The 144,179-nt window shown below is 40.2% G+C and overlaps 5 protein-coding genes across 13 annotated transcripts in view; all 5 read right to left on the bottom strand.

The window, feature by feature from the left end:
- Positions 1-11,460, bottom strand: part of Ms4a8 (membrane spanning 4-domains A8) — an 18,949-nt gene extending 7,489 nt beyond the window's left edge. For all 3 annotated transcript variants that reach the window (XR_005877827.1, XM_040747401.1, XM_005063272.3), the window contains exons 1-5: positions 11,319-11,460; positions 9,288-9,489; positions 5,763-5,885; positions 1,327-1,386; positions 419-550 (exon numbers count right to left, since the gene is read on the bottom strand). Coding sequence is in view for 2 of the 3 variants with exons in the window: in XM_040747401.1 (XP_040603335.1) it covers positions 419-550; positions 1,327-1,386; positions 5,763-5,885; positions 9,288-9,488 (516 nt within the window). In the remaining variant the exon portion in view is untranslated. The remainder of the gene's footprint in view (positions 1-418; positions 551-1,326; positions 1,387-5,762; positions 5,886-9,287; positions 9,490-11,318) is intronic.
- Positions 11,461-38,751: 27,291 nt separating this feature from the next.
- LOC121140872 (membrane-spanning 4-domains subfamily A member 12-like) lies at positions 38,752-71,978 on the bottom strand. Of its 2 annotated transcripts, none has more exons than XM_040747386.1 (8): positions 71,864-71,978; positions 71,669-71,742; positions 70,203-70,278; positions 68,561-68,710; positions 67,439-67,495; positions 58,728-58,844; positions 48,509-48,623; positions 38,752-38,827 (listed from the first exon to the last, which is right to left on the bottom strand). In XM_040747386.1, exons 3-8 carry the CDS (start codon positions 70,254-70,256, stop codon positions 38,802-38,804), a joined length of 519 nt encoding a protein of 172 aa, XP_040603320.1. In that variant the 5' UTR covers positions 70,257-70,278; positions 71,669-71,742; positions 71,864-71,978; the 3' UTR covers positions 38,752-38,801. The 2 variants fall into 2 exon arrangements, with proteins under 2 accessions (XP_040603320.1, XP_040603328.1); XM_040747394.1 differs by lacking the exon at positions 38,752-38,827 and adding an exon at positions 46,764-47,202.
- Positions 71,979-76,075: 4,097 nt separating this feature from the next.
- On the bottom strand, positions 76,076-99,168 carry Ms4a13 (membrane spanning 4-domains A13). 3 transcript variants are annotated; one of them, XM_040747366.1, is made up of 8 exons: positions 98,988-99,168; positions 96,050-96,163; positions 94,654-94,794; positions 89,093-89,149; positions 87,548-87,667; positions 79,122-79,217; positions 76,560-76,662; positions 76,076-76,427 (listed from the first exon to the last, which is right to left on the bottom strand). In XM_040747366.1, exons 2-7 carry the CDS (start codon positions 96,098-96,100, stop codon positions 76,603-76,605), a joined length of 525 nt encoding a protein of 174 aa, XP_040603300.1. In that variant the 5' UTR covers positions 96,101-96,163; positions 98,988-99,168; the 3' UTR covers positions 76,076-76,427; positions 76,560-76,602. The 3 variants fall into 3 exon arrangements, with proteins under 3 accessions (XP_040603300.1, XP_005063327.1, XP_021085424.2); XM_005063270.3 differs by having other exon boundaries at positions 76,076-76,662; XM_021229765.2 differs by lacking the exon at positions 87,548-87,667 and having other exon boundaries at positions 76,076-76,662.
- An 11,325-nt stretch (positions 99,169-110,493) lies between these two features.
- On the bottom strand, positions 110,494-125,265 carry LOC101825959 (membrane-spanning 4-domains subfamily A member 12). 4 transcript variants are annotated; one of them, XM_040747341.1, is made up of 8 exons: positions 125,147-125,264; positions 121,384-121,662; positions 115,435-115,572; positions 114,389-114,445; positions 112,297-112,413; positions 111,543-111,659; positions 111,251-111,377; positions 110,494-110,641 (listed from the first exon to the last, which is right to left on the bottom strand). In XM_040747341.1, the coding sequence occupies exons 2-7, from the start codon at positions 121,654-121,656 to the stop codon at positions 111,270-111,272; spliced, it is 810 nt and encodes a 269-aa protein (XP_040603275.1). In that variant the 5' UTR covers positions 121,657-121,662; positions 125,147-125,264; the 3' UTR covers positions 110,494-110,641; positions 111,251-111,269. The 4 variants fall into 4 exon arrangements, with proteins under 4 accessions (XP_040603275.1, XP_040603264.1, XP_040603253.1 ...); XM_040747330.1 differs by having other exon boundaries at positions 110,494-111,377; positions 125,143-125,265; XM_040747319.1 differs by having other exon boundaries at positions 110,494-111,377.
- An 18,227-nt stretch (positions 125,266-143,492) lies between these two features.
- Positions 143,493-144,179, bottom strand: part of Ms4a1 (membrane spanning 4-domains A1) — an 8,018-nt gene continuing 7,331 nt past the window's right edge. The window contains 1 exon segment of the mRNA XM_005063821.4: positions 143,493-144,179. This exon segment is cut by the window's right edge and continues 89 nt beyond it. Coding sequence (XP_005063878.2) covers positions 144,050-144,179 — 130 coding nt within the window. The 3' untranslated portion in view covers positions 143,493-144,049.

Below are 144,179 nucleotides of genomic sequence, written 5' to 3'. Positions count from 1 at the left end.
AGGGAAAAATCGAGAACACAGAGGATGACAGGTGTGTGTAATGATGAAACCTAGCACTTTGGAAACTAGTCTAAAAAACTAAACTTAAAAGTTTTCAAAGGAGGGAAAATGTTTGTTGAACCCTGGTCTCCTTAGCAGGTGGGAAGGCTGAGACTGTGGAGGGCTGCTAATGTGTTGACATCTGGTGTTTTATGCATCATCATGTTGAATTTTTCCAATGCTACAAGGCAGGTACTGTTTTACAGAGACAATAAAAGCTGGTGAAGGGCTACAGCTGAGGACTTTAAACCCTGTCCTGACACTAAAAGAACTTCCTTTTCTTCCAGTGCTCAACGGGAAGGCTCGGTTGCCAGGGCCTTTCTGACATAGTCTGAACATAGCTAAGTGAAGGCAGAGATCTTTGGTTGTGGATACTTACCCAGTTGTCATAGTAAGGGTAGTCACTGTGGTGAACATTTGCTCCTGAGACACTCATATCTGTGATGAAGAGTATGACGCCCACTGCAGAACAGATGGCGCTGAAGATGTTCAAGCCTACACTGCCATTCATCTGGAGAAGGCGCACAGGGTCAAGAAGGGAGAGGAAGCTGAGTATAGCGGAGACAAGCAGATTCAGCAAACACCCCTCCCCCATTTGTACTGTGTTAAGTTAGACCACATATGATCTTTTCCATCATAATAATTTATAAAAGACATAGTTCAATGGTATGAAGCACTTTATACATCTGGACCATGTATGGGAAGTGTGTCTAGATATGTTTTACTTCTGTTTCTGGGTATTTTCCAATAGAGCTCATCTGATTGTAGGATCTTGATCACTAGGAGACAGTTACTCTGGGCAACCTGCTCATCAAGGAAGCAGAGCTATTATACTGGCCCATTGTTAGGGAAGCACAAAAAACCCTTTCCACGTGTTTCTTCAGAGTTTAGTTTCTGGATTTCTTTGTGAAGCAGGTGCTGGGACCTTTACTGGCCCCTGCAGGAATGGCTGGAAGCCTGCTCTATATGCTATGGACATACTCTGTGTAGTGTGTTCTCAGGAGCTTCGTGTCTTCTCCTGTGAAGGTCTCCGATGTAAGGTAGTCCTGTCTCCCTCTGTCCTTCTTCCAATCCTGACTCCTTAACAGTGGTAGCAGCATTTTCCTTCCCTCTCTGAGCTGTGCATGTCCGTGTCTCTGGCTGTATGCTAGAGTTAGCGTGCATGTGAGTGCCCTAGGTCTGGTCTTGGTGGTTCGAGAGTAAGGAAAGGATTGCTTGTCAGTCTTATTCCTCACTGTGACCCTGTAGGTTCCCAGGTGGGACAGACGTCCTCAGGATGTGACTTACCAGACAAGGTGAATTAGGCTGATTTTCTGCCGCCACTGAGAGAGATCCTGAAATGATAAACTTGTACACAAGATTGGGAGTTTACCAAGGGTTAGGCGTCAGCACACCCTTCCTTAGGAATCTGATTTGGAGAGCAGACAGTCTCTCACAGAGTTACTTATGGGTATCCCAGCTCTACAATGGTAGAAAATGTGTGTGCTGACTTGCTAAGTGGCAATGATGGAATAATCAGGGCTTTAGGATTCACCAGAATAGGTTTCAAAGTCTAGTTTGAAATTTAAGTGATCTTTGGTGAATTAATAATCCCTCTAAGTCTTCATTTCCTCATCTGAGAAAATGTGGGCATTCATATCAGGTATCATTGTTATAACTTATGCCTCATATTTACTGTGTCTTGTTCATAGTACTCAACTGATATTACCCCGTTTCCTACTGTTTGTTTACACATGTTCATCATCTAATACTTGTCAGGCTTTATATTAGGACTCATGAGGTGAGGGCCTCTAGAGGGAAGTGGGAGAGGGTGCTGACTCCTCCGCATGTTCTGATACGAGTTCAGAATTAGCTCTCTCGGTTGCATGCCTGAATGGGTTCAGTTGCTTAGATAGTGAATGCGAGTCTCATCATACAAAGGGTGAATTTCTTGCCAATACCCGTGCTCTCCAGGCGATGTGGCTGAGGGGTCACCTGCTATTGTTAGCCCAGTGTGATAACAGTGGTGGTCTAAGAGGACAGCAACTAAGATTTCATAAAATCTGCTATCTACTGACTTCTGCTTGAGGTGCTTTAAGAAAAGGTGCTGCTGAGAGGAAATTCACATGCCTTACCATTCATTAACTGAAAGCGCGCAGTCCCAGTATTTTTTATTGTATTTATAGTTGTATAATCTAAGTCTAGAACATTTTCATCATCCCCTACTCAGTAGTAATCTTGTCCACATCTTCCTTTGTCCACCCATGTGCAGTGTTTCTCTTAAACCTGAGTACTAGTCCACCTAACACTATTGTTATTTCCCTTTTAAAGATGGTCAAAATCTGGGTGTAGATGTATCATTTTCTTCAGTAGTGTAGCCCCTAGTAAGTTGCCATGCTCCGGTAAATGCCCCCTCACCCATGCTCATACAAGCAACCCTAGTTTAAACTCGGTGGGTCAGAAGAAAAAAACACCATGAAAGTAGGAGGTGGACTAGTTGGGGAAAAGTGGGGGTCAGTAGGAGTGGGAAGAGGGATAAAAGAGGGTAATGGGGGTGAATGTGATATGAACATATTTATAAATTTTTAAAAATGAATAAAGTAACTTTGAAAATATGGGCAGAATGAGGCTTATGGATTTTAAACAATTTACTCAAGATCATCAAGCAAATAGCAAAGCTTGAGATCAAACCCAGTAGCTTGACTTCAGACTTAATCTCTTACCCTTCTTCCTGTATCCCCATTTGGGGCGGATGCATAGTTACCTACAATGAAAATGTATTTGATCTGCTTCTCTTCCAAGGAAAATGTCCTATTTTTTTTCTGTCATTGGAGAAACAAGTCTCAATTTCACAGCTTTTCCCTTATAGAAATGTGTTAGGAAGTAAGAGAAGAAGGTTGGGCTTTCATGTTCTTGTTAGTCCTCTGGAGGCGCCAAAGGAGACGTTCCTTTGCTCTGGAGGAGGGCATAAGTAATAGATGGGAAGCAGAAAGACAGACCTGGAGTTAAGAAAGTGACAAGGGACAGCAACAAACAATGGCAACAACAAAACGCCCAAAGACAGAGGGAAGAAAGCTCTGACCTGAAGGGCCACCAGGGCATTTGGGATGTCAGGACACCTCCTGGTGTTCACAAACACTCAGGGGAATCTCACATGACACAGAAAGCCAGTGAGTAGCAGTGACAATATTAGATGTTTCAACACAGGTCTATCCACAAGCACAGACATCATTGGAAGATTGGGGGAGCAGAGAGGGCTCAGCTCCAAGTCTGGATCAGTTCAGAGTTCAAGGAACACGCAGCCTAGGAAGATGAGTCATGAACAAGAGGAGTCATGAGTGTGTGTCAGAACAGGAAGGGACAGGATGTATCTCCAAAGGGTACATCCTTATGACTCTGTGAGCTTGTGAAGCTGTGGCGGATGGCAGAGTGCCAACCTGTTTTATTATTTTATGGGAAAGGTTGGCGTTGGTTGACTTCTAAGATCACTCTGGAGTTTGGATATTTATGGGAAAACGAGTATTGAGCCACAGGTAGGTGAGGGAAAAACAAAAGGCTGCTGGAGAGGGTCAGAGCAGGGTGTGTGTGTGCACTGGGGAGGTACCAGGAAAAAATGAGAGAGTCCAAAGGCAATAAACTAGCATGGAGGAAGAACTGTAGCACTTTTGTGGAGTCACAGATCGCATGGGCCTTTTCAGAAAGAGAATGCAAGGCTATCTTGCTAGAAATTCCACTGAAATGGCCTCTGAGCCCATCTGTGGACAGCGAGTTAGACATCTCCACTGCTGGGTCACAAACTCTAATGACTATTGAGCAAAAGCAAAGCAAAGCAAAACAAAACAAAACAAAAACAGAAAAAAACAAAAAACAAGCCAAAAGTGCTTCTTGAGCTTAGTCTTCTGGGTGTTTCTTGAACAATGCCTGAAAGCCTAGCCCCAGCATCATTTTCTTTGTGAGTTAAATGCTGTCTTTTTGGGTTGATGATCTTGGTCTTTGATGGGTACAACTTTGTAGGGCTATTGCTGATTTGTGACCCTCAGTTTCATATTTTCAAAGACCTAGCTCCAGAGCCTCAGAATGTGACTATAGGTAAGGTTTTACTATGTCTCCCTGACTGATCAGGAGCTCACTATGTAGACCAGACTAGCCTTGAACTCAAAGAGATCTTCCAGCTTCTACCTCCAGAGTACTGGGATTAAAGGTGTGTTTTATTTGCCCTGCCATTAACATTCTTATAAGAGCAGGTGAGCAATAAACATGGGTGGACTAGAAACTGTCATGTTAAGTGAAATAAGCCAGAATATAAAAGATGAATACCACATGATTCCTCTTATAGGCAGATTGTAGTGTGCGTGTGCATGTGTGTGTGTGTGTGTGTGTTTTGTTATGAAAGGGTACAAAAAGATCATAAGGTTGATGGTAAATAAGAGTGGCAGAATACATTGACTATGAAAGCAGAAGGGGAGTGTGATGAATTGTCAACCTGATCATCTGGGAAGACAGTCTGTCTCACTGAGGGATTGTCTACATTTGTTTGGCCTGTGATCATGCTTGGCGAGGATTATCTTAATTAAGTTAATTGATAAGGGGGAGACCAAAGTCACTGTGGGCAGCCCCGTTCCTTAGGCAGGGATTCCTGACTGTGTAGGAGCTGAGAACTTGAGTTGAACCCAAGCAAGCATGTAGAGTGAGCATTTGTGCGTTTACTTCTCTTTGTTCTTGACTATAGCTATGATGTGACTAGCTGTTTCAAGTTCCCAACACCCCGACTTCTTTACTGTAGCCTGGAATCATATGCTAAAGCAAATCCTTATCCCCCCATGTTGTTTTGTCAGGGTAGTTTATCTAAGCAATAGAAATGAACTAAAACAGGGAGGTATTAGGGGAAAGAAGGGGTCAAGTGGGAGAGGAGCAGGGGAGCAAGGGAGGGGTGGCAGGGAGAAGAGAAGTAGGAACAAAATAGGAGTGAAAGTGCCATAATAAAACCATTACTTTGTATACTAATTTAAAACACTACCACCATTACCACCACCACCATCAACACTGTCATCCCCACCCCTCACCACCACCCCCACCCCCACCCTTCACCCCCACCACCAACACTATCATCCCTACCCCTCACCACCACCACCACCCCCACCCCTCACCACCACCATCAACACTGTCATCCCCACCCCTCACCACCACCACCCCCACCCCTCACCACCACCACCCCCACTCCTCACCACCACCACCAACACTGTCATCCCCACCCCTCACCACCACCACCCCCACCCCTCACCACCACCACCATCCCCACTCCTCACCACCACCACCAACACTGTCACCCCCACCGCTCCCACTACTCCCACCACCAAGGATAACACCACCACCGCCACCACCAGCAACAACAACAACAATAACAGCAACAAAACTACCACCAGCAGCAGCGGCAGCAACAACAACAACAACAACAATGAGGTTGGGACACAAGACAGGCACAAAGGGAAGACATCAGCGGAAGATGGCTAGCTGTAAGGTTAGGCGAGACTGCAGTGTCGATTACCAGCTGACATTCTGGTCTTGGATTTCTGGCCTTCAGAACAGGGAGGTAACATACTTCTATGGTTTGGAGCTACCCAACCTATGGTACTTTGCTACAGTCCATCCCAATCCCTATGTAAACTAAGATATTTGAGCAAGAACCCCCATATTCTCAAACAGCTTGACTAGGCTTCTCTGAGTATCAGACTAGAGCTACTCACCCAGATGGCTCCCCAGAAGGGGAAGCCTCCATACAGGGAGACAGGTACATAGTACCCGAAGAGGTTGGTTAACATGATGGAGCCCATGCCAATGTGCACCAAGCCAATCAGGATCTGGATGGCCTGTCAGGAGAGCCACAGCTGAAGTCTTTGTCTCTAAGCCCTGATCCTGCCTTTCCTTCTACTTTCTTTATATTTAACTACTCACTTGGTTTCCCTGGTCTAAAAGATAATGTGAGAAGCATATTAATAAAATCAACACTATTTATAATTAAATCCTCCTGGAGAAAGCAAGAATTTACATTTCATTATAACCTCTTATTGTTCTTTTTCAAACTTGTTATCTTGGTAACATAGAAACAGTGTCTCTGCACTTTATTAATTTATTTCTTCATTGTGAGCACAACCTCCCATTGTTAAATTTTCTTTGTGTGTATGTGTGTTTGTACATGTTTATATGTGTATGTGCATTCTTGTGTGTGCATATGTGCATGGATGTGTGAGTGTGTGTGAATGGAAGCTAGAGATTGACATCAGGTGTTTTTATCAGTCATTCTTAATCTTATTTTTCTGAGACAGAGTCTCTCACCAAATCTGGAGCTTACCAACTGGCTAACATGGCTGGCCAGCAATCTCTAGGGAGCCTCTTGTCTCTACCTCCCCAAGTATTGGTATTATAGGCTCATGCTTTTGTACCTAGCTTTTACATGGTTACTTTGGATCACTTCAGGTTCCTACACTAGCATGGCAAGCACTTTGCTATCTGAACCACTTTCATACTCATTAGATATTAAAAAAATATTCTCTGAGGACTTCCTAGAGTCTCTGGGGGCAGTTGTAACAACTTGGACAGGTAAGATGACCTTTAGTTTTCTTTTGTATTATACACAGCCTCATGTTCAGCATCCTTGTATGTGACTTTTTGGCCTTCATTTTTTTTCCTTGTCTCATAGATTCAATTTTGTCCTTTTGTACCAAATTCATGTACTGAGGTTCTAGTTTCCTTGACTGTGTATAACCTTATGTAAATATAGGAATGTTGCTGATGTCATGCTGGAATAGGGTGAGTTCCAATTCAATATTTCAAGTGTTATTACTTAAAAAAATGTGAAAATCTAGGATTACTTCAAAAACCAAAATAAAACAAAACAGCCATGTAAGAATTGGAGTGATGCTGCAACAAGCCAAGGAGATACTAGAACCTAGGAGGAAGTTCTGGAAGAGATAATTTCTTCATGCCTCCAGAGGGAGTATGACCCTGACAGACTTTGAGTTTAGATATATATATTCTCCAGAAACGTTAGATAATGCATTTATGTTGTTTTTGGTCATTAGTTCATGGTGCTTTATTATAGCAGTCATAAGAAGCTAATACAGATACGGTCTTGTGTGTGTGTGTGTGTGTGTGTATTCCCTTAAGCTCATATTAATGTTACATTAATAACACATCTCAGAGTAATACCCAATCATTACACAAAGAGCTTCCTCATTCTCTTCATAGTTCCGTAACATTCTGTTTGTTGTAAGTACAACACAGTGGCTTAACCAATGTTAAATTGATGGACAGTATACCGACTGCTTAGTTTCAACTGTCAACTTGACACAACATAGAGTCACCTGGGAAGACAGTATTAATGAGGAATTGTCTAGATTAGGTTAGACTGTGAGAATTTCTGTGGGGCATTGTCTCCATTGCTCATTCATGTAGGAAGATCCAGTCCATCGTGGGCAGCACTATTCCCTAGACAGGGGCCCTGAACTATATAGGATCGGAGAAAGCTATATGAGTGTAAGAAGGCAGCATAGACGTGTCAGTTTGCCTGTGTTCTTGCTGTGGATGTAAGCTGCTTCAAACTCCTGTTTGACTTCCCTGGCAACCTGGAACTGTAAGTCAAACAAACATCTTCTTCCCATCTCTTGCTTTTCATCAGAGTACTTTGCAACAGTAACAGAAACAAAACTTGAACAGATAGTTCAGTTGCTTCCATCCTGTCTCTACAAGCCATACTGCAACAAATAAACTTATAGTTACTACAGCTTTTGCGAATATTGGCATATTTGGAGGCTAAAGTCTCAGAAACAGATCACTGGATGCTTTTTTAAAATGCAAGTTGCCTTTTTCTTTTTTTAAAATTTAAGTTAGAAACAAGCTTGCTTCACATGTCAATCCCAGCTCCTTCTTCCTCCCCTCCTCTCTGCCCTCCACACCAGGTCCCCCAGAGACTCCCATACAATCTCCACTCCGATCCCCAGGGAGGGTGAGGCCCCCCATGGTGGATCTCCAGAGTATGTCATTTCATCCAGGGCAGGGCCTAGGCCCTCCCACAAGAGTCTAGGTTGAGAGAACATCCCTCATTGTGGGATGGGCACTCAAAGTCTATTTGTATGCCAGGGATAAATACTACCCAAGGCCCCATAGATTACCTAGGCCTCCTCACTGACACCCACATTCAGGGGGTCTGAGTCAGTCCCATGCTTTCCACACAGCCATCAATCTGGGGTTCAAGAGCTCCCCCTTGTTCAGGTCAACTGTTTCTGTGGGTTAGACTTCTCCAAGAAAGATTAGAGAGCTGGGATTGAAATGGGCTCTGGATCAGACACAATGCTTGTCACCATGGATTATGCAGTAAAATGGGCTCCCTTGTGCCATTTCAGGCATTGCTGCTGGTCTAGCCTGCTTGCCTTCTTTCTACTTTGGGCAAAGACTTGATTTAATAACTGTGGATTTCATTCCACTTTTGGGAAACTTTGCCATTGTTGGATTTTCTTACTTCCTAAGCAATAGGAAGCACATGCATAGAGGCAAAAGGACCCACATTCAAGATCACTGCTTTTTGGCTATTTTTTAAAATTCTTTGCTACTAAATGCCCAAATCAGAAACTACAAGGCCGTATGCTGAGGCTCCTTGTGATAAAGAGATTTCCAACAGACCTGGGTTTGGTTAAGCCAGCCTCACCTACTTTATTTGAAGTTTCTTTTCTTTCTTTTTGTTTGTATTTAAGTACCTATGTATGTATGTATGTATGCATGCATATATGTATATATGTGTGCACACGTGTGTTTATATGTGTGTGTGTTCATGCAGGAGGGTGAGCATGTGGTCCTTGGACACTGTGCATCTTTTGTGTTGATGTGTGTGCATGTGTGATGATATGTATGATGAGACTGACATCTACCTTGGGTATCATTCCCCAGGATCCATTTATATTTTTTTCTTTGAGACAGGGTCTCTCACTAGCCTGGAACTCACCATGTAAGCTGGGCTGGCTGGCCAGAGAGCTTCAGGGACCTACCTGTCTTTGCCTTCCTGGTTCTGGAATGACAGTGTGCTTTCCCATAGCCATTTTATGTAAGGTGAGTTCTGGGGATGGTACTCAGCTTGGCAGCACTTTACTGAGCACTTTCCTAACTGAGTTTTCCTGTTCTGCTGTTCCTTGTTTAGAAGTTCTATTCATCTATCTCAAACCTCCGCTTTCCTCTGTCTGTAGCATGGCCTAGGGCTCACAAAGTGAACTTTTACTTACCCCTAGGACTTTGCCATTTTTCAAGACTTTCTGGGTTGGCACGGAAACAGGTAGGTTCCCAGGAATTACGTGGATTTGAGTCTGGTTGTTTGGATATAGAGGCACTTGAGGCATGCTTTCTGGGACTACAGGATAACCATTGGGGGGTGCCACCACATATACAGAATTGGCCCTGAGGCCTGGTGAAGGCACTGAAGTCATTCTGATAAAAAAATAAGTACAATAGAATCACTCATCATTTATATACTTGTATTTACAATAAATAGACTTCAAGAGGCTGGGGAGATAGCTTGATCAGTAGCTACTTACTGCACAAACATGGGGATATGGGCTTGAATGTCCAGCACCTTTGTAAAAAGTCAAGCACAGGACCTTGAGATGACTTAGCAGGTGAAGGCACTTGCTGCCTGATGACCTGAGTTTGATCCCTGGGACTCAAATGGTGGAAAGAGAACTGATACCCTAGAGTTTTCCTCTGACCTCCAAGCACATTTAGTGGCACATGTGTGGCCATACACAGTAAGCAATAAAATTTATTAACAATAATTCATAAAAGCAACTTTATTGCCAAGTACACCTGCAGGTCAGGAGCGACAGGGGATCTGTAGGCCTAGCTGATGGCTAGTTTAAAAGATAGGATGGAGAGCAAGTGAGGAAGATACCCTACATAGACCTGTGGCCTCCATACATAAAGGGACACACACGTGCTTGGGCACATAGGACAGTTAACACTTTAAAATAACTAAGAATGAAGTTGGGTGTGGTGGTGCATACCTTTAATCCCTCGGGAGGCACAGGCAGGCAGATTTATGTGAGTTTGAGGCCCGCCTGGTCTACAGAGTGAGTTGCCAGGGCAGCCGGACTACATAGAGAAACCGGTCTCAAAAAAACCAAAGCAAAATACAAAACAAAAAACAAAACAAAACAAAAAAACAAAAACCAACCAACCAAGCAACCAAACAACAACAACAACACCCAACTGAGAATGACTTTTTCTTGAGCAATTCAACCTGTATACTTGCTAATCCCACTTTAGAGATATTGTTAAAACTTAGAGGGCTAGTTGAGCCTGCTAGGCAGCCAATATTTTACAAAGGCACTTCTTTCAATCTAAACTTCAGTACCACAGACTAATAAAGCAAGACCCAGAGAGTTTAGGTGAACCCGGAAGACAGGCTGTGTGCCTTTTCTCTGTTTGCATGTTTCTTAGTGTTTTGATCCTGGTTTGCATACTTTGGAATTACCTGATCCTAATTGCCACAGTGGAAAGACTCTTGGGGAACAATGAGTTCAATTCTCTTATATTTTGGAAAAGAAACTTGGAGTGGGACTTCTCCAGTGTATTGTACATATTAGAAAAATGGAGGGCTTTGTGTTCTAGAAAAGTCCATTATCAGTGTAAAGTGTGTGTGTGTGTGTGTGTGTGTGTAAAATGACCTGTTCAATTTTCTAGGGCCATTAAAGAAGTAACATTTATTTGTTTATCTGCTTTTATTTATGTGTGTGTGTGTGTGTGTAAAGTGACCTGCTCAATTTTCTAGGGCCATTAAAGAAGTAACATTTATTTGTTTATCTGCTTTTATTTGTGTGTGTGTGTCTGTGTGTGTGTGTGTGTGTGTGTGTGTGTGTGTAAAATGACCTATTCAATTTTCTAGGGCCATTAAAGAAGTAACATTCATTTGTTTATCTGCTTTTATTTGTGTGTGTGTGTGTGTGTGTGTTACATGTCACACACTTGGAGGTCAGGGAATAACTGGTGGGAGTTGATTCTTTCCTGTCACCCTGTGGGTCCTAGATCTCAAGCTTGGGTCATTAGTCTTGGCTGAAATAAACTTTACCCACTGAGTTTGTATGCCTTTAAACTTTGCTTTCCTTTTTTCATCCTAGTTCTGGAGCAGACACAATGAACTGAGTACAGTACAGCCTCCTAGTGTTTTCCATCCACTCACATTCCCCACGTCTCGTTTGACACAAACCCCTTACCTCCGTCCCTGAGCCATACCAATACTTGATCATGTGCTCCCACCTTACCGTGCCTGCTGCCAAGGAAGCTCTCCTGCTCCTGCTTCCAACTCTCTGTGCCAAGGAAGCTCTCCTGCTCCTGCTTCTAACTCTCTGCTGTGCAAAATGTACGTTTTAGAGAATGACTGCGGCCTGTCCAGTTGGGTAAATGATCCAAAGTCCTCTCTACTTCCTTCCTGGTTGATGCTGTTCAGAGCTTCCACACCCACATTTGCTTCCTGCTTGAGTCACTGAATCAGTCAAATACAGTTCTATTTGTCAAGGGTTTCATGGGTGTCTGAATGGAGAGATGAGGTTGTGCTGGGTGCTCTGGGAGACAAAAGAATGCCTTGAACACTCAGGGCTTGATGTACTGAGCTGAAATAGAGGTAGGATGACATCAATTTTACAGCAAAGAGATAAGTGATCCCAGGAGAACACACAGAGGAATGGTTGATTGGCATTGGAGTGCTTAGATATTTGAAATCATTGAACTGCAATGAGAAAAGTTGGAACCAGAAGGTAAAATGAGATCTATACTTAACTCCCATATTTACTATAAATTTTTTTTATTTATTTTATAAGTATGAGTGTTTTGCCTTTATGTATGTTTGTCTACTATGTGTGTGCAATGACTACAGAGTCCAGAAGAATGATGCTGGATCTGCTGGCTGTTACAGTGGTTGTGAACCACCATATAGATGCTGAGAATTCCTACTGGCAGTAAAATCTCACTGACTGAGCACATGGAGATGAGGGGATGGCTGGGACTTTGTAAGTTGGCCAGATGAAACAACATTATAGGTAGAGGCTATGGAAAGGGACAAAGCCAAGGAGAGAGGAGAGCACAGGACAAGTTTTGGGCAGGCACATTGAAAATAAAAAGGATTTTAGAGGAATCACCTTTAGTTTCGCTCCATTTAATTTGATGCTGGCTGTTGGTTTGCTGTATATAGCTTTTATTATGTTTAGGTATGTTCCTGTTATCCCAGATCTCTTCAAGACCTTTACCATGAAGGGGTGTTAGATTTTGTCAAAGGCTTTTTCAGCATCTAGTGAGATGATCATGTGGTTTTTCCTTTTCTCTAGTTTATCTTCAATGCATGAGATTCTGTCTTCCATCTCTTGTATTCTGTTAGTTATGCTTGCATCTGTAGTTCCTGATTGTTTATTCAGCCTTTCGATTTCCAGCATTACCTCAGTTTGTGTTTTTCTTATTGTCTCCATTTTGGTTTTCAGGTCTTGAACTGTTTGAATTATTTTCTTCATCTGTTTGATTGTTTTTTCTTGGCTTTCCTTGCTTTCTTTAAGAGATTTGTTGATTTCTTGCATTTTTGGTTTGTGTTTTGTTCCATTTCTTTAAGGGATTTTCTCATATCCTCTTTGAGGGCCTCTGTCACTTTTCTGTTTCATCTGTGTTGGTATGTTCAGGTCTTGCTGGTGTAGAGTTTCTAGACTCTGGTGGTGTCATTCTGGCTCCTCTGTTATTGGTTGTGTTTTTATATTGCCTTCTTCCTATCCTTTCTTTCAGTGGGAGCTCGTGGGGCCTCTTCCTCTCCTTAAGCACCGGGCAAGGACTGGAAGGCACTGAACTGAGGTGTGGGCAGACTCAGGGTGATCCTTCATGGTGGGGCAGGCCCTTTTGAGGTACAGAAAATGCATAGGGAGATGGAGCAGGGTGTGGAGGGAGTTGTGGCCAGCGAGCCAGATACAGAGGAAGAAGTAAAAGTAGGACATACAGAATGAAAGAAGCTCTGAGGCAAAACATAGATGAAGAGAAACAGATTAAATTAAATTATAAGAGCTAGTGGGGCAAGCATAAACCAAGGCCAAGCATTCATAACTAATAATAATAAGTCTCTGTGTCTTTATTTGGGAGCTGGTTGGCAGCCCAGGGAAAGCCTGTTATATCTATGCACACACATAGGTTGGAATATGGTCTTTCTGTAGACAATACACTTTAATCTAGGCAGGATTCTGGAGGGTTCTAGGGGTAAGCAATTGTTAGTGGCACTGGTGGCATTTCTGGCTACTTGCAGCATATTGGTACTGCTCCACCACTGCAGCATTTTGATGAAATGCGTCGTCATGCTTTGTTCCACATGCTGCTGTGGTCCTCAGGAAACGCAAGGCTTCTGGGTTCATCTCCCACCAGTGTTCCATAGTGGGGCCTGAAGGCAGGAGGGAGGTTTTCCTTTCTTTTTTTATTTAATACATATTTAATTAGAAACAACCTTGCTTCACATGCCAATCCCAGTTCCCTCTCCCTCCCCTCCTCCTGCATCCCCCAGCAGCCCCCTCCCCAGCCTCCCACCCTATCCCCACTCCCTTCCCCATAGGGGATCTCCAGAGTCTGTTATTTCATTCAGGGCAGGGCCTAGGCCCTCCCCCCAAGAGTCCAGGCTTAGACAGCATCCCTCTTTGTGGTATGGACACTCAAAATTCATTTATATGCCAGGGATAAATACTGATCTACTGCCCAGGGCCCCATAGATTGTCCAGGCCTCTTCACTAACACCCACATTCAGGGGGTCTGGATCAGTCCCATTCTGGCCTCCCAGATGTTGGTCTGAGGTCCATGAGCTCTCCCTTGTTCAGGTCAGCTGTTTTTGTTGGTTTTAACAGCGCATTCTTTACCCCTTTGCTCATCACTCCTCCCTCTCTGTCACTGGTTTCCAGGGGTTCAGTTCAGTGTTTAGCTGTGGGTGTTTGCCTCTTCCTCCATCAGTCACTGGATGAAGGTTCTAGGATGGCATATAAGGTAGTCGTCAAACTCATTATCAGGGAAGGGCATTTAAGGTAGCCTCTCCCCTATTTCTTAGTTTGCCAGTTGATGTCATTCTTGTAGATCCCTAGAGATCTCATTGGTGCCAGATCTCTCTTCAAACCTATAATGACTCCCTCTATTATGGTATTTCTCATCCTGTTTTCCCCTATTTTTCCTCAACTTAGCCATCTTGCTCCCTCCTGACCTCCTCTCTCCTTCTCTTCTCTCCCTTTCTTTTTCCCAGATCCCAGTCCCCTCCCCTCCTGCTCCCAATCTGCTCAGGAGAACTTACCTCATTTCCCTCTCTTAGGTTCTTTCCTGTTTCCCAGACTCACTGGCCCTGGGGTTGTAGGCTGGCACTCCCTTATTCATGTCTAAAATCCATAAATGAGTGAGTACATACCATGTTTGTCTTTTTGTGACTTTGTTACCTCACTCAGGATGGTTTCTTCTAGTGCCATGGGATGCCCAGGTGAGAAGGTCATCTCCCTTTGTAAACACCTGCTCCTCCGGAGCAAACATGATGCAGCTTGGAGTGAAAAGGTGCCTAGTTTTGCTTCCAAGAGCTCTCTGGTGAAGTGCCACAGACTGAGTGACTAAGAACAATGGAAATTCTCACTGTTCTAGATCAAGATGTTATCTGTATCAGGTTCCCTCTGGGCACTGTTACAGGGGAGTTCTGAAGGCCACATGCATCCCAGGATAGCTATGAACTTGACCCAATGTATTTGTAGCTGACAATGCCATGTTGCAATTTTCAAAAGTTAAATACTCTGCTAGGATGTCCCTTTCTACTCTTCTTCCTGGCTTCTGATGGTTTTCTACTGATCTTGACATTTGTCAACTAGTAGAAGCATCATTCACTCTTCCCTTTCCACAGTCCTCTCGAAGGTGTTTCCCCATCATCTCCCTTCTCTGCTTGCTTGACTCTGTCCAAATCCCCACTTTTAAAAGAGAACTTGCTGCAATGACTTAGGCCTTACTATTATGAAATTTTTACTTCATTTCCTTCTTTTTTTGTGGTTTTTCAAGACATGTTTTCTCTGTGAAACAGCCTTGGCTATCATGGAATTCCCCTTTCAGACTAGGTCAGCCTTGAACTTACAGAGATTTGCCTGCCTCTGCTTCCTGAGTGCTGGGATTAAAGGCATGGGCCACCACTACCCAGCTAAGACTTTATTTTTATTAAAGTTATTTATTTGTTGGGCATGGTGATACATGCCTTCAATCCCAGTCCTGGTAAGGCAGAAGCAGGTGGATCTCTGTGAATATAAGGCCAGCCTGCTCTACATGCTGAGTTCTAGGCCAGCTAGGACTACATAGTGAGACTTTGTCTGAAAAACAAAACAAAATTTTTCTGTGTTTATACATTCATGTGCGTGCTACTGTACACATGCGGAAGTCAGAGGACAACTTGTTCTTTCATTCTGCCATGTGGGTTCCAAAGATCAAGCTCAGATAGTCAGACTTGGCATCAGGCACCTTGATCTGCAGAGCCATCTTGATGGGCCCAGACTTTATTTCTAAATAAGGCCATATTCTGAGGTATCTGGTGCTAAAACTTCAACATCTATTTTCTTTTTATTGGGGGACACAAAGCCATCATAATCTCTCACAGAAAGCTATCAGGAACTTTTTTGTGGGCTTAAAAAATACTAAATATGATCACACCTCTAGCTTTCAGAGATGGACTCTGGACACCAGTATTAGGAAATAGGAACCATTTCTTCTGGTTTCCCGAATCACCATGGTTGTTACAATAATGAGAGCTAATGAATAATGTCTAAGTTATTTTAATGACATTATGTAGCTCTCCCTTCTACTGTATGGGCTAGGGACCACTCTACTTTATAGGTGAGGCAGCAGTAGTGTAGAGAAACTAGAGCCTTACTTTCTGCTACACCAGCATTATGCCCCTTCCAAAGGTAGAGTTTTCTTCTCTGCGATGAAAGGGTCTCTTCCTTCATAATGTTTTCCACCAACTGAGATAAAATCAGTAGTCACCTCTACTTCCCTTCATGCTCCAAATTTTAGGTGTAGAGGAGGTTGGTAACCTCCAGTGGGTGTGCGATTTGAGTAAGAATGGCCTCCATAGGGTCATATATTGAATGCTTAGGGAGTGACACTATTTGAACAGACCAGGAAGTGCAGTCTTGTTGGAGGAAGAGTATCACTGGGGGTGGGCTTTGAGGTTTCAAAAGCCAAAGTCTGGCCCAGTGTGTAAGGATTCAGGCATTATACTGGCTTGACCCTGTCACCTGGCAGAATACACTCAGACAGTACCCTGGTCAGCCCAGGGTTCCATGACTACTAGTCTGGTCACAGGTGCAAAGGATCCCTTTAAAAGAAAGACCCCACCCACTTACACTCTCTTTCCCTCTCTCTTTTCTGCTGTTTCCCTGGGCCAGACAGAACTTTTCCTGTCTCCCTCTTCTCTTCTGTCCTCTCTCTATCTCGGTGTCTATCTCTCTTCTCTTTCCTTTCCCCTTCTCTCCCTTTTCTAATAAAACTTCTCACTTAAGCTCTGTCTGCCTGGCGTGTTTGTCCTCTGCCTGCCCCGGTCACCCTTGTCTGTCATGGAATCGGCCAAGGTTCCCCTTGGGCTTTAACATAACACAGTGAATCTTCTACCTACTGCCCTGATGTAGAATCCTCAGCCTCTATTCCAGCACCATGTCTGCCTGCATCCTGCCATGTTTCCCACCATGCTGATAATGGTCTAAACCTCTGAAATTGTAAGCCAGCCCCAGGTAAATGCTTTCCTTTTAAGAATTGACATGGGTCATAGTCTTTTCACAGCAACAGAGTATTGACTAAGACAGTGGGGGAAGAGCCAGCTTGTGATCAAATTGCATCCTTTATTAAGGAACTAGAAAAAAGTGAGACCTGGCAAGGACATCATTAGAGTGCATGATGCACCTTGTAAAACCAATAGGGTTCTTCACTCAGTCACATCATCTTTCTTTTGCTTTCACTGGGAGCCTTCAGGGGATCTTTCTAATTCAAATGGAGGTGGGGATTCCGATGAGAATTCTGAACTGGAAGAACCTAGGGAAAGTTGAGTGACAGCAAATCAGTAATTAGTATCATCCTGAAGATAAAAGGCTTGTCCTGAGTCATCAAGTCAAAACTAGACTAAATAACAACTGTTTGAACATGAAAGCCTGAAGCATGGAGAGCTGAAACTCTGGAAACACAGAAATTGCTGTGTCCTGAGGGAGGTGTCAAAGGCTGCCTGACCTGTGGGTTTATGGCATGTGAGGTACTGTTTAATTACTTACTTGGCTCGTTTGCTTTTGGATAGACTATCATTATGTAGCTCAAGCTGTTCTAGAATGTATGATCCTTCCACCTTAGTTTCCTGAATGCTGGTGTATACATCCATGCATCATATTCACCTCACAGGTTTCCATGAATTGCAGCAACTCCATTATCCCAAAGCATTAGTTTGTTGAAAAGGCCTTCAACCTTCTATGTTCTGGGCTCTATCAGCTTCAGAGGTCTTGGGTACTATGCAGAGGCATCTTATGCTGTCTAGTCTTAACTGTTAACATGACACAACCTGGTATCCTCTGAGAAGAGACTTTCAGTTGAGGAGTTATCTAGATTGGATTGGTCTGTGGGCATGTCTGTGGGAATTGTATTGGTTATTAATTGTGGTGGGAATATCCATCATGAATATAGGTGGCACCGTTTCATGGGCCAGGCCTTGGGCCAGCAAAGTCCAAGGCTCCATGCTTTTATTCTCTCTCTGCTTTTGACTGTACTTGTGGTACTTTAAGTTCCTTCTTTGACTACCCCACAGTCGTGGACTGCATCCTGAAATGATAAGCCAAGAAAACTCTTCTCCCTTAAGTTTTCTTTGGGGCAAAGAATTTTACCAAAGCAACAGAAATTGAGACTTGACATAATCTAAGGGAGATGGTATTATTATTGTTTTCCTGAGAAAAATTTTGTTCTCTTTTTGTGTATCCTTTAAATGCATTAAAGAATATTATGCTGAGGAAGGCACACAAAAATCCTCCTAAAATGTGAATATTTAAGGAACCATCTCATAATCTATTGGAATTAAGTTTAAGTATTCAAAGCTATCAAAACTATGTTCAATAACTCTTGAGTGGAATGGGAACTATAAATAAAGGCCGAGTAATATAGCTATAGTTCTGGTTGCCTGAGAAGAAAATTGTTTATAAAACTAGTATATATATATATATATATATACATATATATATATTCTGACTGTTTGTAAAACTTACCTTCCTTTCTGTATTCTGCATGGTTTAAGTTTAGACATGCATCACTTGGCTGGTCTGTTGGAACCCTCCATTAATAATCCTCGTCTAATGCCTTGTTTTGTCTAATTTTCTCTTTCTTGTTTCCTTCTAGAATGACTTGGAAACTAGTGGATTCCCTCACAATAACCCTACCACCATGATTTATTTAACGCCTTTATGTCAGTTCCATCCTCTTTGTTATTATTTAGTTTAGACATAGGCCAGAGGCAGTTCATACCAGAGAGTGAGACTGAGAGAGAGAGAGAAAGAGAGAGAGAGAGAGAGATTTATTTTATGTTCTCTCAGAGGAAAAAGCCAGTCTCTGAAGGATGTGATCAGGAGTTACGTCTCCTGGGATCATGCAGTGAAACAGTCATAGGATAAGGACGCAGATAGCAGAACAGAAGAAAGTCCTGTACCGACCACGCCTAAGGTCTTCCTAACTTTGGAATTGCTGATCTAAGAGATGAAGTTTTTCCTGATTGGTTGAGCAATTTAAATTAGGGGTGGGCACCTGTAATTTGCTACAGAAAATATTCCAGTGAATCCTAGGAAAAAAGTTTGACTGAGATCCACTGTGGTTAAAGTCCTTCAAGGGCCCTGGTACCCATTGTCTAAAGTAAACGTTCTTAATAACCTGGTTAAGTCCTCTCAGCATCTACCTCCATTTACTGCTCAGCCCCATTTTAATTTGTTTTCACACAGGAATTCTGGGAACTGTCATCCTTCTGCCCCCAGGCAGGATTTTAAGTTGATAGAAGAATATAGGTATTTTCGAGATTAATTATCTATTTTGAAAAAAGTCAACTAAGCTGAAAAGGTACTAAGACTATCACCATTACAATCAAGGTACACAGACTATCATTTTTAAGTGACTATGTTTCTGTTCTCTAACAATGTAGTATGGCCTATTGATTACTTTTTTTATCAGATAATTAACTTTGAGTTCTTAGAATAAATTCTACTTAGTCAGGGTATATAAACTTTTCAAAATGTTACTGAATTCGATTTGGTAATTGAAGATCTCCAAGAGATGACAGCCTGTTGGAATAGCTAAGATCAATAACACACACGACAGTTCATACTGGTGAGGATGTGGAGTAAAGGGGACACTCCTCCACTGCTGGTGAGAGTGCACACTTGTAAAGCCGCTATGGGAATCAATACGGTGGTTCCTCAGAAATTTGGGAATCAATCTACCTCAAGACCCAGTTATTTTTGTTCTTTTGATTAACTTTTAAAATAGTCGAATGAAAAACTTCATGTTTGAGTCCAGGGTTTAGGCTCCCCTAGGGAAAAGTTAGTTGACATATTTTCTCCATTTGTGAAGAGCGTGCTTTGCCACTTATTTACATATCTCAGGAAGTTTTGGTTGGAAGTCACATATTTAAGATAAAGTGGCAAAGTGGGCTAATGATTGGGTATAGATTTTCTTAATTGCCTTGAGCAAATAAAATTCCCAGCCTTTGTTGCTTTTCTCTCTTCTCTTCAGCCTCCTGAGGGGGCCAGAGGTTGCTGTTGGCATGTTGTTCTCCATCTTATTTTTACAAAAGTCTCTCACTGAACTTGACACTTGATGTTTCAGCTAAGACTGGCTGACCAGCTATCTCTGTCCCCCAGGGAGGGTCACAGACATCTGCTACCGCACCCACCTTTTTTCACATTCAAGTTGGGACCAGAATTCAGGTTACCATGTTTGTGTATTGGGAGCCTTACCCTCTGAGTCATCTCCCTGGTACCCAGTACTCACTTTCATCTCCAGATTTGTGTTGACGAAGCGCTTTTCTGAACCAGTGGACCTCTATGCTTGCAATGACCAGCTCTGAGATGGAACTTATGATAGAGATCTGCAGAAGCATCATGCCAGCCATCTAAGGCAGAAAAGAAACTTCCCCCATGTGAATAAACCCTAAAGAACTTCAAGAAAAGCACTGCATCATTTACTCTTTCAGCTCCAAACAGCTGTGTCCAATTAAAATTAGTTGCTTCATTATATATGCAGTGGATATCTCGATAAATGCTTTAATTCTGTTAACAGTTCCCCAAATTTTAATTCTGCTTTCCACATAATGAGGCTGGAGAGTAGAGAGCAGAGCAGTACATGGTTTGCTGAGTAACCTCCTTTTTCTCAGTCCCTTTTGGTGGGACTGGTCATAGGATCTGTGTTTTATACTATCCTATTCAGTATATTCTGTTTTCTTTACTATGCCTTGCTCTAAGTGTTACTGCATGAATTTGATGAAGTTATTCTCTCTCAGCTCATGGGAAGAGTGAGAACTTAGCTAGTGAAATGGGTCAATCAGATTCTTTTGGGTCCCTCCCCCTAGAATGATCTTTAGAACATCCTATTCTTTTTTCAATACCTGATCCTTGTTTGGCTTCCAATAGGGAAGCATTTGTTCTATTATGTGTTTCAAATAGACAGATGGATTTAGTCCATGAAGATAGGTGTGCTGGCTAGTTTATGTCAACTTACCACAAGCTAGAGTCATTGGAGAGGAGGAAGCCTCAATTGAGAAAATACTTCTGTAAGGCTGGGATGTAGGCAAGTCTGTATGATATTTTCTTAATTAGTGATTGATGTGGGTGTGTCCAGCCCATTGTGGGTGGGGCCATCCCTGGTGTATTTGAGTTCCTGTCCTGACTTCCTTTGATGATAAACAGTGAAGTGGAAATGTAAGCCAAATAAACCCTGTCCTTTCCAAGTTGCTTTTGGTCATGGTGTTTCATTACAGCCATAGTAACCCTGACTAAGAGAGTCAGTGTTAGCAAACCCACTGACAAGGATTTCAAAGGTAATTAGTCATGAAGCTGACAGCTCTGTGTGTATTCTTATGTCTTAGCACAGCTGTTTTAATGTTGTTTCTTGTCTTAGTTATAAACACTGGAGAAGTAGACAGAAGTCTACTGACCTCCTGTGCTAGCTCCTTGGGTGTGTTGTGATAAAGCACCATAACATGAATGGCTTCTACAACAGAAATTGATTGTATCATAGTTTTGGAGGCTAAAAGCTCCAAATCAATGTATTGGTGGGACCATGCTCCTTTTAGATGCTCTGAAGGAGGGCACTTTCTTCTTCAGGTTCTTGATGCCTCTTGAATTACAGTAGCATCATTCCATATGTCCTTATATTTACATGGCCATCTTTCTTACACACCATTTTGCTGTTTTAAAAGAGCACCAGTGCAATGGCCTGCCCTTCTCTAGGGTGGCCTCTGTTTAACATAACTAATTATAACTATAATGATGTCATTCATCAAAAAAGTCACAGTTGCACATACTTAAAAAAAACAATTCAACCTATAGTCATTTGCCTCTAGTTCCTCCATGTTCATGTCCTTTCCATGTGTGAAAATATTCATCTCATCTGAACATCTCTCCAGATTTTAACTTATTACAGCATAAATTCTGAGTCCCAAATTTCTCTAAACATTATCAAGTAAAGAAGTCCTAAATCATTCTTGAAATCAATTGTAGGAGAGACTCATACTGTAGTTTAATAGGGGGTAAAATTTCTCTGCACCTGTGGACTTATGAAGACAGAAAGGAAGTTATTTGACGCTAAGACACAAGGATGGAGCAGACAGAAGACACGCTCTCTCAGTGGGAAATTAAAAGGGAGAAAAGTTTACAGGGCCTATTCACGTCTACAACCCAGTAGAGCTACATTTTGGTAGATTTAAAGGCCTGAGAATAATTCTCTCTAGCTTTGTCTTCTGGCCTTCTGGGGACTGTCTTTTGCCACTGAGTCAGTGACCTCACTCACCTAGCCCTGTGAGGCAGTGACACCACTCTCCGAGCCCCCTGGAGCAGTGATCTCACTTGTAGCCCCCTGGAGCAGTGACCTCACTCTTAGTCCTCTGGAGCAGTGACCTCACTCTTAGTCCTCTGGAGCAGTGACCTCACTCTTAGTCCTCTGGAGCAGTGACCTCACTCTTAGTCCTCTGGAGCAGTGACCTCACTCTCTTAACCCCCTGGAGCAGTGACCTCACTCTTAGTCCTCTGGAGCAGTGACCTCACTCTCTTAGTCCTCTGGAGCAGTGACCTCACTCTTAGTCCTCTGGAGCAGTGACCTCACTCTCTTAGCCCCCTGGAGCAGTGACCTCACTCTCTTAACCCCCTGGAGCAGTGACCTCACTCTTAGTCCTCTGGAGCAGTGACCTCACTCTTAGTCCTCTGGAGCAGTGACCTCACTCTTAGTCCTCTGGAGCAGTGACCTCACTCTTAGTCCTCTGGAGCAGTGACCTCACTCTTAGTCCTCTGGAGCAGTGACCTCACTCTCTTAACCCCCTGGAGCAGTGACCTCACTCTTAGTCCTCTGGAGCAGTGACCTCACTCTCTTAGTCCTCTGGAGCAGTGATCTCACTTGTAGCCCCCTGGAGCAGTGACCTCACTCTCTTAGCCCCCTGGAGCAGTGACCTCACTCTCTTAACCCCCTGGAGCAGTGACCTCACTCTTAGTCCTCTGGAGCAGTGACCTCACTCTTAGTCCTCTGGAGCAGTGACCTCACTCTTAGTCCTCTGGAGCAGTGACCTCACTCTTAGTCCTCTGGAGCAGTGACCTCACTCTTAGTCCTCTGGAGCAGTGACCTCACTCTTAGTCCTCTGGAGCAGTGACCTCACTCTCTTAACCCCCTGGAGCAGTGACCTCACTCTTAGTCCTCTGGAGCAGTGACCTCACTCTCTTAGTCCTCTGGAGCAGTGACCTCACTCTTAGTCCTCTGGAGCAGTGACCTCACTCTCTTAGTCCTCTGGAGCAGTGACCTCACTCTTAGTCCTCTGGAGCAGTGACCTCACTCTTAGTCCTCTGGAGCAGTGACCTCAGTCTCCTAGCCCTGTGGGGGCAGTGACCTCACTCTCCTAGCCCTGTGGGGCAGTGACACCACTCTCCTAGCCCCCTGGAGCAGTGACCTCACTCTCTTAACCCCCTGGAGCAGTGACCTCAGTCTCTTAGTCCTCTGGAGCAGTGACCTCACTCTCTTATCCCCCTGGAGCAGTGACCTCACTCTCTTATCCCCCTGGAGCAGTGACCTCACTCTCTTAACCCCCTGGATCAGTGACCTCACTCTCTTAGTCCTCTGGAGCAGGGACCTCACTCTCTGAGCCCCCTGGATCAGTGACCTCACTCTCTTAGTCCTCTGGAGCAGGGACCTCACTCTTAGCCCTCTAGGGCAATGATGTCACTCTTCTAGCCCTCTAGGGCAGTAATGTCACTTATTTAGCTATTGTTATCTTAGGCTATAGTACATCAAGAATGGAAATATTTACAACTCAAAATGTATAAGTTTCCTCCCCTCATTTCCTAGTTTTCTTTCTTGTTCATGATGTTAATACATAACTTTTATGGTGATTTTCATAGTTTTATGCTTATGAATTTATATTGAACTTATTTTTCTACACAACCAGACTATGTGGCTACTTAAAATTCTTTGAAATAGACATCCCATTGATTAGGTACTATTTAAGTTTCATTTTCCCATGTTGACTGATATGACTTCATCCCATAAATAAATACGTTATAAGAGAAAAAGGACCAGAACTCTGCTGTGGGACAATGTCTTCTGGACATGACAGGAAAACTGCACCCATAACATCTCAACAATATGGTTGCCAGAAAAGACCTTCAAAACAACACCAGCTGACGTGCAAGGAAATTTCACAAGTCCAACTCCCAACAAGTAGCCAATGACTGCTGAGGGAGGGAACTCAGTTTTCTCCAGGAATACCCTTGGATAAGCCTTGAGAGGTTATCTAATGCCCAATGGTCAGTTCTAAACATGTGTATATATGAGTGACATAAAATGCACTCAATAGTTTATAAACAATAATGACTGCAGGAAAAGAGGTCATGAAGCCAAGAGGAAGGAGAGAATAGAGGGACTGGAATAAGAGGAGAGGGTAGAAATGATTTAAGTACAGTGTACTCATGGATGAAATTCTCAGAAATGGTTTTTTGAGATAGGGATCCTGATGTGTAGCTCAGGTTACCTTCAGTCTCAACTCTTCCTGCTATTTGGTGAGTTTCTCCTTTGTGTAAAGACTATATAATTTTATTGCAATATCACAATAACAACTTTAATATCTGCTTCCACAAGTTCTCTGACCTTTTCCAATGATCATGTGACTTTCAGATTTTCTTGACAATTTCTAAACTATTGTTCTTCTATCCATATGTATCTTAGAGCAATTTCATTGTACCATTCATAATAATGTTTCAGTTGTATCTAACACTATTACTAGTTAGCATTAAAATGGTACTTACATTTGACCAAATGTACTCATATCCAATTGCTTCAAAAGCTGGAAACTCAACACCAAATATAATTATACCAATAATAGCCACGAAGGTACTTATGGTGTTCATAACAATTGCTAACAAAATCTGTAATAGATGTAAAAAAGAAAAAAACAGTCATGGATAGAAGAAGCAGATTTAAAATATGGTTTAGTGTGGTGTGTGTGTGTGTGTGTGTGTGTGTGTGTGTGTGTGTGTGTGTGTGTGTGTGTAGACCTGAAGCTGATGCTGGGTACCATTCTCAATCACGCTTCCATCTTACTCATTAAGGCAGGATCTACCAGTAAAACCTGGAATTTACTGATCAGGTTGGTCTTATCATCCAGCTTGCTTTGGGGATGCTCTGCCTTCTGGGGCTGTAATAGCAGGTGAACCACCATGCCCACCTGGCATTCATATGGGTTCTGGATATCTGAACTCTGCTCCCACTAACCATGGAGTCATCTCCTTAGTGCTTTTTTCATTAGTTTAACTTTTGCTGAAAGAAACTTGGTAAACTACTACTGTGGAATCCAGAAGGAGATCCCTCTCTGTTCAGTCTCTTGGTATCCTGGCTATGGCTCTCCCAGTGAAATACTTCTCCTAAGGATCAAGAATCTAAATCCTACCAGGCATCTAAATCCTACCAAGAATCTTTAATCCCAGTACTCAGGAGGCAGAGGCAGTCAGATCTTTGAGTTTGAGGTCAGACTACTCTACAAAGAGAGTTTCAAAATAGCCAAGGCTACACAGAGAAACCTTGTCTTGAAAAAATCAAACCAAACCACCCTTACATTCTGAGAAGAAGCGTATGTTATATTTCCTTCTTCCTGCCACTAAGAAGTTTATTTATAAAGAGTAGTAAATTTATCTGAATATAAAATTGAGGTGCCGAGGAGTGATGCCAGCTGCTTCTAGAGATGGGACCAGGCTGGCTTTGCATAGGGAAGAAACTTAGGCTTTTCATTTTGAGGAGTATGAAGGGGAAGGAGGTATCCAGAGGTGTTTGGGTTTGCAAAAGGCTGGCGATTGTGGCTTGGAAATTACAGTCAGGCTCTCCATGCCTCCATGCTTCAGGAGAAAAGCCAGCGTGCTTGGTGAGTTTTCTGAAAATCAGACAATGGACCATATTTACTTCTACCTGTTGCCATGGCTGCTGCACAGCACATTTAGAGTTCATACAGAGGCAGAAACTGAGTTTGAGCTGTCGTTGGATCAGGAACTTACAAAATCTCAACAGGGCTTTGAGATCAACTGTGCTATTGCTCTGGAGGAGCAACCCAGCTGTTTAGTGCCATGCACACTTGCTGGCAGATACTTTGGGGTCACCAGCTTAGAAAAAGGACTAGGAAGGAAAACGATGTTAACAGTGGCTGCCTAGGTTATGGTAAAAGTTAAAAGGGTAAGAAACCTGAACCTTGATTCCTCACCATCATAGCTGCCAGACTCCTTCTCAGCCAAGTGGCCTCTCATGCCACTGACCTTTGGGGAAAAGAAGATAGACAGATCTATCTTTAGCTGAAGTAGCAAACAAAGTTTTTAGCTTGCTAGTGTTATCCATGTTTGTTCAGATCAGTGGGATTCACAGTGAAACATTTTGCTCAGGGTCACACAGGTAACACTGGGGTCTTCAGAACCAGAATCCATGTATGTGGGTTTCTAGAGCTGCAACTAACGGCAAGGGGCTAGCAGAAGTTCTAAATGAGCTAGGGACTGTTCCTCATTGGAAGTGTCCTTATTATTTCCTTTTTTTGAATCCTGGTGATATTCCATAGATTTGGGTTTACAGAAGACAGTTCTCTTTCCATGTGTCATTTTTTCTCACCTTTTTAAAACAGCCCCCCCCAACTTTTCATTAACTTGAGACAAGCTAGAGTTATCTGGGGAGAAGAACCTCAGGTAAAAAGTGTTTCCATCAGATTTTTCTCTAGGCAGGTATGTATGGTATTATCTCGATTACTGATTGATGGGAGAGACCAGCACATGACAGGGTGGCCAGTGGCACCCCTGGGCAGGTGGTCCTGGGTTCTATTAAGGAAGTAGGCTAAGAAAACCATAAGAAACAAGCCAGTTAGTGGCATTCTTCTGATTCAGTTCCTGCCTCAAATTTCTGCCCTGAATTCTCTCAATGATGGAGTGTGACCTCAGTGTTATAAAATGAAATAAGCCCTTACCTCCCCTAGTAGTTTTTGGTCATGGTGTTTTATCACAGCAATAGAAACTTAACTAAGACATTGACTAATACCTTCAAACTTCATTCTCTCCTTTGGAGAGTTTTGTTTTGTGATTGATACTCCCTTTCCATGAAAACTCTCACAGCTCTCTCCTTATTTGCTCATTAGGCACCCCCTTTTCAATTCTTTCACAAAAGATACACTGAGGTGCAGTTTTAAAAAGTTAAGTGATATTTTTCATCTGAGCATTTGGAAGAGGTTCCCCCCCCACAAATACTTCAGAATCATTGATATCTCTTCCTCTTTGTGCTATGTAACACTTTGTCTTTGGGGATGTGTCCAGCTTTCCCACATACCTGACATAATGAAGCAGTATGGATTACAGAGCTGGATCCTGAGTTGAGGAACTGTGGGTAGAAATAAGTATTGAAACACACATGCATAGGATGATATGTCCCCTCAACAGACTCTCATTCTGATGCTTAGAGTATCCCTGGATTTTATGAAGAAAGTGGCATTGAAATAAAAAAACCTGTTTTGGTTCTTAGGGATTCTCTAAAAAATTATACTTTTTCTCTGTTATAGAGGTGACAAGACATTTTATCTGGGGCTAGGAAAATAGCTTTGTGGTTAAGAGCACTGGCTTCTCTCTCAGAGGACCCGGGTTCAATTCCCAGCACTCACATGGCAGCTCACAACTGTCTGGAATTCCAGTTCCAGGGGATCTGGCATCCTCACACAGACATACGTGCAGGCAAAACACCAATCCATATAAAAATAAATAAATCTTAAAAAAACAACAATCAGCCAAGGCTTAAAAAGTTGTTTATTAGCTATGAGATCAGCATGGGCACTCAGGAATTTCTTAATATTTTTGCAAGAGGCAAATAGTGGATCTTTGGCTTGTTTTGATGGTCAGTTGGCAAGTCAATGACCTGAAGTATTAGAAAATAAGATGGCTATTGTGGCAACTCTCATTCACAGGAATCTCCTTCCCCTCCTAATATTCTAGGGGGAAACCCATCACCACAAATGTTTCAGAAAACATTTGATCAAATGGTTTTATTTTGTTTATTTATTTATAACTGTTTTTCTCATGCACTGTGCTGTCTGTTACCTACTGGAACTAGCTGAAAGTGTGGAGATCTGTGGACTATTCAGAATGAACTTTTCTTCCTGTGCTATTTCTTCCATTTGTCTGCAGCACTTACAAAAGATGACTTAAATATCCCAAGAAAGTTATCAAGACTCTCCCAGCCCAGGAGGATGCAATCTGATATGAAAGCAGAGGCATCTTAACTTGGTGCACTCTGTCAGAGTTCCTTAAACTCTGCAGAACCTGGCTTCCTCATTTATAAATCAGGATATACAGAGCTACTGTGTTTGGTCCTTGTGGCAATAGGGAAAATGAGCTTGAGATGCCATTGCAAAATGCATTTTGCAGTGATAGATACATCACTGGATATTATTTGTATTAATTTCTTCCATAGGATTCCCGTTTATGTCTTGGGCCTATTAGGGTCCAATCTAGACACTTTACAGTTGGAGACTCATTGGACCATTCCTGTTTAAGTCACTGTTCATTTTTATACACACCTCTTCCCAGCAAGTTGTCAGTTTTGCGGTGCCTTCAGAGGTGAGCCCCCTGAGGAAATGTCTACCAATCAAAGAAGTGAATGTCAGACCCCTGTTGAGAGGAATGACTGCTTGCATGTCTCTTAACCCTTTCCACAAAGCTCAGGGACTGGACTCCACTCAGACCTCTACCCCTTTAAAACTCCACTTTTGTAGAGGAGAACAAGAAGTTGGGGACGGATTTACTGAAATCTGTTCTCTGTGAAGAAGTTCACCCTTGGGTTGAGCTTTCTGCTTCTGGAGACTTGCTATCACAGGGAAGTCAGTTGTGTCACATGACTTCTGCATAAATGATCTCTGATTAACAAATTTCTTCTGGATTGAGTGCATCTGTGAACTAAGATAGCTGGGAGAATCATGGCTTTGGGCTTCCCTCAGTATAATTACTTTTACTTGGGTGTGCTCCTGGTGGGCACTTTGATAAATATACCTAAGAAATTATTAGAATATCTACTTTAGGAACCTCTATTTAATTTCCCTCAACTCATCTTGGGCCCCCAAGGCTCTCTTTTCTTTTTCCTTATGTAATTTCCCCAAAACTTGCATCTAATTCCCTAGACATTAAACTCATGCTTTTGGATTTTCACCTCAAAAAGAAAGGCCTTATGATTGTTCTTTAAACAGCCATGCCTGTTGTGAGTCTTCTGAATGCTAGTCCTTTGATACCTTTTCTACCCGTACACCCCAGCCTCTTGAGACATTTATCAAAACAGGTTACAAACATACAAAATAACTCTCCTAGGCGCAAATGAGCACTGTAAATCAGTGATTGAGTCTAGTACACTGTTGACCATAGCATACTTTGATTGATGGATTGGAACCAAATAAATAGAAATCAGTAATGCCATAGTTTACTCACAAATGATCCAGATGCATACAGGTAAACAATGGCAACTATCATAAGGACAGAACCGACAGAGTGTTGCTCATCTTCTAGCTGGTACAAAAAGAGCCAGAGAGTCCCCAGTGCACTTTGAATTAGGCCGAGCATTATCTGTGCAGCCTGTGAGAAGAGAAAGCCAGTGTTATTATCCAAGCTGATTCTACTAAGAATGGTTTCAGTTTGTGTGGCTGAGAAGTCTTGAACATGTTCAGTTTGCTATGTATATTAGTGTATTAGTCAAGGCTCTCCAGAGAAGAGCAATCAATAAGATGCTGGTTCTAGTGTCTGCAGGATATTGACATAGTCATGGAGACCCTAGATGCCATTCTATTGTGCTGTCAAACCTTTTGCTTCAGGATGGTGAGTGCTCACTATCCCTGAGTATTGAAAAAATTATATGTCAGGGAGGTGGAGACTGTTGTGGCAGCCACTGTTGGATAGTTTGGATCTTCTTTGCATGAATGAGAAGGATTTTGTTTACCAGTAGCCTTCGAGGATAATTATTTTGATTTTGTGAGTGGTTCTAGTTAAGTGAAAAGCAGAGGCCTGTTGACCTGCCTTTCTCAGGAGGATATAAAAGGAGAACTGCTGACTCTGGGTATCTACACGTCTCTTTCTGAGTACTCCTAGGCTGGATCTTTAGGCAGACTCTAGTCACAAGATCTATCTCTTGTTCTTCACCTGTAACAAATCACATTCCTATCAGCCTTTTGGGCTGTTTTTGAAAGGCATAATAAACACTGCCAAAGATGTAGTTTATTGTTTCAGAATCTGCTTCTACCAAATCTTTGGCACTCCTTTAAAAAACTATCTTTTATTTTTGCGATTGAGATTATATCATTTCTCTCCTCCTTTTCTCCCTGAAAACCCTTTCATATAATCCTCCTTGCTCTCTTTCAAATTCATGGCCTCTTTTTTAAAATCAATTGTTGTTACATTCATATATGTGTATATGTAATATATATGCATGTAACAACAAATGGCTTATATATATTTACATATATATACATTTTAATATAACCTGCTCAATCCATATGATAATACTTGCATGTATATTTTCATGGCTGACCATTTGGTATTGAATAACCAGTTGGTATGCTTTTCCTTGAGGAAGCTTATTTCTTTAGTTGCCTGTAGCTCTTTGCATAGGATTGAAGCCTCATGCCTTTCCTTTGAGTCTTTGACCGCCTTTAACCATAGATATCTTGTGAGGTTGGGAATTCAGTTTGCTCAGTAAGTCTTCTATTTGAAGGATGAGATCTTGAATGAACAAACGAATGAATGAGTGAGTGAATGAATGAATGGTCTTAGTCCTGGAGCTATAGAAGTTAAGATCTCTTTCAGGGCATGCATATAAGCCTTCATACTATTACTCTAGTATTTGTGCTACAAGTTAAAAATTCCAAGCTCATTTTTTTTTTCCATTACTCAATGGTGTTATAACGAATTAGTTATATGATGTATAATAAGGAACTGACTATGAAGGCTGGAAGAACTAAAATACGTAGTATAGGCTGGCATGTTGGACAGGAGAACCAGTCTGAAGGTCAGCATGCTGGGGAGTTCAAAGTGTGGATACTCAAGTTCACAGTTGGGCTACTGGGGAATTATGTTGGCCTTTGAGAGTTGGAGAAGTCAGCCTTTTCTTCCATCAGCACTTTCAATGTATTGGACAAGGCTCACACAATGGAGAGTAATCTGCTTTACTTAAAGTCCACTGATTTAGGTGTTAATCATATCTATTGGCACACTCACAGGATAGCCAGAATACTACCTCACCTCTTGTGCATGGCTAGTCAAGTTGGCATGCAAAAGTAAACATACCAGAAAGATAAGAAGATATAGGGCTCTTCTTCTCTTAGTAATAGAAACAACCTAGAGATAATATAAAGTCACTCATTTACTGGTGAGTTCTGCTTTGATTGGATAGATAGAAATGGAGATGTGGGGTAGGTTTTGATGACTTACCCATTCCCAGAGCTTTCAGTTTTAGCTCCTTTTTGGGGCATGAGTCCCTACCTGCTCTATGTTCAGTGAAGGACCCACAATTAGTAGGAGGAACTAATTAAAGATTAGTTAACCTCTTTCTCCTCTCTAAGGCTATAGGTCTCATTGATAAGTCAGTCTGCATCTTCCCAGAAACATCAAAGTATACATTCTCAAGGAGAAAAGGAACAAATAGCCATGCCCTATAATACCATGGGATTGGAATAGGGTAAGGGAACACCAGTTCTCTCACATTACTATATATGTACCTTGTATTTTTTGTAATATACCAGCCAAATATTTGGATTTTCTGGGTGTAGGATTTTTATTATTTCTTTTATTTTTGAGATTATAATACAGTTACATCACTTTCCCCTTCCCTTTCTTCCCTCTAAGCTCTCCCATCATAAAATCCTCCTTGCTCTCTTTCAAATTCATGGCCTCTTTTTCATTTATTGCTGCTATATGTAAATATGTACATGTATATATGTATGTATACATTCCTAAATACAACCTGCAGTCTGTCTAGTGTTACTTGTGTGTGTTTTCAAGGTTGACCATTTGGTATTGAATAACCAATTGGTGTGCTTTTCTCTGGAGAAGATAATCTCTCCAATTCTCAGCATTCCTCAGTTGCCTCTAGATCTTTGTCTAGGGAGGATGCTTTGTGGGCTTTCTCTCATCCACTTTGACATGACTATTGGAGTCCTTGTTCAGCTCCTGTTTAGACAGTCATGTTGGTGAGACTATGAATGTCTCTTCTGTCGTTAATAGGAGACACAGACTCAGAGCAAACTATCAGATCCTCTGGCTTTTACAGTTTTTCAGCCCCTCTTCTATAATATTCCCTGAACCTTAGGTGTGGGAGTTGTTGTGTAAGATGTATCCATTGTGACTGGGCTCCTTAACTCAACTTTGCATTTTATTGGTTATAGTTTTCTGTACTGGTTCCCATCTGTTGTGAAAAGAAGATTCCTTGATGAGGGGTGAAAACTAAACTTACCTGTGGGTACAAGGACACATGTTTAGAGTGTAGTTAGGGATTAGGCTAGTTTAATAAAGTTGCAATGTACAAGTTCCCCCTCTAAGACCCATGACTTTACTAGTCCTGGGTAGTTGGCTAGATTTCCAGTACCACGCTTAATTTCTTACTTGTTTAGTGGGTTTCAAATGCAATTAGAGAGCTGTTGGTTGCCACCATGGTATTTGCATGCTATGCGGGCCATTCTTGTGACTCATAGGTGTATAGCTAGGCAGGACTGATGGTTGTTCCCTTCTTTTGGTACTTGCATAGAACCTTTTGTTGTTATGAAAGTAGTCTTCATGGAGGAGGCATTAGGTCAATTTTAGCTCATGGCCACTGGGCCTGTGTCCGAAGTGCATGGTGTCTTCATCAATAAGGACTTACCTTAATCCTCTAGGAGGTAACTAAGGGCCATACTGTTAATAGCCTATATGTTTTCAGTGTTCTTGGGACCTGACCAAGAACTCAAAAAAAGTTTCTCATGCCTGGTGTTGGGATTTGTTAGGTAGTCTTTGGCTCTTGGAGGGGGCATTGTCAGTTCAGATGAGAAAATTTAACTTTAACTATATTATATCTACATACAGACTTATATGTATCATAGCTTTTGTTTTTGGGTAAATAGTTATGACTCCTTGTGACACTTTCAGATATCCTTAGTTATTTTATCTTCATTCCTCCTTCTTCTGTATTTAACTCTCTGACCTTTCCTAATTAGAGTTCCCTATCTTGCCCCATTTCTCCAATCAGATCACATGTACCTTGCAATTCCTCTCTCAAATGCCCCTCCCATTTCCTACCTTTTTTACTTTCCTGCTTTCTGTGGTTACTTCAGGATTTGTACCTATATCTGAAGATTTGGAGCTAGGAGCCTCCAATGAACATGTGACATTTGTCTTTATAACTCTGTATTACTTCACTTGATATGATCCTTATTAGTTCCTTTCATGTAACTGAAAAGTTCATGATTTTATTTCTTTACAGCTGAGTAGTATTCCAGTATGTATCACATTTCACTGTCCATTTGTTAGTAGAAGGGAATTTGGATTTCCCTACCTGTTGTGAATAGAGCAGCATTGACCATGGCTGAGCAAGTGTCCATGGAGAAGAATGTCAAGTCCTTTGGGTATATGCCAAGGAGTGGTATAGCTGGATAATATGGTAGATTTATTTTTAGTTTTTGCAAATTTTCCAGACTGATTTCCATAGTGGCTGCACCAGTTTGCAATCCACCAACAGTGAATGAAGATATGAGGGTCCCCTCCAAACCCTCACCCTTGCCTCCAGCATTTCTTTTGTTGACTGTTTTGTTCTTCTTTGCCATTCTGACCTGGGTAAGATGAAATCTCAAAGTTGTTTTAATTTGCATTTCCCTAACTGCTATGGACAATGAACACATTTTTAAGCTCCCTTTCTTTTTTTCTTTCGAGAACTCTCTGTTCAGATCCCAGGCTTAGTTTTTGAATGGGTCATTTGATTTTATGATTCTTTGTTATTGAGTTCTTTATATATTGTGGATATCAATACTTTGTCAGATGTGTAGCTGGCAAACATTCTCTCTCATTCTGTGAGCTTCCTGTTTACCTGGTTGAATCTAGCTTCACAGAAAAATTTTAATTTTTATCAAATCCCACGTGGTCAGTTGTTGTCCTTACATTTTGGGCAAATGGAGTCCTATAAAGGAAGTCCTTTCCTACACCTGAGCCATGTAGAATACTTCCTATTTTTCTTCTGGAAGTTTCAGGTTTCATGTTTAGGTCTTTGATACTTTTGCAGTCAGGTTTTGTGCAAGGTGATAGATATGGATCTAATTTCATTTTTCTGAATGTGGACATAGAGCTTTCTCAGCATTATTTTCTGATGATGCTTTCTTCTTTCCAGCTTATGTTTTTGGTATCATTATCAAATGTTAAGTGTCAGGAGTTATGTGTACTTATGTTTGAGTCTTCAGTTTTGTTTCCTTCATCTACAGGTCTATTTTGGTGTTGGTACCAAATTGTTATTTTTTAATAATATGACTCTGTAATATATCTTAAGTTTTGGAATAGTAATCCATCTCCATCACTGTTCTTTTTGCCCACTATTGTTCTGTTTGTCCAGAATCTTTTGTGGTTACATACGACTTTTAGGATAGTTTTTTTTTCTATTCCTGTGAAGAATGAAATGGGAGTGGGATTTCATGGACTCTTTTGGTAAAATGGTCATTTTTCATAATGTTAGTTACCGATCTGCAGGCATAGGGTGTTTTTCTATTTTCTAGCGTCTTTATCTGTCTCTTCTTTCAGAGCTTTAAAATTTTCATTGTAGAAGTCCTTAACTTTCCCAGCTAGTTTTTCCCCGTAGATATTTTATTTCTCTTGAAGCTATTGTTAATGGGAATGTATCAATGTTCTCTTCCTCTGTATGCTTGATTTGTGCAAGTAGATTCTGCATCCTGCTGAATTGGTTTATCATTTCTGGAATTTTTTGGGATCTCTAATGTATAATATCATGCCATCAGCAAATAGGGATAGTTTTACTTTTTCTTTCCCCATCTGTGTACCTTTAACATCCTTCTTTTGCTTTATTTCTTCAGTTAGTACTTCAAGCACAATATTGAAAATGAGTAGGGACAGTGAACATACCTGTCTTGTTCTTGTCTTGACCTCACTGGGGTTGCTTAAACATTTTCTCCAGTTAAGATGATGTTGACTGTGGGTTTCTCACATGTAGTTTTTATTATGTTCGGTGTATTATCTCTAGGTCTACATTCTCTAGGAATTTGATCATAAAGGCATGTTAGGTTTTTGTCAAGGGCCTTTTCTATGTCCATTGAGATGATCATGTGATTTTTGTCTTTAATTCCACTTCTGTGGTTTATTTATTGACTTGCAGATGTTGAAACATCCCTGCATTTTAGGGATAGAGCCAACTTGATCATGGTGGCTAATCTTTTCGATACATTTGTATACATTTTGTTTATTGGTATTTTATTGTGCATTTTTGAGTGGATGTTTATTAGGGATATTGGCCCTTAGTTTTCTTTTTTTGTTGTCCCTTCCTGGCATTGAGGTGATACTGGCTTTGTAGAAAGAGTTTGGGAGGATTCCTTCTTCTTTTTTTTTTTTTTTGAGTAGTTTAAGAAAGACTGGCTGTAGATCTTTGGGTGTCTTATGTTGGTTTCCCAGCTGTCAGTCTGGGGTCCATGAGCTCCCACTTGCTCAGGTGGGCTGTTTCTGTGTGTTTTGTCAGTATGGTCTTGATCCCTTTGCTCACCACTCTTCTCTCTCTACAACTGGATTCCAGGAGTTTGGATCAGTGCTTACCTGTGAATCTCTGCTTCTGCTTCCATCAGCTGATTGGATGAAGACTCTAGGATAGTATTTAAGGTAGTCATCAATCTCATTATAAGGGAAGAGCAAGTTTTTTAGACCTTGCTTGTTATGGGTCTGTTTAGTTTCTTCACTTATTCTTGGTTTAATTTTGTGGTTTGGTTGAATCTGGAAATTCTTCCATTTCTTTTAGGTTTTCTGCTTAATAGATGATAGGTATTTTTTTTAAACATCTCCTTATATTAGTCTCAATTTCTTTCCCGTTTGTTATAATGTTTCCTGTTTATTCTGATGTTGCTAATTTGGGTTGTTTCTTTCTTTGTTTAGTTGAGTCAAGAGTCTGTCAATCTTGTTATCTTCTCAAGGAAGTAGATCTTAGATTCCTTGATTCTGTATATTGTTTTCTTTGTTTCTGTTTCATTGATTTATGCCCTGATTTCTTATTAATTCTTTTGCTATCATTTGGGTTTGGATTTAGTTTGTTCTTGTTTTTCCAAATTTTTGAGTTGCATTATTAAGTCATTTATTTGTGCTTTTTCTTATTTTTAATGTGGCACTTACGAGGTATAAATTTACCTATTAGGACTGCTTTCAATGTGTCTCAGAGGTTTTGTTGTGTTGTGTTTTTATTTTCATTTAGTTCCAGGACACTTTTTATTTTTTTCTTGATTTCTTATTGGACCCATTATTCATTCAGTAATGAGTTGTTTAATCTCCAGAAGTTTGTGTAGTTATTAGAAATTTGTTTGCTGTCAATTTTAAGTTTTATTGCATTATGGTCAGATAGAACACAAAGAGATTTAAATGTTTTTAATTTTTAAAGATTTGTTTTGTGTCCCAGGATGCAGTCTCTTTTAGAAAATCTTGTATGTACTGCTGAGTAGAATTTGTATTCTCCAGTGTTTGGGTGGAATATTTTATAGGTATGTATGATATCAATTATTTCTGATGTTATTCTATTTATTTCTTGTATAGATGATTTGTTTACTGGAGAAAGTTGATTATTGAAATGACTTTCTACTATTGGATTCATGTTTATTTGTATCTTTAAATCCAGTCATACATTTTTAATGAAAATGGATGCACCAGAGTTTGGTGCAGATATATAAGAAGTAATGTCTTCTTGGTTATTTGTTTTCTTGATTAGAATGAATAGTCCTTTTATCTCTTCTTATTAATTTTAATTTAAAGTGTATTTTGTCAGATACTAAGATAGTGAAGCCTGCTTGCTTCCTGGTCCTTTTTGATTGGAATACTTTCATCCATTTTTTAAAGTGATGTCTATAGATAAAATGTATTTCTTGGAGTCAACAAACAGATGGAGTTGTTTCTTGATCCATTTGGTCAGTCTGTATCTTGAGGCCATTGATATTTAAAGTTTTTATTGAAATGTTTGTTTTAATTGCAGCCATCATGTTGTTGATTCTTGGTGTCATTGTGTTCTCAGAGATACTTGATAATCATGGCTTCATATCTCCTTCAATAGTCTCTATGCTATGCCCATTCTTCTCATAGTCCAAAATAATGCTTCCTGTATTTTCTTTGGGTTTAGCTTATTGGATATAATTTTTAATGACTATTTATGTTATGGACGTTTTTCTTTCTCATTCAGCAATGGCTGCTAGTTTTACTGGGATTATTAGTATAGGCTATATGGCATCGTCTTTTAGGGCTTGGAGTGCCTTGTTTCAGGCTCTTCTGGTTTTCAAACTTTTCATTGAGGAATCAACTGTTATTCTGGTGGGTCTTTTTTATATGTGAGTCATTTTTCTCAGCCCACTTTTTGTTGTTTATATTTATTATTTTAACTATGATGTGCCATGGGGATTTTTCTTTTATGTTCTTGCCTCTTTGATCTTCTATACACTTCCTGTATCTGTATAGGTTTGTATTTCTTTAGTTTGGGGAAATTTTCTATGATCTTGAATTGGAATTCTTCTCCCTCATCTTTGCTTAAAATTTGAAATTTTTTTCCCACAGTGTCACACATTTCTACAGGTCTGGTAGGTTTTGGAGAGAAGATATGGTTTGATATTTCATATTGTTTATATTTTTGTAATGAGATCTGGGCATGAGAACTTCTTATGTTAGTTCTAAGTCTGGTATGGACAGAGAAGGTTGGGACAGTAAAGAGGATGTATAGGGTGGCTTGGGCCTAGAGGTTGAAAATAGCTTGGATGGAATGGAGTCAGGTGGACTTAAGAGACTGGGCTGGTGTGGAGGATGTGCCTCCTGGTCTAAGTCGTGAGTGTTGGAGTGGATCTATATGGGTGGAACGTTTGGATGTGGTGTTGGAGAGACCTGTGGATTGGGGGTGGGCAAATACTGGTAGAGTAGTAGAGATTGGTTGTGGCACAGGTAAGGGTGGCCAGACTCATTCAGGCTATTGGATGTGGGACTCAAGCTAGATCTGGTGGGTTGGGGAGGGTACATGGATGGGAAGTGTCAGGTAGAATCACTGGGTTAGATTCTGGAGAAGGACGTGGGAAATCTGGCTGGGGAGAGAGGTTGGATAGGGGTATTAGTTTTAATGTTGTTGACTTAAACCCAAATGTTGTTCAAGGTCCCATAAATATGGATGGGTATTATGAATAGGTACAGTGTTCTAAATTTGAAGAGAACTGAAAGAGATAGCATTGCTTTACTGTATTATCCCCCCTGGGGCTGAGTGTAGGGAGGGGACTGTGTTGACAACACAAGACCCCAGAGTCTATGCAGCTTCTTCTGACTTTGAATTTGAGATTACTACCTGACCTTTTTTTTGTCATTTACAAAAATTGTTTTAAACCATTTTAAAAGAAGGGTTACCAGCAAAGGCAGAAAACAAATCTCTTCAAAAACTGTAACCTCAACATGTATTTCCTAAGAGCCTGGGTAGGCTGAGAGAATGTTGGGAAGTATTTGAGAATGGTGTGTGAATACATGCTCTGTGTGTCTAGTTAGCTCTGGTCCAATTGTGTTCACTTCAAAACACATTTACCTGTATTTTGAACCTCAAGGAGCTCCTTATAAATGGCATCAATTCTTCTCCATGTTTTTACTAGTAAAAAGTAACACTATTTATTAACCAAACTAATGCTTAGTGCTTACCCCCATTGCCTTTATCTCTCCTTTTAAGACATAAACTTTTACTATTTTATTTCTTGGCATTTTATTTCGTGGCATTTTGAATTAGATATGTCATAAAAATTATAGAAGACGAATGGGCTCCTTTCCTGTAAAGAGATACAGAGAGAAAAGTAATTCTAATTATTTTTGAAGAAGGTATTTAAAATGGAAATCCCTGTTTGACTATCATAGAATTACTTAAGAATAACTTTATTTTTAAAAACATAAATCAAGTGACATTGGTTTTTATTATGTTGTTAATTATTTTCTGGAAAAAAACAAAACAAGTGCTACCTCTCATATTATTCCTTCACATGGTCTTTAATGAGATACAGCAGATACTTCAAAAATGAAAAAAAATTCTACAGATTCAATTATAATCACCACCAAAATTCCAAGACAAGGCAATTCTTCAAAGAACTTGAAAAGACAATTTTCAGCTTCATATGGAAACATAAAATACACAGAATAGCTAAAATAATGCTGAATAATAAAAATACAGCTGGAGCTATCACCATTCCTTATCTCAAATTGTGCTACAGAGCTACAGGAAAAAACAGCATGACATTGGCACAAAAACAGACATACTGATCAGTAGAATAAAACTGAAGATCCAGAAATAAGTCTGCACACCTGTGGACACCTGATTTTTTTTGATAAAAACAAGAAATACACAATGGTAAAAAAGACAGCATCTTCAACAAATGGTGGCTGGTCATACTGAATAGCTGCATGTAAAAGAATGCAAATAGATCCATACTTATCACCCTGCACAAAACTCAACTCCAAATGGATCAAAGACCTCAACATAAAATTAGATACACTGAACCTAACAGAATAGTAAAAAGTGGGTAATAGTCTTGAAAGTATTCACATAGAGAAAGACCTTCTGAACACTGATAGCACAGGCACTTAAATCAGCACTTAATAAATTGGACTTAATGGAACCAAAAGCCTCTGTAAGACAAAGAACAAAGACCACAGCTGACAAAATGGGAAAAATTTTTACCAATTACATATCTGATAGAAGATACATAAAATACATAAAAACTAAAAATCAAACAAAAAACTGAATATGAAGAAAATAAATATTACAACTAAAAAGTGGGGTACAGATCTAAACAGAGATTTCTCAAAAGAGGAACTCAAATGACTGAGAAACAAAGAAATGTTCAGTATCCTTACTCATCAGTGAAATGCAAATCAAAACTAAGATGGCTAAGATCAATAAAACAAATAACAAACAGCTCATGGTGATGAAGATGTGGAGTAGAGGAATACTCATACATTGCTGGTGGGAGTGCAAACTTGTCCAGCCACTATGGAATATCAGTGAAGCAGTTCCTCAGAAAGATGGGAATCAATCTACCTCAGCTATACTATTTGGGCATATTCCCAAAGGAGGCTTCATTTTACTATACTTGCTCAACAATTCACTGATGCTCTACTCATAATAGCCAGAAATGAGAAATAACCTATATGTCTTTCAATGGATGAATGGATAAAGGAAATGTGATACATTTATACAATGAATATTACTCAACTGTTAAAAGATGAAATAATGAAATTCACAGGTAAATGGATAGAACTAGGAAAAAGTAGTCATCTTGTGTGAGGTAACCCAGACCCCAGAAAGACAAATATGCTATGTATCTGCTTATATGTGGATGTTAAGTCTTTGATAAACAAGCTATAGTCCATATAACCACAGAGGTTTGGCATACAGAAGGAACTGGGAGGGAGAGATGGGTCTTCCTAGGAAGGGGAAACAAAATAAATAATTTTGGTGATTAGGGAAGGCTGTAATGGAATGATCAAATATGGAGAAAGAGGAAAAAAGGTTGTGGGGGATGGAATATGGGAAGGAACAGCTAAAACTAACAGCTGTTTGAGGGATGGTATATAAGTCTAATACAATAGAGGTTTCCTAAAACATATGCATATATGATGGCAATTTTAAATGAAATCACCAAATAATGGGGGAGACAGAGCCCAGTTAGACATCACTCATCATCAAATGAAGCTTCCAATACTAGGAATGGATTACATATAATTGAGTTGTTGGCTTTGTTGGAATAGGTATGGCCTTGTTAGAGGAAGTGTGTCATTGTGGAGGTGGGCTTTGAGGTTTCATATATGTTCAAGTATTATAGATCACTTCCTGTTGCCTGTGCAAGATATAGAACTCTCAGGGACCTCTCCAGCACCATGTCTGCCTGCATGCCACCATATCCCACCATGTTGATAATGAACTAAACCTCTGAAACTGTAAGCCACCCCAGTTAAATGTTTTCCTTTATAAGAGTTGTCATGGTCATGGTTTCTCTTCACAACAATATAAACCTTAACTAAGACAGATGTCGGTACCAGGAGTGGTGTATTGCTGTAATAGGCTGGACGATGTTTTTTTTGGGGGGGGGAGTAATATGGACTCTGGGTTAGGAAAGCAGTGGAATGCTTTAAGTGCTGCTTAATGGGTCATATTAGTAGAAGACAGAGGTGTTAAGAGTTATTTGAACTGTGAGGCCTGACTCAAGAGAAGAATATTAATAAGTGGCCTAGAGGTTGTTCTTGTGATATTTTGGTGAATAATGTGGCTATTTTTGCCCTTGTTTGAAGAGTCTGCCTTATGTTGAAGTGAAGAGATTTGGATTAATTCACTGGCAGAGGAAATCTTGAAACAGTCTAGTATTGACTCTTGTCATGTGATTATTACTGGTCATTTGTATATAGATTTATAATGAAAAGGAGCAAGCTGAGCAAGGAAAAACACAAAATGTACAGTTTTAGGAGAAAAAGCGTACCAGAAAGTGGAATGGACATAAGGCCTATGTTCAAGGAGATTAAGTAGATTAATAAACTAAGACTGAAATTATACTGACATTCTTGTCACCAGTCATTATGGGATGGAACTTGACATCCTCAGTAAAATAAGGAAAATTTAAATTCTTATAAATTAATATAAATAGGCTAAATTAATAAATAACAATTACAAAGATATTACAAGGCAAATGACAGTGGAAATCATTATTCTTATGTTCAGTAAAAGTACTTCTAAGAAGGTTACATAGAAACAAAAACTTACATAATTCCTAAATCATTTTCTAGCCATTTCTGATCAGTTTTGGGTTCACCACGATGTCATATTTTTTATGTGTTTGACTGCAGAATTTAAGCACATTGCATGTGACACATCCCTGGAGCTCTATAGTGCATGGTGTCTAAGTTTCTTTGGGTTCCTGATGTTCATAACAACCCATTAGGACTAGCTTTTGGTTCAGGGTATCTGAGGTGACAGCTCTTAGCACATGGGCTCCAGCCATTCATTGGCTTAACATTAACAAAGAGAGGAATTAAGGTATGTCTTGTTCATAGAGGGAGGCTGGAGTAGATGGAGCCACTATGGTGTTGGAAACTCAGTAACTTTCATCCAATTTGGATGGTATGTATGGAATGGTAATGTTTAAAATCCAGGCTGTATGAATATATGTATCTGACGGTGGGGTGGAGTGGGGTGGGACCCTGGCGATGTAGCCTCCTAGGTTCATAAGGACACTCTATGGTTGTTGAATATGTTAGGTGTGATTATAAACAATAGTTTCGACCTAGAACTCAAATCTGGTGGATCACATAACCTGGATGTTTTGGTTTGTGATGGTGTGCATACAATACGGGCAACCTTCCCACTGGCGTTCACTTACGTAGAAGATTCTCCCAGGTGAAGCTGGACAAGCCACCTAGACGTCTGAATCTCGCCCAAATACATAGATGAGCTTGGATGTCTCAACTCAACTACTGTTACCAAAAACACATTCTTAGCATGGGATAACTCAGATGAGAGTTCAGGGAAATCCTCGCCTTCAGTGTGACCCGTCTCAGACTTAATGGCAGATGGGCCAAGGCTCCCACTCTCACATCATGCCCTGAGCCCAGGGCCAGGGGCGTGGTCTGATGGGCAGTGCCCTCTGTTGGGGGGATTGTAGCCTCGCAGCCAGCGGAGCGGAGCCCGGTGGGCGCTGCTACCTGGATGGTACCCCTTCATTCCCCACTCGCGAGGGTCTAAAGCTGCGGTTGTGGTTAAGAGCGTGGTTACCAAGGGCACTGCGCGAGAAGCCCACGTGGGTACCGGGACAGTGGCAGTGACATGCAGCAGCCCCACTGATCGCACAGTTCATCTGAGGATAAAGGGAGAAGCTGCCAAAAGCACAGCTCTCCTGGCAGTGTCAGCATCTTATTCTGTCCTTATTCCCAGGCACAGCACAGCCTCGTTGGGGTTCTGTGTTAGCCCCTACCACTGAGTGGTGGCGACCCAGTGCTGGTCTGAGAACCCTCTCGTTGAAGAAGCACACACCTATCACTACATTGGAGAAAATTAATTTCCCCTTGCAGCAGGTATCAATTGTAAATAGCTTCTTTGTTAGGGGTGGGACTTTGTGCCCACTTCCCCTCTGGGATTTTGGTCTGGTTTGAATTTGTGCATGCTTGAGTTGATTAACACAAAATGGATTCCATGTTTTCCTGTGTGTGTGTGTGTGTGTGTGTGTGTGTGTGTGTGTGTTGTTATGGCTTGGTGGTTTTAGTCTTTGATTTCTTTTTCTTCTTTTGAGAGTGAAAAACAATATGAGGTTGGGTGGGTAGGGAGGTGGGGAAGATCTGGGAGGACTTCAGGGAGGGGGAAGGATGTGATCAAAATATAGTGTACGAAAAGCAAAAAAAAAAAAAAAAAAGAGCACAGGGACATAAGATCTGCAAGCAATTAGGACATTCACCTTCCCGGGGCATGAGCCCCTGACTGGCTACCCAATACTAGGTGGGTAGACCTAGAAACATACATGTAGGCAACACTGAAGGAATTCAGCAGACTGTATTTGTAAATTTATTCATTTATACAGGAGAGTTCTGATGTGGGGGGTGAGGACATAGGAGGAGTAGGGAAATCATGTAATTATATTTATTTTAAATAAAAATTACTTCAGAAAACTCCCAGACACCAAAAATCTGGATGTGGTAAACACAACCTTGTGAGGAGTATTCTCCATTTAACTTTTCTGTCACTTAGTCTCTTCTTCCACAGAATGGTTACTTCACAAATTTGTGCTACAGCAGTTTGAAGATCAAAATTATTTTACATTCCCACATTACCTATGTCCCTCACAGGGAGCTTCCTATTTGGTGCTCAGCCATATATGATAGGAACAAGTGACTCTTATTTCTAATAGACTTATGGATAGCAGTTGGTAATAATGGTTTTTGGTACATGGGAAATTGATACATTTTAATAGTATTTTAAATTTATTATTTGAAAATTTCATACACATATACAGTGTATCTTGATTTTATCAATTCTCCCTCCCCTCTCCAACTCATTTGAGGGTCTCCAACATATCTTCCTCCAAACTTCATTATCCCTCCCCTGTATAACACTGAGTCTAATAAGTGCTTTCTAAGCTCATAAGTATAGGACTATTTACTATGGAAAGAGCAACCTACCAGTGTCACATTCCCAAAGAAAAATGACTGTCCTGACCCCCAGTCACCACCAACTGTCAATAATTCCTCACCTAGGGGCAAGGCCCTAGGAAGGCCTCCAAATCCATGCTGGAACTTTTACTGGCTTCCTCTTATACAGGCCTTGTGTGGGTAACTATAGATGTTGTGAGCTTGTGTAACAGCCACGTGAGTTTTTGTAATAGCCACATCATGTCTGTAAGATAGTGTGTTGAAGTTTTTACCTCTACCTTCTGGCTCTTACAGTCTTTCTGTCCTCTATTCTGCTAGGTTTGCTGAGTTTTGGATGGGGAGGTTGATATGGATGACCCATATATAGATGAACACCCACAGTCCCTTATTCTCAGCACTTTAGCTATGGGTCTCTGCCTTAATTTTTACTTACTGCAAAAAGAAGCTTCTCCAACCAAGGTTGAAAGCAGTACAGATTTATGGGCATAAATACAAATAATTAGAATGCAGTTTGACAACATGAGCATTTAGCAAAATAACAACAGTAGACTCCCTCTTATAACCTAACAATTCAATGCATTTTCATTGAGGACTTGTATGTGCCAGGTACTGGCCTCAAACAACAGTGAAGAAAACAAGTGGTATACATCTTTTGGGGACTTTATTATAGGGAAATCAACAATAAACAAGACTCACAAGAAAATGTTATATCAGAATTAGTGAACACCAAGCAGAAAATAAAGAGACCTCAGTAGAGAGAGGGGTGTGTGGTAGTGGGAAGTGTACAGAAGAGCCTCACTGAAAGAAGGGTGTGTGATCAAAGGCATAAAGAATTCAACAGAGAACCCTGAGGAAACCTGGGGCAAGCAGAAGGCAGATATCAGGTCTCTCTCACAAGAGGTCAGTCTCCCAAGGTATTCCAGGAAGAGGCCTGTGTGTGGAGTGAGGATAGGGAAGCAGGGAGATGATGAGGCAAGTTTGAAGCCATGTTAGCATTTTGGATTTACTGAGAGTCTGTGAACACACAGAAACATGTATGATGAATCTCATTTAACCCCCCACCTAACCTGAAAATTATAATTTGAAACTTTGTTTTATCACCTCATCCTTCATTAAGTATCCTCCGGACCAGGCAGTATATCATTTCCAGTGATATTTGACATATGTTCTAACAGGTAAGAGAAGGGATCACTGAGAATGAGGGGACAGACATATTATCTTTTGGGTGTGGCAGGGCAGCCACACACATGGACTCACAGCTTTTGTCATGGCATGTACAAAACTTGTGCAAGCCCAAAACAGACCAAATTTTAGCATGGCGGGGAGATTTACAATCCTACTCCTAGTCATGGAACTACTGGCAACTGTTAGCTGCTGGCAGAGAGAAAGAAAGTTTTCTCTAAGAGTGTAGCCCTTAGTAGGTTGACAACTCTCCAGTGGAAAACCACACATCCAAGAATGCATATTTGGGCAGCATAAACTGGTCCTAAAGGATTAAAAATAAATACAACACAAAACGGAGTGGATAGGAAAGGGGTAAGTTGGGGAAGAAGTGGAAAAGAGGGTGAATATTAAAACACATTGTATAAAAACTCTCAAATAACTAATAATAAAATAAAGGGAAACAACAACAAGAAGAAAGTAGTAGTAGGGGTGGAAAGGGCCCAGTGTGAGCTCCCTATACGTTGCAGGGCTCTCTGACAGGCAGCTAAAGACTGAGGACCAAGAGTGGACAGCTGACAGCTGTCAGTGTAGCATAGTATCTGCAAAAGACACAAATCCCTGCCAAATGAAAACTCTGGCTTAACAGCTGGAGTCCGGAGTATGAACAAGCTGGAAAGAGCAGGCAGAAGCTGACTGTAACCACTGGGAATAGCCAGGAGTTAGATGACTTTCTATTTGGTTGAAAGGCAAATCAAAGCCTTCACATTCTTCCATCATCTCTCTCCAGGATGTATATTCATATTCCACCCATTACTTCCTTGTTCACCAAGAGTTGGCAGTGTCTGCATTTCTACGTAATTTTGTTCTTTTCCTTCCATGGCTTATGAACTTTATTTTGTCTAATAGTCCTTTATTGTCGAAGTATTCCAATCTCCCCCTCTCCCTCCATCTCCTCTCTCCTCGGTTTCTATGAAGTAACCAGCTTTGCTCTGCCATACTCTCTTCATTGTGGTGCTGTTTTACCACAGCCCCAAAAGAGATAGAGTCAGCTAAATGTGGATGCAGTATTGGAAAGTGGGAGCCCAAACAAGCTTTTCTTTTTTTAGAAGTCATTTTCCTCAGGTGTTTTGTCACAGAAAATAGAAAGATGACCAGTGCAAAAGGTATTCAAAGACACAGAGGAATATTGCTGGAAAGACTTTATCTAAAATGCATAAAGTTTAAGTACAATGAGTCAAAGAGAAAAGCTGTTGGAGAAAGAATAAAATATTGCAGAAAATGGAGTTTCTAGTTAAAGAGTTCTGGTGGACATTCATTTATGTGGTCTCAGTTACATAAAGATATATATATATATATATAATAGTACTATAAATTCCACACTATAGATAAATTATGCATCATTTAACAATAGCTAGTTAGGCAGATGTTTAGAGCTAGTCTGCTTCACATGATGAGACGGCTTATCCATCTTTTCATTATGGAATTGCTTTGAGTCAGCATTACTTCATCTCATTAGCTATAGAATCCATGCTAGAAAATCCATGCTCTTTCATGAGATTTCTTGGGATTAACAGTACCCTTTAACTCAGGCTTACCAGATTCAACCCCGGATTAATTTATGTCAATGAAATAAATTCATGCTGAATTTCCCACACAGAAAGACAAAGATATTCATTGCTATCATTTTTTAATTAATGAAATGGAGGAGAGGAAATACTGAGACAGACAATAAAATTCCATTTCTGAGCGGTCCCTTGAATTAAATGAAGTCCTCCACTCATCATTGCACTTTTCTCCTTGACTCAGGCCATGATACTTCTTTTAGCATGTAGGAAAAGGTTTGTTTTCTTCTAGGAACCTGAGGTAACGTGGATGGTAGGAAATTGCTCATTAATGAGATCTAAGAACTATACAATTTCAGTAGCACTTTTAAGGAAAGCGAAGGGGAAATAATCATATTACTGAGAGTCTTAAATAAACAAGGTCATGAGCTTTTTTTCCTCTTTTGTGTTGGCCTGGAACTCATAGCCTTGTACACGCTAGCAAGGGATGCACATGAGATATACTCCTCAACCAAACCATGCTGGTTTTTAAAATCCTTATTATTTTTTAAATCATTTTCTTCTCCTTTTCCTCCTGCTATTTGCTTCCCTTCCTCCCTTTTCCTTTCCTATATATTCTGCTCCTCTCCATTGAAATGTTATTAGTATGAATAGAAAACCATTTCAGTTTATGTTCTTTCTCTTGTCCCTTTGTTCAAAGAATTGTATTTTTCACTTTTAAGTAAAGCCACCTGTGCCCTATACATGCTTCTGCAGCAGCCAGAGGAGAGTTGTTGGATTCCCTGGAACTGGATATGGATGATTGTGGGTTCTGGGAATCAAACCTGAATCCTTTACAAGAGCATTAAGTGCTCTTAACCACTGAGTCCTTACTTCAGCCCCAGGCACACGTTTTTAAAGGCTATGAGTGCTATGTTTTAGATGAATTTCAACCACATATTTCACTACATTAGCTGAGGAAAATTTATTGAAAGGCAAATAGTGATTGAGATAGAAGTACCCTCAGGGGTAGCTTCTGAGGCAAGATAAAGTGAAAAATCTAAGAAGAAATGTATCTGATAATGTCTTCTCCCCTTTTAAGTTTATCACATTACTTTCAGACAGAGATTCCTTAAGGAATTCCATCGACAAATTAAGATGGTACACTGAACAAGTGCATTCATGGAGTAAGAATCAAGCGATGAAACTGGGGCACAAGTTTGTGCAGGTGGATGGTGGGAACTATGGCCAATCAAACAGTGCTGAAGATAAAACCCAGCACCAGTGTTTCTATCACTGCCCTCTAACCCGAGCTACCCACCCCCACTTCTTTTTATGTGTTTCTTCTAGTTATCAAATAGAGAGTTTCGCTAATGCTGCAGAAATTCTCTAACGTTGAGCTATATCCTCAGCCACACTTACTTCATATAAGGTAATTTATGTAGCTTCAATTATAGAAAGCGCTGTTTAGTGCAGAATAGTATCGCAAAAATGTTTTCACCTACCTCTACCCACAGTTTACAGATGACACTACTGATGCTTAATTCTTTCTAAGTTATTTGAACAGGATACATCACAGAATTTAGTAGCTTCCGTTCACTGAAGGAGAAACGATAGACTTACTGTTTTCTTCATCTGTTTGTCTTGCTTTACAGGTCCACTCAGTTGCCATGGCTGCCACAAACATCTCCAAGATAGTGAACAGGAGGATATATACTGTAAGCATCCTAGCACTTCGCTGTATCCCAAAAGAAAACATACAGTTTTTACTTAATCTTTTTCTTTATTTTTGAGAATTTCACACATGTATACAATGAAATATATTATCTACTCCCACTTCTCCCTCCAACTCTTGTGCCAATCTATGATTTCCCCTCCCAATTTCATGTCTTTTTTTGATAGCCCATGTATGTATACATGTGGAGTCATCCACTGGACTAGTGGCCATATCCTTCTTCCCACAGCAATTATCTGCTTCTAGTAGCTCCTTAAAAAGGGTTGGGACCTAGTGTTCATCTACTCTGTCTGTGCCAGAATTTTAGTTGGCTTGATCTTGTATATATCTTGTGCAGGTAACCACAGATGCTGTGAGTTCTTTATGATGGTCATATCATGTCCAGAACATGACAATTCACAGAATTTCTCCCCATCCTTTATCTCTTACATTCTATTTTTGGTTGTGAGCCTAGCCTTTAACAGCTGAGCCATCTCTCCAGCCCAGCTTTTACATTCTAATTCTTCTGCAATATTTCTTGCTCCTCAGTGCTGGTGAGATGTCAGACACACCTAATGTCTACAAAACATTTCATTCAAACACTAAACAATAAACATTCTTTTTCTAAGCAGCCCAAACTTTCTAAAATATATGTAGCATATTAAGAAACAAAATAAATTTCAACAAATATAAGAAAGTTAAAATAAAATCCTGTGTTCTATCTGACCAAAACGGGATAAAGCTAGATATCAACAGAAATGAAAATTACAAGAAGTATATCTACTCATGGAGATTAAACCACATATTGTTGAATAATTATGCCATTGAAAAAATCAAGAAGGAAGTGAAAGCCATTCCTAGAATTGAATGAAAGTAAAAATATAATAGACCAAAGTAAATAGAACACAAAGATGGCAATCCTAAAAGGAAAGTTCACATACAGCATGCCTGCCCACATTAAAAAAGTTATCTCAAGGTATGTTCCTGTTATCCCTGATCTCTCCAAGACCTTTATCATGAAGGGGTGTTAGATTTTGTCAAAGGCTTTTTCAGCATCTAGTGAGATGATCATGTGATTTTTGTTTCTCAACTTGTTTATATGGTGGATTACATTGATGGATTTTTGGATGCTTAACCATCCCTGCATGCCTGGGATGAAACCTACTTGATCATGGTGGATGATTTTTCTGATGTGTACTTGGATTCGATTTGCCAGTATTTTTTTTAATAATATTTTTTTTATTTTCCATTTTAAATTTAGATAAGAAACAAGGTTGCTTCACAAGTCAGTACGAGGTCCCTCTCCCTTTCCCTCCCCTCCTCCCGTGCCCTCCCCCCCATCCCCCCCCCGGTTATCCCCTCATTCCCCCAGGGAGGGTGAGGCCCTCCATGGGGGTGTCCATAGTCTGTCATTTCATATAGGGCAGGGCCTAGACCCTTCCCCAAGAGTTCAGGGTGAGAGTGCACCTCACATTGTTCTATGGGAGTCCAGAGACCGTGTGTATACTTGGGATGGGTACTGATCTGCTGTCCAAGGCTCAATAGATTACCTAGGCCTCCTCACTGACACCTAGATTCAGGGGGTCTTGATCAGTCCCATGCTGGATTCCCAGGCTGATGCCTGGGATTCAAGAGTTAACCTTTGTCTGGTCAGCTGTTTCTGGGGGTTCAACCAGCCCAGTCTTAATCCCTTTGATCATCAGTCCTCCCTCTCTGATACTGGCTTTCTTGAGTTCAGCTCAGTACTTAACCAGCCAGTAAATGAAGTTTCTGTTTCCCAGACTCTCTGGCAATAGGATTGTAGGCTGGCACTCCCCAGATCTATGTCTAAAATCCATATATGAGAGAGTACATGCCATGTTTCTCTTTTTGTGACTGGGTTACCTCACTCAGGATGGTTTCTTCTAGTGTCATCCATTTGCCTGCAAATTTCAGGATTCCATTATTTTTTTCTGCTGAATAGTACTCCATTGTGTAGATGTACCACATTTTCTCTATCCATTCTTCGGGTGAGGGACATCTAGGTTGCTTCCAAGTTCTGGCTATTACAAATAAAGCTGCTATGAACATAGTGGAACAGACATCTTTGTTATATGAATGGGCATCTTTTGGATATATGCCTAAGAGTGCAGTTGCTGGGTCTTGTGGTAGGTTTATTCCCATTTTTCTGAGGAATCTCCATACTGCTTTCCAAAGTGGCTGAACCAGTTGGCACTCCCACCAGCAATGGAGGAGTGTCCCCCTTTCACCACATCCTCTCCAGCATAAATTGTCATTGGTGTTTTTGATTTTAGCCATTCTGACAGGAGTGAGATGGTATCTCAGAGTTGCTTTGATTTGCATTTCCCGGATGGCTAAGGATGTTGAGCACTTTCTCAAGTGCCTCTCAGCCATTTTAGACTCCTCTATTGAAAACTCTCTATTTAGTTCTGCAGCCCACTTCTTAATTGGGTCCTTTGCTGTTTTGGAGACTTGCTTCTTGAGTTCTTTGTAAATTTTGAGATCAACCCTCTGTCAGATGTGGGATTAGTGAATATTTTTTCCCATTCTGTGGGCTGCCTTTTTGTCTTGCTGACTGTGTCCTTTGCCATACAGAAGCTTCTCAGTTTCAGTAGGTCCCATTTATTAATTGTTGATCTCACTGTCGGTGCTACTGGTGTTATGTTCAGGAAGCTGTCTCCTGTACCAATTCTTTCAAGGGTACCACCCACTTTCTCTTCTAAGAGGTTCAGTGTGGCTGGATTTATGTTGAGGTCTTTGATCCATTTGGACTTAAGTTTTGTGCATGGCGATAAACATGGATCGATCCGCATTTTTCTACATGCCAGTCTCCAATTATGCCAGCACCATTTGTTGAAGATGCTTTCTTTATTCCATTGTATATTTTTAGCTTCTTTGTCAAAGATCAGATGTTCGTACGTGTGTGGGTTAATACCCGGATTTTCAATTCGATTCCATTGGTCTGCCTGTCTATTTTTGTGCCAATACCAAGCTGTTTTCAGGACTATAGCTCTATAATAGAGCTTGAGGTCAGGGATAGTGATGCCTCCGGACGTTGCCTTGTTGAACAGGGTTGTTTTGGCTATTCTGGGTCTTTTGTTTTTCCATACAAAATTGATTATTGTTCTTTCAAGGTCTGTGAAGAATTGTGCTGGGATTTTAATGGGGATAGCATTGAATCTGTAGATTGCTTTTGGCAGGAGTGCCATTTTTACTACATTGATCCTACCTATCCAAGAGCATGGGAGATCTTTCCATTTTCTGAGGGCTTCTTTAATTTCTTTCTTTAAAGATTCAAAGTTCTTACGATACAGGTCTTTCACTTGTTTGGTTAGCGTTACCCCAAGGTATTTTATGTTGTTTGTGGCAATTGTAAAGGGTGATGTTTCTCTGATTTCTCTTTCAGCCCTTTTATCATCTGTATATAGTAGGGCTACTGACTTTCTTGAGTTGATCTTGTAACCTGCCACTTTGCTGAAGGTGTTAATCAGCTGTAAGAGTTCCCTGGTAGAGTTCTTTGGGTCATTGATGTAAACTATCATATCGTCTGCAAACAGTGAAAGTTTGACTTCTTCCTTCCCAATTTGTATCCCCTTGATCCCCCTTTGTTGTCGTATGGCTATAGCTAGAACTTCAAGTACCATGTTGAAAAGGTATGGAGAGAGTGGACAGCCTTGTCTTGTTCCTGATTTTAGAGGAATTGCGTTGAGTTTCTGTCCATTTAGTTTGATGTTGGCTGTTGGTTTACTGTATATGGCTTTTATTATGTTTAAGTATGTCCCTGTTATCCCAGATCTCTCCAAGACCTTTATCATGAAGGGGTGTTGGATTTTGTCAAAGGCTTTCTCAGCATCTAGTGAGATGATCATGTGATTTTTGTTTTTCAGCTTGTTTATATGGTGGATTACGTTGATGGATTTTCGTATGTTGAACCATCCCTGCATCCCTGGGATGAAACCTACTTGATCGTGGTGAATGATTGTTTTGATGTGTTCTTGGATCCGATTTGCCAGTATTTTATTGAGTATTTTTGCATCAATGTTCATGAGGGATATTGGTCTGAAGTTCTCTTTCTTGGTTGTATCTTTGTGTGGATTTGCCAGTATTTTATTGAGTATTTTTGCATCAATGTTCATGAGGGATATTGGTCTGAAGTTCTCTTTCTTAGTTGTGTCTTTGTGTGGCTTGGGTATCAAGATTATTGAAGCCTTGTAAAAAGAGTTTGGCAAAGACCCTTTTGCTTCTATTACATGGAATACTTTGAGGAGAATTGGTATAAGCTGTTCTTTGAATTTCTGGTAGAATTCTGCAGTGAGGCCATCTGGCCTTGGGCTTTTTGGGGTTCAGAGACTTTTGATGACTGTTTCCATTTCCTTACTGGCTATAGGTCTATTTAAATTGCTTATCTGTTCTTGATTTAATTTTGTCAGGTGATATCTATTCAGAAAGTTGTCCATACCTAAACATAATAAAAGCTATATACAGCAAACCAACAGCCAAAGTCAAACTAAATGGAGAGAAACTCAAAGCAATTACTTTAAAATCAGGAACAAGACAAGGCTGTCCACTTTCTCCATACCTCTTCAATATTGTACTTGAAGTTCTAGTTGGAGCAATAAGAAAACAAAAGGATATCAAGGGAATACAAATTGGAAAGGAAGAGGTCAAACTTTCACTATTTGAAGATGATAAGATAGTTTACATAAGTGACCCAAAAAACTCTACCAGGGAACTCCTGAAGCTGACAAATACCTTTAGCAAAGTGGCAGGATACAAGATCAACTCAAGAAAATTATTAGCCCTACTATATACAGATGATAAAAGGGCTGAGAAAGAAATCAGAGAAACATTACCCTTTACAATTGCCACAAACAACATAAAATACCTTGGGGTAACTCTAACCAAACACGTAAAAGACCTGTATCACATGAACTTTGGGTCTTTAAAGAAAGAAATTAAAGAAGACATCACAAAATGGAAAGATCTCCCATGCTCTTGGAAAGGTAGAATCAACATAGCAAAAATGGCAATCTTGCCAAAAGCAATCTGCATATTCAATGCAATCCCTATTAAAATGCTGGTACAATTATTCACAGACCTTGAAAGAATAATACTCAACTTTATGTAGAAAAACAAAAGAAGCAGGATAGCCAAAACAGCCCTGTACAATAAAGGAACTTTCAGAGGCATCACCGTCCTTGACTTCAAGCTCTATTATAGAGGTATAGTCCTGAAAACAGCTTGATATTGGCACAAAAATAGACAATTAGGTAAACGGTATCGAATTTAAAACCCTGATATTAACCCACACACATATGAACAGTTGGTTTTTGACAAAGAAGCAAAAATTATACGATGGGAAAAAGAAGGCATCTTTAACAAATGGTGCTGGCATAACTGGATGCTGGCATGTAGAAGACTGCAGATAGATTCATGTCCAAATGGATTAAAGAATTCAACATAAATCCAGTCACACTGATCCTCTTAGAAGAGAAAATGAGAGGTACCCTTGAACAAATTGGTACAGGAGACCGCTTCCTGAACATAACACTAGTAGCACAGACACTGAGATCGACAATTAATAAATGGGACCTGTGGAAGCTGAGAAGCTTCTACAAGGCAAAGGACACAGTCAACAAGACAAAAAGGCAGCCCACAGAATGGGAAAAGATATTCATTAACCCCACATCTGATAGAGGGCTGATCTTCAAAATCTACAAAGAACTCAAGAAGCAAGTCTCCAAAACACCAAAGGATCCAACTAAAAACTGGTCTACAGAACTGAATAGAGAATTCTCAATAGAGGAGTTTAAAATGGCTGAGAGACATTAAGAAAGTGCTCAACATAGCAATCAGGGAAATGCTAATCAAAATAACTCAAGATACCATCTCACTTCTGTCAGAATGGCTAAAATAAAAAACACCAATGATAGTTTATGCTGGAGAGGATGTGGAGAAAGGGGAATACTCCTCCACTGCTGGTGGGTGTGCCAATTCGTACATCCACTATGGAAATCAGTATGGAGATTCCTCAGGAAAATGGGAATCAGTCTACCACAAGACCCAGCAATTTCACTCTTAGGTGTATACCCCAAAGATGCACATTCATACAACAAGGACATCTGTTCCACTATGTTTATAGCAGCATTATTTGTAATAGCCAGAACCTGGAGGCAATCTAGATGCCCCTCAACTGAAGAGTGGATAGAGAAAATGTGGTACATTTATACAATGGAGTACTACTCAGTGGAAACAAACAATGGCATCTTGAAATTTGCAGGCAAATGGATGGCACTAGAAGAAACCATCACGAGTGAGGTAACCCAGCCACAAAAAGACAAACATGGTATGTACTAACTCATATATGGAGTTTAGAGATGAATCACGGGACTGCCAGTGTACAATCCCACTGCCAGAGAGGCAGGGAAACAGGAAGGACCCTAAGAGAGATATACATGGTACCCCAGAGAAGGTGTAATGAGGCAAGACCTCCTGAGCAGATTGGGAGCATGGGGTGGGGGAGGGAAAGGGAGGCAGGAAAAAGAGAGGGAGAGAAGAGGAGGGAAGTGGAGTACATGGGGGGAACAGGAAGGACGAGTTGGGTGAAGAATAGAGGAGAGCAGGATGAGAGATACCATAATACAGAGAGTCATTCTATGTTTGAGGGGAGATGTGGCACTAGTGAGATCTCCGGAGATCTAAAAGGATGACACCAACTGGCAAACTAAGCAGTAGTGGAGAGACTTCTTTAAACGCCCCTCCCTAATAATGATTTTGACGACTATCTTACATACCATCCTAGAACCTCCATTCAGTGACAGACAGAAGCAGAGGCAGACACCCACAGCTAAACATTGAACTGGGCTCCTGGAACCCAGTGACAGGGAGGAGTGATGAGCAAAGGTGTCAAGACTGGGCTGGTGAAACCCAGAGAAACAGCTGACCTGAACAAGGAGGAGATCTTGGACCCCAGCCTGATGGCTGAGAGGCCAGCATGGGACTGATCCAGATCCCCTGAATGTGGGTGTCATTGAGGAGACCCAGGCAATCTATGGGGCTTTGGTTAGTAGATCAGTATTTATTCCTGGCACACGAATGGACTTTGGGTACCCATCCCACAATGATGGATGCTCTCTCAATCTGGACACTTGGGGGAGGGCCTGGGCCCTCCATGGAATGAAATGACAGACTCTAGAGATCTCCCATCGAGAGCCTTACCTTCCCTGGGGAATGGAGTGGGGATTGGGTGGGGGGCTGGGGGGACTGGTGGGGTGTGTGTGTGTGGAGGGGAGAGAGAGGGAACTCAGACTGAAATGGGAAGCAAGATTGTTTCTAATTTAAATATATAATAAAAAAGTGTTAAAAAAGATGAAAAGCTAAGGAAGTAGTAGGATTGCACCAAGAAAAAAAGTTATCTCAAGTTAACAATTCAATAATTCATCTTAAAACCTTGGAAAAATAAGAACAATAAAAATTCCAAAACAATAGCTAGGAATACCCCAAATCAGGACTCAAATTAAGGAAATTAAATAAAAAACAAATAAATAAAAACCAACACAAAGAATCAATAAAATGGAGAGCTGGTTCTTTAAAATAAATTAACAAACCCTTAGTCAAATTAAACAAAAGAAAGATGGGAGTGCTTAGTAAAACAGAAATTAAAAGAGGTACATAAAAACATTTTCCAACAAAATTCAGAAAACATAAAAACATGCCTTAAGAATGTATATTTCACAAGCTTGGAAGACCTAAAGGAAATGGAAGAATGTCTAGATGCATTCAACATATCAAAATTAAACCAAAATGAAAGAAATAGTTGAAACATCTCCACAACCAGGATCAAAACTGAAGAGATAATAAAATTTCTTCTAAGAAACATCCATGGATTAACCACAAAATTCTACCAGAACATCAAAGAAGAATTAACATCAATACAACTCAAATTAATTTCATGAAATAACAATGGAAGGAAGGATTCTGTGCTTGCCAGCTTTTATTGTCAATTAGACACAACCCCCAAATACCTGATAAGAGAGGTCTGCAACTAAGAATTAAGAGTTGTCTCACTCAGACTGGCCTGTGGCGATGTCTGTGAGGAATTGTTTTGCTTGATTGATGTGTCAGTGTGGATGTCATCATCCCTAGGCAGGCAAGTGTAGGTTGTATAGGAAAGTTAGCATGGAGCAAGACAGAGTTTGAGAGTGAGTCAGTAAGAAGTACTCCACACAGTTTCTGCATCAGTTCCTGCTTCAGTTTCTCCCCTGACTTCCCTCAGTGATGGACTATAACCTAGAAGTGTAGGTTGAAATAAACTTTTTGCTCTTGATTTTGGTTAATGGTTTATTACAGCAAAAGAAAGCAAACTAGAAACATTTCTAAATTCATTACTTTTTAATGCTAAAAATTACAGAAAAATGAAAAGATGAAAATTGTTTACTGTATCCTATACCCTATACAGCTGAAAATGTATGCATATATTTGGTCATATGATAACTAAGAGTTATTGAGGATGATGAGTTGATATATTTCTGCCAAAAGTATAATGGGAATCATTATATTTTCATCTTTGTTGTTGTAGGTAGAACCAACATATTTTCTTAAGGATAATGAGCCTCTGGAGAAGATAAAATTTGGTACATTTTCTTTTGAGGTTTTGTGTAGGAGGAATGATGCAATAGTGAAGTATATGTAATTACACTTTCCCCTATTATCCAGAAAATGAATGTAAAGAACTGTATTTCCCTTATCAATATAATGGTCTTCTCATGTGCCACTGAATTGATTTCTATTAAGGCTCTATTTACTGTGGTGAGATGCCTTGGAAATTAGCCCTGATCAACATAAATGCTCTTTAGGTGAGTAGACCTTGAGCAAATAGCTAAACATTTCAAAGTTTGCTTCTTTATTGAGTCAGAGATACATAGACTTCTTTCTATATTCGTATTTATTTATTGTAAAATTTTGTTCAAAGACACATAGAAATAAGAAAAAAGTAACGATGAATTACAAACCCATATATACTTCAGAACTAGTCTATTAACCATGACTCTTGTATGTTGAAGTAAGGAGAGCTTTCTTAATTAGGTTAGAAAGTTAGATACAAGCAACATCTAATAACATCAATTTTAAAAATGTGGTTTCTAGGTTTTGATTTAAAGCCCATCTGTTTTGGCTGCTGTAAAGCCCTGGCTATAGACTAGAAGTAGTCCACAGACAAACCTGGACATAGACAGTAGTCCATAGACAAGAATTCAACACCATGGCTTCAAATTCTTACATAATTCGCTCAGAACCTCTTCCTTCTCTGTCCTCATCATCCATTTTCTTCACACAACAAACCAAAGGGACTAAGTGTGCCTGTGTTCATAGTCCCACCTACATAGGACCACAGATACACTAAATAGTTTTGCTTAGACCCTCTAACAGACAGATGCAGAATCACAAAAATGTTCAAATGGCATTGTGTACATGGAACCTAGTATATGAACCTTCCAAATTACATCTATTGTAGAGAAAAGCTTCACTCTGTAGACTACAGCACTTTATTTTTAAATTTAATTAATTAATTTTACAACTCAACCATGTTTCATCTCCCTGTTATTCTTCTATTTCCTCCCCCAACTCCCCTTACCTCCTAATCTACTCCTCTTCTGTTTCTGTTCAAAAAGTGGCAGACCTCCCATGGCATATCAAGTTGTGGTAAAGCTAAGCATCCCTCCTTGTATTTAGGCTGGGCAGGGCATTCCAGTATGAGGAATAGGTTTCCAAGAGCCAGCCAAATCATTAGGGACAGCCTCTACTCCCATTGTTAGGAGTAGCACAAATAAACAAAGCTATACAACTTCACATATATGTAGAGGGCCTAGGTCAGTCCCGTGAAGGTTCCTTGGTCATTGGTTCAGACTCTGTGAGTTCCTATGAGAAAGGTTGGGTGTTTCTGTGGGTTTTCTTGTTATGGCTTTGAATTGTAATGTGTAGCTTGTATCATGATAATAGTAGGCACATTTGCCTGAGAACAAACTGATGAGAGGACTCTTGGTGATCTGACTAATACTTGAATATTTTGATCCACACTGAAGGCATAATTTTAAAATCATGAATAAATTCTCTCAGAAACCCAGTACTTACATATTGCCAAATAGGAGTTTTTATCTTTGAAGCCAACGTCAGTTCAAATGTTGTTAAGTACAAGCCTATCAGTGTTGCGAAGACGCTTAAGATATTCATTGTCAGAGTCCAGATCAGCTAGAACAGATTAAAAGTATTGTTCAGTCACTGGAAATTATCCCATATTAATCTCAAGTGTATTCTTGTAGAAAAACTATAGAAACTCTAATCTTTCTGGAATAGTGAGGTCACCAAAAAGGTTATCAGAACTGCATATTGGTTAGGTTTCTATCAGGACCAAATAATTTGGAGTGATAGTAAAACTTTTAGTATGATGTATATATGTATGTATTTCTCTACTTGTGATAAAACTTTTGATAGTATGAGCATATATTTATTTCTCTATTGATAACTTATTGAATGCCTCTTCTGTGCTGAATTAATAAAGAGATAGAAAAGAACTGTGCTGTGCATTGGGTATTTTTTTAGACTGTAGAAGAAAATCAAGTACCTACTAAATATAACTAAAATATAAAAATATACCCATGATATTGAAAAATTCACAACACCACACAGCTTTACATTACCAGAGATCTAATATTCTAGGGGATTGCTATGGTTCTTGGACAGCAGGTAAATAAAATTTAGCTAATTTTCTTGGCATACAGTTGCTATCTAGCTCAATATGAAGATTTTTTTCTTGATGATGTAAGGAGTTACACACTGTTGGAGGTCATTCCCCAGGCTACATGTATGTATGATTCTCAAGCTACATACTTCAGAAAATTTATGCTTAATGTTGCTAAATAATTGTGCTTTATCCACATAAAATGCCAGGGAGGTGAAATATAATTTAATATTGGTATTAAAAGGAATCATTTTTGACACTGCACATCCCATCCCTAAGGGAGTCAACCTGCCCAGAGACTGCCAGCATCCAGTCTCCACTCATGGAACAGGCAAGGTAAGTGCAGGCCTGTTTCTGGCCCACCTTCCGGTGCCCTGCACAGAATCACTTGAGACCTAGGGACTGCACTCTGGAATCCCATCCCGATGGGATTCAGCCTGCCCAGAGACTGCCAGCACCATAGTCCCTTTCTCCACCCATGGGACTAGGTAATCCTGGGCCTGTTTCCTGTTTCCAGCTCACCTTCCAGTGCTCTGCTCACAACTAGCTGAGGCCAGGGGACTGCACACTGCACCTCCCACCCCGGCAGGAGTCAACCCACCCAGAGACTGCCGGCATCCTGGCCCCCTTTTCCACCCATGGAACTAGGTAGGCCTGGGCCTATCTCTGGACTGCTTCCAGTGCCCTGTGGGCAACCAGCTGTGACATGGGACTGTACCCTGTGCATCCCATCCCAACCAGTCTGCCCAGAGACTGCCAGTGTCCAAGTGTCAGTCTCCACCCACTGTTCAGGTGAGGTAAGGGGACAGACAAGGTAAACTTGGGCCTGTTTCTGGCCTGCCTTCTGGTGTCCTGAGCAGAACCACCATAGACCTGGGAACTGGGCACTGTGGATCCCATCCTGACAGGGTCCAGCCTACTCAAATCTGCCAAGGCCCTGATACTAGGACCACCACCATCCATGCAAGAGGAGAGCCACCAGAGTATTGGAAGTGCTTGCACCCACTGGAAGGGAACTGTAGTCATGTACCCACCAGGATAGAAAGAGATTCCTTCTGCACCCACTGGAAGAAGTGATGGGAAGGAGACAATATAAAAACATTCAGCCACAGAAAAACCCGTATGACACCACCAGAGTCTAGAGACTCTACACCAGCAGGACCTGAACACCCCAATTCAGATGAAGCAGAAGAGAATGACCTTAAAAACAACTTCATGAAAATGATAGAGGCCATCAAAGAGGATATGAGAAAATCCCTTAAAGAAATAACAAACCAAAAAATGCAAGAAATGGAAGAAAAAACAAGCCAAAAAAATCCAATAAATTCAAGAAAGAGAGGAAAAGACAAAGCAAAAATTGCAAGAAACAATTCAAACAGTGCAAGGGTTGAAAGCTGAAATAGAGACAATAAAAAAACCACAGTCTGAAGGAATGCTGAAAATAGAAAAGCTGGGCAAATGGTCAGGTACTACAGATGCAAGCATAACCAACAGAATACAAGAGATGGAAGAGAGAATCTCAGGTGTTGAAGATACACTAGGGGAAATAGATTCATTGACGAAAGAAAATCTGAAGTCCAAAAAATCCCTAACACAAAATATCCAGAAAATATGGAACACGGTGAAAAGACCAAACCTAAGAATAACAGGCATAGAGGAAGATAAAGAAAACCACTTCAAAGGGGCAGAAAACATATTAAAAATCATAGAAGAAAACTTTCCCAACTTACAGAAAGACATGCCAATGAAAGTACAAGAAGCCTACAGTGAGCCGCAAAAGGAAGTCCCCTTGTCACATAATAGTAAAAACCCTGAACATACAGAATAAAGAAAGAATATTAAGAGCAGCAAAGGAAAAAGGCCAAGTAACATACAAAAGCAAACCTATCAGAATCATACCTGACTTCTCCATGGAAACTCTGAAAGCCAGAAGGTCCTGAGTAGATATTCTACCAACACTAAGAGACCATGGATGCCAGCCCAGAATGCTATATCCAGCAAAGCTTTCAATCATTAAAGATGGAGAAAACAAGATATTCCACAACAAAACCAGATTTAAACAATATGTATCCACTAACTCAGCCCTACAGAAAGTTCTGGAAGGAAAACTCCAACCCAAGGGAGTTAACTACTACCAGAAAACATAGGCAATAGATGATCCCACCTTACCAAAGCCGAAAGAGAAAAGAGGTGGAAATCCACATATAATTCCATCACCAACAGCCATTCCAAAACAAACAAGAATGAGCAATCAAAGGCCATTAATATCCCTCAATATTAATGGTCTTAACTTGCCCATAAAAAGACACAGGCCAGCAAAATGGATTCAAAGACAGAACCCATCCTTCTGCTGCATCCAAGAAACACACCTCAGCCTCAAAGACAGACATTACCTCAGAATTAAGGGTTGGGAAAAGATTTTCCAATCAAATGAACCCAAGAAACAAGCAGGGGTAGCAATCATAATATCTAACAAATTAGACTTTAAAATAAAATCAATCAAAAGAGATGAAGAAGGGCATTTCATACTTTCCACAGGAGAAATCCACCAAGATGAAGTCTCAATTCTGAACATCTATGCCCCAAATACAAAGGCATCCACATCCATAAAAGAAACATTACTAAAACTCAAATCACATATAAAGCCCCACACACTTATAGTGGGAGACTTCAACACGCCACTCTCACCACTAGACAGGACTATCAGACGGAAACTTAACAAAGAAGCAAAGAAAGTAATAGAAGTTACGACCCAACTGAGATTCACAGACATCTATAGAACATTCCATCCAAATAAAAATGAATATACCTTTTTCTCAGCACCACATGGAACCTTCTCAAAAATCTACCACATACTTGGCAACATATTAAACGCCCAAAATTGGAGTAACTGCATGCACCTTATCAGACCACCATGCTTTATAATTAGAATTCAACAACAACACAAATTGCAGAAACCCTACAAACTCATGGAAATTGAATAATGCACAATTGCACCATTCCTGGGTCAAATAAGAAATAAAAAAGTAATTAAAGACTTCCTAGAACTCAATGAATGAAGACACAACATAACCAAACTTACGGGACACTTTGAAAGCAGTGCTATGGGGGAAGTTCATAGCACTAAGTGCCCAAGTGAAGAAACTGGAGAATAGTTACACTAGAGAATTAACAGCACAACTGAAAGCTTTAGGATACAAAGAAGCAAACTCACCCAGGAGAAGTAGACACCAAGAAATTATCAAATTGAGTTCTGAAATCAATAAGTAGAAACTAGGAAAACAATACACAGAATCACTGTAATGAAGAGTTGGTTCTTTGAGAAAATCAACAAGATTCACAAAACTTTATCCAAACTTAATCATCAGTTCGTACTTTGAAAACCTGTACTCCACAAAATTCGAAAATCTAAAGGAAATGGGCAATTTTCTGGATAGATATCACTTGCCAAAATTAAATCAAGAACAGATAAGCAATTTAAATAGACCTATAACCACTAAGGAAATAGAAGTAGTCATCAAAAGTCTCCCAACCCATAAAAGCCCAGGGCCAGATGGCCTCAGTGCAGAATTCTACCAGAAATTCAAAGATCAGCTTATACCAATTCTCCTCAAAGTATTCCATGCAATAGAACCAGAAGGGTCTTTGCCAAACTCTTTATGAGGCTTCAATAACCTTGATACCCAAGCCACACAAAGATACAACTAAGAAAGAGAACTTCAGACCAATTTCCCTCATGAACACTGATGCAAAAATACTCAGTAAAATAGTGGCAAATCAGATCCAAGAACACATCAGAAAAGTCATCCACCATGATCAAGTAGGTTTCATCCCAGGCATGCAAGGATGGTTCAACATACGAAAATCCATCAATGTAATCCACCACAGCCACTTTAGAAGTCAGTATGGAGATTCCTCAGGATAATGGTAGTCTACCACAATACCCAACAATTCCACTCTTATGCATATACCCAAAAGACGCACATTCATAGAAGCACACCCAGTCCACTATATTCATAGCAACATTATTTATAATAGCCAGAACCTGGGAGCAACCTAAATGCCCCTCAACTGAAGAGTGGATTGAGAAAATGTGGTACATTTACACACTGGAGTACTATTCACTGGAAAATGCAATGGAATCTTGAAATTTTCAGGCAAATGGATGGCACTAGAAGAAACCATCCTGAATGAGGTAACCCAGTTACAAAAAAGAAACATGGTATGTACTCACTCATATATGAATTTTAAAGATGAATCAGTGGAGTGCCAACCTTTAATCCCACTGCCAGAGAGTCTGGGAAACAGAACCTTCATCCAGTGACTGATGGAAGCAGAGGCAGACTTCCACAGCTAAACACTTAACTGAACTCCTGGAATCCAGTGATGGAGAGGGAGGACTGATGAGCAAAGGGGTCAATACTGGGCTGGTTTAACCCACAGAAACAGCTGATCTGAACAAGTGGGAACACTTGGACCCCAGACTGATGGCTGAGAGGCCAGCATGGGACTGATCCAGATCCCCTGAATGTGCGTGTCATTGAGGAGACCCAGGCAATCTATGGGGCTTTGGGTAGTAGATCAGTATTTATTCCTGGCATACAAATGGACTTTGGGTGTACATCCCACAATGAGGGATGCTCTCCCAGCCTGGACCTCTTGCGGGAGGGCCTAAGCTCTGCCCTCAAGGAAATGACAGCCTCTGGAGATCCCCCATGGAGGGCCTCAACCTCCCTGGGGAACGGAGTAGGGATTGGATGGGGCCTGGGGGGCCTGTTGGGGGAGGAGGGAGCAAGAGGGAGCTGGGATTGACATGCGAAGCAAGCTTGTTTCTAATTTAAATTAAAAAAGAATCTTTTATACTTATTTCCTTCTCCATATTCACAATAATTTCTTTTCAGTTAATAAAGCTATATAAAAAGTATGACAATTTGAATCACTGGATTCTGAAAGCTATGTCAAAGAACAAAGCATCTTCATGTAAACTGTTATATGTTGTTAAACGATGTCAGTCACTTGATTTATTTATTCTGCACTTGCTCACAGAAAGAAAGCCAAGAAAGTCTATGAAGATTTTTATCTCGAACTTCCCAGGAAACTGTCCCCCTACAGATTGGCTTTCATATGCTGAATGGTGTTACACACTGTGCACTAATGGAGCAGAGATATTAATGGTCTTATTCAGCCTTGGACATTGCATTCTATAGTACCAACATGCCAGGCACATTATGCTCACTGGAGCAATAGGGGCATGACTAGTACAGGAGTAGTCAACTGCTTTCTGATTAGTTTTGAGGCCTGTTCCACAGGATAGATTCTGTATGGTATTGAAAACCTCATCAAAAGTGTGTGACTGGGGATATCATAGGCCATAGTGGGGAACCTACTGATTTTGTTTCAGTCATTAAATGGTTAGATTATCAAGCTGCCTTCTAAATGTTCATGTTTATACTCATAGATTATTGCTATTATTACTATATTATTACTCATAGCTGGTAAAGCTGTTGAGACAAATGATTGTGAGTGCTCAACTATAGATGGGTTACTTCTATCAATTTCTATATGCACCTAGGGGATACATTGGAAAAGGGAGCAGAAAGAATATAAGAGTTAGAGGATAAGGAGAGAAAAGAAATTATGTCTTCTAGAAATTACATGAATGTTCCATTTATCAACTTAGAGCACCCATGGTTGCCTATATAGTAACTACACAACAAAAAGCAGTCATAATTCTAAAATTTGGAGAAGGGCTCCTAAGATTTCACCTTTAGCTGAGGAACTATTGGCAGCTGGTGATTGCTGAGGGAGTGAGAGGACTTTTCTTTAGGGCTGTGGCTTCTGGCAGATTGCCCATACCTCAGTGGATGACTTCACATACATGGACACATGGTCAGCACTAATTGGATAATTGGATTCAGGGCAGATAATTAATAATAATAATAATTAATAATAAAAGAGGACATGAAGTTGGGAGGGAGATGGGTTGGGAAGGGTGTCCCAGAAAGAGCCAGAGGGGGCCATGTTGGGGGAAGATATGATTAAAATATAATGTATGCATATATGAAAATTTCAAAGTATAACAAAAATATCACTAGACAAAAGGAAATGCAAACAAACTAAAACATTCATTAGTTTATTTTTACATCCTAAAAATCCAACATTATTGTTTGGTTATTTGTAATTTTATGTATTTTACTCCTTAAAGTTGAAACATGTGCTGAAGTTTAGTTACACAGAAAAGTGACAGTTCCAGAACCCTTGTTTTTATTAGAAAAAGAGGTTTAATAAGCAACTGTATTTTAAGGTCCCTTGGAGATTTTACACATTGAGTTTTCTGGCCAAAGTTATCTGAATACAACAAACAAGAACACTTGTTTGGCTTCTAGTCTATTGAGGGTTGGTTCAGAAATGCAATAGGTAACAAATACTTTAGGAACAGTTTGGTATTTTCTTTTAAAAATGATAAATATCCATTATAAGAGGAATAAGAAATATGTCTGCAACAAGACTTGTGGAACTGTTCATAGAAGCTTTATTTGAAAGGGTACAGTACTGGGAACAATGAGATTCCCTTCACAGGTAAATGTACGAAGAAATTACAGACATCCAATTGATTTTTTTCCTATAGACAACTTACATTCTGCAACATGGGTAAATTAGTTAACCAATTTATTCTAGATTTTAAGAGATTTCTTTGGATGTTGTAGAATGTTTTAGCATGCTTCTGATGTCTGCAGATGAACCACATACCCTCACTTTCTAATCTTGATGGTCTTTATGTCTTTTTTTCTTGACTTATTACACTATACAACACATAGTGTCACACACATATACATGGTTACTGGCTGTTTTAGTTTATTTTCTGTTGCTGTGATAAACACCATGACCAAAAGCAATTTTAGGAAAAAAGAGTTTATATCATCTCACAGTCCATCACAGAGGGAAGCCAAGACCAGAACTCAAATTAGAGACATTGAAGCCGGAACCGTGGAGGAACACTGCTTGCTGAATTGCTCTCTTTGTCTTGCTTAGCTAGCTGTCTTATACCGTACAGTCCAAGTTGCCTAGGGATGGTATCACCCACAGCAGGCTGGGTGCTCTTACATCAATTAACAATCAAGAAAATGAACCACAGACATGGCCACAGGCCATGATGGAGCTCTCCAACTGAGGTTTCATCTTCCCAGGTAACTCCAGGCTGTGTCAAACTGACAATAAAATCTAACCATCACACTGACCTCAGAGGTGAGCATTCAGTATCACACTGCTATGTAGGAAAACAGATTTTTCATGTCAACTTACCAAGTTGAGGAAGTTCCCTTCCTAGATTTTTGTGAGAGTTTTGTCCAAATAATACAAAATACATCTCTAAAATTATGTTAATATATTATGCTCTTTTTAATTTTTTCATCATGAAGGTAAATTCTATGTCATTATAAATAATCTCCCTTGAATTTCTATCGGCTTTTGCACACATGCACACATGGTGTGTGTGTGTGTGTGTGTGTGTGTGTGTATTTGTGGGAGAGATGCACATTTGACATTGTACAAATATGGAGGTTAGAGAAAAACTTCATGTGTCTCTTCTCATCTGCTTTGAGCCAGAGTCTCCTTTTCTGTTGTCTGTAATTGCAGCCTGGGAGCTTCTGGGGATTTTATTGTCTCTGATTCCCATCTTGTTGTAAATCACTGAAATTATAGATGTACATTAGCATACGCAGCATTGATGTAGAGATTCTGGTCCTTTTGCTTGCACATAACCCTGGCCCTCACTTCTTATAGTTTGGAGATTAGATTTGCTAAGTCTTAGGAAATCACTGTGAAACTTGTTTGAATAGTCATGTATAGCAATTGTGATATTTCTGTACTTTCATTGTCTGAGATGACATAACCACTATGCCATTCTTTGGATGGATGTTATGTCTCTCATACTTTAAATACACCCCTCCCACGGCTTCTGGGTGGATATCTATTCACTCAGAGGCCATGCTGACTCCTCACTGACTTTGATTTTCTTTTTGAAGTTTATACTTAGTCTTTGAAAATTTCATACTTTCACTGCCAACAAAAGCTTCCCAGAGCTGCTCTAGGTCTTCTGACTTACCATGTCATTTGAAGGCCTCCTCTGTAATATTATTGAAAGGCTTCCTGATGTGCTAAACTGGAAGCAAAGACCACATTTGTTAATACCCAGCCATTATATCTATATGTGAACTTCAAGATAATTCTGGAATTCTGTAACATGAGGGATATCATCTTAGTTCCTTAGTGGGGACTACTAAGGAAACAATTCAAGAAATAGTTCAAGATTTACATTTATGGAGGTAAAAGCTATGAAGGTTCTAGGCACTAATGCTACAATTGTAACAGAAATGATATCCAGGCCATCTTGAAATGACTTTAGCATCTCATTTGCGTAGCTGATTTTAATCAAACAAAATTGTGTCTCCCATATACGCTTCTTGTGTTTATTATCATGGCTGCAAATGTATCAGATAGCTGTTATAGAATGTAGACTATTATGAAATAATATTATGGGTAAGTAACTAGGTTTTTACCGACCCAGACCTCCTGAATGTGGGTGTCAGTTTGAAGGTCTGGGCAGTCTATGGGGCCTCTGGCAGTGGAACCAGTATTTATTCCTAGTGTTTGAATGAACTTTGGGAGCCCATTCCACAAAGAGGGATACTCTCTCAGCCTGGACACATGGGGGAGGGCCTAGGCCCTGCTCCAAATGATGTGACAGACTTTGAATATCTCCCATGGAAGGCCTCACTCTCCCTGGGGAGCAGAAAGGGGATGGGTTAGGGGGTTGGTGAGGGGCAGGGGAGGAGGGGAGGGAGAGGGAACTGGGATTGACATGTAAAACAAGATTGTTTCTAATTAAATTAAAAAACTATAAAAAAGAAACTGGTTTCTTTTGGTATTGCATCAAATGGCCCTTTAACTATGCAGACTCATATTATGAAGTAATATTACAGCTAAGAAACTATTTTTTCATAATGTACCAAATGTTCCTTTAACAATGTAGAATATTATTATGAAAGAATATTTTAGGTAATAAACTAAAGGTTTAAAAATATATTGTTATTGTCTTTTTTCAGATGTGGGGATGGTTTCATGGGGAATAGGGATTGTATATCCTCTAGGGACACATTGCTTGGATCAGAATGCATGAAATGTAAGCAATACATTAGTAGTTACTATCAGAGATGACATTACTCACAAGAAAAGAGGACCAAAGTGAATATCCTGAAGTTCCAATGGCAGGAAAATACTCACTTCCTTTTTCAAATACAATACTTTGAGAAAAAAACAGGTATGTCCAGAAGTATCCCAGGCTCTGTATGATCAGGCTAGTCATCAGTTGTATAGACTGAAAGAAAAGGACACCATTCTTAGTCACAGTTCCAGCTAACTTCTAAAGAAGAACACACCTCAAGACAGATGGCAGAATGAAGAAAGGTGGTGTTCTACCATAATAGTGACAGCTTACAGAACTTTAGAATGAGGACATCAACTATGCTGTGATGTTCTATGTATTGTTCTAGGTTGTTTTGTCATGTTTTATCAACCATAATCAGTCACAGACCTATTATGTCACTACAGAGATATCTCTAATTCCACCCTTTCTTGTAACTTTCTCACTGACACTTGTAACTCCTGGTGATCACACATTTGCTTCTCATAGCTTTTTAAATAGTCATCTAATTTCTCAAAAAGTTGGGAGTCTACTAAGGCTCATTGTTTCTATTCCCACTTGATTTCTATTTGTTATTCTTCTGTGAAACTGTCCATTGATTGATGGGTCACACCTGCAATGGCCTTTGGTGGACTGAGGAAGTAGGATCAGTAGTTTGAGTTCCCCCTGTGCTGCATTGACACCTTCCCCAAAACACAAATAAACAATTCCCATTTCCCAGATCAGTTGGCTAGATCTATAGAGTCTAGTTTTGAACTCTGTGCTTATTCTTACTTTAAAAAATCACATAATCTTGACTGTAGGCAGAAAGTATCTTAAAAATCAACTAGTGTGATTTCTCCTACTTCACTTCAGTTGTTTTTGTTTCTTCCTCTTACCACATAATCTTTGGTAATTTATAGCTATCTACAGGAATTGCTAAGATTTTAATAATAATTATGCCAAACACATATGCCAACTTAAGGAGAACTAACATCTTTTTACTATGTTGAGCTTTGCAATCCATAAATGTGCCTTTTTATTGATGTAACCTAATTTGAAATTTTCATTAGTATTTAGTCATTTTAAAATACAAGTGTTATATATGGTTTCTTCAATATATGTATTTCTAGATACCCTGTGTCCGAGTGTGTGTGTGTGTGTGTGTGTATGTGTGTGTGTGTGTGTGTGCATCTATTAATTGTATAGGATTTTTTCACCTAATTTTTAATTCTTTGTGCTTAAATTTTAACCTGGATGAAAGTGCACAATGCAAAATTGCACAACCAAGGTGTGTAGTGAATGAGATTGCCTGGGCAAACAGTAGTGTGTCTGTGAGATGGTGTGAACAGCATAGCACCTTTGTAACCAGTCACTGTTCATATAGTTTGTAGTCTTAAGTTTTTTCTGGGTGTATTGACAGTTTGCTCATCTCACTTAGGACCTACCATCAGCTTGGGATTGAAGTAACTGATAGGTGGTAAAAAAAGAATATTTTTTTCTTCATACCCAGACTCAGTATATGTTTTGATGTCATATCACCATCATAAGCCATTGTAATTGATTTGCCTCCATTTGAAGAATTCACAGTAGATACAGAAGTGATTCAGGTCTCCTACCTCATGTGCTAAGGAGTTCCAACCCTCTCACAGTTGACTTACTCACTCAAGCAGCATTTTGTTCTTACCCCCAACAACCTCAGTTCCTTTTTTACCCATAGACGATTCTGTGGCATATTCATCAGTGGGATATGGGGATATTTCCTATGAAAAATGTGGACAAAAATCAATATAAATTAAATCAGTTAGTGACTATTATTCTTCTCTTGGGTAAGATTTGTAAGGGGGAATTCCTGAGGGGGAATCTAATTCATTTTTTAAAAGACACTTGGCTGTTCTGTGACAGATGCTTTTGCACCAGACTGGTAGTATCTTGACAAAACCAATTTTTATCTCTCAGTAAGTTTTATTCACTTATCAAACTTGAGTTAAGTTCGGTAAGTGCCAAATGATAGATGCTCCAATCACATCAGTCCCTCTAGTACCCACTCATATGCCCAAGTTGCAGCATCAGGAAGTTTAGACTCTTGATAGCTTTGATTTAGCCTGTTACTCATCATCATTCAAATTCAAGTATGTCTCGGGGCGCCTGACTGGAAGGATCTGTGTCACACTAAGTGCAGAGAAGACTTAGAATACTATAGGTAGGCTTCTTAAGTTAGTGAAAAAGACAGTTGGGTGGGGGGATGTTCACTATACAAGACAAGGCTAACTCATCATTTCCAGCATTGACAGGGAGGGCAATGGTTCCTATTTTGTAGGACTCACAGCTTCTGTATTTAATACCCATGGCAATTGTTCTTTGATTCTAGCTGGTCTGAATAAAGGTGGATATCTAAGTCATTTAGTGGGGGCACAGGAAAAACTCTTTCCTAGATGATCTGGCAGAGTTTGTAAAAGGTAAAAGCCAAGGTGTTATTAGGTTTTACCCATTCTAAAGGACAGAACTGAAGTGGAAAAAACCTTGGGTGTGGGAAGATGGGCATCCAGAGAAAATCAGAGGTGGAAAAAGAACAGAGTATATCACCTTTTGACCATTTTCAACCTGTTAGTTCCATTATTTTGGAAGTCTGGCTGCCTATATATTATGATACTCATGTTTTAATTTTGCTAAAGCAAATAAGAGATAATTCATGTTTTTTTTCAGTCAAAAGGTTAATACACTTTGGCTTTCTAGTTAGATACGGCTTTGACAATCCTCCTCCCCATCCCTACTCCTTAACCCCTACTCCCACCCCAGTCTCTAATGTATGACTAATCTTTTCCCTTTTCCTTTTTCCACTGTGTATAGTCATATCTAAAATTCAGCATATTGTCTTTAGATCTTTCATTGACAAACTTTTCCTTCTCCTCATATAAGTCACAAATTCTGGTTTCAGTTGCCATAGTAATGTACCTTTGGCATTTTACAAGGAGAAAATATATAAAGACATAGCAAATGCATTTCAGAAAACGCTTGAGTTAAAAACTTACTCATTATGAGGTGACCTTTTAAACATGTAATAAACTCCATCAAAGGCGCTTCTCAGCGACAAGAATCCCATGTAGGAATGTATTGGGAGGAAAACGAAGCTAGTACCGAATTGAAACTCACCAGTAAGTAGTGTCCAAGGCCAGTCATTAATGTGGTCTGTTCAAAGGTCATGGATTCCCTGCGATGTCATGATCCTAAGGATAGAAGGGGGCAATCCTTCAGGGGTTTCCTTTAGGTCTAGACATTCCTGCTCTAGGATTCCTGCAGGCAGCACCTGCCCCAGTGGCGCTGCCATTTCTATGTGTCCCTCATTACCTCTTTTGGATCCAACGCTGCTGGCTGCTGCGGTTGTGTCCCAGAGCAACCGCGAAAGGCTCCACGCGAGGAGGGTCACGCAGACGCAAACGCTAGTTCTGCCTGCCTGTGGAGGTTCCACCCAGCCTTCAAGGCCTACAGATACAGATGGGGTTAGGGGATGGGGCTAGCGGGAGGGGATCTAGTGTGAACACCCTTTACTTCCCGGTGGTGGATACACTCTAGCCTTTAAACTATAGAAACCCTGAGTACAACTACAGGCTAATTCTCTGCTCTGTCCTTTCTCGCCGAGCAAAAATGCCTCCTGCTGTTTTCCAGTAGACGGATAGAAATAAGTCTTTCTATAGTGAGTCTCCTCAAAGTCTAGATTCTAGACTCTAGAAGGACACTAGATTGCACAATTCTGTCATCCACCCTGGGATAAGAAACTCTAACTAAACTCAATGGGCAACACACGGACAAAAAAGGCATGAAGGCTGGAAGGGAACTCGCGGAGAAGGGGTCCAGAGGAAGATGAGAGGAATGGGGGTGGGGTAAAATGACTAAAATCCATTAGAGAAACATATGAAACTATCAGTCAAGCAAAAATAGATTACCTATGAAAAAGCTATTGCTGCAATCTAGTCCTAACAACTTGATAGTCATATTTATGAGGCCAGTGTCATTTATGATATGGGTCCCCACCCACTGAACATTTAGTGTAAGGGTGCTATATCTGGCACGCCGTAGAAGTGAATAAGTAAATGAAAGGTCATTCATTCCAACTGTTTCAGATTATAGTGAGTCTCAAATGCAAAGGTGATTTGCTTGTCTGCTAACTAAAGGAGTGTTTCTCACAGGCAATTTGTTGAGGCTTCTAGTATCAGGTATTTTGTGGATTATATAATTCATGGCACAAAGTACTTTTGAGGATACATATGAATGGCACTATATACTGGGAGTTTATAGAAGTGGAGTTTACCTTGTGGAAGGAGACATGATCCTTTTATTTTTATTTATTTTCAGGCTGGCCTCGAACTCACAGAGATCCGCCTGCCTCTGCCTCCTGAGTGCTGGGATTAAAGGCGTGTGCTAGGTAAGGAGCAGGCTTAGGAAGTAAGGAATAGGCTGAGGAAGTAAGGAGCAGACAGAAAGAAGTACCTGCAGATGCCTGAACTCTAGGAAAAAGGAAAATGATGCCCAAATCTTCTGAGGATTGTATATTTGTTTGCTGGATTTTGCAATGTGGAGGTGACTGCTGCCATTGAAAAAGGAGGCCTCAGAGAACAGGGGGAGCCAGACTCGATACAGAGTGGAGTCAAGGGAAAAACAAGAGGTGACAGTTTGGAGATAACACACCCTGACCTTTGGAACCCTGGTTTTAATAATCATGTGCAGAGGGAGTACTGTAGCACAATGAATAAAAACCCAGAGACAGATATTGGGGTTCAAGCTTCTAGCTGAAGATTAGAGAAGCAAAGCAGCCAACCACTAGCTCTTACCTCTACCTCAGCTCAGATCAAAGGGGTGATCCTCAAACTGCTCCCGACTTCACTGCTCCTCCGATTCACTCAGACTGCCATGCTGTCCTCAGTATGGTTAGCGACTGACTGTCAGACTGAATTCCTCTACCTTTTATACCTTTCAAATCCTGAGATTCAAGGCATGAGCTCTGATTCACTCTCCAGTAGCCCAGGGTGGTCTTGGACTCAGAGATCCATCTGCCTTTCTCCTGAGTCCTGGGATTAAGGTGTGTATCACCACTGCTTGATCTCTATAGCTTGAAGCAGCTTTGCTTTCTGAATCCTCAGGCAACCTTTAATAAACCATAAATAATGTATCGCACAGAGTGGAACAAGGGAATTGTTTTAAGATGAAATTAATAATGACTATGTGACCATGGGGCTGACTGAAGAGATGGAAACCCAAAGCCAATTGAGATAACAATGGAGCAGCAAGACCTCCAACTGTGATCTCTGGAATATGCCCTTTGTCATGCACAGACCCCTGTTCAGACTCAGCTTTCTCATGGGACACTTGTCTTCTTGGCCCATCGCTGAGTTTGCCTCTGGAGGAACTCCTTTGCAAAATTCCTGCTCACTTTCTGGAACTAGGAGCTCTTGGGTATGAGAATAAAGGGTACAGGTTTTGTGACTTTAATGGAAGCTTCTAGACCCACACAACTTAAAAAACAAGTAGCTATATATGGCTAGGCTGTGGAACGTTTGCCCCGTAGTTGGCTTGGACTGACATGTTTAAGGTACAAAATGGACACACAATTCTGAGGACTCCATATGATTAAACAACTATAAAGTGTGTCACTGATGGTTTTTATTTGCACCATTTATATATTTTTGATTTATTAAGTTAGACTGTGTTAACAAAATTAAGCACGTGTTTCTATTTACTCTCTTTGTGTGACTACTAGGACAAGTTAAATATATACATGAATTTTTAGTATTATCCAATAGATAAGGTTGTTTTATATCTTCCACAGTTTGGAAACCATTTCCTTCTTTCAGGTTTTCCAAACTTTCTAAAGTTTTGTTTGCTTGTTTGGCTTCAATTTCTTCACTTTATTTTTAAAAATTGTTCTTTTTATTTTTGAAATTATAACAGAATTATACATTTTCCCATTTCCTTTCTCAAAACCCTCCTTGTTCTCTTTAAAATTCACATCTTTTTAAATTTTATTTAAAAATTATTTTTCACTTTACATACCAACCCCAGTTCCCTCTCTCCCCCCTTCTCCTACCCTCTGCCTCCCCTCTCCCCACCAATGCACTCCTCATATGGAATATGACCTCCCTTGAGGAGCCAACAACGTCTATCATGGCCTCTTTTTAAATGAATTGTTGTTACATGCATATATGCGCACATACATATATCCCTACATACATATGTGTGTACTGTTACTTGTTTGTATGTTTTCAGGGCTGACCATTAGGTGTTGGATTCCTTAGTTGCCTGTAGTTCTTTGTGTAGGGTTGAAGCCCCCTGGACTTTCCCTTGTCCATACAGGATCAGGAGGATTGCTGCAAAATGGTGACTTTTAGGCATGACAGAAATGTTGTACCCATGACCTCTCAATGTCTATGGTAACCTGTATAAGACTCACAAGACCAAACCTGCCAGTATTTCAGAATGAATGGCTGACGGGTTTCTAGGGCTCTACTCCTACTTGAGAAGATACAGGTAGCCAACATCTCTTTGGGGAGAGAGACAATTTTATTCAGGGATGGGCCTGCTGTTAGGTTGCTTATGCTCTAGTGGTCAGCCCCACACCTATGTACATCTGGGTAACACTAATTGAACTCAGTAGGTTATACATTTCAAAAAAGAGGATATGAATTTGAGAGATGGATGTAAGGAAGAGAACCCTGGAGGAGTGAGCAAGGGGGTGATATGATCAAAATGTATTGTGGTCATGGATGATATCCTCAGCCTTCATTCTCTTCTTCTTCCTCTTCCTTTCCTCCTCCTCTTCCTTCACTTCTCTCTCTTCTTTTCTCTTCTTTCTTCCTTTCCTTCTTCCTCTTCACCTTCTTCCTCCTCTTGCTTCTTCTTTTCAATCTTCTTCCTCTCCCCCCCTTCCCCTTCTCCTCTTCCTCTTCTGCAGAGGAATAGCCACCCTAATTCTTTCATTTGAAATGTCCTCCCCACCTTTCAAGCCCCCAAATACTAATGTCCTATTTGGAGTTTTCACAAAATATTATCATCTTTACACCAGAAAGAACATTCTCTATTCTGTCGTACTCCCATTTTTCATATGACTCTTAATACGTGAATTGCCCAGAGTTGTAATTTCTGAGTTGCTTGTTCCTCTGCTAAAATAAGAACTACCATGACATGCCTCATCAATCTCTTACACCCCAGGGCTCAATACTTTCTTTGGGCACAGTAGGCATCCAGAAATGAGCTAAGCGGTGAAATTGTAGAATCAAGAAACCTTAACTGACCATCATGGAGAACAACCAGTGTAATGCCTTGAATGATGGAATAAAACAAACAATTAATTATGGATGGTGTCCTTAGCATTGTTTACATTGCTGAGGAAACTTCTCTGATACCATGTTCACATTAGAAGAGCAGGCAAACTACATGCAGAATAGCTTATTGGGAAATGTTCCTCAACACGAAAAAGCAGTTTGCTTTGCAATGTATTAAACATCAACTCAAATAATGAGAAGAAGGAAGCAGGGGTATTGAGAGGGGGAAAAGGCAGCAGACACATACAGGGCAGAAAGGAACTTTAATGAGAACAGGAAAAGCCATGGGACAATAAAGGCACTGGACTGATGACCTTTTGATCCTTGCTTTGTTGATGCAGACGCTAGCTTGAGCAGAAGAATGCAGTGCATGGTGGAATGTGCTTTTCACTCACAGGAACAGAAACTAGTTTTCCTTGGAATTATAGATTGTGATCCAAACTTCATAGCCTGTACTCTACAGGTTACACGCAGGTTTTATGGTCTACTGCAGATGATCTGCTGTGGAGAGCTGACAGCTTTTCAGAGTGGCTAGCTAGCAGATCTTCCTTGTGATAATCTCTTGCTTACATAGGAAAAGTTTTCTCCTCTGGAACCTAGAAGATATGTGTGTAGACATTTCTTAAGTATCAAGGGGGATAACTTTTAACTTGTTGTGAGTTTCCTCTTGCACAAAATGCATGCGTTGGACAGTAACCTTGTTATACGGAAGTATCATTGGCACATACATCAGGTGTCAGCAGCCAGGAAAGTTGTTCATGTTTCCAGCTTTCAGAATGAGTTGCTCATGACTTCAGTAACACTTTCTAAATTACTTTCTTGTCTTCTTCCCTGGAAAAGAAAAAAAAACCAGCCACTTACAGATGACATCCAGTTTCTCAAATCATGTGAGTAACAGAGAATTAAAATAGTAATAGAGAACACAGGCCACATTGGTACTTACAGAATACAATTCAGAGTTACATTTGTTTTATTTCTGTCTCATTCTCAACCCAGTCTACCTCCTTTTAATGTCTCTAAATCATAGCTTTTGACATATTTGCTGATTTTTTTTGCGTGTGGTTTTTTTTTACCTGCATGTGTGTTTGTTTACCACTTGCATGCTTGGTGCCTGAGGAGGCCAGAAGAGGGCATTAGATTCCTGGGACGTGAGTTACAGATAGTTGTGAGCTGCCTTGTTGGTGCTGGGAATTAAACCTGGGACATATGGAAAAGCAACCAGTGCTGTCAATGAAATCACCATTCCTTGTGAATTTATTAATAGCCAATAAATTCTGACATTGTGGTCACATACAAGCGTATTTATCTATATTTCTGATATAGCATGCTTACACTTAAATCCCAGGATTCAACTTCCTTTTTTATAAAATCTGATCATCTGATCATCTTATTTAGTGAGTCCTTGTTGTCACCCATTATACATATGTCTTTCAGATTTTGAAGTCTTTCTTTTTTTCACCTTCTACCAAGAGTACAGGTCCTGAGAACTCTTTCCAAGTATGTGTTTTCTTAGTTAGGGTTTCTATTGTTATGAAGAAACATCATGGCAATCACAACTCTTATAAAGGAAAACATTTAATTGGGGCTGGCTTGGTTTAGTTCATTATCATCATGTTGTGGAGCATGGCACACCAGCAGACATGGTGTTGGTGCAGGAGTTCTATATCTGGATCAGCAGGCAACAGGAAAAGAGAGTACCACTGTGTTTGACTTGTGCATCTGAAAATTCAAAGCCCACCCTCAGTGATACACTTCTTCCAATAAGACCACACCTGCTCCAACAAGGCTACACCTAACAATGCCACTCTCTATGAGCCTATTGGGCCCATTTTCAGCCAAGTCATTACACATGAAATTAGTTTTGTTCCCTGTATTTCTGTTGTTTTTTTTTAAACTGGACATCTTAAATAATTGTTAGATACTTTGGATAAATGTTAGATAATTTAAATCAGTGGTTCTCAACCTTCATAATGCTGTGACCTTTCAATACAGTTCCTCATGTTGTGGTGACCCCCAACCATAAAATTATTTTTCTCGTTGTTTCATAAATTGTAATTTTGCTACTGTTATGAATTATAATGTAAATGTCTGCGTTTTCTGATGGTCCTGATGACCATAAGCTACCCTTGTGAAAGGGTCGAGATTCACAGGTTGAGAAGCACTGATTTAAATAGTTTCATCTTTCCCTGAGAGTGGCGGATGCTGCTTTTTTTTCTAGAGAATTGTTTATATAAACTATGTGGAGTCTGTTTCCTTTGGTGCTTGTCTTTGATATATCTACACATTTTCGTTGTTTTCTGATTCCTAGTTCTTCTTTTTAGGCTATTTTCTAGTCTACTCCATAGGGCTAGCACAGTCACTCAGCTGTTCATTATAGGCAGAGGTTATACTAGAAATACTTCATTGTGGTTTGAATTACAATCCTCAAAACTTGCACATCAGAATCCCAACCACTGGCATATTGGAATGTAAAAATATTTGGAGATGAGGTCTTTAAAGGGGCAATGGAATCATAATTTTTTTTGACTGGGCTGTTGTCCAATGTGATTGGTGTATGTAGAAGAGATCAGGACACAGACTCATCCAAGGAGAGGCCATGTGAACACATTGTAAGTCAATGAGAGGGGGAGGGGCTTTGGAGGACACAGACCCCACAGCACTTTGGTCTTGGCTTCTGGACTACAATTGTGAGAAAATAAATTTTCTTGTTTGGTAAAGTTCTTTACAATTGAGTTTAAGGGCTAGAGGAAAAGTTAACCCTAATTTGCAGTGCTGGAATTTAGAATCATCTAGGGGACACTCTGTTGGTGAATTTTGTAAGTTGGTGTTTTCAGAGAGGATTCTCTCTGAATGTGGGTGGTACCATGCTGTGGGCTGAAGTCCTGAATCTTTAAAAAGGAAGCAAGCCAGTCACTGGAATATCATTGCTCACCTCTCTCTGCTTCCTACTGAGGATGCAATGTGTTTTCTGTAGCTGTGTGTGTATGTCTGTGTGTGCTTAATTTGAATGTGTGGACATGATGAAAACAATGCTAAAGGAAGAATCACTGTATGTATGTATGTATGTGTGTGTATGTGTGTGTGTATTTATATATATATGTATACATATGTTTTTAATTTTAAATTTACAGCTTCATATGTTACTCTGGCAAAAGAAAACAAAAGGTATGGAAAAAAATCACACATTATTACCTTGCTACTAGTTCCAGAGAGTTGTGGAATGCCACTTATCTCCTTAGGTTTGCTTACTAGAAACCAAAAACTCCTTAATTGCCAGAGGAAACACTTACCAAATGTGAACAGCTGCAGATTGAATATGTGAGGGCGATCCCAAATTCCAGGGGGTAAGAGAACAGCAAGATGCGGGACACTTCTCTCCCCAGCTTCTGTAACCAGGAAATAGGGGGATGATGCATCATTATCTTTAGTGTGTGCCCCAGAGTAAGTCAAAGAGGAGGAGGAACGTTGGAGCGGGTGACCGTCTTCCAGTTTGATTTTCCTGCGCGTGTCTAGCAGTTGGCTTTCAGTGTCATTTGTCATATTTTCATTCTTTCCAACTCTTTGTCTGTGGCTTCTGCTCTTCATCACCATCACTTAGCTTTTAGTCACACTTCTTGCAACTTTTTAGTCTCATGAATGTATTCACTACTTAAACTCTTCAGTTAATCTGGTTTTATCAATATCATCTTCAACATCATCGTGTGTGTGTGTGTGTGTGTGTGTGTGTGTTTGTGTGTGTGTCTGTGCATGTGTGTATATCAAATGGGTACATGCATGCCATGCTGCTCGTCTGGAGGACAAAGGACAACTTCCAGGAGTTAGTTTCTCTCCTTCCTCTATAAGTTTCAGGATTGAAGTTAGGTCATAAGGTTGTGAGGAAAACCCAGCTTAAAGAATTATTATTAGTTTTTGCCTCATTTTAGTGTGTGTGTGTGTGTGTTGTGTATGTATGCATTGTGAAAATGTGCATATGTGTGGGTGCTTGTGGAAGCCTCTCTGAGCTTATGTTAGGAATCATCCTCGATTGTTTTTCCACCTTATTAAAGGAGACAGGGCCTCTCAATCAAACTCAAATTATCTGATGTGGCTGGCCTTGCTAGTCAGTTTATTCTGGGGATTACCTGACTATGCCTTACTAGGCTGGAATTGCAGGTAGGTTGCTAGGCCCACCTGGCATTTATGTGGGTTCCAGGGAACTGAACTCATATGTTCACTTGCACAACAAGCACTTTAACCACCCAGTTATCTTCCCAGCTCCTGGTTGCCCCTCAGAGGTTGTAGGTAAGCCTCTGTTGCTGAGGTTACTACATATTTAGTACTTGTTAGGATACACGTTAGGATTCTGGTTATTAAATAAGTTAGGCTAACCACAAAGTCTCTTTCTTGTAGATTGGCTTTCATAGAACCAAAATGTCCTGTGTAAGCTGCCATGGGGGTGGGTGAAAACATTATGAATTTTCTTGTCTAGCTGTGATAACTATGAACAACAATGGTGACTAACTCAGCAAGATATCCTTAAAGGTGCAGTAGTGGCATATACATGTTGGCACCAACAGATCTCTAATTGGCCTTAAACCCTACTCAATAGAGAGAGAGAGAGGAGAGAGAGAGAGAGAGAGAGAGAGAGAGAGAGAGAGAGAGAATTAGTTTCTTTCAGAGATGAGCTCCTTAATTGGTTATCCAATATGAAGTGGGCAGTCATGGTATCATATACACACAAATAACAAAAAATAAATACAACAGCAGGTTGTAATTATGTATTCATGCATTTCTTTTTCTATATGTAACAGTAATAATCAAAGGAAAAGAGACCATCAGTTTGAGAGGAAGTCAGGGTTGGGGGGAGAAAAGGGAAAGGGGAAAATTGTGTGTGTGTGTGTGTGTATGCAAGCACATGTTCAGATGCTATCTGAGGCTGAAAGAGGGCCTTGAATTCCTTCGAGCTGAAGGGGAGCTCATAATATACGAGTTGTGAGTCACCCAACAAAGATGCTTGGGACCAAACTAGAGGTGCTCTTAACCACTGAGCCATCTCTCTAGCTTCAATAATTTCTTTTGCCTCTTGAATCAGGGTTTCATGTAGCCCAAGCTGGCCTGGAACTTTCTGTACACCTCAGGATGACCTAAAACTCTTGACCTTGCTGCCTTGCTTACTAGAGTGCCTTGGGGAAAGTCAGCCATCAACATGCTTGCTTAAGCAGAGATACAAGAGAAGAAGGCCAGAGTCTGGGTAGGTACTATCCAGCCACGCAAGGGACAACATGTCAGAACAGGAACCACACAACAGTGTATAGATGAATACAAATAGGTTACATTAAATTGTAAGAGCTAGTTAGTAATAAGCCTGAGCAATAGGCCAAACAATTTGTAGTTAATGAGTGATTTTTTTAAAATTGGGATGGGAGGGCATCTTGAGAGATGGCTCAGTGGTCAAGAGTTCTGGCTGCTCTTACATAGGACCTGGGTTTAATTCCAAGCACCCACATGGTGACTAGTTCCAAGGGATTCAACATCTTTGTCTGGTCTTCGCAGGTGCTTCACAAATATGTGGTTGGAACAACCATACACAGAATATAAAAACTTAAGGAAAAACAACAACAAAATATGGACTGGATGGGGCATAGAAACTTTGGTTTATAAGTATCTTCCCATACCAAAGAGACTAGAACATAGGAGTAAAGGTTCCATGGTTGCACTGCCTCTACCTCTTTACTTTCAATGAGCAGTGTGGATATTCTCTTAAGAAATGGGAACCCCCCTGGCAGTCTTCAAAGAACAACCTTCTGTTCTAGCATCAGCCTGGGTTGTTTAGGGATCTCTACGGGACTGTCTTGGCCAACAACTCCACCAGATGTAATCCAGTCCCGCAACTAGAAGCCTTGCCTGGCTACAAAAAGATGGCCAGTTCAGACTCCATATCCTCCATTACTAGGGTCCTCACTAGGGTCACCTTCATAGATTCCAGGAAATTTTCACGACACTACATTTCCACCCCCAAGTGCCTCCCATCGATTCCAGCTGTCTTTCTCTTCACTGTCTCCTTCCACCCCTACCCTCATTCTCCCAGTCTACCCACAAAATCTATTCCATTTCCCCTTTCCAGGGAGATCCATGCATTCCACCTAGAGTTCTCCTCTTAACCTAACTTCTCGGGGTCGGTGGGTTATAATTTGATTATAATTCACTTAATAACTAAGTTCCAGACTGGGTCTGGGTTACCTCACTCAGGATTATCTTTTTCCTAGTACATTTGCCTGAAAATTTCATGATGTTATTTTTTTTAACAGCTGAGTATCTATTGTGTAAATGTACCCCATTTTTTGTCCATTCTTTAGCTGAGGGACATCTAGGTTGTTTCCAGTTTCTGGCTATTATAAATAAAACCACCATGAACATAGCTGAGCAAACGTCCTTGTTGTAGGGTTGAACATCCTTTGGGATATATGCCTGTCTTAGTTAGGGTTCCTATTGCTGTGAAGAGACACCATGACCACAGCAGGAAAGTCTTATAAAGGAAAAACATATAATTGGGGTGGCTTATATTTTCAGAGATGTAGTACATTATTATCATGGTGCAACATGGTGACATGTAGGCAGACTTAATGCTGGAGAAGTAGCTTAGTGTACTACATCTTGACTTTCAGGCAACAGGAAGTGATTTATCTCATTGGGTGTGTCTTGAATATAATATGTAAGACCCCAAAGCCTGCCTCCATAGTGACACACTTCCTCCAAGAAAACCACACCTCCTAATAGTGCTACTCCCTCTGGGGGACATTTTCACTCAAAACAACACAAAACCCAAGAGTGTTATAGCTGGTTCTTGAGGTAGATGGATTCCCAATTTTCTGAGGAACTGCCACATTGATTTTCATAGTATCTGTACAAGTTTGCACTTCCACCAGCAATGGAGGAGTGTTGTCCTTGCTCCACATCCTCACCAGCATGAACTGTCAATTGTGCTCTTGCTCTTAGTCATTCTGACAGGTGTAAGATGGAATCACAAAGTAGTTTTGATTTGCATTTCCCTGATGGCTAGGGGTGTTGAGTATTTCTTTAAGTGATTCCCAGCTATTTGAGATTCCTTATTGGAATCTCCTTGTTGGGGAAGTCCTGTGCATTTGTCAATAAAGCACTGTCTGGTCTATAGGGAATCTAGATAGGAGGGACTAGGAGTCCAGGAGGACTCTGGGAAGGAGAAACACAGCAGAGTCAACATGTAACGCTATGGGGTAGGAAGCCCAGAACTATTCTCCGGTAAGAAAGATACTTAGATTAACAATTATGGGGTAGTTACTTAAGTCAGAGCTAGCCAGTAAGAAACAAGCAAGGCCAACAGCTTCATAATTAATACAGCGTCTTGTGTGTTATTTGGGGACTACAATGCGGCAGAGCCCAGGCGACTGGCGGGTGATAAACCAAAGCGGCTAGCAAGGAAAAGCTTCTCTTAACATAATGGTTGTCAGAAGCGGGATTGAATTTCCACGTAAAATGACAAAAGCTTTAAAGGAATTTTAGAAACAGAAGAATGGAGAGAAGCACAGATTTTTTTGTAGCAGCATTTTCTCAGGTGGGCTCTGTTTTGCTAGCCACAAGCCGAGATTCACGCGGCTTGCTTACTGGAGTCTTCCTGACTCGGCATTAAAAAAAAAAAACCAACAAGGTTGTTTTAAGAGACTCTGCTAACGATTGAAAGGTGTGTACATACAGCTGGAAGTGGCAGCTTTTGTTGGATGTCAGCATGGACTGAGGCGGTAGCTGGAGTCATGCTAATGCCCGCCATCTTGAAAAAAAAAAAACCGGCAGTTTAAAACAGCTGCGGTTTTACAGATAAGACACGTGACCAGAAAAACGTAAAGATTTACAGTAAAGTCAGACTTGGATGAACAAAACCTCTAAAGGTTTACAGTGTGTTTAAAAATATACGTAAGATTGAGAGAAAAAGAAGCCGGCTGTGGTGGCGCACACCGGTAGGAATTGCTCCAGAGGCAGAGGCAGGCAGATTTCCAAAGAGAAACCTGTCTCAGAGAAAAATAAATAAAAGTGAAAGAAATAGAGTAATAATAAATAATAGATAAATAAATAAGCCACATAAAGATGGAAAATACACAGAGAGTCTGGATACTGTATGCTATTATGTTTTTCAGTTTTTTGATTGCTAACAAAGGAACAACTAAAGTACACTTGATTATAAATGTTGCTGAATTAATTCAACTTATATCTTTTAAAAATGCCTTGACTTCAAAATTTAAGTATAAGGATATGTTACTCGGAAAAGGAGTTTTAGTTTATGTTTCCACAGAAAATGAAAAGCTGAGGATTCCTTCCAGGCTTCTGTGGTTTGACGAACCAAGACCCCCGGAAGCAGTGGACCAGGTGTTTCAACAACTGAAACAGCTAAGATGATGGAGCTTTACAGACCCCGAAAATACGGACTTATACAGGTTTCTGAGTTTTGTCATGATCCCCATGGTATGAACAGCACCCACTTCCAGCATGAAGCAGTTTGGAATGAGCGACGTCCTAATTCCCATCTTGTTTGTAAATCTTTGTTTTCATTTAAATGGGATTGTTTATAATTGGCTAGTGATCACAGCCAATCTTTTTTAATGGTAAAAAGGGGAGTTATGGTATAGGTATTGTTTTTCATTTATTGATACAAATTCAAGGTCAATTTTGTGATGTGTATATTTCTCCTCTTGATTAAGTATTGTGCTCATACTGATCTTTTAAAACATAATGCATAATTGAATACAGACTATAGATATTTACTTATAATAGTCAGAACTTATAGTTAGGTAAGTTAGGTTTTCTAGATATATAGAGATGTATTTGAGACAGATAGATAGTCTTCAAACCTCTCAAAGACCTTCAGAAAATGGCATTTAAAATGGTTTAGGGTTTTTCTTGACAATGAGAAATGTCTGCTCCTGGCAGCACCAATTATGCCTGAGAGGAAAATGGGCATCGAAGAAACTCGTTATGGAGTTTGCTTTCAACATGACAAGATTAGCCATTTGGGCAAGAAACTGCTCTTGCCTATACTGCTTGACTGTTGTTGTATAATCTGGACATGCAGGACCCACAGGAAAGTGACTGCTGAACTCAGTCTTATAGGGTTCCTGCTTCATGGAAGAGAATTTCTGCAGGACACAGAGAAATGACTGACAGACTGACAATGCAGATAGACAGTTTTGAAATTTCCTGCTTTGCTGAGAAATCTTCTGGACACATTGTGGCCTATGGGCTGAAGATGGATGCCCCAACGTTACAGAGGAACTTCGGGTGACTGTCCAGGCAGTAAGATATCTCTGTCAATCCTAGTGTTTATATATTATCCTTCTGTGGTCTTTGATGGAGTTGAAGATAGATAGTTATAATTATAGTTTTCCTTAGTTATGATAAAAGATAAGCTACATATAGAACTTTAGACTCACAAGGATGGGATGGATGATATTTTCTTTAAATCTTGCTGAATGTTGATAGACAAAATATTGTAACTGTATTCTTACTTGATAACTGTTCTGTTATATATGATTTGACTATGTTAAAGTTAAGACCTTTCTTTTTGTTTAAACAGAAAAGAGGAGATGTTGGGGAAGTCCTGTGCATTTGTCAATAAAGCACTGTCTGGCCTATAGGGAATCTAGATAGGTGGGACTAGGAGTCCAGGAGAACTCTGGGAAGGAGAAACACAGCAGAGTCAACATGTAACGCCATGGGGTAGGAAGCCGGGAACTATTCTCCGGTAAGAAACATACTTAGATTAACAAATATGGGGTAATTACTTAAGTCAGAGCTAGCCAGTAAGAAACAAGCAAGGCCAACAGCTTCATAATTAATATAGCCTCCTGTGTGTTTATTTGGGACTGATGCAGCTCTAGAACCAGGCGGACGGGAAGGTTTCTCTCAAAGAAAAGCTTCTCTTAGCAATTCCTTTTTTTTTTTTTTTTTTTTTTTTTTGATTTTTACGAGACAGGGTTTCTCTGTATTGTTTTTGAGGCTGTCGGTCCAGCCCGGCCTCGAACTCACAGAGATCCGCCTGCCTCTGCCTCACGAGTGCTGGGATTAAAGGCGTGTGCCACCACTGCCTGGCTATTAAAGATGCTTTCTTTTTTCCATTGTGTATTTTTGGTTTCTTTATAAAAAAAGCATAGGTGTTGATAAGTGTGTGGATTTACATTTGGATTTTCAATTCAATTCCATTGATCAATGGGGTTTGTTTTTATGCCAATGCCATGTGGTTTTTATTACTATATCTATGTCTTGCAACTTGAAATCAGGCATGGTGATACCTCTGGAAGCTCTTTTATTGTTCAGTATTTTTTTTTAGCTATCTTAGATTTTTTTTGTGTTTTTCCTATATGAAATTGAGAATTGTCCTTTCAAGGTGTATAAAGAATTGTGTTGGGATTTTTATGGGAATTGTGTTGAATCTGTAGACTATTTTGGGTAGGATGGCTATTTTTACTATGTTAATCCTACTGATCTTGAGCATGGGAAGTTTTTCTATTTTCTGTTGATTCTTAATTCCAAGCCAACACAACTCAAGAAAATCTATTGTATTTATCAACAAGGCTGTTAACATTTTTTACTATAGTATGATGTATTGCACTTCTATGTAAGTCTGGGGGGCAAAGAAAGAAGACTGACACTGATTTACATTTAGCAGTGAGGTGCTGAAGCAAAATCTACGTGAGATGCAAAGGCAGGCTGTTATGAAAGTCCTATGTGAGGTCAGAAATGACTAGGTACTCATGGTTTAAACATATTAGAGCAACAGCAAAGCTGTCTTACTGGTTTGGTGAATGGCTTAATGGTCCAGGAATGTATTCTTTTTGCATTAAGATGTCATCTGTGGAGAGACTGGTGAATGGCTCAGTCAGTAAAGTGCTTGCCTTGCAGGTACAAGAAATTGAGATCAATTTCCAGAACATGAGAAAGAGGTGGGGGCATGGGGAGAGATTGAGGGTACTCACTCTGTACTGGGAAGACAAAGACATGTTGGGTCCTGTGGTTCACTAGCCAGCTAGCCTAGCCTACTTGGGTAGTTTGGGGTGAACAAAACAAAAAATGGACAGTGCCTGAGAAATGATAACTAAGGCTATTCTTTGGCCTTCACATATATACATGCAACATACACACACACACACACACACACACACACACCTCAGGAACCATCTTGGAAGAGGAGGCAACGAGCTTGTTAAGAACCATAAACCACAGAGGACTATCGTGAAATAGAATCTGTGTCTTCTGGACAAGCCAGGGCTGCAGGACTCATAAACTCACAGCACTTCTGTTTTCCTACACAAGATGCATACAAGGTCAAATCAATCAACATTCTATCATGGAAGAGGCTTGAGAGAAGCAGTTTATGAATCTCCATCCCTGACTGAGGGGCCATTGACATTTGACAGTTTCTGGGCAAGGAAAGCCAGTTTTCTTTAAGGGTATAACACTAGGTGGATCAATCACACTCCAATGGATGGCCTCACACCTGTGAGTATAAGGGCAGCACAAAATAAACATCTATGATTAGTGAAATAAATAGAACACAGAAATGAAATTATATAGAGAAATGGGGTTAGATCTGAATGGAGTTGGGGGAAAGGTGGGTGGTGTATATGATCAAACTATATTGTATGAAACTCTCAAAAAATAAAATATCACAAACATTAAAAAGAAAGCTGTTTCTATAAAACCAGTTACTTACTGCTTGTCCATAATTCTTATATGACACAGAACGGAAGTGAGCCAATTCCACTATTGTCAGGCTGGCTGCAATGATCGTAACAATTATGCAGAGTATGTTCAGGGACAGGGCGCAGACAAGCTGAAAAGGACACATGGAGTAACTTACAATATTTAGAAGAAGTACTTTGGATTTTTTGGATGTTTCTGTTGTTGCTGTGTTTTACTAGAAAATGACTGAGTCAAAAATTTCCTTATAGTTTGTGAAGCTCTCAAAGTGTGTTTATGCTTGCCATTTCCTGGTTTACATGAAATCTAGTTGATTTAGAGGAAACATGAATCCATTATCAGATGCTGTCAAGTTTTGAATTCCATCAATGCTCAAAAATTTTGTGTTTTATAATTTTGTGAGTTAACTGGAAGATCAAGATGTTTGACTGAAATACTTAAAAGAAATAAAGAAAATTGATGGGTAATGCTGACTGTAGAAATAAAGTCAAATTAGAGTCAATATGTTTGAATTCTGGGTTTTTATTAGCTGGGACTATCTGTCAACATCTTTGAATAGACATCAGGGTTTTTAATTTAATTTAATTTTATGTTTATGGATATCTTCTCTGGGTGCATGTCAGTGTATCTCATAAATGCAGTGCTATGGCAGACAGAAGAGAATGTCAGATCCCCTTGGACTTGATTTATGATGGCTCTGAGCCACTATGTTTGTTCTGGGGATTGAACCTGAGTCCTCTGTAAGAGCATCAAGTGCTCTTAACTCACAAGCCATCCACCTATCCCCAGATTTCTTGATGTGTAAATATTTAAGATTAGGTTAATTGATTTCTAAGCTGTCTTTCAGGTCTAAAATTCTGATATTTTTATTTCTAAACATTTCCCACCTACACTATGGCTAACTTATTTTTTTCTTATAAAATTCCCTACTTTGATACAAGGTACAACCCTATTTCCAAAGTGAGTACACCAGAAAATGAAGATTAAAGCACAGTAATGTTCACAGAGAAGGGAGAGTTTAGATCCTGTAAACAATTTTTAATTACAGTATTCATACAATGCTAAGGATAGAACATCTAAACAAAATTATTAATTAAATTTAGAAGTTAACAATCAAATGTATCTGTTCTACATTAGGTAATCTGATTTCTGGTTTTTAGTTTATTTTTCTTACTTATTTTATAGGGATGGTAGATTCCTTTATTGTTTAGAGACTATGTTTTCTTTATTTTAAAGAGAGAGAGAGAAAGAGAGAGAGAGTGCATGTGTGTGTGTGTGTGTGTGTGTGTGTGTGTGTGTGTGTGTGTGAGAGAGAGAGAGAGAGAGAGTTCAGTTGCCTTCAGATGCCTGCAGAGGAAGCCAGATCTCTTGGAGTTGGAGTTATTGGAAATTGTGAGTCAACATGGGTGCTGGGAACTGAACTCTAGTCTTTTGTAAGAGCAGCAAGTGTCTTTAATTGCTGAGACATCTATCCAGCCTCAACACCATCTTTTCATTCAAACATCTTTTCTGTTTTGTGAAAGTTCATGCTAGACACATCCCAAACATTTCAACTTACCATGTATCTACTTTGATAATTTGCTGCTTTTATTGTGAAGGCTCCTGAAATGATAAACTAGACACAAAATATATATTGGTAAATACTCATTGATAATGCTCAGCAATTTAAATATACTTTAAAACAGCTATTTTTAAGACAAGATTTTCAGAAAACTAATAGTAACAAAGAGAGAAGTTTTAGTAGAAGGGGTTGGGATGAACTTCCATTATGAGATAATCATGTTTTCAAAAGGTGATAGGTATTGAAAGTAACAGGAGTGTCACAACAGGGGTAAGCATGGGACAGTGGACAGGATTTAGGCAATGGCCTTTTAGGCCTTCCTGAAGCAGGGACCAAGTTTGGTTATATGATACCTCTTATGTAATCTGTTTAGGTGTTACTCCAACTTTTTTTCCTAGTGAGATACCATGGACTGTAATGACTATGTATACATCCAGGTGTGAAAAAAAATGTCTCATAAATCCTTTCGACACCATGACGTAAAAGGCAACCTCTTCATTGAGAGGCAATAGTCACAATTAAGACTACAGTGTGCCCAGGATTTCACTTTATTTATCTATTTATGCATGCATGTATGTCTGATGTATGTGTGTAGTAGGCATCTGGGTGTGCTGCAGTACATACACCTAATCATATACATGTTTTCTTTTATTGTTCCATAACTTACTGCCTTGAAACATGGTTTCTCAACGAACTGGAAGTTTTCTGTTTCAGCTAGTCTGGCTGACCACTAAGTACTTGGAATTTGGCTGTCTCTACCCCACACTGCTGTATGTCCAGCCATGCATGACATTTTATGTGCTAGGGATTTGAACTCAGGTCTTCACAACTGCATGCAGATCAAGTAGTCTTGTTCACTGAGTCATCTTTCCAATTATCTTGCCTTTTGCAAAAGCTATTTTAAAAGATATTCCATTATTTCCTTCAGGATTTTTATTTTCCAAGAAGTACAATGCTGTGTTATTTGAAAGCAGGCTACACAACTTCCCAGAAACAGTCTGTTTTATTTTTAAGTTTTACTTATTTCTATTTATATGTATGTATGTTTGTGTGTGCTTGTAGTTCCTGCAGAGCTCAGAAGCAAGTATCAGATCTCTTGGAACTCAAGTTACAAGGAGTTGTGAATCCCCTGGTGTGGGCTCTGGGAACCGAACCTTGGTCCTCTGCACGAGTAGCAATGGCTCTAAACCACTGAATCATCTCTGCAGTCTTTGTTTTTTTCTGTTTTGGTGATTTTAGTAAAGGTTATTTTTTTGGGAAGTAGCAGCTATGTTTTACAAATCATATTTAAAAACTTTTCATACCATATATTTTGATCATAGTCTCTCCTCTCCCCCAAGTTCTCTACCCAACTTGATGTTTTTTCTTTCTCAAAACAAACAAGCAAGCAAATATATAAACAAAAACACTACCCCAAAACAAAAGGGCAAATGAAATGAAACAAAATAAAACACCATACCAAAAGCAGCACAGTAAAAGCACACAGAAGATATGGTGCTGGGGATGGAACTCACATTTTCATGCTTGTGCAGTAAACACTTCTGACTTGGCTGTCTCTCTAGTCCCCCTCAAGTTATTTTTTCCTCACTATATGTTTTTATTTAAATTAGAAACATGCATGCTTCACATATCAATCCCAGCTCCCTCTCCCACCCCTCCTCCTTTGTCCCTCCACCAGCTCCCCTCCAGACCCCACCCAATCCCCACATCATTCCCCAGGGAGGGTGAGGCCCTCCTTGGGAGGATCTCCAGAGTCTGTTATTTCATCCAGGGCAGAACCTAGACCCTCCCACATGTGTCCAGGCTGAGAGAGCATCCCTCCATGTGGAATGGGCTCCCAAAGTTCATTTGTAAGCCATGGTAAACACTGATCTACTACCCAAGGCCCCAGAGATTTCTGAGGCCTCTTCACTGACACTGCATTCATGGAGTCTGGATCAGTCCCCTGTTGGCCTCTCAGCCATCAGTCTGGGGTTCAATAGCTCCCCCTTGTCTGGTCATCTGTCTTTGTGGGTTTCACCAGCACGGTCTTGACCCCTTTGCTCATGACTCCTCCATCTCTGTCACTGGGTTCCAGGAGTTCAGTTCAGTGTTTAGCTGTAGGTATCTGTCTCTGCTTTCATCAGTCACTGGATAAAGGTTCTAGGATGCCATATAAGGTAGTCTTCAACCTTATCATCAGGGAGGGGTTATTAATGTAGTGTCTCCGCTATTGCTTAGATTGCCAGTTGGTGTTATCCTTCTAGATCTCTGGAAATCTCACAAGTGTCAGCTCTCTCCTCAAGCCTATAATGACTCAATCTCTCATCCTGCTTTCCTCTATTCTTACCCTGATTCAACCTTCCTGCTCCCCCATGCCTTCTTCTCCCCTTCTCTTATCCCCCTCTCTTTTTCCTGGATCCCTCTCCTCTCCCTCCATGTTCCCAATCTGCTCAGGAGATCTTGCCTCATTCCACCCCTGAAGTTATTTTTATAGTATGAAAGGAAACACAGAGGAACACAAATAAGCTCTGAGTTTTGTCTGACAATTTTGTTTTGTTACCTTATCTTTTTATTTTCTTCTTTTTTCCATATGCTTTTCATTAATAAGCCAAATGCACCTTTTCTTATTGAAGAGCTAGTGGACTGCTTATCAACATGGCTTATTTATATTTTTGTCCTTGGACACCAAGTCAGCAGATGCATAAAGGCAAATGCCTTCAAGGTCACTGTTTCTTTACTGACTATTCAGCCTCTTCTGCTACAGCCAGTGGACCACCTTTGTTCCAGTACAAGGACGGTGGGTTTTTGTTGTTCCATTGTGTATTTCCACCACTCTTTTTTTCCCTCTAAGGTTTGAGACTAGTGTTTCAGATGCTATCACCACCATCCCTGTGCTTGAGATCACCAACTGAATGCTTTGTCATTCATCCCTTCTAGATGATTTTAACTATTTGAACCCCTGAAGTCTCTCCTAAGTCATTTAATTCTTAGTGATTTATGTGTGTACATCCTTCTGATTCTTTGAATTTCCCCTTCAAATCCTATATAAGAATTACTTGATTTCCATACCCATCCTCTTGTCTTTGTTGGTCCTTTTAAATCTCAGTGTTATGTATTCATTCTTACCACTACTTGCTCTAGTGGGTGCCCTCTGGGATTTAGCTCTAGCAATGCTTTTCCCACCCTATCTCTTCTCTCAGGCCTTATTGTCTCTATTGAGTTCTTTTCATCACCAGCATCAATCCTATGGTCAGCCATTACAAACACGCCCTATTCCATTTTCAACTCCAGTGCACTTAAAAAAAATCAAAATTGAGCCTTTTAACCAAAATCCTTATGAAATATAGTTTTAATCCTGCTGCATTCCTGCATCCATTCAGATAAACCTTGAATCCTTAATGCTGTATAAAGATCAGTTTACTTTTCCATAAACCACATGCCTCCTCACTTTTCTCGGATGGCCACTTTACACACTCTCCTCTCTTCTAATGGCTGGTCCACGTGCCTGCCCTCACACTCAGCTCATAGATTTCTGTTACATTGAGCTACTTGAAGCTTTGGTAGGAAAGTTTCCAAAGTCTGATCAGAATATGATCTGTTTTCTTTTTTTTTTTTGGTCAATTAAAGGGTTTATTTTAGCTCACAGTTTGAGATGAAATACAGCTCAGTAGGGTGTGAAGGCGTGGTAGCATATCATTCAGCAAGGTGTGAAGGGATGGCAACAGACAGTATATCAGGGTGTGAAGGGATGGTAGCATGATTCATCTGATCTGTTATTCATTCTTTGTTCCCTCTTGTTGCCTTGCCTTAGCACTATTTACATGCATGATTATAATTCTTTGAAAATGATATGCATTATAGGATGCTTAGCAGCATCCTTGACTTCTGCCAAGGATGTAAAAATCCAGAGCATCTTCAAATACTGTGATATGTTTTCTAAGGGGATAAAATTAACACTAATTGAGAACCATCACCGGAGAACATGACCATAGCTATTTGTTCACTAAAATTCATCATTTCTTGCCAACATAAATACATAATTGCAACATTCCTCTTATTATCTCATAATATTTATTGCTTTCTATTCCAGTTATATCCCCACACCAGTAAAAGACAATATAAAGAAGGACATGAAGTTGAAAGGGAAATGTGTTGGAGCTCCGAGAGGAGCTGGAGGGAGGGAGTCAGTTAAAAATGAACAAAATGCATTGTACACAGTATAGAATTATCAAAAAGTAAATTAAAAATATAAGAAAATTTCCCTAGCTCTTATTCTATTTCCCTAAGCCAAGTTCAATCAGGATTTCATGTCATTTTATTGAAACTACTTGTCATGTTTATGACTGGATACCATATTAAAAAGCCTAATAGGCAGTTTTCAAACTTTATCATACTGACAAACCAACAAAAGACATAGAGCTGATCTTTTTTTATGTCTTGTGATATATTCTTCCCTTGACTTCTGTGGATCACCCATATTCTGGGTTTTCCTTCTGCCCAATGACTGTCTAGAAACCACACCAGGATGTAGGCAATGTCAAATCTAAAAACTAACCATGATAATGGACGTGGTGTTTAAGAGTCTTTGTTTTTGACATAGCTAGGGATATAGTCCACATTGTGGTTGTCATTTACTCTCGTATCCACATTTTTTATAGGTATTATGGTCAATGCTTAGGGAAGGTCAATGCTGGGAAAAGGTCAAACAGAGTAGTTTTCCTGAGGTTCACACCACAGCAGTGTAAGAGATTTCTAGACCTTTTCTCATATACTGTACCGCCTCTCTTTTAAAGTTATGTGTGAAGATTCGGTAGTGATAAATTAGTATAGTTACACATGTTAGTTTTTGACTTCTTGTACATTTTGGCACATTAAGAAATTAGGCAACCATAAAATATTAGTAATACATTTAACAAAAGTCTGGGTTCTATGTGAGTAAAATTGTTTTAGTGCAGCAAAGATAGTGAGGACCCCTAGCAGCCCATGCTGTGTCTTTGTCTTCTGAGAACTCAGCTGTTTCAAGCGTTACAAAACAAAACTCTAGTCACACCCACAGCTTCTGTTCAGTGGGACTCTCTTCTTGGTTCCAGTGAGCATTACGTTTCACAACAGAGTCTACAGTTTTTGTTTGTTTGTTTTCTTTTTGCCCTTTTTTATTTTTTGAGACAGGGTTTCTCTTTGTAGCTTTGTAGAAGGCTGGCCTCAAACTCACAGAGGTCCGCCTGCCTCTGTCTCTCAAGCACCCCCAGCTAGTACATCTACAGTTCTTTCTGAAGCTTGTTCCTCAACATGCAGAGGACCCCAGGCACATGGGTGACTAAACAGGTATGACTCTACTCTCAAGAAGCTAATACCTTTCTGTTGAGAGCACTCCACATTTCTTTTATAGCACTTATATATTAAAAGTGCTCAGTGCAGATTTGTTGAAAGAATGAACATGATTTAGAATAATTCAGAAAATGGCATTGAGTTATATGATTCTCCTTGAAAACCTTGTTTAGAAACTGGACCCTACCACCCACAGATAAATATTATTTACTGAATTAATGAAGTCAACACAAATGTATTCTACTCACAGTAAGTCCCCATAAAGCTGTTCCCATTTTGTAAGTTAAAGGTTCATAAGACCCAAATACTCCTTTAATTTGTCCCATATACAATAGCAATAGGAAATACCACATGAGTACATGATAGATGCCAATCATAATCTGGATAACCTGTGAGAAGAGAGAGCTGTTAGAACTGAAATGAAATGGAAAACAATTTCAATAAACATTTAATATCTTTGTAAAAGATGGAGACAAGCTAGTCATGCATTAACTATGGAGTTCTTACTGGTTAACCAGACATAGGATCTGTTCAGGAAGGACAAGCCAAGGCTTGTGAAGAACTCTGGTGGTACATGAGGGACAAGCTAAAGTTTTCTTATTGAAAAATGATTATTAATTCAGAGCTTTTCACTGGGTTCTAGGAAGTCTCACTTATACCATCCCACTCACCAATCAATCAACCAAGCAACCAAGCAACCAAGCAACCAAGCAACCAAGCAACCAAGCAACCAAGCAACCAAGCAACCAGCTAATCAACTAGACTGCAGGATGCCACCATGTACCTTAATCAGACGAATCAAGGAAAGCAGATTAAGATATTTTGCTCTATTCTCAGAGTGGTCTATCACCACAGAGCTAAGAACTCCCATGCAACAGCTTGGATAGCTGGTCTGCATGGTCTGAAAACTCAGGAAAACCTGTGGAACAGTTTTCTCCCACTAGTTATGGAAGTGTGATTTCCCCCAACTTCTTGGTGTTTGTTAATAGAACTAGGTAAGCTTTAATTTCTTGGGTTTATAGCTGAACAGAAGTGTGTGTTCATCCTGCTGTACAGACGTGAGTGCAATAGAGAAAAGAGATCAATGATAGTTCTCCTTTAAACTAGCACACACACACACACACACACACACACACACACACACTTTTAAGTTTGATTATTATTCATATAGCTGTATTCCCTTGGGTGTGGGAATTCAGTTGATGTGCTCATATCTCAGCACACACTTGTTCATGAAGGGTCGGAAGACCAGGCAAAAGCTACAGAAGACAATCAGAATGTTTTTCAAAAAAACTTTTGCCTCTTAGTTATTCAAATACATTCTAGATACAAGGTCCCCCTTTTAAAAACCGGCATTGTTTAAAACACCGAATTTAGTCAATTAGAGTGCCCACCTCTAATAACTCGGGGATTTGTAGCCCATTCCCACTTGCTGTTCACTCTCCGATTCTTGAATGCATATGCAATGTGGACCTCCAAGTCCAAAGCCTCCTCTTCCTATCACCATGCCTCCCCTGCCTTCTGCAATTTCCTCCCCACCATGATGGACTGCATCCCTCAGGAATGGTCTGCCGAAACAAACCCCTTTGCATTCAGTTACTTTGGGGGATCTTGATCTCAGTAATGAGAAAGTATGACACTCACCCCTAAGATAACAATATTTGATGAAGATATTTTTGAATTTCCACATCCCATACTTTCAGAATTTCCTGTTTGATTTTGTTTCTAACCTTCGGTGATATCTTTATTACCAGACTTCTGTAAAAGAATACAAAACACATACACATGCTTTTTCTCAGAGAAAACTCTTACATCTGATTCTTAGTGCTTGTCAACAATCTTCCTAAACTCAGAGGTCACATTTTTTTCTTTCTATACTTTTACCTCTCACAGCCCTTAGTGCACAACTACCTGTTCTGAATAACAACTTCCAGAATGAAAAAGTCTCTTTCTATGATGAGGAAACACTGATATTTTGCACGCTACCCTTTGCTTCTTAACAACATTCCTAGATAATAAGAAATAAAGGTCAACTAGAGAATAGTATTGGAACATTTTCAGTAAAACTTCAATGATTCATTTATATTCACAATCAATTTATCGTAGTCATATTTTGCATTTTTTCTTTCAAAATTTGAGAATTTCATATATGAATATACAGTATTTCATAATTTATATCTCTCCTTCTCCCTTCAACTCCTCTTGTGCCCCCTGACACACTATTGAATTCATGCCCTCTTCTTTAATAATTAGTGGTGACATGAATATTTGCATATATGCATACACACATGCAAAAGTAATTAACAAAGGTCACGCCACTTGACTGATCATGTAAATGCTTTTCCTTGATCTTTTCTGAAAGAAGACCATTTTGACAAAATGATGCTGTGAGTTCAAATCTAATGACTTGATTATTTTAATGAATCTTTCATTTCCAAAATTCATTTTTCAATGTTTATTAATGCAACAATAGAGCAACAATAAGCTGTGTGATTTCAGACACTGTCTCCAAGAAGCAATCAAAAGTTGAGACTTAAAGGCAGCCAAACTTAATTTCTCTACCGTGACTAGATATGTACAGAACTACAGAACTTGTGTAGGGGAATAATGAAATGTCAAGAATGCTGTTAATTGCCACTTTCAGAAAAAGCCATTTTGTGCGTATGGATAAGTGTATTCACTTTTGTAGGACTCCAGTGGAAGCAGAATGTGGTAAGGTGGGGAATAATATATTCAGTGTCTCTGTAATCTCAAGGAGACCCACAGTAAAATCGCCCAAGTGAAGAACTCATAACTGGTCAGATTTCTTTATTTAAAAGAAAAACTAGATTTGGCTGCTCTACAAGCCAATTAAGCATCCTAATTCTGTAAAAATTAATAAATAATCACTTATTTTTTATTTTCTGGTAATCCCATCACTAACCTAGAAGCAGGTAAAGGACAAGTCCCTTAGCTGTTATTCCTAGCCTGAGTGTCACACGCTAAAACTAGCACAGATATTCTTGAACAATTAGCGAGATGATGCCTATCATTTATCCGTATCATTTTCAGCAGAGATAAAACCCCTTATTGTTTTTACATAAAGCTAAAGTAATTGAATAATGGATTTAAGAAGTAATTAATTTTTAATATTGGGCAGTTTCATTCATGTGTATAATGAATTTTAGTCCTTCTCACCCCCCTATGATTCTGTCTTATCTCCCTACCTTCTTCTGCCAAAACTCTTTATTGAAAGCAACAATTCCCTTGATGGCTTTCCTGTCTTTTTACTTGTCTGACCTGCTGAGTTAAATAGGGCCTTGATGAACATGCCTGGAATGTTATTTCTTGGATTCTGGGTTATACCACTATAGGAAATTATACCTTTTCTCTCAGATGTCAGTAACTGTCAATAGTCCCTCATGGTAGAGTGAAGCCTCTTGAGCCCTTCCCCCTCTCGTGATGAAAAAGTTGATGGCTCCAATCTTGTGTAGGTGATGTAGTGAGTTCTTGAGTGTATCAACCATGTTATGTCTGGAGGGTGATGTTTCACAGCCCCACCCTCAACTTTTGATTTTTAATCTCCCTACTTCCTGATCCATAATGTTCCTTGAGCCTTGGTGTGTGTGTATGTGTGTGTAAACATTAAAAAATTACTTTAAAAATTGTGTGTTAACATGTGTGTTTGAATGCCCATGGAAGAGGGCATTGGATTCCCTGGAGCTGGAGTTAAAAGTAGCTGTGAGCTTATTGGTATGGGTGCTGGGAATTGAACAACTCTGGTCTTCTACAAAAGCAGCAAGACTCATAACCACTGGACCATCCCACCAGCCTCAAAAATAAAAAGAGGAGAATTAAGTCTAAAATCTTCAGAGGACACACCAATTCCTTCATGAACAGCTTCCTCCCCTTCCCCACCTAACATGGCCATTCCAGTCTCACAGCCTAATAACTTCGGCAGTCACCTTTTCTGGAAAGCGTGCTGGTGTACAAATTAGCTAATACCCAGCTTGTTTTAACATTTTGGCCACAATTCCTGCCATGGGGTGTTCTAACTTTTGATCTTCAAGGCCAGTTCAAATTCTTTTTGCGTCCCCAGAAACCAAGAAATTCATTTCCATATGTTCATGACCAGTCCTGATTAGTTCCCTGGCCATTTGCACCCAACTGGCCCTTTCCCTTCTCCGTTTTCTGACTGACATTTTGCTTAAGGTGATTGGTGGGTAATCTTGATGTTATAGTGTTGTTAAATATTTTACTTTCCACCTCACTGCATGGCACTTCCCTATATGGGGACTCAGGGCTAGATGAAATCTAGAATGAATGGGTGAGAATGAATCGTTACTTTACTGGGAATTAATTGTGAGGCTGAGGCAGGGGAATTGCTCAGTCCAGGAATTCAAGAGCAATCTGGGCAACACAGAGAGATCCCACATCTCAAAACCTAAACAGAAATAAAGTGTTTTTTTAAAGGTTGAAATGAGAGGGCATAAAAGATGGAGAATGGAGATGTGCTCACCCTCTTCCTTCCCTCCTCACCCTCTTTTCTCCAGACTCCATGTCCATTTTGACATGTAGCAAAAGTAAAGCGGCACGCCATTACCTCGCATTTCACTTGTTTCAAGGATCCAGTTCACCCTATCAGGCCCAGGCACAAGCTGAGACAGATCACGCGGGATGGTACTCTCAGCGTTTGACCTGACTTCATAGCCATCAGAGGCAGCAGCGCACAGTCTAGCGCTCAGCTGGCTTTCAAGCTCCTCAGGCCTCCTGGGTTGTCAAGGGCAACAGCACACCGTCAGGGGGGGAGGGATGAGAACTAGTGCGCAGACTCACTGGGCCCTGCAGCCAGGCCGTGGGCCAACCCCTCAACCACCTGCTGAATCTCCAGCAATGGCTTTCCTGGACATGGATCCAAGATTGCCTTTCAGGGGTACTTCTCCCAATATAGAACGGTTGCAGAGACCTTCACCACACACTTCAGAAGGTTTCAGCTTGTAAAAAGGCAAGTATCGGAGCTAATAATTCACTCCCTCTCCACCTTCTTCCAAATAAAAATGGCTCAAGAAATTAATGAAGAGACTGTTTAGGAAAGGCCAAAAGGGCTTTTCTGACTTACTCGCTGAGGAGGTCTTACTTTGTGTGCGGTAGTTCAATGTTTGTGAAGAGAAATGTAAAGAAGTATAGATAGCTGTGAAAAGATAAGGAGGAGTCAGATCCAGGAGGGCAGATGAGGAGACTGGGAGGGAGAGCAGTGTTCTCTGGTAAGCAAGGCCACTCTGCCGAGCTCTGAGGACTCCTGAAGGGCAGTGGAAGCAACCACAGCATGCTTGACCTTAAAATTCTGGATTACATCGCAAATATTTAGTGGATGATGATTAAATCATTTTATCTCATAAAGAATTAACTACTTAATAAAGCTTAACTACTCAAGAGTCAATAGGCAGAGTTTAAAGTTATTGAGGGCCTACCATGCTTTCTATAGCATCGGAAAATGAATCAGAAATCGAGTGACTTTGTTTTTTAATCTCATAGCTAACTTCCTTATATCGAGACTCTGAAGAGTCTTCAGATAAGAGAAAATAAATCACCAAGACTCTCTTACTCTTCGAGTTGTTTATTGGTTGAAATGTCATTAAGGGTTATTAGTTTTATTGTTTCTCTCTCTCTCTCTCTCTCTCTCTCTCTCTCTCTCTCTCTGTGTGTGTGTGTGTGTGTGTGTGTGTGTGTGTGTGTGTGTGTGTGTGTGCATGCCATGGATGTTTGTTGAGTTCAGAGGGCAACTTGCTAGTTTTCTCCTTTCACCATGGAGGAGCCAACTGGTTTGGTTTTATCTTTAAGTAGTGTAGTACATTAGTGTTCTCACAGGGACATTAGTGTTCCTTTTGTTTTATGTATGAGAATGAATGGTATTAGGCACACTTTGTATTCCAGAAAGGGCAACAAAGTTGAGTGCATCATCAACTTCAAAGTTAGGGATTTAGTAGAACTCTCAAGTAGAGTCAGTTCTGAATAGATGGACCCTTCTCCTTCTTGTCATGTACTGTCAAGATTGGTGTCTCTTTTTCTTTCACCAAAACTATCTGGAAATGAACTTAGATTTGACCGTTTTGTTACATGGGCCCATGTGTATTCAATATGAGTACAGGCAAGAATAAAGGAGCCATACACAGAGATACAGTCAAGTATTCCTCAGCGGTCCTAGCACAGATCAGTAACTAGCACTGATTTGTCCCCCACAACCCCCATCACCTAGACTTAGGAATTTATAGATCATGTCTTTTAAATTTTTATCATTTGGTTTTGTGAAGCTTATGTCCTTTAATGCTGAAGATGTAAACAGCCATAGTCTGACCAGCAGGAGGACTCACTTTTAACCTTTGTCACGTCAAATATTTCTTCCCTTGGGTCATAGTTTTAAATTCTCTTAAATTGGTTCCCAGGATACAAAAGACATTGAGAGAGAATGTGCTGGAGCCACCATACCTCTATAGTGTCCTTCATGTCTCTTATAGGAGGCCCCTATAAGGATCCTGTTGGGTGTCAGCCCTGATAAAATAAAACCATGTCCAAGTTGCTAGGAGGAATTTTGTTTTACAGACACACAAGAGAAAACAGAAATTTTGTCTATGTAAAACTGGGTGTTTCCTTTTCCCAATGGAGTCTTGCTGGGTATACAAAGCACATTAAAGGCAGGCTCAATGCCCACCTGTAGATGGTCAACACAAGATTAACTCGATGCTATTTTTGGAAGGTTTTTTCTCTCACAATGCTTTGTTTGGACTTTTAAAGTCTTACAGTTCTTTTGCTTATATATTATCGTTTCTGGTTTTGTTTCAGTAGGTTTTCTGTGTGTGTGAATGTATATGTCTCAGCATGTGCATGTGTTTCTTGTACCTTTTTTGGGCTCTTTTTCCCCTGTTTGTTTGTTTTGTCCTATCCTGGTCTATTTGTTTTTATGTTCTTTTATTAGTAATTTTATTATTTTAGGTGCCTGTTTGTATTCTAATGAGAGATAAAAGAAAAAGGTGTGAATTTGAGTGGGTAGGGCTATGGGGAGGGTCTGAGAGGAGTTAGGGGAGGGGAAACCATAATCAGAATATATTGTATAGAAAAAGAATTGATATTTTCAATTAAAATATTAACTTCCACTTATATGCCTTATAGTGAAACAGTTCTGTTGTTAGAAGACAAATTCCCTTCCTTACTGGAGACAATTTGGTAAAATATGAGTTGTAATATTCATTGACTCTGACCTAGCTGAACATGTCTGAGTATTTCCAGGCTCCCAAGCTTACAGAATTCTGAACAATGATGCTTGGCACTTGAACTTAGAATAGGGGAAAGCATTGTGTAGCTATTGTAGCTCAAGATAGTAACTGTCTACTGGAAATAAAATATGCTGAAAACTGATTTAAAAATGAAAGAGTGGACTGGAGAGGCAGTTTGTGGTAAAACACTCCTTTGTGGTGCAGGCATGAGGACCAGAGTTTGAATGCTCAGAACCCATGTAAGAGCCAGATCAGGCAGCATGCATCTGTAACCCCAGCACTGGGGTCCAGGAATTACTCCAGGCCCCAGCAGCATCTGGAGTGGGAAATGCTAGTCTATATGAGAAGCTAAAAAGTGGCATTCCATAATGCAATTTCCATAAGGTCACCAGCCATGTTAGGTTGGTGTTAGTTCCAAAGTAGCACCCCAAATGGCAGTGCCGGTGACATTGTCCTAAACACAAGAATTTTAGACAGATAAACAAAAAGACTGACATCAGGTAAACCAACCTAAAAATTGGTGTCAGGTAAGTAGCAGGTTTCTGTTTATCAGAAAAGCAGATGGCCTAAGGCAGGTTCTTGTTTGGAAGAAACCTCCCTTAATCTTCCCCCAAAGGTCAACAACTATGGGTAAAGGCACCTAGTTCCCAATCAGTCTGAACAGCCTGTAACAACTCAAAGACACCACACTGATGACGAAGAAAATCTGCTTGCTTTTCAGCCATTTTGCCCTTCTCTCAATCCCTGGGAGATAGAGTTTGTAGTTTGATCCCCAACAAACCTTTCTTTCTACCCACAAAACAAACAAGCAAACACCTAGGAGTTTTTTTATTGTGAAAGCAGAAGTAAACCTATCTCAATTGGAGATTGCGTCATATGTGTGCTGTGCTCACAGACACCAGAAGAGCCATTGGAACCAGTTATGGATAGGTGCTGGGAATCCAGCCCAGGTCTTTGTAAGAGCAGCCAGTGTTCTTAACCTCTGAGATATCTCTCCAGCCCCACCTGGCTTTCATTCTTAAAATAGTTTATTGAATTTCACCAGCCCAGCCATGTTCCAGGCAAACTCTTTGTTACAACACTTGTTTCCGGGTAAACACCACACCTACAATTTAACGTTGTATTTCACCACTTCTGCTCCCCCAGTTACTCATTAGCTCTTCAGGTTATGATATGGACTTTTAATTTGAGTGTCACTTCATATGCCCATTCAGTACTCACTCCTAGTTTACAATCCTAATTTCACAGATGAGAAAGCCAAGTTGGAGAGTAATACAGTGGATTATACACAGCCATTCCTGGACCTGGTGATTTCTCAACAGTATTCTTTACACTTGTGCCTGTCACAAGTCAGACTCTCTCCTAAGGATGGCTTGGAGGAAATAAGGGGTGAGGTCATAAACTCTAGAGCTCATTTAGATTGCTGGAATAAAACTCTTAACTCAGGTGGGTATACACTAGATGATTGTGGAGAAGTCCCTTAACATCTCAAATCTCTCATTTTTAAACATGAAAAAGAAAAATCAATGATATATGCATCACAGGAATGCTATAATGCTGAAATAAAGTAAGTTACATTGTCCTAACAATATAGATGCCAAAAAGGAGGCAAATAGTTTGTAAATCAGTAATTTTCATTACCAAATGATATTCAAGTGATGTAGAAATTGCAAGAAAACTGTATGCATATATAGATGCCTGTGTGTATGTACATATGTATATTTATAGTACATTTAACACATATGTATATATAAATTTTATATAGTGGTATTTGGCCAGAAAGCAGTAGTTCAATATATTTTTGATGCAATTAAGTGAATAAATGAATGCTTCTTAAAATGTGCCAGAATGAAATTAGTGGCAATTATGTAACCTCTATGTGGGGACATATTTCTGTTTCAGTCACTACTCAGGTATCAGCTCACAGAAATAAGTTTAGAAAGCTTAGAGACATTTAAATGTTTAACCTGACTTTATTGTTTAATACATTTATGTAATATCCTTTTGATATTGTTTTATATATAACATAAACTATAAATTTTGTTGTTTATTTTTAAATAATATGTATGCTTAGCCTCTATTTGATTTTGCTCCCCACTGGCAGCTTAACATTATGTGGTACAAGCTTCCAACAATGGGGATGGAACCTTGTCTATTTTTCTCCAGTACAGGAAACGCTGCCCTCTAGAGTAGGAGTTCAGTAAATACTCCATGTGTGAATGGATGACTGACTCCTATGCAGATAAAATTATGGCTGTATAAGAGATTAATACTTATAGTGGGAGACTTCAAAACCCCACTCTCACCACTAGACAGGAATACCAGACAGAAACTCAACAAAGAAGCAAAGGGTGTAATAGAAGAAATGACCTAATCGACATTAACGGACATCTATAGAACATTCCATCCACATAAAAAAAGAATATACCTTCTTCTCACCACCACATGGTACCTTCTCAAAAATCTACCACATACTTGGCAACATATCAAACCTCAGCAGCATCAAAAAAATTGGAATAACTCCATGCATCTTATCAGACCACTATACGTTAAAATTAGAATTCAACAGCAACACAAATTGCAGAAACCCTACAAACTCATGGAAATCAAATAATGTACAATCGAACCATTCCTGGGTCAAAGAAGAAATAAAAAAAGAAATTAAAGACTTCCTAGAACTCAATGAGAATGAAGACACAACATACCCACACCTATGGGAAACTTTGAAAGCACTGCTACAGGGGAAGTTCATAGCACTTAGTGACCACATGAAGAAACTGGAAAATAGTTACACTAGAGAATTAACAGCACAGCTGAAAGCTCTAGAACACAAAGAAGCAAACTCCCCCAAGAGGAGTAGACGCCAGGAAATAATCAAACTGAGGGCTGAAATCAATAAAGTAGAAACTAGGAAAACAATACAAAGAATCAATGCAACGAAGAGTTAGTTCTTTGAGAAAATCCATAAGATAGACAAACCTCTGTCCAAACTTACCAAACAGCAGAGCGTGAACATGCGAATTAACAAAATCAGAAATGAAAAGGGGGACATAACAACAGAGTCTGAGGAAATTCAGAGAATCATCAGGTCATACTTTGAAAACCTGTACTCCACAAAATTCGAAATTTAAAGGAAATGGATGACTTCCTGGATAGCTATCACTTGCCAAAATTAAATCAAGAACAGATAAACAATCTAAACTGACCTATAACCCCTATGGAAATAGAAGCAGTCATCAAAAGTCTCCCAACCAAAAAAAGCCCATGTCCAGATGGCCTCAGTGCAGAATTCTACCAGAAATTCAAAGAACAGCTTATACTAGTTCTTCTCAAAGTGTTCCACACAATAGAAGCAGAAGGGTCTTTGCCAAACTCTTTCTACAAGGCTTCAATAACCTTGATCCCCAAGCCACACAAAGACACAACTAAGAAAGAGAACTTCAGACCAATATCCCTCATGAACATTGATGCAAAAATACTCAATAAAATACTGGCAAATCGGATCCAAGAACACATCAAAACAATCATTCACCACTATCAAGTAGGTTTCATCCCAGGGACGCAGGGATGGTTCAACATAAGAAAATCCATCAATGTAATCCACCATATAAACAAGCTGAAAAACAAAAATCACATGATCATCTCACTAGATGCAGAAAAAGCCTTTGACAAAATCCAACACCCCTTCATGATAAAGGTCTTGGAGAGATCTGGGATAACAGGAACATACCTAAACATAATAAAAGCTATATACAGCAAACCAACAGCCAGCATCAAACTAAATGGACAGAAACTCAACGCAATTCCTCTAAAATCAGGAACAAGACAAGGCTGTCTACTTTCTCCATACCTTTTCAATACTGTACTTGAAGTTCTAGCCAGAGCCATACAACAACAAAAGGAGATCAAGGGAATACAGATTGGAAAGGAAGAGGTCAAACTTTCACTATTTGTAGGTGATACAATAGATTACATAAATGACCCTATGTTCTATCAGGGAACACTTACAGATGATAAACATCTTCAGCAAAGTGGCAGGATACAAGATCAACTCAAGAAAATCAGAAGCCCTACTACATACAGATGATAGAAGGGCTGAGAAAGAAATCAGAGAAGCATCACCCTTTACAATTGCCACAAACAACATAAAATACGTTGGGGTAACGCTAACCAAACAAGTGAAAGACCTGTATTGCAAGAACTTCGAGTCTTTAAAGAAAGAAATTAAAGAAGCCCTCAGAAAATGGAAAGATCTCCCATGCTCTTGGATAGGTAGGATCAATATAGTAAAAATGGAAATCCTGCCAAAAGCAATCTACAGATTCAATGCAATCCCCATTAAAATACCAGCAAAGTTCTTCACAAACTTTGAAAGAACAATAATCAATTTTATATGGAAAAACAAAAGACCCAGGATAGCCAAAACAACCTTACTCAACAAAGCAACATCTGGAGGCATCACCATCCCCGACCTCAAGCTCTATTATAGAGCTGTAGTCCTGAAAACAGTTTGGTATTGGCACAAAAATAGACAGGTAGACCAATGGAATTGAATTGAACACCTGGATATTAACCCATACATGAACATCTGATTTTTGACAAAGAAGCTAAAAATATACAATGGAAAAAAGAATGCATCTTTAACAAATGGTGCTGGCATAACTGGATGCTGGCATGTAGAAGAATGCGGATAGATCCATGTTTATCGCCATGCACAAAAATTAAGTCCAAATGGATCAAAGACCTCAACATAAATCCAGCCACACTGAACCTCTTAGAAAAGAAAGTGGGTGGTACCTTTGAACAAATTGGTACAGGAGACAGCTTCCTGAACATAACAATAACACCAGTAGCACAGACAGTGAGATCAACAACTAATAAATGGGACCTCCTGAAACTGAGAAGCTTCTGTAAGGCAAAGGACACAGTCAGCAAGACAAAAAGACAGCCCACAGAATGGGAAAAGATATTCCCTAACCCCACATCTGACAGAGGGCTGATCTCCAAAATTTACAAAGAACTCAAGAAGCAAGTCTCCAAAACACCAAAGGATCCAGTTAAAAAGTGGGTTACAGAACTAAATAGAGAATTCTCAATAGAGGAGTCTAAAATGGCTGAGAGGCACTTGAGAAAATGCTCAACATCCTTAGCCATCCGGGAAATGCAAATCAAAACAACTCTGAGATACCATCTTACTCTTGTCAGAATGGCTAAAATCAAAACCACCAAGGACAATTTATGCTGGAGAGGTTGTGGTGAAAGGGGAACACTCCTCCACTGCTGGTGGGAGTGCCAACTTGTACAGCCACTTTGTAAATCAGTATGGAGATTCCTCAGAAAAATGGGAATAAACCTACCACAAGACCCAGCAACTCCACTCTTAGGCATATAATCCAAAAGATGCCCATTCATACAATAAGGATGTCTGTTCCACTATGTTCATAGCAGCATTATTTGTAATAGCCAGAACTTGGAAGCAACCTAGATGCCCCTCAACTGAAGAGTGGATAGAGAAAATGTGGTACATTTACACAATGGAGTACTATTTAGCGGAAAAAAACAATGGAATCCTGAAATTTTCAGGCAAATGGATGGCACTAGAAGAAACCATCCTGAGCAAGGTAACCCAGTCACAAAAAGAGAAACATGGCATGTACTCTCTCATATATGGATTTTAGACATAGATCTGGGCAGTGCCAGCCTAGAATCCCATGGCCAGAGAGTCTGGGAAACAGAACCTTCATTCAGTAGCTGATGGAAGCAGAGGTAGACTCCCACGGCTAAGCACTGAGCTGAACTCAAGAAATCCAGTGACAGAGAGGAAGGACTGATGACCAAAGGGGTTAAGACTGGGCTGGTTTATCCCTCAGAAACAGCTGACCTGACAAGGATTAGCTCTTGAATCCCAGACTGATGCCTGGGAATCTAGCATGGGACTGATCAATACCTCCTGAATGTGGGTGTCAGTGAGGAGGCCTAGGTAATCTATTGTGCCTTGAGTAGTAGATCAGTATTTATCCCGGGTATACAAATGGACTTTGGACTCCCATCCAACAATGTGAGATGTACTCTCACCCTGGACTCTTGGGGGAGGGTCTATGCCCTGCCCTGGATGAAATGACAGACTATGGACACCCCCATGGAGGGCCTCATCCTCCCTGGGGAAATGAGGGGATATTGGGGGAGTTGGTGGGAGGGCGCGGAAGGAGGGGAGGGAAAGGGAGAGGGACCAGGAACTGACTTGTGTAGCAACCTTGTTTCTAATTTAAGTTTAAAAATAAAAAAATAAAAATAAAAAAGAGATTAATGCTTCTTCCTTTGTTTGATTGCTGGACTAAGTTGCCTTGTTTATCTTACTCTAAAAAAAATGGCAAGTGCAAATCTTAGGTGTTTTAGGTGTTTGAGACCCAACCTTTTTTTTTTTTTTGCATTGTTTGATGATTCAGTACAAAGGGAAATTGGTAAATTGAGAATTGAGAAGCCATTTGACATTCTAAAGTAGTGGTTTTCAACCTTCCTAATTTTGTGACCCTTTGATACAGTTCCTCCTATTGTGTTGACTCCCAGCCATAAATTATTTTCATTGCTACTTTATAACTGTAATTTTGCTACTATTTTGAATCATAATGCAAACATCTGTGGTTTCCACTGGTCTTTGTTGATCTCTGTGAAAGGGTCATTGGACTCTGAGTTTGAAAACGCTGTTCTAAGGTAGTTAGGCTGGAGACTCTTAGGAATGATTCACAGGACATTTGAGCTTTCAGGAAACAAGTGTTGGAATCAGTGACATAGTAGTATCCAATATAAGCTCCCTAAGGAGGGTGAACTAGACTTTGCAAAGTTACTAAAATCTACTATAGGGAAACAAGCTTTGCTCACCTGGTTTCTAGCTGTAAATCTTTGATGGTTTCCAAATAAGGAAAAGTAAGGGTCAGGAAAAATCGATGAATGTGCAAGACTGCTTGGGTTCAAATCCTACTTGGGTACTAAGTAGCTCTTTTCTTGAAATAATGCATATAACTTCTCAGATGCAAAATTTATCAATGCTTCCTCTATGACTTTTATTTCTCTGCCATAAATATCTATCTGTCTGTCTGTCTGACTATCTATCCATTCATACTTACATATCTAGATTTACACCTATATAATCTAGCCTTATCTGTGTACATTTACACAATTATATTTATATCTATTTATCCATCTATTCCCTATCTAATGCTTTACATTTTACATTCCAATACAGAGGAGCCTCATCTATGTTCATACTATTTCCATCTATCATCTCATTTTCTCTTCAACTTTTGTTTGCCCCATGTCTTAGGACAAGGTCACAAACCTCTCTGCCAGAGTTCTGTCATCTTAAAGCATGTTAATGTTAAGATGCATTTGCATATTAATCATAGAACCCACCCTGCTGGGTTTCTGTACCAAGCACACTGACATAGCACATGTGTCCAGAATGTGACTAGTGCATACAGAGAGCTAAATACTTGCTATTATTATTACCACTATTAAGGAAAAGTGAAATGTAAAATTTATTACACATTTATCTTAAAAGTCAACCTTTCTGAAAGTTCTTTGAAGGAAATACTACTTTTACAGTTAATCCTCTTTTTCAGGACTAAAAGCTATAAATCTCTGGATCAATTAGTACTGTCTATGACCCTTTTCGAACTCAAAGACCCAGAATTGCCTGTGCTGAAGAAGCTACCCTTTGTTTTTCCATGACTTCCATCTGCATAAAGAAAAGGAAGCTTGGGATTTGAATAGATCAAAATCAAGCAAGGTGACCAAACTCATAAAGGCAGATGACACATGTTCTTTTTCACATGCAGATCCTGGCTTGTGATGCACAAATGTATACCCCACAACACAGGTGTAATTGTGAGTAAAGCTTTAAAAACTTGGAAGGAGACCAAAAAAGGAGAGAAGAGAAAGGAAGGATGAGTGCAGGCAAAAGGACACATGAGACAGGAAAGAGGCCAAGAGACTGAGAGCTTGAAGTGGGAGTCAAGGGTAGTGGGAGGCGGAGGTGAGAGGAAGGAAACTATTAAAACTCCCTTTGTCCAAAAATGCCACGGTGAGAGCATACCTGCTTGTATTCTGGCTCTTACCATGTTTCTAGCCCCTCTCCCACCATGTTCTCTGAGCTGTAGCTGTATGATCTGTGATAAAGGTGTACCCACTGAAGTTGGGGATACCCTGGACCCATTGATCTCTGCATAGTGTCCAGGTCTCCATCTGTGTATAGAGAAGTTATTTTGATGAGGGGTAGCAGCTGCACTAACTGGTGGGTTTAAGCATAGAATTTAGGCTATAGTTAGGAATTATGCTGGCATAGTAAAATAATGGTAGTTGATTCTCTTCTAAGATCTATGACCTCACAGTCCCGAGAAGTTGGCTAGGTTCCTAGTAGTAAGCATGATTTTCTTCCCATTGAATGGGCCTAACTCTAGTTAGACTGGTGTTGGTTACTACCAATGGTCAGTGCCACTCACTTTGCCTTTGTGGATATCTTGCCATGCCAAAAATTGTTGTGGTTCATAATTGTGTTCCTAACAGTTGGGTAGGAGTGTTAAACGCTTCCTTCCCTTAACAGCTTGTGCAGTGTTTTCTGGTACTATGGCTACATAAACAGGACTGGAGCAGTAGCAGTATCAACTAGCATGCTAATGTGGAAGGAGGAGATCTCATGGGCTCCAACTCCTAGACACAGAATTACAGGGAACTAATGACTGCTTAGAGAGTGAGAATCAGCTTTTTTTCATGGATGAACCCCCAATTGGTTATCCATACAAAGTGGTCAGCTTTTAAACCATACACACATGAACAACCAAAACAGACTAAACCAATTATATTTATGCATTTGTGCATACATATATAATTACATACATACATGTCATATAACAACAATAATAAAAAAGAGTCTACCAATTTGAGAGTGTGGAGACGTGGAAAAAGTTGGAGGGAGGGAACTTGGGAGGGGCTGTAGGGAAGAAAGGCAAAAGAAAGTGATGTAATTACATTTTAATTAAAGATAATTAAGAACAAACTCTTCAAAATTCCATAATGATATCTAATATATTATATATATTAATATATATAGTAATTTATAAAATAAAAATATAAATGCCAGTCATCTGGTTGGTGACAATATTGATGTGTAAAATAATGTGCCCTTCCTCAGGCAACACTGGATCTGTGGTTTCTGAACAGAACATGGGAAGATAACTAAGGAACTCCAGTGACTGGACACTATGTAAACTTCCAACTAAGAAATATCAGTCTCAATAGTGTCTGTCAGAAAGATACCAAAAGAGGCTTATGTTCCCCATGACATTTCATTGCGGAAAAGATAACATGAATAGAAGGTTTCTAATGCTAAGAGCATTGCAGGGTTAGTTTTCTTGTCCTTTCCCTTCAACAGATGCAGTAATAGTAAGCAAAAAGAGGCCCTCGTTGAAGACCCGGTGACTGTTAGCCTTAAACAAATTCCAAATACAGGCACTAATTGAATTGCAGACACTGTGGGCAGCAAAAACCAGCTTCATAAGAATTTTTCTTTACAGAGAAGATTTACTGTATGAAACTGTACCAGCGATTCTTCATGCCTGTTATTGTCTAGGAGCATAAGCTGGGATGTTATCATATATTGGAGGGTCTGGGAAAGACTCTTGCATCAAGGGATTGGCCACATACATCGTTGGAGCAGTCGGGACAGTCTAGAAAGGAAAAGAAAAACACAAGCAGTGTTGTTAGCACTGTCCATTCACTCTCCCCTGTCCCAGCAGAGTGGAGTGCAGAGAGCTCTGTAGTCAACCCACACTCAGCCTGTGTTTCTGTAGCATCTGTTCGGGTTACTTTTACAAATAAGAGACTCAACTCACCCTGTTACCTTGTCCATGGAGCATTGTTTGGTTGGCAAAGTGGGTCATGGCACATGCTACGCCGAACTCCAATACTGAAAGTATTGCCAGTGCACCCGCAATTCCTCTCCCAGAAAGCTGAAATCATAAATATGTGGAATGTTAGGCTGAACAGGAGGGTCTCATGTAGATTTCAGGAATGTCCAGACTCACCATAAGTGCTATCTCACTCATGTTCAACCTACTCTGTGAGTGATATTTTTCATAACAGCAAGGAGATCGTTGCAAAGAAAAAAAGCCACACACTTATTTTATAATATTCCTAAATAGTCTACTTGCCAAAGGAAAAGTCTTAAAGAAAAATCAAAATTAATCTGTTTTTCTCAAAATATGCATTTGGTGACAATAAAGAAATAACCAAAGGGAATTGATTGCACCTGAGCTGACAGTCTGCCTCTGTTTTCATTCTTTAAAAAAGCCACTTAAAACTTTGATACCTTATTTATGCAGAATTTTAAAGTGCTGAGAAAGAAATTCTGAGTATATTTTGGAGGGGCCAAGCTCTATCCATTGCTCATGTGATGGCCACAGGGTGGTCTTTATGACTTCACCTATGTGCAAATGTAATTTTCTCACTTTGTATCTTAGCAATCACATTCCTAGGAGTAGGGCTAGAAATAGAATTTTCTCAACAGAACTGCTGCATAATAAATAGGAAACAACAATAGATATTCTGTGGCAGTGAGGAGAGAACAGTCTATGGCGGGATACTCACTACCATCCAGTAGTTTTGATAATGGTAGCCATTGATGTTCAGATCAGCCACCAACAGAATCACTCCAGCAAAAGCAAAGATAGCACTAATAATGTTCATTATTAGGGTGCTTTTTACCTGTTGGAGGCAATAAGAAGAGTAACTATGTAGAAGATAAATGAATTTAGAGGGAGTTGGAGTTTATCCAAGTTAATGATTCTTATCTTTGACATCTTATTTTAGTTTTGATCGCACTGAGGGTTGAACTCAAGGTCTGATGCAGCCTAGGCAGGTGCTCTACCACTGAGCTATGACCCTAGCATAAAACAACATTTGAAACTGACATAATGTCTTTCTTTTGCCCTTCTAAGTAGTTGTGAAAATTACTCTATATTCTAGGTAACAGTTTCCTCCAAAAAGCTGTAAATATTGCAAACAAAAGAATATAATAAATCACATAATTTGAAGCAGAAGCTCATTTACCACATTTATATACAAGCTTTGTTCACAGTAACAGCCCTACTTTGTGAGATCCACAACCGGACAGTGTGAAGAAAGTGAGAGACTTTGGAGCACTCAAGTCTCATGAGATGTCTTCACCAAAACCCTCCTCTCAGGGGTCAGGGATCTATGGGGAAGAATTGTTATTTTTCTTTGTTTTTTTCTCTCTTTCCTTCCTCCCTCCCTTCCTGCCTCCCTCACTCCCTCCCTTCCCTTCCCTTCCTTTTCTTTTTTTGCGAAGGAGAAAAAAACTTGAAGTTGGGTGGGTAGGAATGTCAGGGGAAGGGAGAGAATATACTTAATATACTGTATGAAAAAATTTAAAGTTAAAATTAAAAAACAGCTGGGTGTGATGGTGCACACCTTTAATCCCAGCACTTGGGAGGCAGAGGCAGGTGGATCTCTGTGAGTTTGAGACCAAACTGGTCTACAAGAGCTAGTTCTAGGACAGCCTCCAAAGCCACAGAGAAACCCTGTCTTGAAAAACCAAAGAAAAAAATTGTACGTGTTTTGCCTGTATGTATATCTATGTACTATGAGCATGCAGTGCACAAGGAGAGACCATCATATCCCCTGGTCCCGGAGTTACAGAGATTATGGGTAAATTCTGGGAATGAAACCCAGGTCCTCTAGAGAAGTGGTCAAGTCAGTGATCTTAACTGCTGAGTCATCTCTCCAACCAGAAGAACAAACTTTTAATGAGCATTATTATCTGATAGGTGCTTTGTTCTATATTTAAAATAATATCACTTTTAACTCTTACAGCCATCGTTATGATTCATTCCTATCTAGTTGCACCATCCCAAAAGACAGAGTCTTTTTCTACACAAACTTTGGGGGGTTAGACCTATACAGAGAAGAATGCTCTGTTTTGTTTTTGGGTTATAGTAGATGCAACTAACCAGAGCGAGTCTAATTCTAACACTAGCTTAATCCACTATTCATCTGGAGCACAGAAACAAAGTGATTCCACATTCCCATCTCCTCCTCCTTTGTTCTGGTATATAGCTTCATACAATCTTAAAACCACATCTGCTCTAGGTTTAGGGGAAAAATGTCGTTCTCCTGGTTTGTCATTAAACCAGGAAATTGCTGTGGCTTGAGAGAATTGATTCCCCCCATCTCTGTGGACATTTCTGTGTGCTCTTCTTAGCCTCTGAACTAGATTCTTTTCAATGGCAGCTTAAAGAACGGACAACAGGCACAATCTGAATAAGACTAAAGATTACACACTAGTGAAAAGTGAAAGTACAAGATAGGGTTGAGAAATGGCAGCGAACACCGGGACTTTGCTATTGATGTCTTACTTTACTTGAATGCTGCATGACCCAACAGTACCAGGGGGACATCGGGTTAAAGCTTAAGCAACATTTATACTAATTCCCACTCTTGTGCTTTCAAGAACCTGGATGTGGTGCTCTGCCTTTCTCAGTGGCAAACTCAGTGCACCCCTACCCAGTGCCAGTCCAGGCATTACCTGGCCACTGGCAGGTAGTTTGAGAATGAGCTTCCATCTCCACTCTTTGAAACTGCCATCTCAAATTTTCCTTGCTAGTAGATCAAACCAGTCTTTAAAGGAATTTAAAAAGTAGAAATAAGTTTTCTGACTTACCAGACAGGGAGTGAATTTCTTGAATGCTGATATGGAGAGTGAGCCAGAAGCAATGAACTATAGAAACGGACAAATTTGTGAATGGTAGGTTCTATTCTGTGCCTGGAACTATCTCCTTCTACAAGAGGTTGCTCTAGCTATGTGTGTATTGTTTCCCTCACATACAGTTCAGTTTTTTATAATTTATTTCTTTTTAATTGCATTTTACATTCAAACCACAGTTCTCCCTCCCACCCCTCCTCCCACCCACTCACTTCCCCTCCCAGTCTACCCCCTGTCTACTCCTCCTCATGGGAAGGGCTCCCATGAGGAGTCAAGAAAGTTTGGCATATTAAGTTGGGGAAGGACCATGCATCTCTCCTATGCATTAAGGCCGACACTCTGTTTTTTTAAGATTAACTTTTGGGAACACATCTCTGATTTCATACCCTCATTTTCTTGCATATATAGAACATCTGCCACAGATGACTCTGAATTTGTTAGAATAATTGTGTCTCCTGCACAACCTTATCTTGTCCTCAACCCCATCTTGTCACTGGCCTATTTTTTGTCATGTTTGAGATCATTCCTATCACAACTCTCCATCCAACACATTGGTTCCTGATCTTTGCTTGCATTCAGAGTGAGTTTAACCTGTCTGACGTGGGGAGTGACAGGCCTTCCTTTCTTTTTTTCCTTCTTTTTTATTTTATTATTTTAATTTTAAATAGCTTATTTCACATGTCAATCCCAGTTCTCTCTCCCTCCCCACCTCCCATACCTTCCCCTCCCAGCCTCCCACCCTATCACCACTTCCTTCCACATAGGGGATACCTAGAGTCTGTCATTTCACTCAGGGCAGGGTCCAGGCACTCCCCTAAGAGTCCAGGCTGAGAGAGCCTCCATCTTTGTGTTATGGACATATGAAATCCTTTCTTTTGCTCAACCAGAGCTAGTATTTCTGGAAGCTCTCTAGCCCTTAGACACATCATTCATCAAGAACTGAGCTGTGAACAGATGGCGACACCCACACTGTACAGGAAGAGGTGTTCCAGCAAACTACTCACAGAGACTCCACCCCAGAATGGATATCCACCAATAAAAGCAATAGAGTAAAATGCCCAAGACATGTAGTAATGGGTACTCAGCAACCCAAGAACAACTCCAAAGCCAATGTGCACCAATCCAATTATGATATGGACTGCCTGAAAAGGAAAATAAAGAGTTATTTAAAATGATTTTTTATGCCTAGCCCCCGAAACTCCTGTTTATTTACTGTTCACCTTGCCAGGATTCTTGAGAATTCACCCAAACACTGAATACTTTGATATATACTGAGACAGCTGGGTAGGAGGGACCTCAGCTAAAACCCTTGTTTGACATCCTTAGTTACCAGGGAAATGGAAAAAATGACTCTGAGATTCCATCTTACACTTGTCAGAATGGCTAATGTCAAAAGTGCAAGTGACAGCTCATGCTGGTGAGGATATGGAGTAAGAGGAACACTCTTTTATTGCTAGTGGAAGTGCAAACTTGAATAGTCTCTTTGAAAATCAATATGGCAGTTTCTTAGAAAACTGAGAATTGGTTTCAAGACCCAGCTATACAATTCCTGGGCATATACTCAAAGGACACTCTGCCAAACTACAGGGATACCTGCTCAACTATGTTCATAACAGCATTATTTGTAATAGTCAGAAACTGGAAACAACCTAGATGTCCATCAAAAAAAGAGCAGATAAAGAAAATGTGATGCATTTATACAATGGACTATCACTTAGCCGTTTAAACAATGATATCCTGAAATTTGCTGGCAAATGGATAGAAATAGAAAAGATCATCCCAAGTAAGGTAATCCAGACCCAGAAAGATAAGCCTGGTCTGTACTCACTTATAGGTAGATATTAGCTGTAAAGGATAATCATGCTACAATCTATGGATCCAAAGAAGCTAAGTAACAAGGAGGGCTCAAGAGAGGACATATGAATCTCACAGTGAAGGGAGAATAGGATAGACATCACAGATGGATGGGGGATGGTGTGTGAATGGGGGTGGGGTGGGGACAGGAGGGATCAGGTGGGGAGAGGATGGAGGGAGAGAGTACTGGTAAAGACAACTGGACCAGGGACATCTCTAGGATTAGCTAGATACCAAATCCAATGGAAACTCCCAGGATCTATGAGGGTGACCCTAGCTAAGACTTATAGCAATAGAGGATACAGAGACTGAATGGCCATCTCCTATAACCAGGCAAGACTTTCAATGGAGGCATTGGGACCCCAACCCACCCACATAGCCTTTGACCTACAATTTGCCCTGCCTACAAGATATACTGGGGTAAAGGTGGTGTAAAAATTATGGGACTGGCTAACCAATGGCTAGTCCAGCTTGAGACCAATACCATGAAAGGGAGCCCACCCCTGACACTGCCTGGAGGGCCAGGACCTAGAAGCTGGATGGCCCAGAGCCTAGAATAGAATCAAACATTACTGGCAAAAAATAGTCAATGCAATTATTCCCAATGATATTCTTCTACACTCATAGATTGTTGCCTAGTCCAATTGCCATCAGAGAAGCTTCACCTAGCAACAAATGGAAACAGATGTAGAGAGACACAGCCAAACGTTAGGTAGACCTCAGGGAATCATGTGGAAGAAGGGGAGAAAGTATTGTGAGATTCAGAGTGCCAAGGACAAAAAAACCACAGAATCTACTAACCTGGGCTTGTTGGGACTGAGCTGAACAGAGCCTGAACTGTCAGCAAGAGAGCTTGCATGGGGCTAACATAGGCCCTCTGTACATATGTTACAGTTGTGTAGCTTGGTCTTCTTGCAGGATTTTTAACAGTGAGAGCAGGCGCTGTCTCTGACTCTGTTACCTGCTTTTGGAACCCTTTCTTCCTATTGGTTTGCCTTAGTAGGAGAGGAGATGCCTAGTCTTACTGCAATTTGATAGTCCATGACTAACTAATATACATGGGAGGCCTGCCCTTTTCTGAAGAGAAAGGAGAGGTGTGGATGGGCATGGATGTTGGGGAGAGGGACTGGGAGGAAAGGAGGGAGGTGAAACTGTGTCTGGTATGGACATTGATTAATTAATTAATTAATTAATTAATTAAAAACCCTGTTTGAAGGGTTAGTGAGATAGCTCAGTGTATAAGGACATTTGTTGTCAGTCTGATAACCAGAGTATAATACCTAGACCCCATATGTTGGAAAGTACTGAGTCTTGCCCTCTGACCTCTGTGTATGTGCTTGCACATTGGAGAGTACACACACACACACACACACACACACACACACACACACACACACACACACTTAATAAATATTTTCTAAAAGCCTTGTTTGATTTCTTAAAGTTCTACAGAGAAGTATGATTACTAAGCATCTCCTAGTATCCCTAGTGTCCCCTGTGAGTCTATTAGTTTGTAAAGAATGTTGTGACTGGGGTGACAGTGACTGTCTTGCAGAAGTAGCACAGTTCCCTGCCCAGACAATGCTTGTCACAAGAAAAAGAATCAATGGAGATAAGTCACTCCTAGAGTATTAATCATATGCCCAACAGTGCTCTAAACATCTTGCATGTCACTCTACCAACAGCTAGGTGGAGACACAAAGTCATAAGAAATCAAGTGTTCAAGGTAGACATTTATGAAGAGGTAGATGTCCAGAATACATAGTAGCAGACTAACTCCAAAACTCATTTGCAATCTGTCCTTTCAGGCTCAATGGTCCCACCTATTCTGAGTTGCCTTGGTTTTTATACAGTAAAATGGACTTTTTATTTGTAAACTCTTTTTGCATTTTAAGATATAAAACTTATTACAGTATTTGCTTTTTTACTCTTTCATAGCTTGTAATTTTAAAAATTACTATTTTGTTTTCTGTGTCTGAATGTTTTGCTTGTATACATGTCTGTGCACCCAATTGTGTGCCTGGTGGTGCTTAAGGATGCCTGAAGAGAGGGGTCAGATCCCCTGGAACTGGAGTTGCAACAGCTATGAGCCATCAAATAGGTGCTAGGAATGGAATGGAGGTCCCCTGCAAGAGTAGACAGTGCTCTTAACCCCAGAACCATCCTTCTAGTCATTGTACTGTTTGCTTTTAAAATGCTGGTGTGAACCTGTTATCATTCTAGGTAAGAGGTGTTTTACCAATGATAAGGGATAAACCTTTTACTTCTTTGTAACTCTTATCATCATTTTCTTTGTAGAGTAAACATGGATTTCAACAGTTGCTATGTTGGTCTAAAGCTCAACAACATATCCAGTCATTTCTTCTCAAGTTTATGCTTGTATCTTATCTACCCAGGAAGATTACAGCCACAGAAACTTCTGTGTTTACTTCCTAATTGAATAGATACTAAATAAAATTAAATTGAATTAAAAGAAAAATAACAATTTCATAAATATGCTAAAACAATAACATATTGTTGAAATTAATTGAGACTTGTAAAAACCATGAGCCATCCCTCTGAATAAGTATTCTTACACATTCACATACCTACATCATCCTTTAGATACAGCCTCTGAAAGCTGATGACACATTTTATCCAATGCTACATCTCAGACTGGAAACTCCTGCATCTGACTTCAGATTTGTTTCTACAAGTTGTTCTCCAAGAGCACAATCAGGGTACAGATTTCCCATCCTTGCTGTCATCTTGATGAGGAGCAGTTACAACTTTAATTTCTATTGATCGCTCTTTCTGCCCATATAGCCTTGGCACTACACTTCACTGATTAAAATTGCCCATAGCCTTAACCACTTGGACATTCAACTTGTTCTATGTTTTTGGTAATTGTCTCAGTTGATTTCTTTCCCAGTTTGATTTGTGTTGGTGTGATAAAATATAATAGGCAAAAAGTAACTTAGGGTAAAGGGTTTATTTTCAGCTCACAATTCCTGGTTGTAGTAGAGAAATCAAGGTAGAAACTTCAAAGAGCTAATCATATCACACAAGATAGAAATGTATGCAAACCTGCTTGCTTGCTCATACTCAGACTGATTTCTCCACTCTTAGACATTCCAGGTCTCCCTGCCTAGGGAATGGTGTTGCCCATGGTGATGTGGGTTCTCCCATATCAGTGAACTTAATTAAGACAAAGCCTCAAAGACATATCCACTGGGCAACCCTTCCTTGAGTCTCTCTTCTCAGGTGATTCTAGCTTGTACCAAGTTGACAGTTACAGCTAACCATCACAGTGCTTTTGAGTGGAGGGGACCAGGTATTCTATCCCCTCCATCTGTGGTCCCTGAAGTATTGTGATAAGTTGGGTTATAGCTTCACAGTCTTCATGGAGAGTGCCTCAGCTTCTGCCAACACTCTCTCTCTCTCTCTCTCTCTCTCTCTCTCTCTCTCTCTCTCTCTCTCTCTGTGTGTGTGCTTTAAAACAGAACTTCATTTTTCTTTAAATATATTTTGATTGCATATTTTTTCCATCAGGAAGAATGCTCCAAATGGATCCTTGTTCCACACAGTAAAAGTCAAAGCTGTCTGTGCCACGTGTTCCACCAGGTGTGCCTGCTACCTCGCCTCTGGCCTCCTTCCTGCTACTCCTTCCTTTGCATACTTTGCTCTTCTTTATTGGCCTCCTTCTGTTCATCAAATACGTCACATGCATTTTTCATCTGAAGACTTTACACTGGTCATTTTTTCTTGTCCTGATATCTGTGTGGCTAACTCTGAACTTACGCATTTGGAATGCCCATCTTGATCAACTTCAAGTGTCTACCCATTCACTGTCTGCTTCTTTTCCCTCTTAACTCTGTATATTACTTGCTTAATTTTTAAGTTAGCATATAAAGTACCAGGATTCATTCTGGAATTTTCAAATGAAATTATTGATCTGTCTCCTTTCATCTCATCTATTTCTTTGCACCTCCTTATATCCTTTGACTCCCAGAAGCCTCCCTTCTGTTTATATGTGTCCTGTTGCCCATCCCCTTTCCTCAGCATCTCTTTTTTATCTTTTTGTGATTTCCTTTCTAGTTTCATAGTCGTATTCACACTCACACCACACCTCCTCCTCCCTACAAAAAGTAAAAGATAGGATGTGCATATGAGAGAAAACACAAGATTTCTGTCTGGGCTATCTAGATTGCAGCCTTGTTATGTGTACAGCCCGATTTCTCTGACTAGGCCATAGGTCCTCTGAAGGTAGAGACTGTGCTGCCTTGTACTCTCAGATATTTTCAGCAGCTGTGTGGGTTGGCTTTGTGAGCTATGAGTTTTCAGGGAACACTCTCCACTTGGTAGGGGATGATCCAAGGAGCCACTTTCCCACTGTAGATTGGCTGCTGGAGTGGAGGGTGGGGTACTGTTCATTTTTACTTACCTGAAACACCATAACTTGACTAAACTACCAAAAGCACTAGCTGGTAAGATGGCTGAAGAATTCTGATACATAGTGGGCACCTATTGTCTACTGACTCCCGTAGCAGAGATTTTGGAGTTGTACACAGGAAGAAACATGACACATTGGTGGGAGCGTGTGAAGAGGTATGGGGAAAACTTATCAAATGATGGTCACTTCTGTCTAAGCATGAGGAGTCTTTACTCCAAGACAGACTTGCTTTACAATGATTGTAGAAACAAGATCGTGGGTGTCCAGTTCAAGTCAACTTCTGGGAAGGAAAGCAACAAAGATGTAACATTTCTCTTTAAAACAGTTTTTGATGATCTCTTTAAAGATGATTCATCTTTATAGGAATATACATTTATAACCAATCCAAAGACAGAGGTGAGGTTGTCTAGAAAGACTTTCACAGCAGTGAGTTCAAGCAAGAAGCAGTTGGGCTTCTGTCACTTCACCATTTTACTGTGTCTTCCTGCTAGGGAGAGTCTTATGTCAACTTTTAGATTCATGACTGAATCATTTCTTTCTGAAAAGACACAGTTATCAGAATAATCCTCAAATATTTTTGCTCATTGGACAATATACTATTGTAACTGACCATTGCATGGAAACCTTGCAATTACAACATTAAAATTCTAGTGGCAAATAGACTCACCCCAAGAGCTATTGTTGCATCTTTAAAGTTGGTTTTGGTTGCTGTTGTTCCTGGACCTGAATGTGCCATTGGCACATTTTCTAGACCCAGCTGATTGGTAGTGAAGATTCCTGGAGATGTAATGAAGGAATGTTGCTCAGTCTGTACTTGGCTTCCTACGTTTAAAAAATCCAGAGGTTGCTGATGATGAAGAGCCTTGGAATGTGTTGGTGGGCAAGGATTAGGAATGGTGACATGCATTCCAGGGTAGGTGGTTGTCCAGGAAGACATCATTATGTCCTAAACAATGGAAAACATACAAAAGTAACACATTTACCAAGGTAAGAAATTAAAGGACATCTTATCAAGTGTCAGTGTTCTATGCAAGTGGAAGAGAGAGCAAGTGAGCAGATATTGTAGTGACAAGCAATACAAATATGATTCTTATTTGACCTTGGAGTCTCATATATCCTGGGGCTCAAAAGAAGTGAAGGAGGGGATGATGGTAATATATTTAGTTTTCAGTTCTTTGTATTTAGCTTTGCAATGTGTTCATGTACGTGTGTGTGTGTGCTCGCGCACGTGCGCACACATACAGACATGTTTGCATGTGCGTTTTCCTGAGTTCATTGCTTCTGAAGGGCAACAGAAGTCAGGGAGGACGGAAATACCAGGACTCTGAACACATCGTTTGAGTAAGTGCCCTTATTACAATGCCAGTAGTTTTATGCACCAATAGGTTGCTTGTATAATTCATACTTTAGACAAAGAGGGAAGACATCCCTTCTCCAGGGCTATTTGACATCTGTGAAAACAAGAAGATGGTTTGCAGAGAAGATCTCAAAAATGAACCCAAAGACACTAAACACAGAGTTTTTGGTATGCAGTTTTCTTCTTTCTTTAAGGATTACTAGTGATTTTGTTCACATTTAGTCTTGGAGGTTTACTGAGATGCTGAATGAATAAAAGCCCTCAAGACAAGTTTATATAAATAACATTAAGGAGACTAACATCAGTGGCCATATGTGAGCTAGTGACTTCCCCTAACAAATAATTTTAATCTGGGACCACCTTCCTTACTGTCAAGTTGCATTATTGACATCAATGTAGTTTTCTATCTGTTGCTATAATAAATTAGTGTAAGATAGTAAGGCCTCTCTTCAGCAGGCTTCAAATGACCTCTTTAGGATAACATGCATTAAATACCACAGAAGGTGTGTACTGTGTTCAATTACAAGCATCAGCTTGGGGTTAGAATTCTGTTTGACGCTAGTTATGTGACTAGTAAGTTTGTTGAACTTTCTTTGTTGTTATTTATCCACAACACAGTGCTAAAAACAACAAAAGAATACTTTCCTCTAGGGCTATGAGGAGTGATTCCTCATGACATACAGGAACCATGCATTTGTAGATACAGGTTCTGAGACTAAATACTATTCCAGATCTTTTAGTCTCTAACCTAATACATTACTAAACTGTGGTTCCTTGAGCAGCTTTCTCAATTAAATCTCCATTTGTTCCTGCATCTAAGCTGTAAAACAGCTAATGTTGCCATTTAAATGGGTGACAGAGAGGAGGCCTTGGCAATCTGTGGGACCTTGGAGAATAGAGCAGTATTTATTCCTGACATACAGATGGACTCTGGGAACCCATACCACATGGAGGGATGCTCTCTCAGCCTGGACACATGGGGAAGAACCTAGGCCCTTCCAAGGATGATGTGACAGACTCTGAAAATCCCTCATGGAAGCCCTTGCCCTCCCTGGGGAGCAGAGGGGGGATAAAGTGGGGGGTGAGGGGTTGGGAGGTTGGGATGTGGGGGAGGAGGGGAGAGAGAGGGAACTGAGAGTGACATGTGTAAAAAGTTAAATAAAAATATGAAAAAAATGGTTACAAAGTTTGAATAATGACAATTTTCATAAAGCTGTTTTAAGAGCAAGTGAGGTCAAGATCATGATGCAGAAATCTGCAGAGAAAGATGAACCAAGCTTGAGAGAACTCATGAACTCTAGACTGGAAGCTATGGAGCCTCCGTGGGACCGAACTAGACCCTCCATATATGAGAAAGAGTTGTGAAGGCTGGGCTATCTGAAGGGCTCTTGGTAGTAGGACCAGAATCTATCCTCAGTGCATGAGCTAGCTTGTTGGAGCCCATTCCTTATGATGGGATGCCGTGCTCAGCCTTAACACAGTGAGGAGGGGCTTTGTCCTGCCCCAACTTAATGTGCCAGACGTTGTCGACTCCCCATGGAGGAGTGGATGATCTGTGAGAGAGGTGAAGGGGTGAGAGGGAGAACTTTGGTTGGAATGTAAAATGAAATTTAAAAAATAAATTTGATATTCCCAGCATAGACCAAGAACTTGATGAGCAGCAGCGACTATTGTGTTATTAGAACCCAATTTCAAGTAGAGGATGTGAGTCCATTTGGTAAAAAGGATTGAACTTCAAAGGATCAATGCCAAGAGCAAGGATAGAGGAGCTGGGGTATAGTAATGAGTCAGGACAAGAATTTTCCTGGGCTTAAAAAATGTATACAATGAAATGATTGCCCTATGAGAGAGGCCGAGGGAGAAAGAGACAGAGCTAGAGATAAATAGACAGAGACAGATAAATGCACACACAGAGAGACTATTATTGTCTTTGCTGCTCATCATTGCATATTTTTGCCTCTGATAAATTCATTAGGAAAGTTTCAAGATTTTTATTTACCATCAGTTTCTGATTTTCTATCTGCTACCTAGTTTCTGCATGTAGAGCGCAGACTACTAATATCTGACTCTATAAAACCTAAGCTGGCCAGCCCAGGGGGTGTCTGTGCCAGATCAGGCTGAGGAAGTGACCCAGTTCTGCACTTTTTGGTTCACACCAAAATGACTCAGTATGTAGATGTGAAAGTGATGCCAGGAAGACAGATTAACGGATTATTCAACCAAAATGAGGACCCATATAAAGGAAAGTCAGTGAGTTCAGTCCTGAGTCGGGGTTTTTTTGTTTTTGTTTTTGTTTTTAATAGAGTTAGTTCTTTTTTTCCACTTAACAATTGATAAGTTATTATATCATGAGTTGTCCTTTTTCTAAAAGAGAGAGAGAGAACTACTACAACCATTTTAAGCATATAAAATCATAAAAAACAACAAAGTTTTGATGAACTTTAAAGCATAGAAACTTCAACAATAAGAGAAAAACTAGCTTATATGCTAATTCAAATAAAGATGGGAAATACTATTTTAATTTCTATCACTTTTTTTCTATGAACAGAATGAGATGATAACTATTATTTAGAATATATTATAGTATAATAATAAACAACAGAGGGACTCAAACATTTTCACATAATCATGCAGCACACACATCTAAAGGCATTATCTTTCAGAAAATATAAAAATGGCTGACCCAGGGAAGCATGACCCCCTCCCTCATTTTCCAGAAAGAAGCATCTTTAATGACTCATATTCAGAAACCAAGTGCTTCCGTGTCTCTGTTGTTCCGTGTGATCCCGTGGTAATCATACGGGATTCTTACTTATTGGTTACTATTCATGGGCTTTCATTCATCTGCACACACTGTTCTTAGCATTAGATTTATGTATATGCATGTGTGTATAGATATACTTGAAGTGCCTTTTACTTGCTTCATAGTGATTGTCTTCATTGATGAGTTTCTCTTTCCCTCGTTTATCAACTGTCTCAATACAGATTCAAACACTGGCTTCCTCTCTCCAACCCAGAGAATAAAATGAGTCAGTGAACCCACCCAAACATCCCAGCCCCCTTTCGTACCCACCAAGAGAGGAAGGCAGAGTGGCTTCAGTGGATTTCTGCAGTCTCCCCCACACCTCTGGGTTTTCTCTTTCTCAGCTCCAAGATCTGTTCTGGTCTCAGATATTTATCTGGAGTTTATAAGTACCTTTACTTCCTTGCTTCTAAGTAGCCAATCCCATTGTTATACAATTCCAAAGTCCTTTTATTACTCAATTAATTATTGTAAATTTGGGAATGCACTGTGGTTTTCACTTTCCTCTCATTTATGCTGGGAAGTGTGTTCTGTTCTTTTGAATATTACATGAAATTTTTTTTCATTTATTTTACGTCCCCACCTCAGTTTCCTCTCCCTCCTCTCTTCCTGCCTTCTCCCATCCACTCCTCTGTCTTAAAAAGGGGCAGGCCTCTCATAGGTGTTAACAAAGCATGATACACAAAGTTCTTCCCCCTGCATCAAGGCTGGGAGAGGCAACCCAGCATGGGGTATAGGTTGCCAAAAGCCAACTTAATCACCAGGGTCCTGATCCTACTGCTAGGAGCCCCACAAACAGACCAAGCTACACAACTGTCACACACATGCAAAGGACCTAGGTTGATTCTATGCAGGCTCCCTAGTTGTTGGTCCAGAGTCTGTGCACTCCCAATATAAGGTCAGGTCAGCTGTCTCTGTGGGTTCTCCTATCATGACCTTGACCCCCCCCTGGCTTTTACAATCCCTCCTCCCTCTCTTCAACAGGATGTCCAGGGCTTGACTGTGGTTACCTGTATCTGCTTCCCTGAATGAAGGCTCTCAGATGACAATTAGGATAGTCACCATCTGATTACAGGAGATGGTCTGTTCAGTTACCCTCTCCACTGTTCCTAGGAGTCTTAGCTGGATCATCCTTGTGGTTTCCTGGGAGTTTCCCTGGTACCAGGTTTCTACCTAACCCTGAAATGCAGCACCCCCACCAAGACATTTCTTTCATTATTCTGCCCCTTCATCCAGTCTCTGATCTATCCAACCTGAACCCTCATGTTCCCACCCCCCATCCCACCCCCAGTATACCCAGGATATCTCTTCTAGTTCCCCTTCCCAGGGAAATTCATGTGTTGCTCTTTGAGCTCTCCTTGTTACCTAGCTTCTCTGGGGCTGTGGATTCTTATCCACAACATGGTTATCCTTTACTTCACAGCTAATACACACTTATGAGTGAGTATGTACCATGTTTGTCTTTCTGGGTCAGGGTTACCTCCCTCAGGATGATTTTTTTTTCTAGTTCTATCCATTTGCCTGCAAATTTCATGATGCCATTGTTGTTGTTGTTGTTTTGGTTTTTTTCAGCTCAGTAACACCCCATTGTATAAATGTATAATATTTTTTAACCCATTTTTTGGTTGAAGGGCATCTAGGACAGTTCCAGGTTCTGGCCATTATGAATAATGCTGCTATGACCATAGTTGAGCAAGTGTCCTTGTGATATGATTGAATATCCTTTGGGTATATCTCCAACATTGGTATGTTGCATGAAAAATAAAAGACCTAGAGACGGATATTGGGGCACTAGAATGTGATGTGGTGCTGCATTGGTGAGGGTTAGAAAGCAAAGGGGCTGGAGAAAGGAACAGGAAAGTGTCAGTGTCAGAACACACTTCTCTATCAAAAAATTGGTTCAGTGCAGAACTCTGCTAGAATTTCAAAAGAGAGAATACTAATACTTCTCAAACTGTTCCACACAACAGAAGGAACACTGCCAAATTCTTTTGATGTGCTAGTTACCCTGATACCCAAACCACACAAAAAAGCAACAAAGAAAGAGAATTATAGGCCAATTTCCCTCATGAACATTGATGCAAAAATACTGGCAAACCGAATCCAAGAACACATTAAAAAATCATCCACTGTGATGTAGGCTTCATCCCAGAGATGCAGTGGTGGTTCAACATACAAAAATCTGTCAATGTAATCCACCATACAAACAAACTGAAAGAAAAAATACACCCACATGATCATCTCATTAGATGCTGACAAAGCCTTTGACAAAATCCAACACCCCTTCATGGTAAAGGAATACAAGGAACATACCTAAACAAAATAAAAGCAATATACAGCAAGCCAACAGCCAACATCAAATTAAATGGAGAGAAATTCAAAGAAATTCCACTAAAATAAGAAACAAGGCAAGGCTGTCCACATCTCTTCAATATTGTAGTCGAAGTTCTAGCTAGAGCAATAAGACAACAAAAGGATATCACTACCCTTATATACACCTTTAATCCTAGAAGCCAGAGAACCAGGTGGGGGTAGTACACATCTTTAATCCCAGGTCTCAGGATTAAGAGGTAGACAGATCTCTGTTAGTTCAAGGCCACACTGACTACACGAAATTGATCCAGTCCTAAAAGAAACAGCTCACACAAAGGTAATATCAGCATTTGGAATCATACACCTTTAATCCCAGCACTAGGGAGGTGGAGACAGAAGGATATGGCAGTGCAGAGAAAGAAATATAAGAAAGAGGAGACAGAATCTGAGAGCCTTTTGCCTCTGAGATTTGTAGAGACAGGATTGCCATTTGAGCTGGGTAGAGGTAAGATCTACGGGCTTGGCTGTGAACTTATATTTGTATATACTTTTCTGAGGTAGGCACCATGAAGCTGGAGAGCTGCTGGTGTTATGAACGTTAGAAAGTGACAGTCTGAGTCAAAGGTCCTACTCAAAGTTTAGGTATAGTTAAAGGGCCAAGAGATCAGTATTGTGGTAGGAGGACAAAGGACTCACTGCTGCTGAGTCCTGAGAGAGACCTGAGAGGGTCCCATGTGGTCAGTCTGATTCATGTCAGCTGGGTAGTGAGGGAGTGAAGTGGACAATGAATGATGCTCCTGACGTCCCCTGTGCCCGTTCGGCTGGTTAGGCAGACTCACTCACCTCCAGGCAGAGCCTTCCTTCATGGTTCTTGTTCATCCCTGGTCCCATTACTGTGCAAGTACTGTGGCTGGGCTGAAGGGCTCTAGCAAGCCCAAGCATCGCAAACACAGGTCTGAGCATGGCAAACATGATGTGGTCAGGTTTCATCCTTTTCTCGTCCCTCTGCCTCGCTAAACCATTAGATTACATTCCTAAAGCTAGCCACCAAGGTCTGTTCCCTTGTTTGACCACTTTGTTATGCCTGACACATTCCTGAGACTGATCACCAAGGTCAAACTATCAAAACACCAAGGTACAGAAATCAAAATTCATTATTTTGACTATCCTAATTAAAATACCCAATCAGAATTTACCATCAGGTCCTAGCTCATCCCAATACAGACTGTCCTTTTCCCTCTCAAATTAACACTTGCAAAGCTAGTCACCCACCTTGTTTCTTTGTCTCACTTACTAAAAGATCTCTTTGTGTTTGGTTTGTGCTTGGAAACTGTGTTTGGGTGTGGTATGTGCCTAATCCTGGGTCCAGAGGGGAGCACCCCACAGTATGTGTGTCCCTTTAGTGGCTCTTGTAAACAGAGGCAGAGTTTTTCTGTTCAGACCACCCAGTCCCAAATCATCACACAAAAGCTTATATTAATTACAAATGTTTGGCCTATAGCTCAGGTTTAATATTAACTAGCTTTTACAACCTAAACTAGCCCATTTCTATTAATCTTCAATTTGCCATGTGGTTTGTGACTTTACCTGCCCTCTATCACGTCCTGTTCCTCTGGTTGCCTTGCCTCTTCTGGCTCCGCCCTTCTTCCTTTCTGTATTTTCACTTTGGCTTTCCTGCTTGGCCTTATTCTGCCTTGCTATGGGCCAAATCAGCTTTATTATTAACCAATGAGAGTAATACATATTCATAGAGTACAGAAGGATTATCCCACAGCAGGGTCTTTCAAGTGCTGTTACCATTCTTAATTCTTTAATTATCTTCTCAATTCCCAAAAGGCAGGACTTATAACATCATTTATTAATATCTCACATCACTAGTGTAGGAACATGCCTGTAAAACAGGTGGCAAACATCAATAAATACCAAGTTTTGGCTTAAAACGTGTACATCCTGTCTGTAAAAAATACAAAGAAAAGTGATTTGGCAAACGGTTATATAATACATCATACCAAATTCTGAAACAGCCCTTAGGTCAATCTGTGTTCTAGTAAATGTTTCTCCCACACTAAACTGACATCACTAACTAGCTTGGAAAAGTTACACATGTCGCTATCATCAGCTCTGTGAACACTGCCACCCTGTGAAGACAGCGTGTGGCTAATGTTCCCAGGAGCAGTTGGAGCTGGCTCAGAGACAGATTTACTTTCTATAGATAGTCACAGGAGGTTAACTTTCTCAGGGAACTACCGTGACTAAGTTCTGAAGAACAAAGCCTCAGCAGTACCTCTTTCACAAATGTGATGAGTACTTCTTTCATTTTGTTCTTGGGCTGCTGTCTGACTGGAGTCATTTCTGCAGAAAAGCAAGCACCTAGCCTGTGAGCACGCACTTATTTTTCTTTCGGTATTTTGACACAAACCTAGAGTCACCTGGGAAGAGGGAACGTCAGCTGAAGAATTGTCACCATCAGATTGGCTTATGGCTGTGTCTCTGGGCATTTCCTTTCTTCCTTCCTTCCTTTCTTTCTTCCTTTCTTTTTTTTTGGTTTTATGGGACAGGGTTTCTCTGTATTGTTTTGGAGGCTGTCGGTCCAGCCTGGCCTCGAACTCACAGAGATCCGCCTGCCTCTGCCTCCCGAGTGCTGGGATTAAAGGCGCCCGGCTCTTTATTCTTAATTTTAGGTGTGTGGGTGTTTTGTCTGCATGTACGTTCATACATTATGTGTGTGAGTGTATGTGGGGGTCAGAAGAGGGTATCAGATCCCCTAGGGCTGGAGGTACAGATGGTTTTGAAATGCATTGTGGGTGCTGGGAGTTGAACCATGTCCTCTGGAAGAACAGCTAATGTTCTTAACCACTGAGCCACCCTCTCCAGCCTTGTGGGGCATTTTCTTGATTGCTAATTGATATTGGAGGGCCCCGCCTACTATGGGCAGCACCATCCCTAGGCAGGTGGGCCTCAGCCGTATGAGAAAGGCAGCTGACCATGGGCCGGGGAGAGAGCTGGAAAGCATGTTTTATTTATGGTCACTGCTTCAGTTCTTGCCTGCAGCTTTCCACTTTGAGTTCTTGCCCTAACTTTCTCATGGATTGTGACCTGTGAACCAAATAAACACTTTCCTCCCCACGCTTGTTTTGATTAGCGTTTTATCACACAGCAACAAAGAGCCGACTAGGAAGATGGTCATCTCTTGATAAAGTCCGTAACTTACTGAGTAAGGTAATTAGACTATAATCCAAACACTCCTTTTCAAAATCCACCAAGCCCACTTAGTGCTGCCCATGGAGCATCTACTGAAGCATGGGCAGCCTCTCAGGAGCTGCATCCCTGAAGCAAACTGACCCTTCCTCCCTCAGCAGCCACCAGTTATCCATAACTCCTCAACCAGGGGTGGGATTTTGTGGGTCCCTCCCCACCGCATGCTGGGATTTTTGACTGGCTTGATCTGGTACAGGTAGTCACAGTCGCTGTGTGTTGTTTGTGCAAAGACCCTGTCACATGTAGAAACCAATGTTTTATTAGTGATGGATTCTGCCACCAGGTGTTGTCATTTATGCTTAATCAGCACCCTGACCTCCTGTTTTGGATAGCTATACTTAGATTGTTTTCTTTCCCTTTGCACTATCAGGAAAGTTAACTTGGAACCTTGCAGAGGCAGGAAATGTCTCCTCTCTGACACTGTGCACTTCAGCGTGTGGCAGGTTATCGAGAACTCTATAATAGCACAGTGTATCTATTTGGTACAAATATTTTGGCCTTAGAGTATGTGCTTACTGAAGGACTTGAATCGAAGTAATAAAGGATTAATTGGCCGTGTGTCTAGCTCTGGGAAGGTATTAAAGGGCAGGGCACTTTTGCACACTCACTAAATGTTTGCTGAGGCCCAACTCTATGTGTCGGTCATAGTCCAGACCTTTGTAACTGAACACAGGAGGATAGTCTACCACCCTTCTTGGCTGTTTCCTTTAGGTCCTCCTCCTCTTGTCTATCCAAAAGGTTTAACTGTGTAGAGAACCTGCATTTTCAGACTTAGGATCTCATCACCAGAGTCCTCCAGTTCACTGGTGAGCAACAGATCTGGCATAGAAGGATAGCAGCTATAGATACTGTTGTGTATGTTGTGTTCATTTTAGGATGGGGAACATTTCTAACATAGTAATACCTTTCATTTTGCTTGTCATATGGTTGAGTTTCAAAAAAAAGATCTGACATTTATTATTTTAAGTACAAGGGAGTCTGATATTGGTCAGTACCAATTGCCCCTGGAGAATGTTTTTTTGTGAACAGAAAGCAATTTAACCATCTCCATTCCTGATTAAAAAGGTAGCTAGTCAGAAAGGAATGAACATTATCACACATTTAAGTATTTCAACTGCAGATATTCTAACACCAGTCTTCATCACATATCCAGATTAAGTGGATACAAAATGAGATACTGAAGCATCTTGCATCTTTGGAATCCCTAGACTTTTATGAAATATAGGAGAGAGGAGAAGTCTGTGAGTGCCATTAAGGCAAATTCCACACCTATTCAACAGAGCTACTAAGATGACAAAGAGTAATACACTTTATTTACTTCTGCTTGTTCATTGTGTGCAGTGGCAGGGTTCATAAAGATGATTTCTTTTAAGCAGATCACCTACTTAGACCACGTTCACCCCCACTGTCTCCCTGATTCTTCTCCTCTCTACCACTTCCTGCTGTCTGTCTGTCTGTCTCTCTCTAGTTTTGTGTATCTATATAAAATCTAGGGTTGACAAATGAGAAAAATACAATATTTATCTTTCTGAATCTGGTTTGTCTCACTCACCCATTTATCTACTGATGGATACTATGCTGATCCCTAACTTCTGAATACTGAATTCCTGAACCTGAGAAAGCAAAAGGATGTTCAGGAACTTCTTGTATTATTTTAAGACTACAATATATTAATCTAAATTTATTTCCACAGTATAAAATCAAAACCAGTGGATGGTATATAAGGTCATATTGGAGGGTTACAAACAGTCTTTGGAAAGAGAAGAAGGAAGTGCCCATGATTATGGAACCTAAAATGCAGACATTTTGTTTCTGATTCCTGTTTCCCCTCTGCTTTCTTGTAAACTAGGGCAGGCTGGCTAACCTCCAGGCAATAGAGCAACATCAATATTTTACTGAAAGGCTGGTTGTGATGGTGAAATGGGGTGAGCATATAATGCACTCAGTGTGCTTGTGCCTAGAGAGGTTGCCAAGATGTCTCATTATTGTCTTTGAGACAGGGGAAAGGACCTTCAAAGCTTGATTTGAAGTAGAGATGGAGAGCAAGGGCAGTGGGGGGGGGCGTTCTTAGAGGAGGAGTGACAGACTTGTCATGGGGAACCAGAGAGGTTAGGAGAGCAGCCTTCTGTGAGTAGTGCACCAGTGGAGAGAGACTGCCTGTTTGCTGCAGGTTACAGGGTTTTTTGAAGAATCAGGTAAGAGGAACACATAATTATGCTTCAAAATAACTGTTCATCTCTAAATGTTTGACCCAAGAGAATTAAAACCCAAAGCACTTAGAATTGATCTCTGAATTAATTATTTAATTATTTTAATTGGTAAATGAAAAATTACATATGCTCATAGTGTGCAATACAGAGTTTTTATATGTGCTTACCTTGTGGAGTGCTTAAGTCAAGCTCATTAATGCATCTGTTAGCTCACATACCTCTTCTTTTGTGAATGTCTTTGTTTTTGAATTTGAGGAGTTAGTGTTGCTGAAGGAAATTATAATGAGGTGATTTCCCCCGGGGTTCATGAAGAACAGAATCTGATGAAGTTTTTAAAAGATTATTGACTGAGCAGGAGCTCAGGAGGCTGAGGTTATTAATAAATGGTTTTGTTCTCAAGAAGCTTTCTTCCTACTGAGGGAGGCTGACCCAAGTAAGGTGTTTTGAATAAGAATGGCTCCCATAGGCTCACATATTTGAATGTTTAGTCTCCAGGGAGTGGCACTACTTGAAATGATTAGGAGGTGTGGCATTGTTGAAGAAACTGTCACTGGGGGCAGACTTTGAGGTTTCAGTAGCTTTATGTCAGGGCCACCTCACCCCCACCTCTAGCCTGTGGATCAGGATGTAGCTCTCAGCTACTGCTCCAGTGCAGTGTATGGGGCCATTCTCTGTGATGATAAGGTATAATTCTCTGAAACCATAAGACAACTCCCAGTTAAATGTTTTCCTTTGTAAGAGTTGCTTTGATCATGGTGACTTTTGGCAGCAATAGAACAGTGACAAGGACACCAGGGAAATGCACAGTTCTGAAATCTAGCCTCTCCAGTAGAAAAGCATGTTCAGTCCACAGTGCTCATGACTGTGTTAGAGGAACAGCAGAAGGCAGTTGACTTCAGGATGTCAGTCCACTAGGAGACAACTCCCTGGTGGGTGAATCTTGGTTAGACAAGGCCCAGAGATCACAGACCCCAGAATGTCTTTTGCTTCTGCTGTGCCTTTTGCTTTTGCTGGTGCTGCTGCTATCTTTCTCTGTTATCTGTCATAGAGATCCCTACTTCCTTTAATATAGTGTGTTTATCTGATGGAAATATCCTGTTCTACTGGGCATCTACCTATGGATTATTATGAAGATGATTCCTTCCTAAGCTATACTGTCTGATAATTATAATGTTAGTTTATACAGAGTTTTGATGACTAAAAATAAAATAAGGAAGTATCACATAGCTAGAACACACACGTTTCTGTTGAGGACCATATAGACTGCAGCTTAGGTTAATGATTAAGATGGACAATTGAGTTCCAGTAGCCCAGCTAGTTTAAAATCTTTTATCTTAATGTTGGGAGATATGTTCACAGGTTTCGGTATACATCATTAGCTGAAACAAAGCTAGGTTAAATTAGATTTTTGATAATAGATTTGAGATGAAAAACTCCAAAAAAATCAATCTAAAGTTCCCAAGAATACATAACTGAGTCCTAGGTTCATTAGGTTAGGGTCAAAAATGCAAAGCATCCCAGTTATAGATAGCTAATGTACTTTCCTAGGTTTGGTTGTTGATCAAAGGTGGTGTATAGGCAAGAGTTTCTTTTCCACCTGCCATCCTTAGTCCCAAATAAATGCATACAGGTTTAAATTAATTATAAACAACTTGGCCAGTGGCTCCGGCTTCTTATTGGCTAGCTGTCTCTTAATTATTAACCCTTATCTATTAATCTGTGTATCTCCACATAGTCTTGGCTTACTGGAGAATGCCCTTAGCTACATGGCATCCCTCTGGCAGCCTCTCTCTGCCTCCTCTCCCCAGAATTCTTCTCATCTGGTAGCTCCACCTATACTTCCTTTCTGGCTACTGGCCAATCAGTGTTTTATTCATAAACCAATAAGGTAAACATATACTAACAGCATATAGAAGTACATCCCCCATCAATGGTGCCCATTTTTGCCCTCAATCTCCTGATATAAGAAACTATTGATGAGTGGGTATGTACCCCAAAGATTTAAAGTAGAGCTGATGGATTCTTTTTCATATATAAAATTTTAAACGGTTACCTTTCAAGGTAAGTAATAAAGTAATTGGCGCTTTCTTTGTAATTGCAAAGTACAGCTTGCCAGTAAAAGACCTGATTGAGGAGAATGTCTTGCTTGCCTACATGGTTAATCTATAACAAGTTGCTTGGGTATGAATGTACATGGGTTTTGGGGATAATTTGTTTTTCATCTATAATATGTAAAATGTTTAATTATGTAAAGGAGATGAAATAATGTTTTTACCTGTATTCATTATAACCATTCACTTGAAAAATAGAATGTAGCCACATTGTAATTCCTATATTGCCTGAAAAATTTTGTTGGGGTATATAAGCTGTAGAAAAAAAATACACAGAAGAAAGAACATGGAAAGAATAAAGAAGAATAGAGAATAAAAAAGGAGAACCATTAAGGGAGAGCATGAGCATCTTTTCCCCTAAATCCTCCAGAGAGAAAAGTCTAGCATGTGCCAACTCTGTGGATTTTCCTTTGAACCCTGTGCTGTTGGAGGCTGGTCTCCTCAGGCAGGGATGTAATTGACATAGAACTTGCATGGACACAGGCCTTGTTGTGAGGTGCAGGTGGCCTGTGGAGTCTCTGTGGTACAGGAGCAATCCTTGTTTAAAAGCAGAACTTACTTTGTTTCACATACTCTTGGCCATGAGTGTCCTCTTTGTACTCTTTCACTATCTTAGTTACTTTTCTATTGCTGTGTTAAGACACCATGACCAAAGCAACTTACAAAAGAGAGATTTTATTGGAGCTTACAGTTTCAGAGGATGAGTCCATGACCATCAGGCACTGTAGCAGTATCTGAGAGATCACATCTTCAGATACAACTGTAGGTGCCTGGTCTGTGAACCTGAAACAGTAGCCACACCCCAGTTGGGTGTGGCTTCAGGTGGATGGAAGGAAGGAGGGAAGCTTGAAGGGTGGCTTTCCTTCCTTCTGTCTTTCTGATGGGTCAGCTGATCCAGTAGGAAGGGCAGAGAAGCGCTCCTGTGGTTCTTTGTAGTTTTCTGTGTAATTGTTCCCCAATAAATACCCATTTATCATTTATCTTAGGTCTAGTGAAATAATTACATCTTCACCTTCACACAACCATGAGGCAGAGACCTAACTAGAAATGGTGTGGGCTTTTGAAACCTCAAAACCTGCTCCCAGTGACACACCTCCTCTAACAAAGCTGCATATCCCAATCTTTTCCAAATGTTCTACCAATTGTGGACCAAGTAATCAAATATATAAGCCTTCAGGGGTCATTCTCATTCAATCCACCACACTCATTGATTCTTCTCCATTTCTGAACTCCACTTATTGAAAAGAATGAGAGTCCAGGGTCCTGTTTGGTAATCACTTTTCATATTCTTCTCTGGGGTTGGGAGGGAAGGAATGGAGCCCCATCCTATCCTTTTCCTTAGAGAACAGAGTGAGGACTTGGACACAGTGCTATCCTTGACCTGCCTCATCAAACACCCTTTTCACTCCCCCACCGCCATGCACTGCTCGCCAAAGAAGAGGTGAAGAAGGTACAGCCAGGCTGTAATGTCTCAAGGGCCATCTTTCCTTGTTCTGGACCCTTCTCTGATTTTACAGGATGTCCACCAGCATCTTAGCTTTTGCATTGTTAACATTGTTAACAACAGTTTCTTTTTGTAGGTACAGTTTATCTTAAAAAAATCAAAATAAGCAAAGCAAAAGAACTTAGTGGAATGTCCTGGTTAGTTTCCTATTGCTGTGATAAACCCCATGACCAAAAGCACCTCAAGTAGGGAAGGGTTTATTTCATCTCACATGTTATAATTCATTGTGAAGGGAGTCAGCGCAGGAACTGAAGGCAGGAACCTGGGATAGAAACTGAAGCAGAGGCCAGGAAAGAGTGGCATTTACTGAATTGTTTACAGTGTCATCAGTCTGCATTCTATACAACCCAGGACCACCAGTGTTCTAGGTCTTCCCACATCAGTCATTAATCAAGAAAATGCTCTATAGATTTGCCTACAGGAAATCTGACTGAGGCATTTTTTTAATCAAATGTTCCTCTTTCCAGAAAACTTTAGCTTGTGTCAATTTGACAAGAACTAACCAAGACAGCAAATGATGGCATTTTTATTGTTTGTATGGCAGACTATTTTAGAACAAAATAATATTGAATTAAATGTGGGAAACTTAGAGCCAAACCAAGTCACCTCTTAGGGACGTTTCTGTTATGGCCTCTGACTTTCATCAAAGTGAGTACCTGGCTCTAAGTTTACTATTATCACCATTAACCATCGTCATCATTATTCAACCATTTCTTCTAGCACTTTTCTTAAGAGTTAGTCATGTGCCTAAGTACTTCATTGGATCTTTCCTATCAGGGTTAGCAAGACACATCATTATTTTGCTTATATGTAAGAAAGAAAAGCTCTGCTATTCAGCTATGATACTGTAAAATTTCAAACATGTTACAGTGTGAAAAAGTAAGGAATTAATTCAATTCCAATCATCTAGGAAAAAGATGTTCAAATGACTCTTTTGCAGTTCTTCATGGGTGAAAGTTCTATAAATACATCCTAGAATGAGCTTTACTTACTATTTTTGACAATCACGTGAAACAAATTTATTTAAAAGAAAAAATTGTGTTGTCTGATTTAGGAAGTTTTAATGTTTTCTAACATATTGCAACACACACACACACTTTTCCTGTCATATGCTAAGATTCATCACAGCTGTTTCCTGTAACATGCAGAAGCCAATTTTTAACAAGTTTCATTTCCTACAAAGATGAAAGCAAAGCTGTGGGTAGCTAGCTGTGGGTGGCCCCTTTGGGAGCTAATGAAGAATAATGTCTGAGTATTACAGGACAGGAACTTTTGGGCATTTCAGAGTCACACACTGTCTTTGCTGCTCATGTCTAGTCTCTATCCTTAGAATGACACCATGTGATAGCAGGCAATAATTTTGTTCATTTTGCTAAGAGATGTGGCCTTGTACCTATCTATTTTGAATAATTTCTTGCAGTGATTCTTTTGTTGTTCTAGTTTTTGTTTTTGTTTTTCAAGACAGGTTTCTCTGTGTAGTTTTGGAGCTTGTCCTGGAATTCGCTCTGTAGACCAGGCTGGCCTCAAACTTACAGAGATCCACCTGCCTCTGCCTCCCGAGTACTGCCTGGCTCTTGCCCTGATTCTTGTGCAAATCGCTGCCCATCCCTCTCCTTTGCAGTAAAGACATCTCAAAAGCAGAGTCAGCTCTCTGGGTGAATTCTTCCTGGCATGTTCACTCTCCAGTGAACTGGACTCTGTCTTTTCTTATTAATGTTGTGCTACCCATGCTTCCTCTAACCCTTAACCCAGTAGCCTCTGCTCAACTCTTTGTCTTGAGAGTGTCTCTTCATCAGAGTTCTGTTTCTCTTCCTTGCTCCTTGAGCCTTTTCTCCTTAACTTTCTGTACTGGTTTGAATAGAATGGCTACCATTAGTCCCATATGTTTGAATACTTGCTCCCCAGTTAGTGAAACTAATTTGGAATTACTAGGAGGCATGAGCTTGTTGGAGGAGGTGTATCACTGGGACAGGCTTTAGAGTTTCAAAAGACCCAAGACATTTCCAATGGACTCTCTGCTTCTGGCTTGTAGATGAGTCGTGAGCTCTCAGCTGCTGTTCTAGCTGCCTGAGGCTGTGCCTTCACTCCACAATCATAAACTCTCTGGAGTCACAGCCCAATTCAACTCTGTCTTTTATAAGGTGTTCTTGTCAGGAATGTTTTTTCATAGCAACAGAACCAGACACAGAGATCCACAACTAAGAACCAGGCCTAATTCTGGGAATCCAGTTGCACAGAGGGAGGAGGGAATATATGAGCAGGGGAGGTCAAGATCATGATGGATAAATCTACAGAGACAGCTGAACCAAGCTTGTGGAAACTCATGAACTCTAGACTGACAGTGGTAGGGACTCCAGGGGACCAAACTAGGCCCTCCATACGTGGGAGACAGTTGTGAAGCTTGGGCTGTCAGAAGGGCCTCTGGCAGTGGGACCATGATACAACCCTTGTACGTGAGCTAGCTTTCTGGAGCCTATTCCTTATGATGGGAGGCCATGCTCAGCCTTAATGTGTGGGAGAGGGGCCTGGCCCTGCCCCAACCTATGTGTCAGACTTTGTTGACTCCTCATGAGAGTCCTTACCCATGAGCAGGAGTGGACAGGGGGGTGGGCTGGGGAGGAGGCAAGGGGGATCTGGAGGAGGGGTGGGAGGAAGAATTGTGGTTGGAATGTAAAATGAAATTTAAAAGTATAAAAAGGTTCCACTTAAAAAAAAAAAAGAAAGAGAAGTAACTACGACACTTCCAAAACAGGCCTGTAAGCCTGTGTTACTTTCTTAGATGTCCCCAGTCTCACCTTGATGAGCTGCCTTTTCTCTGACAGGCAAATGCAGGTATTCCTAATGAAGTGTCACTGTCCTCTGGGGACTTTCGTCCACGCCATCATTTCCAGTCTATAAATTCTAAGTGACTAATTCATGTACTTTCATTTTCCTTTTATGGGTAGTCTTTTTCTTTTTTTCTCTTTCCACATATTTTCACCTATTCATACTTCCTGTTTCATGAAGTTCTTTTTCTTTTGTCATAGTCTACCTTCACTGAGTTCCCTCCTATAGTGTGTCATTGAACAATTATTTGATATTAAGCAATGGGGCTTGCTATGTCAGTTATTTATTCCTGGCTGTCTCTTATATCATTGATAATATCACATATATTATCAGTGTAAGATTCAAATACCATATAATTCACCCATTTAGGTGTTCTTTTTTAAATTAATTCACAGGATTGAGGAAACATCAGTTAACATCTACTTATAATTTCTCTCTACTTCCAGTCTCAGGAAACCATTCTGGGCATGTCATGAAAATGGAGCCAAACACCATATAAATGGCTTCTTGCTCCCTTTTTAAAAAATATTTTTTAGAATAAATTTTTATTTAAATTAAAAACACTCTTATTTTATATACCAATCCCAGTTCCTCCTCCCTCCCTTCCTCCCATCCTCCCTTCCAACCTCCCATCCCACCCACCATCCACTCCTCAGGGAGGGTGATGCCTCCCATGGGGGATCATCAAAGTCTGTCGCATCATTTGTGGCAGGACCTAGTCCCTCCCCCATATCTAAGCTGAGAGAGTATCCCTCCATAGAGAGTAGGCACCCAAAGCTCATTTGTGCACTAGGGATAAATACTGGTTCCACTGCCAGAGGCCCCACAGACTTCATAGGCCCCCCAACTGACATCCATGTTCAGGGAGCCTGGTTTGGTATTATGTTGGTTCACCAGCTGTCGATCCTACTTGTTTAGGTCAGCTGTTTCTGTGAGTTTCCCTGCATGGTCTTGTCCCCTTTGCTCATCACTCTTCCCTCTCAACAACTGGATTCCAGGAGATTGGCTCAATGCTTAGCTGTGGGTCTCTGCTTCTGCTTTCATCAGCTACCGGATGAAGGCTCTATGAAGGCATTTAAGGTAGTCATCAATCTCATTATAAGGGAAGGACATTTAAGGTAACATTTCCACTATTGCTTAGATTCTTAGTTGGGGTTATCTTTGTGGATCCCTAGTACCAGATTTCTCCTTAAACCCACAATGTCTCTTTCTATTAAGATATCTCTTTCCTTGCTCTCCTTTTTATCCTTCCCCCAACTCGACCTTAATGATCCCTCATGTTCTCCTCCCCCTTCCTTTTCTTCCTTCCTCTTTCTCCTACCTCCCTTTCCCCTCCCCCTGTGCTCCCAATTTACTCAGGAGCTCTTGTCCCTTTCCCCCTTCTGGGGTTGTCCATGCATGTCTCTCTTAGGTTTCTCCTTGTTTCCTAGATTCTCTGGGGTTGTGGATTGTAGGCTGGTTATCCTTTGCTCTATGTCTAATACCCACTTATGAATGAGTACATACCATTTTTTTCTTTCTGTGTCTGGGTTACCTTACTCAGATGGCAACCCCACATCTGATAGAGGGCTGATCTCCAAAATACACAAAGAAATCAAGAATTTAGTCACCCAAACACCAAATAATCCAATTAAAAATGGGGTACAGATCTAAATAGAGAATTCTCATAGAGGAATCTCAAATGACCAAAAGGCACATAAGAAATTCAGGGTGTGTGAGTGTTTTCCCTTATGGTGGGTTCTATTTACATTTTAAATTTGGGTCCTTTGAGTTATGAGGTTTTTAGTGCCTAGAGAGATGGCTCAACTGTTAAGAATGCTTAACTGTTCTTGCAGAGGACCTAGGTTTGGTTCCTAGCACCACTTGGCATCTCAAAAGCCACTTGTGTCTCTAGTTCCAGGGCATCTGACACCCCTCATTCTGGCTTCTGCAGACATGTGGTACAAATAAACTCACAAAGGCTCATATAAGCACACATAAATGTAATAGTTTTTAAAAATATTTAAAAATCATAAAAATTTACAATTTTGATGGCATTCAATCTTTGTTGGTTGTTTACTATATTAGTATCATATTTAAGAAACTACTGTTTTTTAAAGGTCACAAATTTTAAATCTGTATTTTTTTAATGGGTACTTTTACAATTATGCTTCTCATCCATTTTGAGTTAGTTTTTTATACTGTGTAAGGTAAACTTTCAGTTTATTTACTTATATTATTTTTCATATGTAGGTATCATGCATCCCATGAGAATTTGTTGAAATAATTACTCCTTTCTCATTGAGTTTTCTTGGAGTCCAACTCACCAACTCATTATCTTCCATTATTTTTGAATACATTTTTATTATGTTCAAGCAGGCACTAATACGTTGAAGTTAAGGCCTTTGTCTTATTTTCAGTTATGCCTTTCTTAACAGTATGCCCTATCATATGTTATGGTTTGGATCTCAGATACCCTCTAAACGTCTACTGCTAAAGCTTGACATGCCCTTGAAGGGCTACTGGGATTCCAAGCCTTTTCAGCTCTCTCTGTTTGCTTCCCAGTTTATCACAAGGTAAGCAGCTTTGTGACATTGAGTGTTCCTTCCTTGATATTCTTCAGCCTCACTGCTGGTCCCCAAACAGTAGAGTCAATCAACCTCTCCAGGTGTCTAGTCAGTGGGTGTATCCCAATCAAAGTCATCCCCCCACCCCCCCACCCATCTACTCCTCCTCCACTGTTTCAGATACAGGTGGGCCTCCCATGGATATCGGCCAGGCATGGTATATCAAGCAACTGACTTTTTTTTTTTTTAAAGACTATGCTCTTTACAGTTACAAAACTGTTTTTATAAAAATAAAAATTGAGAGGAAAATCTAACTTAAATCTAGAGAAATATCTTCTGCTTTGATAAATGTGTCACCCCTTGGAGATGCTATCAGAGTCTATATTGACAGAAGATTCTTGAGGGAGATCAGCAAGAATTTCCAGTCTTTAAAGATGGACATTAAAGTTATGTGCCATAAAGAGAAATGAGAATTTGGTAAAAAACAAAACAAAACAAAACAAAACTAATTATCTGGGAACCTAACAACTAATAAAGCAAAATCCTTAAGGAAATGATGAGTTTCAGAGGGAAAACCGTGTTTAAAGATTTTCCAGCTTGTTACTCACCCTCTCGCCTTACTCCAGCCACTTCCATGATGGTATTTAATTTAGGGAGGGGAACCTTCCATGTGTTGGATGTGGGAAACCATGCTGTGACTTGCAAGAGTGAGAAGCAATTAGTAATGACCTACTGGATGAATAATTTCCTTGGGAGCATGTGTGAAGTATGTAGGAATAGCCCAATATGCCTGATGTGTCTCTATTCAAGCAGATTGGTATTAACTGAGGCTGTAGAAGCACCCTGGTGTTTGATGTTATGAAGAATAAGGTAGCACCCAAGGTGGAGTTAGATATTGCCGTCATGAACACACAGTTTTATTCATTTATAGTTTGTTTTGAAGACTTCATGAGGAGAAAAGTTCTACTTCCATTTTATTTGTAATTACAGGACATAACTCCCACCAGTAACCTCTAATACAATTGAAATATTCCAAGGAGTATAACTTAAGTTGTCCATATATCCCTCATGCCTCAAAGCAGGCTGATCATGGTAGCTGACTGATAGGTTATGGTGAGATCTTCTTAGGCTAATAGTGTTTCAAGGTCAGGTGCTAGCCTCCCCGCACATGAACAGGGATGGAAAAGTAGGGTAACCTGAGCGTTGGTATCTTAAGTATATTATTTCTAAGCTTGATCTTTCTGAAATCAATTTATAGTGCTTACTATGTGCATGCTATAACTTATCAGCTAACTACACATTAATGTCTTGACTAGTTTTCTGAATGTTGTTAAGTTTCAAGGTGTTTTTATTCACATGGTGGTCAAATCCAATTCTGACTCTTCTGTGACTCAACACATTGCTCCTAGTCAGAGTACGCTCTTGATCCAGCTTATGCAGACATTGGGTATAGAGAATTTGGTAATTTCAAACATAACCAGCATTTGAAGAACTGCATCCTAGTCAAGACCCCACAACTATTATGTGTGATCATTACAGGATACTTTGATTTTCTTCCTACCTTCAATTTAATTACAAAATAGTGATCATTACAGGATACTTTGATTTTTCTTCCTACCTTCAATTTAATTGCAAAATAGTGATAGGTATCCTTTCATGGTCATGGAAGATCAAACACAACATTTTAATAAACTGCTCTGCCCCTTGGAAAGCATCCTGTAAACATAGGTGTTGCTTATGATTTGAGATTTGGTTACCCATTATGTCCCACCATTTTTTCTTTTCTTGACTAAAGAATACAAGGAGGTAAACAAAGGAATTGGACAAAGTTAAGACACAGAGACTTGCTTATGTGTAAGCTATGTTGTTTATACAGGGACAGGGTTAGTTTTTGCCTTTCACAGCTTTCCAAATGGATACAGAATCTTGAAGACTGCGGCACAGTGTCTGCTCCCCTGGAAAAATAGGTGTCTTGTTCCCTTTCATTACTGTTTCTACTTTCCTTAAAACAATAGTGCAAAACAGACTCTCCTAAAAATGTAGATAAGGAAGGAATCAGAGAGGTCAGAGATGGATGGAACAGTCATGTGTCTTTTCCCGAAGCTGCAGTTGCTGATGGAAGACTTAGGGGAACAGCACTACCTCTACTAAAATGCCTGTCCAAGAAAAAGGTGAATGAGAATTGGGTTCTGCAGCATTTCTGCTGATGTAAGACTCCTAAGTAAGGGGCAACACAATCTGCTACAATTGCTACATTTTCTAAATGTGAAGGAGAGCTAGTTGTGTCTTCTTTATGCAAAGATAAACTGTGGAAACGTGGAGAATAGATATGGAAGACCAAGAAATGGGGGTAACTATGTGTCTTGGAAGCTCTCTAAACAATAATGCTTATAAAAGAGAAGAGTTTAAGGAGTGATCTCATTTTCCACTGGCAAGGATTCCTGTTCCTGGGGAGGTTCAGGAAAGTTTATTTCTGTTTCTTCTTCTTCTTCTTCTTGCACTGGAATAATTTCAATTTCTTCTTCGTTCCTTAGT

The sequence above is a fragment of the Mesocricetus auratus genome, unplaced genomic scaffold (genome assembly GCF_017639785.1).
Source record: "Mesocricetus auratus isolate SY011 unplaced genomic scaffold, BCM_Maur_2.0 Super-Scaffold_4256, whole genome shotgun sequence".
Taxonomy (NCBI): Eukaryota; Metazoa; Chordata; class Mammalia; order Rodentia; family Cricetidae; genus Mesocricetus; species Mesocricetus auratus.
This window is presented reverse-complemented; position numbering and strand designations above follow the sequence as displayed.

Excerpts from the sequence above, each read along its gene's own strand:
- Ms4a13 (XM_005063270.3), bottom strand. The coding sequence starts at position 96,100 with ATGGGATGTGGAAATTCAAAAATATCTTCATCAAATATTGTTATCTTA. Across the intron at positions 94,795-96,049 it reads CAAATATTGTTATCTTAGGG|GTTATCCAGATTATGATTGG; the intron begins GTGAGTGTCATA and ends CTCTTCTCACAG. Across the intron at positions 79,218-87,547 it reads ATAAGAATTATGGACAAGCA|AAGCTGGGGAGAGAAGTGTC; the intron begins GTAAGTAACTGG and ends TCCTGGTTACAG.
- LOC101825959 (XM_040747330.1), bottom strand. The coding sequence starts at position 121,656 with ATGATGTCTTCCTGGACAACCACCTACCCTGGAATGCATGTCACCATT. Across the intron at positions 115,573-121,383 it reads ATGCAACAATAGCTCTTGGG|GCAGTCCATATCATAATTGG; the intron begins GTGAGTCTATTT and ends TTTCCTTTTCAG. Across the intron at positions 111,660-112,296 it reads ATCAAAACTACTGGATGGTA|CTTTCTGGGAGAGGAATTGC; the intron begins GTGAGTATCCCG and ends TTATGATTTCAG.
- LOC121140872 (XM_040747386.1), bottom strand. The coding sequence starts at position 70,256 with ATGAATATGCCACAGAATCGTCTATGGGTAAAAAAGGAACTGAGGTTG. Across the intron at positions 67,496-68,560 it reads CACTTTGGTCCTCTTTTCTT|TTTAGCACATCAGGAAGCCT; the intron begins GTGAGTAATGTC and ends CTTTGCTTCCAG. Across the intron at positions 38,828-48,508 it reads ACAAACAGATGAAGAAAACA|GAAAGGAGCCCATTCGTCTT; the intron begins GTAAGTCTATCG and ends ATCTCTTTACAG.